This window comes from Bactrocera tryoni, chromosome 5 (assembly GCF_016617805.1).
Source record: "Bactrocera tryoni isolate S06 chromosome 5, CSIRO_BtryS06_freeze2, whole genome shotgun sequence".
NCBI classification, from domain to species: domain Eukaryota; kingdom Metazoa; phylum Arthropoda; class Insecta; order Diptera; family Tephritidae; genus Bactrocera; species Bactrocera tryoni.
The window spans coordinates 15,879,406-16,023,584 of NC_052503.1; the positions used below are offsets into that span (position 1 = coordinate 15,879,406).

Below are 144,179 nucleotides of genomic sequence, written 5' to 3' on the forward strand. Positions count from 1 at the left end.
TAATGAAACCGTTGGCGAAATTGCTTGAATTAGGTTTCAAATTATTTACATATTCACCGTGGCCTCTCAAACTGGCTTCCTGAGTACTTTTTCCTGTTCTCAGAACTCCTCTCGCTGAAAAGAAATTTAGCGATGAGGACGTAATCACCGACGCTGAGGCCAATTTAGAGGCAAAGCAGCAAATTTTACTACAAAAATCTTTTACTTGGAAACTTGGAAAATTACTATGTTCGATATATTACATCACAATCGAAGGCACGTATAAAGAAAAATAATGTCAAACTTTTCAGCCGCCAGGGTCGCAAAACTGTGCTTAGTGATCTCAAATTTTGAGATACTTCATTGTATTCGCACCTATGTAACCTCAATAAATAAAATGATTTTTTTATTATTTTTTTTTAGAATTTTTTAATTTTTAAATATATATTTTTTAAATATTGAATATATTTTTCAATTAAATTTTAAAAAATATTATATATATTTAATATTATTTATTTAATAATAGAATATTTTTTGTCATTTAAAATTCATATTTAGAATTTTACTTTCACATTCACATAATTTATTATTTATTTATAATATGTGTATTTGCCACTTGAGAAAAGTGCACACATACACTTGCATACAAACACTTAAACTTGTCCACTTATTTATAAAATAATCAGTGATTTTATCACGAGTGTAAGTGATTGCTTACGACAGCGCTTGATTGAAGATGCTAAACAAGTTTGCACAATTTTCAATTAAATTGTTTACCTAAGTCGTTTAACAGTTTTAATTCGTTTTATTATCCTCTTTGTATTAATTAAAATGATTGATGTATACACTAATAAAAATGGAAAATAGAAAGACACATCTTGCCCCGCAGACACATTTGGGTTATTCCAAATTAAAACTGCAATTATTTATTCTGTTCCAGTGCTAGAGGCGTCTGTATAGTAAAAAATACAACGTAGTTCAAAAAACAGTTTTTTTTTGTTTACTTACATGTGATCACGGTCGTATGATACGCAATTTTGAAATGTCACTTACTTTGTGAGTGATCTTAAAATATTGCTCTCTCAGCTTTTTGTATTAAATATAACATAATTTTGTTTTGAAAATCAAAGAGATGTTGGGTACTTGATGACTAACTAATCAAAGAGTTGTGGTTTGAAATTTACTGAGAGCAAAAAATAGTAAGACCTTTGAATTTAAAACCCATTGGTCGAAATATTTTTTTTCCAGGTTGCTATGACCTCTACATCTCTCATCTTTGCCAAATGTCACATCAAAATAATCATTAGTGTTTAGTATACGCTTGACTTTCTGAAGTACACAAAGTGCATTCGGCGATTTTTTCGATGAGTGAAATTATTCAACAAAGAAGTTCCATTAAATTTTGTGTCCATAATCAAATTTATAGTGCCGAAAAAGTATAAAAAACTGGAAAAGGCCTTCGGTGATAATTTTTTGTCATGAACAAGTGTTTTTGATTGGTACAAATTATTCAAAGGATGTCTAGAACGCGTTGACGACGAACCATGGCTGGGACGGCCATCAACATCAACTGATGATCAACACGTGTATAAAATAAAGGAATTGATGCTTGAGAATCGACAATTAACAGGTAGAGATTCTTACTGACATCGTTGGAGTATTGAAAGGAGCAGTGAAAACCATCTTGAAAGATCATCTGGGCCTAAAAAAGTGAAAGCACGATTAGTTCCAAAATCACTCAATTTCTATGAAAACCAGCGTCGCGTTACTGTCTGTGAAGCAATGCTTTCCGACTACCAGGAAACGTCTTACTTGTATTACTGACGGTGAGTCTTGGATCTATGCTTACGACATGGTAACAGACGACCAATCGGCCGAATATACATAGAAACTCAGGCATAAAGTTGCTACAAATGTGTCTTTAGAAACCATTAGCTTGAACCTTTTATGACTTTGATTTTAGACTTAGGCGTGGTTAACCAAAAAGTCGTTCATCATTTGTCTGCAGTGCTCACTAGTAAGGGTAATTTTGGCATCATCAACAAATTTAGAAATCTTTTGTACAATATTGAAAGCAACACACAAGTTAGGGTAAGTTGTAAAGATGGTCCTATGATCTTACTTGGAGATTGATGGTTATCTAAAAATGAATCATCAGATTCTCATAGAAATATAAACAAATTGAGGTTTGCACCGCAACTTAAAGTCAATTGCGTCCTCCCCTCTGTCACCAGGTGATATTGAGGCGATGTGAACCCTACTCGGCTATATAGATCTAAGGGTCTTGGCCCTGCGTCTACAGACTGCCGTGCGGTCTAGCGTTAAGTGCTCGGTATTTTCCGGCTCCATGTTGCAGAACCAGCTGTTTTCACAGAAGGCTTTATCACTGTTAAATAGGTGCTTCTTGAGTTTACAGTGTCCAGTGTAATATTTATGCCGCATATTAGCTACGTGCCTGTGAGTTGTTGCAAATACTTGTTCCTTCCCCCTTTTTCTTCTTGGGGAGCAGCTCCTTTAAGGTATGGTGAACAACATAACAGCAGCGCAGAGTTCCGGGCCTACCATCCTGGAAGCAGGATGTTATCCAGTTACTTAAACAAGCATAGTACGGAAGAAGCTTGACGCTATTGATAATGAGGTCATGTACTTCTTAACTAGTTTTAAGCTAATAACATCTAAAGCAGTACGTCTACTGCTCCCTTGACGACAGCCAACTCTGCTTGAGAGACGCTACTTGAGGATGGCCCGAAGCTAGATGTGATGGAGTGTTATCTACAGAAGACTTCCCCTCCTACACTTCCAACTTACTCACACCATTTTTAAGTGCTCATTTAAAATTTTCGAAATTGAAAATCTTTGGTTAGCTAACTGTAATATTATTACACACAATGCTTACATTTTACTTACCTAAGAAAGTACCCAGAAATATCTGAAAGCGATTAACAACAATGCAGTTATTTTTAGCATGTGCACAAATAACGGCAACAGGTCTCGGCTAAATTTGCCATAAAGCACTACCACGCTAATTACCTTGATAAATATATGAACAATGGCGATGATTATGCTCGTGGCTGGGCGTGCAAACCGGTGAAGAGGGGAAGTAATGTATTAATAATTATAATAGTTATGCATATTTCCGCTTCCGGATAATTGAGGCGTTGTTTGGTGAAACGCACGCTTGGTTGCAAGAGTAAATAAGCTAAAGCGTGTTGAAAGTTGGTGCATTGAATGAAAGGTGTATATAATTTCTACCATAATCTTACATGCTGAAAGTTTATTAAAAATTAATTTAAAGCCGTAAATGTCGCTTAACGTTACATTTTTAACGTGCTTATGTGCTTACATAATGATTAAAATATAAATTTCCTCTTTTGAGGCATGCCACAACTTTTTTTAACTAATTGATTTGCAAATAAATAAGAAAAAAACAGACAGACGGTCATAGCTAAATGGACTCAGCTCGTCACACTGGTTTATAGGGTCTCCAACATTTCCTTCTGAGTGTTAAAAACATATTTATTCGACTACACGCCCTGGTGCTCTGAAAATAGCTACCACGAAGAGAATACCGTTCAGTGCCTTATATTGGCCGACCACCGATTGAAGTTCCGCGAAATAGCTGAAGCGGTTTATATCTAAAAAAAAACCTATGTGATTCAAATACTGCATGAAATATTGTGCCTGAGAAACGTACCGCGCGACAGGTGCCACATTTGTTGATCGCGGACACCAATCGCAATTGAGAGCACATTTTTCTGTAGCATTTAACGCTTGCAAAACTTGTCCTCAGTGGTACACACCAGAGTCAAAAAAGAGTCTAAACTGCGGATTTCATTTTGCGACCCTGCTCCAAAGAAAGCGATGGCAGTCTTTTATATACAAGGAGTGTTCCAAAGTAAACAGGACATTTTGAATCTAGCACCCCTGGTGACGCCATCTATGGTGCGTTAAAATCCTCCATATTTATCGACTTTCCAGTGAGATTTTGATGACATTTTATTGGTTGGAAGTGAAGTTATAGCGTTTGAAGTGTCAGTATGTTTGTGTGTTCGGTGCGAAAATGAGCTTCGAACAAAGAGCCAACATTAAATTTTGTTTTAAAATTGGTAAAACTTTTACCGAAACGTTTCAATTGATGAAACAAGTTTATGGCGATGATTGCCTATCCCGTAGCAGAGTGCACGAGAAGTTTCAGCGTTTCAAAGTGGTCGTGAGGACATAAATGACGATCAACATGTGGGCCAAAAAATACCGGAAATTCCTTCGAAACTGTGCGTGAATTCATCAAAAATCAGTCGAAATCATCTTTGAAATTCATGGAAATGGAATTGAACATCTCCAAAACATCGATTTATCGCATTTTGACTGAACATTTGTGCTTACGAAAGGTGTGTGCACGGTTTGTTCCGCACAAATTGACTGACGATCAAAAATTGCTCAGAATCCAACATTCGAAGGACGATTATTTTACCAAAAATCACATTTTAACCATTAACAACTCCCCGTATTCACCAGATATGGCACCGTGCGACTTCTTCCGTTTCGGAAAAATGCATTTGCCCAAGAAAGGAAAGCTATATGCAGACGCAGAGACCATTTAAAAGGCTTGGACCAGCATACTGGCGGCCATACCGGCCAACGAGCTAAAACCCTCGTTCGACATGCTTTTGAACCGTGCAAAAAGCTGTATTGAAGCAGAAGGAGACTATTTTGAGTAAACTAAATTGATTTTGCCGAAAAACAATTTTTTTCCTGTTGACTTTGGAACGCATCTTGTACATCGAATATTTGGTGAAAGAAAAACAGTCGCTGTTCTATCTGTCGGAAAGGTGAAGAGTCACCATTTTTTTGAAAATCAAAAGTTGTGATTTCGTTTTTTTGTTTGTTATAGGTCAAGAACTTATAGCATCTTCTCTGGATCCGAACTTTCGAGAAATAATGAATGTAAATTATATTTGTACATAGACTAATCGAGGGCTGTCGAATAAAAGTGCTGACGGAAAGACAATTATGCCAATAAATCGCCAAAAAAAATTAAAAAGTAATCCAACTCTGAGTAAGAAAAAGACTCTACCATCCACAAAATGCTTGCTTCAAATGATGAAACATTCACTGTCGCATTATTTATTTCATTCGCACAGAACCATGTGTACTGTTCAGTAATGTGACAATGCACCCAGGTAACAAATTTTTAATTTTCGCAAATTTATCTCCCCAAGCCGAACCAATCATTGACAGTTTTACTCTCGCTTAACAAATCATTTGAGCGAGTTTAGTACATCCAGCCAATAAATATGCAAAATTCGTTTTTCAATTCTATTTTTTAGACTCATCCTCTTGTACCTTCAAAGTGCATTTTAAGAGTCGTCAAACGCTTGTGCTTCATCATTATTTTCTTTGCTTGTTTGTGGATCGTGCCTTGCACTGACTAACGAGTAAGCAATTCACACCGCGGCTGCGCGGTCTCCCCACTCAGCGATTTGCAGTTAGTAAGAGCGTTTTAAAAAGCGTCACGTTGCACATCACATTGTCGGGTGTCGCATAAAAACCGAGCAACTGCAATTATATTATAAAACAACAATAAATGAAAACACAACAGATTTCGATAAAAATGTTTTTACCATACCGCTTTGTGCGCTTTTTGTTTTGCTTGTATTTCTATTGCACGAAATTTCATGAAAGTTCAGAGCATCAGGTGCTGCGAGATCGTGCCATGTCATTGCATTCCGAACAGCAACTTGTAGTCTTTATAAATCACCAAACTGTGCGCGACTAAGGCAAAATGAGGAAAGATGCGCTGCTGTGCCGGCACTTGCAGGCATCTAAGTATGCAAGTGTGTGTGTGTGTTGAAAAAACATCATTCATCCGCAACGTGAAAAGCAAACTGAAGCAAGAGCAAAGCAAAGAAAAAAAATTGTGTGAAAAAATATTGCAATTTGTTTATTATTGTTGTTGTTATTGTCTTCCTTTTTGCAATTTGCATGCGAAACTTTCACCGCCACCGAGCGAAGTGGGCACTTTGAGACACTTTTGTTATGGCAGCATGTGGGCTCTTATCGCCGGCTAGATGCTATTGTTTTGCTCATAAGCTCTGCTTGTAGTTGGTGGCGTTTTTTCCTCGTGAAATGGCATTTTGCTTTTGATGCTGAGACCGAAACCGAAACCGAAAGAAACACGAGCCGCTGCCACAAATGCTGCGATTATTTCGTTAAGATGATATGGCGGTGAAGTGTGTCTATATACACATATATGTAAATGCATATTAAATGATTTTATTGTTGTGTTAAAGTTCAATGGGCTGAATTAAGCAATAATAGATTCGCATATATAAATTGAACTCTGGTAATATGAACTCGAGTGCATAGGCCGGTGATTACACAGCGATTAGACTTGCATTAACTCGCCCTATTATTTGTAACGAAATTTCGCGCAGAAGAGAATATCGGTAAAATCGTCTCTGCTTAGTCTTTTTACACTAATGAAACAGAGCTTGGCAATAAGGTCGAAAAAACCCAACCTAGATAGCGCATCGCTCCATTAGGACGCTTGGTCCCTCCAACGGAGTGGAGGTCTTCCTCTTCCTCTGCTTCCCCCGGCGGGTACTGCGTCGAATATTTTCAGAGCTGGAGTGTTTTCGTCCATCGACAACATGACCTAGCCAGCGTAGCCGCTGTCTTTTAATTCGCTGAACTATGTCAATGTCGTCGTATATCTCGTACAGCTCATCGTTCCATCGAATGCGATATTCGCCGTGGCCAACGCGCAAAGGACCATAAATCTTTCGCAGAACTTTTCTCTCGAAAACTCGCAACGTCGACTCATCGGTTGTTGTCATCGTCCAAGCCTCTGCACCATATAGCAGGACGGGAATTATGAGCGACTTATAGAGTTTGGCTTTTGTTCGTCGAGAGAGGACTTTACTTTTCAATTGCCTACTCAGTCCGAAGTAGCACCTGTTGGCAAGAGTAATCCTGCGTTGGATTTCCAGGCTGACATTGTTAAGCCACACTGATAAGGTCCAATCAGTTTGTTGACGGTGGGCTTTATATCTTTTAAATATCTACTTTATCGAAAAAGGCGGGCGACTGCTATTAGGGAGGTCATCTCTACTGGTCAGTTGGGTACAAGATTATGGAACGTCTCCTTTTTGATTGGGCAGAGCATACTTAAATTCCAATCGGGTTCGCAATCTCGTGGTCTATATATTATGACAAAAAGTACCCGGAAATTGTAAATAAAATGCAAAATGTCTATTTAAGTATCATCAATATTTATTTCGTCGCCTTCAAAGTAATCCCCACCAGATGTTCTACACTTATGCCAACAAATTTTCCAGTCCTCGAAATAGTTTTCATAATCAATTTTTGGGATGACCTTCAGCTTCTTCAGCGAATTTTGTTTTATCTCTTCGTTTGGCTGAAAATGAAGTTTTCAGTTTGGAGAACAAGAAAAAATCACACCGAGCAAAATCTGGTGAATACGGTGGTTCATCAATGGTATTCATTGCGTTTTTGGCTTTAAATGCGGTCACAGTAGTGGCTCGATGTTGTCAAGAGTTGTTCTTCCACAATTCCGTCCGATTTCGACAAATGTTCTGACACAAACGCCTCAGTAATGGAACTCCTTATTGACCGTTTGAACCTTCGGAACTAGTTCATGATGCACCAAATCACGAATATCGAAAAAAAATGAGCATCACCCGAATTTTTGAGCGGATTTGACATGGTTTTTTTGGTTTCGGCTCGTTTTTTCCCTCCATTACGATGATTGTTGACTTGTTTGCATGTCAAACTCATAAACCCATATCTCATCGGCAGTTATGATGCTCTGCAAGAATATGGGATCAGAATTCGCACGTTCTAGCATGTCCAAAGAGCTTTATTTACGGTACTCTTTTCGAAAAAAACTCATATTTAACGAAACGATTCGAGTAAAAACGCGCTTCATACCAAAAATATCCGCCAGAATCATTCGAACGGACTCGCTAGAGATGTCGAGCACTCTTGCCATCTCTCTAACACTTGCCTGACGATTTTTACGCACCATATCCTTCACCTTATAATATTTTCGTCAGTTGAAGACGTCGAGGGTCGTCCAGAACGAGGCATGTTTTCAACGGACTCTCGACCGTCTTTGAAGGCTTTGTACCACTCGTAGTATTGTGCTTTTGATAAAACTGAATCAATGTAAGCCTTTTCCAACAATCGAAACGACTCGGCACACGAAATTTGGTTAGAAATACAAAATTTGAGACAAATTCTTTGTACGATATTTTTATCCATTTTTAAAATTACAAGGCACTACTGAGGTGTACCGGCTTAAGAAGCTGCTGTAACAAACTATTTGACAATCTCGTTCATATTTGGCATACATAGTATTTAAGGACAGTCCTACCAACTCAGCGAAGTACATTTTTTTTTTTAAATATAAAGAATTTCCGTGTGCTTTTTATCTGTATGCTTAGCCACTTAAACCGCTTTGACCTGGTACAAAAACTCGTGTTATACAGACAGTGAGTTCAAGGCTAGTTCTATCGTTCTACTGTGAGTGTGAGTCACTTCCTTAAAAGAGACTGCAATCCGGAACAGTAGATCAACCAGCAATCTCAGCTTGAAAAACTCAATAAAAGTCTGGAAGCCTGTAATTGGTTTTAATGGATGGTTCTTCACAGTATACTTTCTATGTAGATGGAACTGGAGAGTAATTTTAATTAGATACATATATTCTATATCTAATATCTATTTGGGGAGCCATAAGAAGAACAACAATCCTATTTCTTATTTAATATAATTTTTGTTATTGAGAATATCTACATAAATAAGTATAAACATTTGCCTTATGTTAAGAATTTAAAAATATTTCGGGTATGTAATTTTTTGTCCTTTCCACTTCAGTTGAATAACTACAAAGCTCTTTCATTATCTTCCCCAATGTAAACATTTTTGCGATGACCGCACTTCTACCTAGAACCATAAAAACTTAAAACTGCTGCGCAAAAGTCCAGAAAGAACCGGTTCAAGTTTTTTCTAGCCTATTTTTATTATTATTTTGTTTTTGTTATTTGTTTATTTGTGTGTTTGTTTTCTGTAACATTAAGTCTCGCTGTGTAGGGAAACCCCTTTAGCAAATGAATAAAAAGAACTATTAAGACAAAACTGGATTGCTACTGTGTGCGTGGAATAATGATAGAAGAAAGATTTCACTATAAAGCAACGAAAGCGGTATACAAACGAAAGATATTTAGAGATAACACTAAATAAGAGTAGAAAAATTGTTATTGCATACAGGGGTTGTTCAATTAGTCCTTATAAATACAAGCAATGCGTTAAGTCATGATATAGCGTTGTTGGAGTAAAATTCAAGCGCCGAAGTTTCTTAGAAGAGTATAAAAATTGTTAAAGAAATACGATGTAAAGTGAACCGAAGAAACGGAAAATTTCAGTGTTGATAAGATATGGGTCAATTGCAGTATTTCAACATGTGAGGATCATTAGTTTGCCAGGTTTATTTTCATACCGTTATTAAAATTTCATTTATTCAATTAAAGTTTGGTTATTTGCGTAGAAAGAGCGCTTTAAATCCGCTTTCGATTATTTTGACTGCTCCAAGAGGTCTAATAATAATCTCCAGAGTCGAATTTTGCTCTAATCAGATATGAAATTCCTATAAAGGTAATCGCTGCCAATTTTAAAGAGTAAGAGGATTTATTCGTTTGACAGCTAGCTTTACTAGTATATCCTATAATATATCTAGTTTCAGGGTATTGCAAACAACTGTTTGGTGAGAGTTACTCTCTGCAACATGTTATCAGAATATGAAAAAAGTAGGTGCCACCGTTCCTTAAATTAACCTTAGTCTACTCCTTTTTCTAAATATCTAATTATCGGAGCAAACAATTTGTTAACCAATGAGAATCAGCTTCAAACACTCCGCATCGCAGTTAATGTCAACTAAATGCCTCTTTAGAGTATTACATCGATTATTTCTTGAATAATTTCAGCTAACACGGGCTATTTTAATTTTCATAACTTCTTTACAGTCATAGAAATTTGTTAAGTTCTTGATCTTCTAAGCTAATTTTAATTTTTCTGTAGCTCCATCTTCTGTCGTGTGCTAGCCATTAAAGTATGAGACTTAAAGGATCTCATATATCCTAATATACATATATATATTTTTTTCAGGAGTGTATATATATGAAAATAATCTCCGAAAACTTGAAGTGTATCAGGCAAATAGTCGATAAACGAAGATGTGAGCGTATTTGTGAGAATTCTGTAACTTAGTGTAATCGGCTCCTAAATCTGTAACAGATTTTTTCTCGAAACTCATTTTAGAACGTGATTGAGAAGAACTTTTTCCAAACGGTTGGACCGCTCGGCTTGAATTTTTCACCCTCTTAGATATGTTTAACATGTAAAGATAGAAGGAATAGACAATTTTTGATAATAAATTCGATTTTTATACAACTATTCAGTGTATATTTTTTCACAAAATTATTTTTGTTTTTGAAAAAACCGTCATTTTGTCAAAAATCAAAATTTTTTCTAATCCTCCGATCTTTACTTGTATTATTCTATGGGAATAATAAATATTTTTAGTTTTTGAATTTGAGATAATTTCAAGAGGAAAAATTTTCCTCGCCGCCTGTCACCTATTTTTAAAGGTCCTCCTAGCGATTGGCTACGCGATTCGGGGAATCCAAAAATTTTCCAAATGAGCATTATGAGTATTCTAAAATAGAAACACTATTAACTAATTACCAAAATTTAAGTTGCATTACCACTCTATAATTATTTACATACATACATATATACAAATATATAAATATTATATTTTACAGACTTTCACACACTCACACGAATATAAATGTGTCTGTATATTGTGCTGTCTTTTTAGCACATCACTCTAAATGAAATGCGTAAATAAGCCATGAAATTGCCAAATCATTGGGCGAAATTCAAACTCTTCACGGCAAGTTCGTTGCGTGAGTCTTTTATTCGGCGATCACCTTTCCACAAAAATCAATGAAAAATTAATTATAACTTCTTTCAATTATTTCGCAGCTTCAAATATTGCTCATGTGAGCAAATATATGAAAAAAATGAGCAGTTGTTTTTGTTTTTGTTTATTCCTGCTCATAAACCATTTGTGCACCTTTTAAAGGTTCATCAATGGAGTGCTGACGTTTGTGCACAATATCGGCCACACTAACCGTTTTGCGTCATTTGGTTGCTATTGCATTTAGCACGTCTTTATTTATTGTAAAGGCTCCAGGCAGCGCCTATTGATTTTTGTATTGTTGGACGTGTTGAAGTTTTATTGGACTCATGAATGCAGCATAAAAATAAAACTCTTTTGCGTGCCTTCATCAATTTATTATTTAAATACAAACAAACAAACATTTATCAAAGCTGTGAATGCTGGAAATATATATGTATAGATATACGTTCGATCATAGCGATTTTTCCCTTACAAGCTTTTCGCACGTCAGCAATTCTTCATATGCGAATGAAGTAATCATTATTTACTTTATTGTCCGTCGTAGCATGGATTTCGTTTTGCTGGACGAAAAGGCATTGACACAGCGGCTCTTTGGCGTTAAGTTATTGTGTGTCGATTTGTTGAACGCAAAATCTGTGCGAACACTTAACTTTTAAAAGCTAATTCTGAGATATTTTATGCAAATTATTTCAATGCCAATAATATATTGGTACCTCAAACAACTTTAAATATTGTAAATGCTGCGTAATACACAGGTACTTATACATACACATGTACTTGTATGGTAAATATGCAAGTATGCCAATATTTATTTAATTTAAGACTTTTGTTCGAGGTTATGCAGTAAAAACTTATTTATGATCTCTTATGTAAATAGATATACGTGACATAATGCTGAAATATTTGCCTGGCATCGAAAATATTTAATTTTCTTGCAACGCTAATTTTGTGTTGACAGTTATTGACAGCGTCACAAATTGCGGCATAAAGAATCGAAGTGGATGTGTCTCGCGGTGTACTAAATGGAACAAATTATCTGTTGTCATTAAATAAATAGTCGACGCTTTTGCAGTTTCACTCTCAAATGAGAGTCATAATTTCTCTGTTACATGCTCGAGGGCATTCTAGAGTAAAACGCTGTTACTTCATCGAATAATATAGCAATTACAAGAACAATGTACTTTAAAATTCACGAAATATCTGATCAGAACTACTTTGAACCACTCGAGAGATAAATTTTGAGTAATAAATGCTATTTGAGCATTATTGTTGGAAAATATTGCAAAGGACGGAAAAATTTACTCTCCTGAGGGTTAAAAATATAATATTTCATTTTTTTATAAGCATTTATAAATTTGGAAATAATTATAAAAAGCTCTAGGAATATTTCTGGCATCAAACATTTTCTTACAACCATTAGAAAACCGCTAATAGGCGGTACGATTCTCTATTTGCCTGGCGAATCTTTGGTTACTAACAAAACACAAAAAGGATAAGTCACATACATATCTATCAAAGGTTTAATATCTAATAACATGTAAACGTTTATACCAAAAAACTATTCTTTAAGCTCTTCTGACAATTTAAAACTTTAAAGTTCGCTTTAAAAAGGCGACAAGATGGAGTTAGTCTTTGACTCTATGGTTATGAGTTGCAAAAGTTGTTTTGAGAGCTTAGCTTATGACGAAGTCCTGAATTCAATAACGAAAACATCGAAAAAGGCAAAGATGCAGTGCTTGGAAAATTTCTGGTTGGCCTCGAACACATAACACAGGATCCCAACATCTCTTGCGAATCGACTTAACCAGTTTGGTTAATATTTTGAGTATGAGGCATGCCAACCGTGGACTGGTACCAAAAGTACTCAATGCGACTTCATATTCTGATCTCATTATGACTGAATTTTTCCCAAACAGGAAACATGAGTCATCACTCAGCCACCATATTAGCCAGATTTAGTCTCCTAGGACTGTTTTCTGTTTTAAGTACTGAAAAACTCACTTTGAGGAACGCGCTATGAGCTCATTGACCTAATATATAAAAATCGCCAGACAAACTTTTGGCGGAGTAAACCAAATAGAAAATTTTGGAAACCATATTTTTATCGATTCGGTTTTCGCAAGCAGTTTAAATGGACACGTCCGAATCAAATTTTATCTTGAGCATGTGGCAAAACTAATTTCAAGATGTCATATCAGACTTATTGTCGTAAAGTTTGGCAGTACTAATAATAGTAAGAGAATACTACGAATGTTTTGTGGTGAATTTCCCAAAGGTCATCAAATAATGGAAAATGTGCCTGAACTCATATGGGTACCGTGAATTTCGAGTATGCTTTGTGAGCCACATACTAACTCCTAAGTATATGCCAGAGGCATAAAGATTCACACACGAGATGGCGTGAGAGGGGTTTATGGGAGCCGATATAAAAATTCACCCACTTTTAGGTGAAATCACATATCTCAGGATCAATTTCGACTAAATTTAGTTTTTGGCATTCTTCTCATATTTCTATGTTACAGTGGGCGAAATCGGACTACAACCACGCTACTTCCCATATTGCACAATCGGGCCAATACTTCCATTAGCCCCCATATACTTAATATAAAGTTTTTCGAACTTCCGAGTGACTTTATACCGCATATATATCCGCTAATATGTGAATAATCTCAATGCAAATGAGAGAGTATGTTTTACACATAATACTGTATCTTTGTGCCTAAAATAAATTAATTTGAGCGAAAACTTGGCCTAGCCCCTATAGAACTAATATCAGGATTTCCAAACATCTGGCTGACTTTAGTCTATATGATGGTGATTTTATGTGAGGTACGTTATGAAACATAGGGAACATTTTTTTTATGTGGCGTGTTAGTATGTAGTATGTGGTATTGGCAAAAGTAGATAAAATCAGGTCGATACTAAAGTCGATACTTAATATAAAGTTTTGCCAGCACCTGAAGGAATTTCCTGGTCTTTGATCTTTACAAGTTGCAAGAGTATAAAATGTTCGGTTACACCCGAACGTAGCACTTTCTTACATTCTGTTTATTGTGACAGTAAAATTTTAATCCCAGAGCACATCATAAGTATCCATCAACTATGCCGAGGTAAAAGAAAAGAAAGCTTGAAACTCATAGAGCTACTCGCATTTATATAAGCTAATCCTATGCTTTTTAACCCATGTTGATCAGATTATGGTTTAATAAATTATGCATTTATTTTTACACAAACCTACTTCACTTTTCCTTTGTTACATACTTCAAACACCTACAATTGCTTCGGCGCAAATAAATGCACGCGACTTTCACACGCTTACACCGTTAGGCGCACTCTAAGCGGCTTTGGTAATGTAAACCAAGAGTTCCGCATTGACTTAAAATGTAAAACAACTTTTCATTGTGGTGCATAATTGTCGTTGAACACCCACATTTCGGTGTGCGAGTTCGGCTTATGATTTGGGATTATAAAAAAAAATTAAAGATAACCATGAGCGCCGGTGCATCATCATCGTTTTCGCCCAACCAGCGATTATGCAATAGAGGCGCACAGCGAATTACCGCTGGCTACTTAAATGTACATTATACGAATTTCCCGCGGCGAAGATTCATGCTGAATGTATACATACATACATACACATCTATGCGGTTTGTCCAGTTTTTCATCGGCTGTCGAACGACCTATAAAGAAAAGGCACTGTCTGCCGCACAAACCTTCCTTCTTCCGTCTTTTGTGCCTTCGCAATGCTTACCGGCTTACTGACTTCCGCTTCATCTTTAATTTTAAAAGCACAATCGTGCGAAATTATCAAGAAAAACAGAGTCCAAATTAGTTGGGTGACTATCAAATTTAATGAGTTGTCATCATGGCATCCGTCAAAGCTTATGTAATACTAATAATATTATTATTTTCATTATATTTCATGATTGTTGATGGCTTACAGTAGTGTTTTTTGGCTTTTCGTTAATATCTTGTAGGAAATTATTGCATTCTGCGTATAGGTAATATTGAAGCATGTTCAGTAATCAGTGTATATTGTCGGTTAATACTAACTAACTGTCAAATTCTTGAAGCGGGAGTATTTTGGGAAAAAATTAAGTGAAACATTTCTCCAATAATCTAATATTAACAATTTCTTCGACATTCCATAAAATAGAGCCTGCGTTTTGTTTTTTGTTATCACCGACCTCAGCCCGACATACCATACATACTCAGTACTATAATCTAGCAACAAAGATAATCTAAAGATGACAGATTAGCATCGCAGTTTTGTAGTGTGATGACATTGCGGATGAACAAGGAAAATTGGCAACATTGCTAGAAATTTCTACTATTTGTCTAGAGTTTTTTTCTGAAATGTAGTCTTCTTACACCTTCTTTATTTCTTGGATAAAAAGACTATATATTCGTTAGTGATTAACTTTTTTTTTCTGCAAAGATAGCTGTCTAAATACTTCCCAAACAGTTTTCAAGTTTGATCATATCACTGGTCGAGAAAAATTTTGGTTGGTTTACTCTTTCCTTCTGGGCACAAATGCACACTTCATTCAATCCGCAAAGCCATTGACAATGACAAATACTGTCACAAGCAAATTATTCCACTTATTTTCATTGTATACGAGTATATTGTTCATATATACCTATACAAATATGTTTATATGTACTTGTATGTAGAGCGCAATGTTTATTTTTCCTCACACCCACGATAGTCTATAAGACTGCAAAACAAATATTGACAACTTATGACAAATTTTTTACTAGGAACCTAATAGAAATGAGAATAGCAGAAATTATATAGATTTTATGAATTGTGAAAATATTGATCTTTTTGCGCACCGCCTCTGAAAATTGGAAAATTTGGAAGCGGTTTTTAAGCTGGATTCGAGAGCTCATTCTTCTTGTATTTTTCAGTCAAATTTGATTTAAGGTGCCAAATTCTGTTCACACAAATACAACATACAGTATTGACAAAGAAATTCTGAAATTTTTGAAAAAAAAAAATATTTTAAACTCAGCTGTTGTGATGCCATTTCTGGTGACCCCTCTTAAAAAACATGCCCACGCGTTGGCAGGGTAACTCCTTACAGGATCATCTTGAGTGAAAAATGCGTGTTTTAGTTAAAACCCTAAATTAGAACTTGGACGAAGGAAAAAAATCAAAATTGGATTTTTGGCAGACAGTTTTACAAAATAAATGAAAATTTCAGTGAAAGCTTCGGAACATCTTTTTTTCAAATAGTTGTAATCGAAAAAAAATCCTTCGTCCAAGTTTTTAAGAATTGCATCTCAAAGACCTGTGTAAAATTTCATGAAGATCGGAAGTAGCTCTCGAGAAATCTTGCAAACCGACTTCAAAAGCACCGTTTTGAGAAAAACGCGTTTAGAGACGCCGCACTTAGCCTCAAGGCTGTCTCTCCAAAACATTTCTCTAATCAATTTGAAAATTTAGAGCAATACTCTAGAGATGTTCTAGAATTTAATAAAACAATAAAAAAATCGATTTTTTGAAACCCGAAAGTTTGAGTTTAATTTTACTACAACTTAAAAAAAAATTATTGTAAAACCCACCACCCTGTAGTTCGTAAGTAATGAAAACCTAAGCGATTGGCATACAAACGTCTGTGCCACTAAGCATTCAGTTATGTACTAAATGCTAACTGTATTACCTACATTTGAAAATTGTGCGGAAATTTTCTGAATTCGTCACGCAATCAGTTTTTCTTGACACAAATGCACAAAAAAAGACAACAAAAATAAAAACGTAATTTCAACGCTGCAATGAGTTTACTGCGAAATTGGAAAGAAAAACACAATGCGCCTGCTAAATTAGGTGCAATACTTAAGTAAATCACCGTAACCACTTCGTTTGTGGAAAGAGCAATCAATGAAGCCATATTTTCTAAGGTTACAACTGTTACGTAACACAATATTTTATAATATTAATACCAAAAAAAGAATGGGTTGAATGTTTATTTCTCGTTCATGGCCGACGAAATGTAAATAACTTATTTTTAATTAAAAATATCATAATTAAATGTGCCCTAGATTTAATATTCAAGAATACATATATTTGTACTGATATTGCTAAGGATTAGTTAGCTCAGAAATGTTGATAAATTATTTTCCAAAGCCTGCAGTTCACTTTCATAATTTCTCTGACTTAATTTTACTCTTGACCTTATTTGTTAAATTTTATATTTTAACGCCTTAACTTGAACTTACTCTGCACTATAAAATTCAGCAATTTTAAATGAATTTATTGCCTTCTCCTAGTTTTTAATGAAGTTTCTTATTAGCATTTATTTTATTGAACTCCTCAATTAAAAAAAAACATTAGTAAAGACTAATGGTCCCTGATGTGAAGAAATGCTAAAAAATCTATGCACGTATAGCACTTTGTACGTGCATAAGATCTTCAGAGATGACATTTCGTTATGGTCGGCTAAATCTTTGATATAAGCGTTAAGTGTGGTTAAGTGACAAAATATCTTCGGTGTAAATTAAAATGGTCAACTTTTAATGGTTACAATGGAGGTTTGGTGAAGTTTAAAGTTTAGTAAAGTTAAGTAATTATCAAATATATTTGAACTACTAAGGGCAAAAAAATAGTAAGACTACTTTCTATTAAATTATTGTGCGGAATTAAATTTCTGGTGACGAAACAGACGGGCATCAACATCAACTGATGACCAACACGTCAATAAAATATGTGAATCGATGCTTGAGAAGCGACGATTAAAAGTCAGAGATCTTATTGGTATCGTTGGAAAATCGGAAGGATCAGTGAAAACCATATTGAAAGATCATTTCGACCTAAGAAAAGTGAAAGAACGATGATGTTTAAAATCACTAAATTATTTCGAAAAACAACGCCTGTGAAACAATGCTTTTCGACTACCTGGACATCATGATACGTATTAATACTGGCGATGAGTCTTGGAACTATGCTTACGATCCGGAAACAGATGATCAATCGGCCGAATATCGTGGCAAAGCTGAGCCGAAGCCGAAAAAAACGCGTAAAACAGGTCAAAAATCAAGGTTATGTTGACAGTTTTCTTCGATTATTGAGGTTTGGTCATTCCGAATTCCTTCTGACTGGCCAAACTGTCATTTGTGTGAAGCTTTTCTTAGGAAGTGACCGGAATTATCGGAGATATCGCAACGTGAAACGCTACGCGCTTTGAAGACTATTCCGGAAATTGACTTTAACAACTGTTTCGAAGATTGGAAAAAACGTTGGCACAAATGCATTGGGGTCAAGGGGCATTACTTTGAGGGCGACGACATAGATTGCGAAGAATAAGTTATAATTTTATAATTATGAACAAAGTCTTACTATTTTTTGCTCATAGTAGTATTAGTAGTATTCCGATATAGTAGAATTGAATCGATTTTATTACGATTCAACAGCGAAGTGCTGATGAAAATTCGGTCAAATGTCACCCATGCATCACGCTTATTTTTATATATAACCTTATATAAATGGTTCCAAAGAGTTTTTTTTGTCATGTTCAACTTCTGGCCAATAGACACAGACACATATATGTTTGTCGGACTCAACGATTTCTATTTACAGTTAATTTTCAGGATGTGGTGCCTCTTTGACATCAAAATTGCTGGATCGCATTCGTCGAAACTAAAATTGAATATGATTTCCGGTTTTGACTTTACCGAAGACAAACTTTAAAAATATGACTTATTTTCTCTTTCCTGGCGGCCATCTTTGACACATGCGCAAACAGTAGTGAGTAAAGCAACCACAAAACCGTCTGAAGAGCTTTCTTAGGAAATCTTAATATTTTAACGCCATATTTCGTAACCTACTCGCAGTGTCAAAACACGAGATACTACAGTTGTCTATTGGTAATTGGTATTGTAAATATTGGATTTCTATTGAATGTACTTCATATATGTATATTGTACACGAAATGCATTAATAACCAACAGCAACACCAAAAACGAAATTAGTTATTAAAATATATATACATGTGTATATATTTCTTCATATATATTTATATACTACAATTAACGTTAAAAGAGTTTAGCTGAAGTTAAATGTCATTAATGGGTATAAAATTACCTAAATAAAAAAAAGTTGATTTACAAATGACTCTTTTGCACCAATCAATTGGTTTTATATTTCATTCCAAGCTGAAGAGTCGAAATTTCGCGGAAACATGTTGGATATCGGCAAGCGATTGATCTTAGCGCTTTTTATTTTGCCACTACTGTATGAGCTCAATAACTGTGAGGTAATTGAAACAAGTTGCTTAAATTATTTTATGAAACAAAAATTCTATTTTTGATTTCAGCGCAAACTTGGCATTGGTATGTATTACATGAATTACACTGCCGGTCCAAAGTATAACTTCAGTGTATTCAATTACAAATTCTACAATGTGGACAATAAAATTGTAATTTATGTTGAATTTAAACTATATGAAGATACTCATTTCACTGCAGATATCAAACTTGATATGCTACGTGCTAATGATAAAAAAATGAATTTGCTAAATACACACCAAGATGGCTGTAATCTATTCAGCGGTGTGCATAATAGTAGATTATTAAAAATTATATCAGATCAGATTGTTCATGTTACCAACTTACCGCTAAAGTGTCCTCTTTTAGCAGTGAGTATGTTTGAAATACATTAAAAGCTTACTCTTTCTTTCATTTATTTTTTTCATTGTTCTTTTTTTTATATAGAATAAACTATATATCGTCAATAACTACACTTTGACGGCGGATCCACTTCCTTCATTCATTCAGCCACTACAGTGGGTTATACAAACAAAATTTAAGCTTAACATGAAATATGTTGGGTATATGCTTCTTCAGGGCAATATTTACAAACTTAAAGAGGTTTCGCCAAAATTAAAGTCCTGAACTTGTTAACGTGTTTGAAAGTTATCACTTTGAAAAACTGTATAATTTCTAAGAATTATCTATATTTTCATCTCTTTAACTAAATATACCAATTCCAGCAAACCTAACCGGGTATAATTAAAGTGTTGAAACGCCACGCATGCGCGAAACAGTCAAGTACAGCGGTTGAAGTAATTTTCGTATAAAAATACCGACCTCTTTTAGAAAGGTTTTGATATTTTAACCAAAATGACGCAATGATAAAAGTGTGCGCTTCTTTAGTAACCAAGCTAGATTTCTCTAAACTAGGTAAACTCAATCTAAAGTCTACCCTGGAAACATGTTTTCATTGAATTCAAAGCGTAACTCAGACAATTAATTTTCCAAAGCATGGTGCCTTTTGACATTAAAATTGCAAGATCAGATGCGACGAAACTAAATTTGAATATGATTGGCTGTTACATTGTCAGCACCATAAACGCTATTCACATTTTCCGTTACCTGGTTTCCGTTTTTGTCTTTACCGAAGTCAACTTAAAAAAAAAATACGACGTATTTTCTCTTTCCCGGTGATTATCATTGACGCGTGCTCAAACAAAGTACACAAAGCAATCGCAGTTATAAAACCCGAAATACAGATTACTAAATCGATCTTTAGGAAAAATAATAGATTTCTTTAGTAAAATATTATATACGAAATACATTTTATAACCAACAACAGCACCAAACTGAAATTAGTTATTAACATATAAGGTACATATATTAGAGTGATTCAAAAAAGAAAATTTTTTTTTTCGTTTCGTACTCGGAAAAATAGGTTCCTAGACACCTCTAAGAAAGCCTCTCCAAACATGAGTTTTTAATTGTAACGGGAAGGTCCTCCTACATACAGTTTTCTATTTTTTCTTATTATCAGATAGAAAAATTTATATCTCGCTTCCAACTACTTGAAAACATATCTTGTTTCTTAGATTTTGTGGGAAATTGAATGCTCTACAAAAAAGGTCTATTATGATTTTTTCGTAAACCCAAACGTTTAAAGGATATTAACAGTTAAAATTTGATTATTTTTATTAAAATTTTTTATTTCTTATGAATTTTATAACTCAATGAAAAAAAATTATTATGAATGCTGAAACTCATAATTTTGTAGGAAATTTACTGCTCTATAAAAATGGTCTCTTATGATTTTTCGATTAAGTTAAGCGTTTACGAGATATTCATCGTCAAACATCAATGCATATTAAGGTGGATCAAAACAAAAAAATTTTTTTTTCGTTTGATACTCTGAAAAATAGGTTCCTAGACACCTCTAAGGAAGCCTCTCCAAAAACCTTATTCATAATGATTTTTTCATTGAGTTATAAAATTCATAAGAAATAAAAAATTTTCCCAAAAATAATCAAACTTCAACCGTTAATATATTTTAAACGGTTGGGTTTATGAAAAAATCATAATGACTTTTTTTTAGAGCATTCAATTTCCTACAAAATCCAAGGAACAAGATATTTTTTTAAGTAGTTGGAAGCGAGATATAAATTTTTCAATCTGATAATAAGAAAAAATAGAAAACTGTATGTAGGTGAACCTTTCCGTTACAATTAAAAACTCATGTTTGGAGAGGCTTTCTTAGAGGTGTCTAAGAACCTATTTTTCCAAGTACGAAACGAAAAAAAAAAATTTTTTTTTGAATCACTCTAATATATATATATTTATTTATTCATATATAATTAAACATAATTAACATTAAAAGAGCTTAACTGAGATTAAATGCCACTAATGGGTATAAAATTATCCAAATTTAAAAAAAAATGGATTAAAAATGACTCTTTTGCATCAATCAATTGATTTTATATCCCATTCCAAGCTGAAAAGTCAAAACTTCGCGGAAACATGTTGGATATCGGCAAGAGATTTGTCGTAGTGCTTTTAATTCTACCACTACTGTACGAGTTCAATAACTCCGAGGTAATTGGAAAAATTTTCTTAAATTATTTTATGAAAGAAAGTTTATATTCTTGATTTAAGCGCAACCTTGGCATTGGTATGTATTATATGAACTACACTGCCGGTCAAAGGTATAATTTCAGTGTATTCAATTACAAATATTACAGTGTGGACAATAAAATTGTAGTTTATGTTGAGTTCGAACTATATGAAGGTGGTAATTTCACGGCACACGTCAAACTTGATATGCTACGTGCTAACAATAAAAAAATGAATTTGCTGAATATGGAGCAGGACGGCTGTAAGGTACTAAACGGCGTGCATAGCAGTCGTTTGTTAAAAATTATCGCGAGTGAGATTATTCGAGTTGTCAACTTGCCGGCGAAGTGTCCGCTTTTAGCAGTGAGTATGTTTGGAATACCTTTAATGTATTTGCTTTTGCTTTTATCCATTGTCCTTTTTTATCTAGAATAAATTATATATCGTCAATAACTACACTTTGGAAGGGCAATCACTTCCCTCATTTATACCGCCACTACACTGGGTTATTCAAACAAAATTTAAGGTTAACAATAAATACCTTGGTTATATGATTCTTCAGGGCAATATTTTCAAACCTAAAACGGATTCTACAAAGTTGAAGACTTGAATAAAAGCTATATATTTTTTAATATCATATCAGCGAGTTTATTTAATCCAAAATCTAGAAAAAAGATAGACGAAGTTGTGTCCCGATCAACCAATGCGATGAAGAGACAGCCCACGGAAAATAAATTTAATGAGTTTCAATATATTTTGATACACTTAATCTTATAGCGGGTGATCCAAGTAAATGTACTTTCCGCAATATCATTTTTTTGACAGATCACTCATAAGTCGTGTCAAGGTGTCATGTTATTTTTGCTCGGCATTGTTCGGAATTTCAGCATGGAAAGACTTCAGCCTGAATAAAAATAATAATTTATATAATTCACGTTCTGTAAGGAATGTGTTCATTGCGCGCTTGGCCCAACTTATGGTCAACATAATCAGCTTTTGAGCATACTATTGGCAACAGCATCAACCATTTTGAAACCCAGCACTCAATATTAGGTAATATTCGACCGAATAGAGCACGTCCAGCAAGCAGTGAAAAAAATATAGTAGCCGTAGCTGAGAGTGTATATGAAGACCATGGTCGGTTCGGCATACGAAGCAACTCGGACTGACTTATGGAATGATTTGGCGCATTTTACGCCGAAATCTTAAATTGAAAGCGAACAAAATACAACTTAGGCAAGAACTGAAGCCACTCGACCTTCCCAAGCTACATCGCTTCGCTCTATGGGCTTTTGTAAAGTTCCTAGAAGATCCGACGTTTTCAAGTCGGAAGAGATAATTTTCAAAAAATAAATACTACAGAATGTTCTTTCGAATGATAATAAACATTCCCCACTAAATTTGATGTGTCTGGGCTTTTTCTTTAAAAGAGTAGAGAACCTCGATATGGATGACCCTTTTTATAAAAATATAAATTATACTTATATGTAAGTCTGTATAAGGATATATATGGAATTTATATTGTATGGAATTTATATACACTGACTATCAATCGACCGAGTATCGTAGTAAAGCAAAAAAAACCACGTCCAAGCAGGTCAAAAATCAAGATTATGTTGACAGTTCTCTTCGATTATTGAGGTGTCTCGCATTCCGAATTACTTCCGTCAGGCCAAACTTTCAATAAGGAATACTATTTGAGTGTTTTGCGCCATTTACGCGAAACTATTCGTAAAAGGAGGCCGACAACTATTGGATTTTTACAGGGTTAAGTAACCCACAGGCATCATAGGAATCCAATACTAAAATTTTTCTTCACTCATGTTCCATTTTATTTCGTGTTTCATTCATGTCACTGTAAATTTCCGAAAATGTTGTTACGTTATTTTGCATTTCAGGTGAATATATTGCTAAAATTTTAAAACAGTTTAAAGAGTAGTGTTTGTTGATTCACAGAAATCTATTTTTTGTAGGCTGTCACACTAGGTATGCAACTTGATGTAGAATAATACTTTCTTGTTATTAAACATGATTAAGTCATTACTCTTGGCTTACTTTTCTCTAATGTTACTTTATACATTGGACTTTCTGTTTTCTATCAAATTCAATAGAAGTGAGAAAACCAGTTTCTTTCTACCCTAAAAGTTTTAAGATTGATAATTTGATACCCTGAACAGGGTATATAACAAGTAACTTTGCATTTGTCACGAAGTTTGTAACACCCAGAAGGAAGCGTCGGAGACCCTATAAAGTATATCGCACTTGTTACGTTAAAGTGTAACAACTCAAAATTTGAACATTTTCAGTAGAGACGAAAAACTGTTGAGTCGAAAGAAGTCATTCTGAAAACAAAGAGAGAGTCATAACGGTTTTTTAACCAAAGACTAGACAAATCACTGAACGATTTTTACAGTGGGTAGAGATGACCCTGCCCATTATTTTCTTGCAAAAAACTAAAATTTGGAAGTATTGAGTTGTTACACTTTAACGTAACAAGTGCGATAAATACAGTATAAATGATCAGTATGTTGAGCTGAGTCGATTTAGCCATGTCCGTCCGTCTGTCTGTCTGTATATATACGGACTAGTCCCTCAGTTTTGAAGATATCGCTTTGAAATTTTGCAAACGTCGTTTCCTCTTCAAGAAGCTGCTCATTTGTCGGAACTGCCGATATCGGAACACTATAACATATAGCTGCCATACAAACTGAACGATCGGAAATAAGTTCTTGTAAGGAAAACTTTCACATTTGACAATGTATCCTCACAAAAGTTGGCACAGGTTATTTTCTAAGATAATAATGTAATATTGGAAGAAATTGTTCAGATCGGTTAACTATAGAATATAGCTGCCATACAAACTGAATGATCGCAATCAAATGCTTGCTTGGGAAACTTCCTCATTTGACAATATATCTTCACGAAATTTTGGTATGAGTTATTGCTCATAGAAATAATGTGATCTCCGAAGTAATTGTTCAGGGTTTGTATGGAAAACTTTCGCATTTGACGTGGTATCTGCCACGAAAATTGACATGGATTACTGCTTAATGTAATAATATAATCTCCGAAAAAATTGTTCACATCGGATTACTATAGCATATAGCTTCCATAGATTTATTTAAACACATAATTACTAAAAGAAATGCACCTGTGAAGGGTTTATATAACATTTTTTCTTGTTTCAAATTTTTTTTTATCATTCTCCAATTCGTGATATGCTGCTTTAATTCTCATCCAGAAATGATAAAATCTCCGAGTCTTAAGTTGACTAAGTAGCATTGCAGATCTTAAGAAAAGCCTTTGAATGCCAGAAATCTGCTTTAATACCCGAAAACTCCTGCTGAGAGGCATTGTTAGAAAAATAATTTCACATTGTCCATAATTTTATATTTTGCCTCGATTAAATTGAAATATGATGTGTTATCTTTTAGGTATTATGTATATACTTACACTTAAAAAAGTAAGTAGAACTAAAGAAAAATGTATTTTACTCAAAACACTAGTTCTTCTGCTTAAAATATGCTTAAATACACAAGATGAATTTGTCTACAAATAAAATGAGTTTGCACAAATAATAGAAGTCTTTAAATATACTCTTGCTTACAAGTATAGTTTTTGTACATATAGTATGTAACTATAAACCGATATATAATATATGTCAATACAACTGCACGACACGACAGTATTTTATTACAATATCCATACAAATGCAATATTTATACAAATTCATAAACACGAATTTTCCAATATAAATGAGCAATAAAACGAAGATGAACACTACGGCGCTATTAAATAAATGCATTAAACACTTGGTAATAAAATGTGGACAATCAAAGCATTCAAGCAAAGCTGCAAACAAAACACTAAAAAATGGAGAAAAAACATAAAAAATAAATAACAACAAAAACACTTGTGTAACCAGATGCTATAATATATATACATTCATATATATGTATGTATATATTGAATGTATCGATATGTTTATACATATGCATACGTGTGTGTGTACACGTGAATTATTACTCGACATCGAAAACAGCGCTGGCAATTAATTTATGAAAGCAACAAACGAACGCCAGTGCAAGCGATTTGTAGGCGGTGTCGGACACCGGGGCGTATACGTATTCAAATTGCAAAGTAGCCGAAACAATGCAGTCTCTTCGATTTTGCTACAAGCGAGCAGCGTCGAGATGCTATTGTAATTTGCAAATGATAAGCAAGTTGTGCAAAATTTTGCTACTTTTGCCATTTTTGCCTGCAACTACAAAAAGCTGCAATTATAAGCTATGTGGCAGCAAATTTGCCGGTCGCTGGCAAGCAGCTGTTGCTAACCATGCGCTGGCGGAGATGTGCACGGGCTGATAGCGGCGCGCACCGTTCGTGGCCGCTGTGGAAGATGTGCCAGCAATTGGCAATTGCAAGCGGATTTTCTGCTTTTCGTGAAAATTGAAATTGCAAGCACATTGCAAAAGGCGCTTTGGCCAGACAAAAGAGCGGTTTCAAGACTATTGCGTGACGTATGGCCACATTGGCAACTTTGTTGCGACAAATTGCAAAACTTAAAAAAAAATCACAACAATGCGGCTTTTATCTGGCTGGGAACCTTTACAGGCACTATATACTTGTATGTATATACAGTATATATGAGATATAGTATATATATGTAAGTATATACTTTTTTATAGTAATTTGTGCGCCATTTGTTGCGTTCACTTAGAGTTTTAGTGTGTGGTAAATAATTATGTTGATAATTACATAATTGCCGCACGAAATGGGGGAAACAAACTACTTCAGCGGCCTTAGCCATAACAGTGGGGCGCTTCTTGACTGCACAGCTATATATCTATATACCCTTGCATATAACTACAACTGTACGCAGCGATCACCTCGGCTTACAAGTGCTTCGATCATGCCAGTTTCTATGGCATCCGTTGTTTGCGTCGCACTTACTGTGCATATGGGTGTGGGTGTATGTATGTATATGTGTGTGTTTAAGTGCGAAATATAACACAAAAGTTATTTTTGTTTACCTCTGCTCTTCTGTCGATTTTTGCATTTTTTTTTTGTGCGTGTGTATATGTGTCTAACACTGCCTTGATTTCTATTAGTTTTGCCATTTAGCTTTTATTGTTATTTCTTCTATGCATTCGTACTAGTTTAAGATCAGTATTTGCGTTAATTTTCTTTACAAGTCTGAAGTCATCGTTCGTGCTATACATGCGCTGAATACGCGACACGCTAACAAGTTTCGGAGTACAGACATATTTACAGATTTAAAAACATACTTATATACTTAAGTACATACGTACCTAATTACATGCATACTTAAATATACACATACATACTTATAAATATACACATGCATACACACATACAAATATTAATACATACTTCCTCACATGCATTTGTTTCCACAATATTTACCGCAACACTCGCGACTTCCACCCTCGGCACACATCATGTCGTTCATATCGTTAGAGTTCACATGCGATAACCATCCCGATTATCTCTCTACAATTATTTATACATACTTATGCATAGTCAACACGTAAGAGTTGTGTCTATTTTCTGAATTTGTTTTAGGCGTGTAGTTGCTTGTAGTTGTCTGCCGGTGCCACGTTTAAACAGGTACCTTATCGAAACGGTAATTGGTAGGCGCAGGCGCATCTTTCATATTAATTTTTTTGTTAAAGTGAATTTTGATAATTTTCTGGGAAATTTTTGTACCCTGAACAGGGTATATTAAGTTTGTATCGAAGTTTGTAACACCCAGAAGGAAGTGTCGGAGACCCTATAAACTATATATATATAAATGATCAGTATGTCGAGCAGAGTCGGTTTAGCCATGTCCGTCTGTCTGTATATATACGAACTATTCCCTCAGTTTTTAAGATATCGTTTTGAAACTTTGCAAACGTCATTTTCTCGTCAAGAAGCTGCTCATTTGTCGGAACTGCCGATATCGGACCACTATAACATATAGCTGCCATACAAACTGACACACATTTGACAATGTATCCTCACAAAAGTTGGCACAGGTTATTTTCTAAGATAATAATGTAATATTGGAAGAAATTGTTCAGATCGGTTAACTATAGCATATAGCTGCCATACAAACTGAACGATCGGAAAAAAGTTCTTGTATGGAAAACTTTTGCATTTGATAAGATATATTCACGAAATTTGGTATAGAATATTTTCTAAGGCAAGGATGTAATCTCCGAAAAAATTGTTCAGATCGGTTGACTATAGCATATAGCTTCCATACAAACTGAACACATAGTTACTAAAAAAAATGCACCTGTGAAGGGTATATCAGCTTCGGTGCAGCCGCAGTTAATGTTTTTTCTTGTTATTATATTTATTTAATATCTTCTCTCTTAAAAAATAAATTAGTTAAATTACTACTAACGGGTGATCCAAGTAAAGGTACTTTTTCAATGGTCTTGTTTGACAAATCGCGTGGGAGTCGTGTCAAGCTGTCAAGTTATTTTTGTTTACAACGACCGAAAAGGCCAGGACGTAGTGAAGAAAATATAGCAGCCATAGCTGAGTGTGTACACGAAGATTTTTGAAGAATTTTCTTTCGAATGATAATAAACATTTCCCATTCAAATTGAAGTTTCTATGTTTTTTCTTTAAAAAAATTGGGAACCTCGAAATGGATCACCTTTTATTTAAAAATGGAATGGTCAAATTCCGGGATTGGTATCTGAGGAGATCATAAAATTTAAAAAAAATTTTGCGGTTTTCATTAGATTGCCTTTTCCATTGTTCCAATTGCGAATATGCAATGAAAAGCTTCTTGTACGTTTTCTTCAGCATTCTCATTCATTTGAAGCGTAAACAACAACAACTTTTTTCAACTTTGTGCCGGAAAAGGTGTTTGTCGAAGAGTTCTTCATCATTATATTAATATGAAGGAAACCTCAGCCGATAGTCATCCCATTTTGGTGGAAGTTTATGGTGAACATGCTTTAGCGGAGCAAAAGTACTAAAATTGGTTTTGAAAAAAGTTTGTAGATAAGAAACTGGAAGCACAAATCGATGAAAATGTTGCCACACACAAACACACAAAAAGTGCTCGAATAATTTTTGGGAGTCATTCATATATGTAGTAATTTCAAAAGAGTATAAAAGCAACTGGATACATTCAAAAGTGATAAGAATTGAAGCCAAGAGAGGTTGAAAGTCAATTTTTACAAGGGATTGTGACTAGTGATGGAAAATGGATGTATTGTTACAACCCTAACAGCAAAAAGCTGAACGCTTTCCAACCAGTCAATTCTACGGCGAAGCTTAAATTGCTTTAATGCTTAGTATTTGCTAGGAATCCATCTTGCAACCAAACAAAGGAAGTGCGGTCGCTGCATGTTGGCAATCCTGGAAGTGAATAGCGTTTCACCCGAACATAAGCAAGCAACTACATCTTCAAATTTCTTTCCAATTTTATTACCGGCCATTGCCACTAAAAATTGATCATTAGACGTAAATACGTACAATGGTACTAATGACTACCATCAAAAAATGGGTGGCTTCTGGCGTTTACTGTTGAATGCATAATCGATTTCTGAAAGCCATTCAACTTTCATGTTTACGAGCATAACAGAGATGCAATTTTAGTTTTATTTTTTTACGTTTTCTTTTGATAAACATGCGCTTACCAAAATGCATATTTGCCTATGTATATATACATATATTGTATGTATTAAATATATTTTTTTCACACCGAATAAACGGAAAATCTCTTTAAAATGCCGAGGATATAATGAGACGCTGCAGACTATAAAGAGATACACGGAAAATCGCAATTCATCACTTGCAGCAAATTGATTATGGAAATACCAGTAAAAGCAGGCAAACATCGGATACATGTATGATATCATGATGGGTGTGCAAACGGAAAAGAAAATATTTTTCATTTCCACGGTTTGCAAAATTACATAAATATGCATGTTTAGAGGAAAAAGTAATTACAATTTTCAGCTCATAAAATATAAAAATTATTTACACTTATTTTTAAAGATATTTTGCGTTTTTGTTGTGATTGTTTAAGTACTTATACTACTAGTTTTCAGAAAAAAATACAAGCTTAAATGAAATTTCATCTGTATATGGTATTTTTTGCTAACAACTTTTTTTTCAACTCCCATTAAGTTTCAGCCTTAAATGGCTGAGTCTGTGCAGTATTGAGTAATTTGAGTGTATATTTTTTCGTTGTCGATACCATATTTTCTTGGAAAATTCACAAGTTTGTATCATTTCAAAGCTGATTGTAGCATACTAAAGCCAAAAAGATGTTCTCTGTGTTCAGAGAATTAGCTTAACAAAAGGGCTTCAAAACTGTCATGAAATTAAGAATATACTTGTACAAGTATTTATATACACTACCAAGCACGGCAGCCTTTGTGCCACGACAATTGGACTACTTATACCATGCCATGCTTCATTTTTATTCGTCAAAGGAATTTTTCATAAAAATATATACTTTTTTATTGAGAAAAACTCAAAGAATTTTCGAATTTTCTATTCTAAAATAATTTCTTAAACGTCTCGAAATGTTTAATATTTTCCTTACTTAATTTTTTAGCTCTATTCTAATATGTTTAAACAAAAGCCATCTTATTTTTTTGTTTGAAGATGTTTGTAACTTTTGCTTTTTTTTTTAAGATGTGGCAACCCTATTTCAACAAATATGTTAAAATAGTTTTTAAGTCATTTTGTATTTTTCTGCTAAGTTTTATTTTTTTTTATAGGTAACAACCTATTCCATATTAATTACTTTAAATGTATCTCAGTTTATTCGCAAGGATTTCGCAATGGGCATCGCGTGGGCTTAGCAGGTTCTGGTCGTTGGCTCGCTCCTGTGCGACTGCATGATCCTTTTGGCCTAGGGTAGTACGTTGGAGTTCTTTTGGACTATTTGCTTTAACACTAGAAAGACGGTAGCTTAGTTATACCTCCATTGCCTGAAAGCAGTCAAAATGAATATTTAAATCACTATTTTTTTAATTGAAATTCGAAAGCAGTCAAAATGACTTGCTTAGGCAATCTAGTGTTAAGCAAAGTTCATTTTGCCGCAAACGTAGGGGTTCTTACTAAAAATCTTAGTTGAACAAAATTGTCAAAGATCTGTGGAGGAGAGTAAGGTGCAAACATCCAAGTACTTTATCCTCCATTGGTTGAAAATGGTTGAAACATCTCGACAATTTTACCATCTGCGTACCAGGAGACATAACGAAAACTGATATAAGCCGTCTCAATAAATTTTTAATAGGCTCCAAGCGCTTTTTCGATTTATAAGGGTCTTATGAACCATTATAAGGGCGTTTTAGGTTACACAACGGACCGGCGCTCCGAGCTGCTCGACCTCTTAACACAACATCCTACCTTTTATGATTCCGTGAAAGGAATAGCTTCAGTGCAGCCACATTTAAAGTTTTTTATTTTTTTTGTACAAATTATTCAAAGATGGTCGATAACAGGTGGACAATGAACCTCGTCCAGGACGACCATCAACATCAACGGATGATCAACACGTCAATAAAATAAAGGAATTGGTGCTTGAGAATCGACGATTAACACTCAGATATCTTACTGGCATCGTTGGAATATCGGAATGATCAGTGAAAATCATTTTGCAAGGGCATTTGGGCCTATGAAAAGTGAAACACGATTGGTTCCAAAATCACTTAATTTTTTCGATAAACAGTGTCGTGTTAATGTCTGGCGACGAGTCTTGGATCTATGCTTACGACCCAAAATAGACGATCAATCGGCCGAATATCGTGACAAAGGTCAGCCGAAGCATAAAAAATCACGTCAAAGCAGGTCAAAAGCAAGGTTATGTTGGCTGTTTTCTTTGATTATCGAGGTGTGGTGCAAACCGAATTCCTTCCGACTAGCCAAACTGTCAACAAGCAATACTATTTGAGTGTTACGCGTCGTTTATGCGAAACTATTCGTAAAAAGAGGGCGGAATTATGGGTCGACAACCCACCACGGTATTGCACCGTCGCATACTTTCTTTGATTCTTCATGAATTTTTACCCAACATCGTGCCACAACTACAGTTTTCGAGTAATTTATCTCCGTGTAACTTTTGGTTATTCAGCAAACTCACACGAGTGTTTGAGTCAATTGAAGTCATTAAACGTGAATCGCTACGCGCATTGAAGGATATTTTGAAAATTGACTTTAACAACTGTTTTGAGGATTGAAAAAAACATTGGCACAAGCGCATTGAGGCCAAAGAAGATTACTTTGAGGGTGACGATATTGATTTTGAAGAATAAATTCAGAATTTTAAAATTAGGAACAAAGTCTTACTTTGCTTACTTAGTTTTTGCTCAAAGCACATTAAATTCCTTAATATTATTTGTTCCTTACCTTGCTCAACACTTAGTTTCTCAATGGAAGAATTAATATCTATCCATAATTAATGTGTCCAAACTTGATAACGTTGGGTTAAGTAGATTTGGAGCCCATAAGTGTCACATGCGCGCCTGACATCCCTCAATTTCCGACTCAAGCGATATGAAATTTGGATTCACTCGATAAATATAATTGCAATATGATATTAATGATTGCTTATAAAAAATTATTTTATCTGTCAAAATTATTTCCCATATTTAAAGTAAAAAGCGGAAAAAATATTTTTAAATTAATCAATTGCACTTAATGAGCGCAGCCGAAGAATATTTAACTATGCACATATAAGCTTTTTTAATAATAATAATTTTTAAATAGACTACTATAAGCTTATATAAAATTTTCTTTATTAAATAACAGTAATACAACAAAAACAATTTCACTAATAGCACTTAAATCACATATTTTTTGTTGTAAAGGAATAAATATAATTTTGGCTGATTTTATAGCCGCCTACAAACACAACGTGAGACAAAACAAAACGTAAATTCAATACAATACCTGCAAATTAGAAAAAATTCAAAAAAATATAAATGTAAGTATGTATGTATAAATAAATAAAACAAGAAAATCAAATTTAATATACTCGAACAAGTATGAGGTATTAATGGCCAAAGCGGATGAGCTGGGGGCAACAAAAATCGTCGCCACCAGTCGCCACAAATACACTTACACAATCAGCTAGCGAAGTGTGTATTACTGATATATAAATATGTATGTGTGTTTGTATGCGAAACTACTAAGCCGCCCAATCAAGCAGATATCCAAGCGAACTAACAAACCAGCCATCCAGCACAACAATAACGATAATAATAATAACAATAATGAATATACATATGTATGTGTGTGTATGTGAGTGTACAAAATCCAGCCAGCTAGCCAAGCATTGCAATATGAAAACGCAACACTGACACCGCGGCGATTCGATGAGATCGGCAAAATGCAAAAGTCGCCGCTCAAAGCGGTTCCATGCGGCTTCATGTCTAGCGGACGCTCGTACCTTAGTACAAACAAGCCGACGCACACCTATACCTTTACATTTAGTAGCTGTGGCTGTGTGCGTGTCTTGTTGCGATCGTCGATATGTTTTGTCACACACATTTGCACAGCTATACGCCGCTCATACAAACTTACATAAAGATCGGCTTACAAACAAACAATTATTACAGCTTTTTGTGCATTTTTCCCCCATTTATACGCTACGTTTTGTGCACAATTTTCGTAAAAGTGGTTTTACAACAGTGTTTGTCTTTATTTTTGTACGAATTTTTGCCTATTTCCTTTTAGTTGTTTTTGTATTATTTTTTTTTTACTTTTTTGTTTTTATTTTTGTATTTACCTTTTTATGTGTGTTTTTCACTTTTTTACTACGCTCAACTACACGCTCGCACACATGCACACACTCACGCTCGCTTAAAACGCGCTTTAAAGTGTGCTTTCGAGCTTGCGCTTGTGTTGGTGCAACTGAAAAAATTAACACACTGCGAAACCAGAAAAGAAAATAAATAGAATGGAAAAATAAAAAAGGCGAATTGGAAAAAAACTCATTTCAAATCTGGTAGAAAAATCTCAAAGCCAACGCTAACCGAACTTCAGACCTCGAGTGGCAGTCGATCTGTTAAGACGTGCTTTTGGCTCAAACCGTATAAAGCTTTACAAATTTCTGACGTTGCTTCTACAAAAACTGTTTAACAACTAGATTTTCACACTTCAACTACAAATTGTGTCTGTGTATGTGTGATTGCGTACGGATAAGTGAAAAGTGAATTAACTCCTTTTTCTCAAAAAACGGCTGCAACAGCGTTCGAGCAAGCAATTGCTGTAAGTGTGTGCTCGACAAGGCTCAAATATGTGTTCTATAAATTAAAGAAAATTAATAATTATTATTCTTTAAATAAAGAAAATTTGTTGTCGAACTTTTGGTTATCAAAGGACATTAAAAACAAGGATTTTGTATGGAAAATGCATTTATGAAAAAATCCTGCTTATAAACATTTTATTTTATTGAAATTATTTGCTTAAAAGTGTAACAAAATATATTGTTATTTTTGAAAGAAATTAAGAAAACTTAGCTGTGTGAAGGAAAAGTGCTTTTTCAGTTAAATATTCAGTAAACAATTAGGTTAATAATACCGGCAAAGGATTTTCGGGTTTAAAATATGCTTAGCTTTGCATAAACTATGATTTATGTAGATGTTATGAATAATTAATAGTAATTGAATTATAACATGAGCGCCATTATTAAGGACTTGTTGTTTAAATAGAAATATTTTGATATAATTTTTGTGTTCTAGTAAAAAAACTTTAGTAAAAAGTGTTTATAATTAATAATTTTGAAACACATAGAAAATTATTTATGTTTTGTGACCAAAAGAAGTAAATTAACTTTTTTTATTATTTTATTTTTATGAAAAATATAAACTAACTGATAAAACTTGAGCCGGACTCACAAAACATACAAAAAAAGCACTATATTTTCAAGTATTTTAATACAAACCTTTTTTATTGCCTTCAGAATATACTTTTGAGCTATTCCACATCTCCGTTTCATTAAAATTTTATATAAAACTCAAAGCCTCGCTTTTAAAAATCTAAATCACACAACAATGTTATTATAACTATTCATTAAAGGACATACTCAAACTCAATAATATTTTTTTTTAATAATATTTCGTATATTTCTTTTTCAATACAAGCTTATAAAGAATTTCGCTGAAAATTTTTACAATTTTTTCATGTTTTTTCTATTTTTATTTTAATTTTTTAATTTTTTTTAACAAGTCCCTCTAAAATATTGAATAATATGTTTCTAAAAAACTTTAGTCTTTTTTGTATCAATCTGAAGCCTCACTTTCAAGAGTCTAAGTCATTAACAAGACTACTTAATTTCCCACCTATAGACATTTCCGCGTCCAAAATGAGAATTGTTGTTCGACTTTATAGAAAATATTTCAAAATACGAGTATACATATTATAGCTTTAATATATAGTATATAGCTTTATATAGTGAACTGAAAGAACAGATCTCCAGAGATCTTTGAAATATTTTTTAAATATTGACAATTTTATTTCTGTTTTTAAGCTACAATATATAAAATTAAATATATAATATATAAATAATTAAAAAAATAAAAAATATTTAAACTTCAGTGGACAAATTCATGAATAAAAGAAGTATATATGTAAAATATATGTATAAAATAAATAGTCCATAAAAATAAAAATAATATTATTACCCAACAGAAAAGGCAAATTAAAAGAAACAAAATAATAAAAAACTCATTAAAATTAAATTATATTTTCTCAGAAAATTGTTTAAAATTATTTCATCAAAATCACAAAATATTTAAATATTAATCATTATTTTATAAAATTTTTTTAATTAAATAAATTAGTTTGACATATTAAATAAATTGATACATAATTATTAAAAAACAAAAACAAAATTCTTATTTAACTACACATTTAAAAAAAATTGATTAATTATATTCATTTAATTGAACTTTTTTTAATTTTTTCATTTTTTATTTTAAAAACAAATAAAAAAACTCATCAAAATTAAATTATATTTTGACGAAAATTTTTTAGAACTATTTCATCAAAACTTAAATATTAATAATTTATTTTATTATTTTTTTTAATTAAATAAATTAATAGCTAATTAAAAAAATTAAATTATTAATTGACTATAAATTTTACATAAATTGATTAATTAAATTCATTTAATTGAATTTTTTTTAGTTTTTTATTTATTTTAATTATTAATTTAAAAACTTCATATTTGAAAACGTTTGTTGAACCGGTTACAAGTACTTCAGCGAGTATAAAAAATATAAATTTATATCTACAAAATACTTGAAATTAGTTAATTAATTTCACATTTAAAAAATAATAATTATCACATTTACAAAGTTAATTAATTAATTTTACATTCTAAATAAAACAATTATTACATTTTTAATAAAAAAACAACAAATATAAAATCCAAATCAGTCATCATCTGCTGCTTCTCTCTTCCACAGTTAATTAGCACAATCAACTCTCTCATTTACCTTGTGGATTAATTTTTGCTTAGCGTAGATGACCGGCAAGGATACGGACTCAATGGCGACTGTGCAAATCAAGCCAGACTATGCTGCCAGCGAAGTCTACAGCACGGCTAGCGAGGCGCCACCGGTAAATATGACTTTCAATTATGACAACTCATAAATACTCGCACACACATACACACACTTACACAACTATTAAGCAAATCTTACTAACCGCTCAACAGCAAACAATTTGTATGCAGTTTTTCATATTAACACTTCTTTAGTCACACATTTTCTCTATCTAACTAGCAGACATATAGAAACGCTCACTTTTTCTGAACTCTTAACAGTAGTTGAACACTTTCTGTGCCAGACAAGCGGACAAAAACTGAAGCAATTCAGCTGCACCTGCGCGTGTTTAATGGAAACAAGTCGGTCAACTAGTTTTTCTTAATTGACGCAAAGCCTGACTTTAGCACCTTTGCCGGTGTGTGTGTGTTTATTTGTGCATTTATTTATTTATGCAGTCTTTTGCCAGTGCAGACTTCGGTCCTTAGCTTACACTTTTTATGAGTTTATATGCATTTATTTTCATATATATATGTATATATGTAGATATGCGCGTCATTAAATCGTTGCTCACTTTGATGTTGAGTTAATTGCATTTTAACTGCGCACCCCACTCACCCCTGCACTTGCCGACTGTCATAAAGTCTGTAAGATCAAGCTGCTGTCTGTTAGACGGTCAGTCATTAGTCTAGTGGCACCGATTCCAAAGCAGTCAATCATTGACAGTTGTCCAACGTGCAGCAACTGCGTTAAGAGCAAAAGTCACAGCCCCTAGGGTGGCACTATAGAAATAATGCTGTAATGTCTGTATGTGGATAAATAGTTAACTAGCACTGCAAGAAATTTAGAAACTAATTCCTCACAGCTACATAGCAAAGGGCTCGTGCTATTGTTTTTTGAGTATTTTATGTCGATTTTTATGAGAATTTTTTTTTTTATTTCGGAAAAGCCGGGAGTGTAATAGTTGCTGAAATGGATTTAGTCTGAATGGCAAGATTTCAGGGTATCTTCCCGCCATAAAGTGTTTATGCTTCCTCTTATTTTGGCACAAGTTTGAAAGTATTACGTATACCGAGTAAGCCAAGAAACGGCAACGTCAGGGAAATAATGCCTTCTCACTACTGTTACAATCCTAAAAAATGGCCACACAATCCATAAAACCTTCTATTTTATATTTCAATGTGTCCTAATGCTTAGATTGGTTCACTAAGTTCGAAGTGAAGAGCAACTCTTTATAGTTAGTTGCCAAAAAATAACTGTAAATATATTTGGTGTATCTGCAATTGAAATGACTGCATTTTTGGTCATTTATCATTGCACAGTACTCCAAATGCCCTCAGCTTTAGATAATTGAGTCCTCAAATCTTAAATATAAACAAGGCACGTTAACGTTCTGCTTCCAAACTGAATACTTTTTATACTTTTTTATAGTCTTATAATTACTATTAATAAGAGATAAAAAAATTTAAAAACTTATTAAATGATAAAATTAACCGATAAACTAACCGTTATTTTATAACCGAAAGTCGTATGCAACAAAAATTTAACCCTCAAATTTTATTTCTGAACTATTTTGACTTATTTAAGAAGTTTTTTATTAAATCTCTAAACAAAGATCACAAGCTTTTGCTGTGGGCGTCAAATATTTCCTACAGAGTGCATACATACATACATATGTAACTCCACACTATAAAACGTTCTGGTATACATAGATATTCACATTAAATTCTCTGCAGCTGCGCAATAAAGTTCAACGGCTAAGTAATCAGCTTACTAATATCGCTAAGAAACAACTCTATACAAATATATAAATATACGTAACTATATATATAAAGATATATAAAGTATATAAGTACATATGAATTTAATTTGATTTCCAACGCCGCCTGGCCTGCTGATTGCAAATGCAGCTTCATCTGTTTGTTTCTTAATACACTTACAAACACATATACGCGTACATAGTTAATACTGTATATATATATTTTTTTCCTCGCATGTATTTTTGTGCAAGCGCGCTTTGGCAATTAAATCTTGTTTCTTACTTATTGCTCATTGTTTTCGTAATTCTACCAAGCCAAGTTGGCTGGCAGCCACCGCTTCATTTTATTTCTTGGGCTGCGCCGGCGCGGCAACAACTTTAAATGGCTGCCAGCCCATAAATCTGGGTTACTGTGCTTCTTGGCGGCTTTGCGTTGCACGCCACTCACAAATACACACAAACTCGTAAACACACTAGTAGATTTATATAAGCGAATAAATATATACTCAAGGTAGTAAATGACTTGATTTAAACCGACAAACTGTTGCTTTTTGCCCAATAAAAGCCGCTGCCTTCATACAAAAAACTTATGCCTTCATACACAAACATGTCTATTATGTATATGTGTGCGTGTTTGCAGTGTCGACGGCCTTCTGCAGTCATCTTCATGCATTTGAGAATAAACTGCGCGTAAAACTTCTTGTTGGCGGCCGCACGGCACGCTCAAAGAGTTGTTAAATACATACATACAAACTAAATATCCAAAGAAGCCTGTAACAAGATTTGCATGCCATTACACAAAGCTTCTTGTACTCACTCTGAAGATACTTTTTCTTAAACAAAATAAAAAAACTTCAAAGACTATTACGAAAATGCCATGGTCATGTCATGTCTTAATTCATTTCCATATTGCAACAGCGTCGGAAATGGTGTGTGATGTGCAATCTTTTGTTATACTTTATGACCAAAGTTGTTGCGAATCGAAGACACTTCTCTTACTCACTCAAAGTGGGCTTATATGCGCTTGCATTTGCATGTGTTTGTATGTGTGGCAATTACTTATACTAGTAATCAACATTTATTAAATGATAATCGTGTGGACACTGCATTCGAATGGCATAAAGAGGTTTTTGTTTCGCTCAAATACTTGAGAGCGCATGCTCGTTTCGATTTTGTCCATATTTGAACTGATGTCATTCATTTGAAATCGAATGTTCAAGGTAACGATGGTTAGTTATGGGCTATTCAGTCAAGCAGATAGCACATCTGAATGTTGTTTGGCGGCACAAGGCTATTGCTATTGAAAAGCTTCGGTACTGAAATTTGTATTCGCAATAACACTGCAATTATGTTTTTCAAATAAAAATAGCTACCAAGTATTTGAAGGAGAGTACTAGAGTACTGAGCGCATCTTTATCTATTAGTAAATTCTATGCTATTTGCTGGTGTTTAATAAACTTGTAGTACTTAAAGTAGAATTTGAGGTTTTCATCAATTTTTATTAAAACTTCGAGATAAAGAAAATTTAGCAATAAAGCTTGATATTAATAAAGATCTTTTAACAGAAAATAAGTTAGTTGAAAACTCGTAAACGGTTGTAAAGCTCATCTCAGACACAAAACATAATTCATAGCGAATTCGCTGGAAACTGCAAAAGTGATGAGCTCGCAAAAGAAAACACCTTTGTCCCTATTTCATCAGTCTAGTGCAGAACGCAGGACATACACTGAACTACTTGTCCTCAGTAAGGTGCAACGCAGGAGTCATTGCCCAATAGGCGTGCACGCCGTAAGGCTGAAGATTTTGTCAGTTGCTAATTATAATTATCAAAGTTGCATGAAGGAAAGTGAGGTGGAGACATTCAGACACTTTCTCCCCGTTGTCCAACTTTTTGCCATCACAGTAGTCGTAACTTCGGCGAACCTGGCAAAAATAGCCGGAATTGGCATCAATTGGTGGCAAACACTTCGATTTTTGAGAGTATTTTCAATCAAAAATTGGGAATATTTAGGCAACGTAATGAATCTGCGTTCTATTCCGTCCGAATTGATGTTTTAACCTAACCTAACATAACCTGCACACAAAAGAAATATTGTAAAATGAAATTATGTTAAAGTATAATCTAAAAAACAAAGCGGCAAAAACTTCTTAGTGCTTCATATGTGATTAGAAAAGTTAGAGCTTAGGTCTTCACAGAAAATATGTGCTTCGGGTGAATTCGCGTTTACTAACGGTTAGAGCAATGATACCATTATTTGATGATATTGAATTTACCGTTAAGTGGTATAAAATCGTGAAATCCTCTACGTCAAAAAATTAACTGTTATGTAACATGTACTCGTGAAATACTGTTCATTGCATATTAGTTGTATTATTAATCGTCCTTATTTGCTGGTTTTGTTCGACTCAATATCCAATAAGTTGGCGTTTTATTATCGTTAAAGTGTTGTTATCATTTGTACTGAGGTATGTCATTTGACATCGAATTATTTTAGGAGTGATTTTAGTTTATTTTGAGACTTTTAGTGTAGAGAGTTAAAAATCCAATGGAGCCAATAAGAAATCAAACTCCAGAGTCTAATTCCTTCCATATTTATTCCCATTCGAAGCCTGGTTTTCTGAATCATACACTTATACATATATATATATATATATATGTATGTTTCTTGTTGCTTTAGGGTGGATATAGCTCCTAATAACTGAATTACATAGGATCTGATAGGTCATGCAAAGCACATAATTCTGCATTTCTACTGAAAAGCTCTTCGAGAAATATATTTAAACGGTATTTTAGTAATGGAACATTCTCATTTTGGGTATATACTTTTATATCAATACATATATACCTTCAAAAACTGCAAGCATTGCAACAGATTGTCAAACCTCAAACTTCAGAGCCGCACGTAACAGAAATCGCCATTTAGGCCAACATTTAAACATGCGCAGCGGCACTTAAGCGCGCTTTTAAGCATTTCTACCAGCAGACTAAAAATGCACTGCATGCAAATAGCAATTGTAGTAACTCTAAGCTGCATATGACTGCAGAAATTGGCAGCATTGCATACAAAGGCTAGCATTAAAATGCATAGTGTGTTGTATTAGCGATAAAAATGATATTGGCATATAGCTAAGTGAATGGTGAAGCGACTTTTAGCGAACGTGCGCTGCACTTGCAATTGCTTAGATCTTTTCGATATTGACAGTTCTACATGCCAGCATACTTGTGAATGTATTGTAAAAGGAGTGCGTCATCAGAAGCGGATGCCCGACTAGTGGCATTAATTTGCGATTCATCGAACGATCAATCAACAAGTGTACAAAAAGAAATTTAATTTATGAGCATATGTTTATAAATTTCTCGAAATTTAAATTGCAGTGATTCGCACATTTGTAAGTGTCATAAATAGAGAACAGCTGACAGATGGAATGCAGTTGGCTAGAAGTCAAGTATTTTTTATTTAACATATAATTGACTTATCTGTTTTGTTACCGCATTGTTGAGTAGTCGTCGTTTGTTTATTAAAAGAAAATTATTAATTTGGAGCAGCTTTTTTGCTTGTTGCTTGAATGTATCATATAAAATTGTTATATTTGGTTGAAATTACAAGAAATTGCTCAAAATTGTTCAAGGACTGGATCTTGATAGTTCAGTTTATATGGCAGCTATATGTTATAGTGGTCCAATCCCGACAATTTCTTATGTCTTAAACATAATTCGTACCAAATTTCGTGAATAGTAAGGTTAGATTCCACCGGTAAGCCAATAAGCCACGCATAGACCAGTTTACGGTCCTTTGCGATACCAGAGGGAGTTCAGTTCCAAGAGAAGTGGTCATCCTTTAGAATGCCTGCGCTTGACGCGAATTTTAACAGACTCTGCGTCCCCACTATCGATAACTTTTCCAGTGTATCATACCGTGGGAACCCCAGATGCTTACTGCGTAGTCTTGCCACTGTGGGACAAGTGCACAAGAAATGCTCCATTGTTTACCCGGTGCTCTGCTCTAAGTATTTCCTGCAGTCTTCTCGATCTGTCATTCATTAAGACAAGTTATGAGTCCTCTAGTTTTATTTGGACAATATTTTCTAAGGCAAATACAGTGACGCTTCAAAAATATACCGGTTATTAAAAAACAAAGGGCCAAACTTATATGTATATACATATTTTTTTTGAATTCAAATATCTTTTGCGCTTGTTTTCCACTCCAAGCCGGAACTAATGCGCATTCGCCATACAGTAGCGCAGCGAATAAGCAAATATTTTACACTGAACACAAAAAGAAATTGCAAGCAAAACAAAAGCAGAGTAAACGAATAAAAAAACCAAAAAAAGGCGTTAATGAAAAAATTGAATGCAAAAGAATAGGCGAGCTTTGGAAACGCGTGATTTGCGAATTAAAGCCTCGGCGCAACTGGCTGGCTACCGTATAGGTAGTCGGGGCAGCTGAATTTAATAGACGAGCAGGCAACCTGTCACTCAGCGCAATTTTGTTTATGACCGCTGACATGACATGCAAATTGATGTACCACTTTAAAGGCACAGAATTGCAATAACGCAAATAAAAAAAACTATATATATATGTATAACACATCAACGAAGCGCTCAACACATTTTCACACACGTACAGCCAATTTTTGCCCCTACCTTAGTACCCCAGTACATAGGTACATATGTACATATGTACGCAAATACGTAAGCTCGTAAAAATAGAATCGGCATGCATGTATGTATGCCTGGTAGTGTGTAATTTATTACTGGGAGCCACAAGTGCCGACACAAGTGCTATGCAAATCATCCGACGCCCGTATACAGAGACAGAACGGCTGTCAAATGTGCATAAATTATGCAAATTAGAATCAAACGTACTCTGCGCCTGTTATGTAGTTATATATGGCATCCATATACATACACACATATCTATGTGTGTTCATTAATTGTTTGTAAATATGCACAATCTCAATGCGTATGAGCGGAGATTGTTGGGTGAGGGCGTGCGCGCACATAAACATTGAGTAACCACGTACTCAACGCGCGTTCATTCATTTATTTGAATTTATGAAATATGTTTGTATGCACATACATATTTAATTGTGTGCGGCAAAGCGCCAAGAGTGTCAGATCGCTTAGAAAAAATAGCAAATATAAATAAATTGTTAAATGCTGAATTTGTTGTGCAATTCTTGGCATGGAGAGCCCGTGAGAATTGTACTCTATTATTTGTTGACGAAGCAATTTTTTAAACAAAAGGTTTAATAGTAATATCAAAATAACATATTAATTTGATTTTCAAGAAGCGAGTTGCAATATTTTTGTACTTAACGCAAGTAAAATTGGCTTAAACTTGACTCAACTGAAATCACTCACTTCAGTTTGTATGGCAGCTAAGTATATACTCTAGTGGTGCGATCTGTACGATTTTTTTGGTGATTGTACCGTTATCTCGGACAAAATAATCTATATAAAATTTAATGAAAAAAACTCGTCAAAAAAAAAATGTTCTATACAATAACTTGATTTTGACCGTTCAGTTTGTATGGCAACTATATGTTATAGCAAACCGATTCGAACAATATATTCGAAAATTGTAGCCTTGCCTTTGATAATAACTAGTACTGAGTCTCGTGCAGATAATTTCTAAAATAAAAAAGTTTTCCTTACAAGAACCTAATTTTGATCGTTCAGTTTGTATGGCAGCTACATGCTATAATGATCCGATCTGCGAAATTTCTTCGGAGACTATACAGTTGTCTCAGACAATAATTAATGTCATCTTTTGTAAAGATATTTTGACAAATAAAAAAATTCCGTACGAGGACTTGATTTTGATCATTTTTCTTTCTATGACAGTTATATGCTGTATTGGTGCGTTATCGGCGGCTCATAGCAATAAGCAGCTTCTCAAAGCAGCTTGACAAAGAAAAAAATTGTGCAAAATTTTAGGTCCATATTTGGGGCACTGGGGGACTTTTGAGCGTGTATACATACATAGACATGGCTAAATCCACTCAGCCTGTCATACCGATCATTTATGCTAGATAAGTATGCATACTATATATAAAAAGATCTTCGACGTTTCGTTCTGGATGTTACGAAGCCTCTTTAGGGTATAAATATCCACCAATTATAATGACGCTTTGAAAATCTATAACTCACCGGATATATGTATAATCACAGCAAGCCGCATATCATCCAGCTGCTGGGAAGTTTACTCAACGATTCGCGTGATCTACAAAACCGGAGCGGAATCGGATTTTTATTCGGCGAAGGACTGTCAACTCGGCATAATTCTTTTGCTACAACAACAACAATACACATTTCTTTTGACCCTTAACACTTCCAGCTGGCATATTACAACTAATATTAATTAAATTTAATTGCAAACAAATAACGAACTGTTAAATCTCTAGGCGGATAATTTCAAAAGCGTGTTTTTCTCTTAATTTCTCCTTCACCAATTAGAGACGTGTTAATTGGTATATGATTTCTAATCACAGACAGCAATTTTCGAGGGCGCACTTTTTATCACCCAAATACATACATACAAGCATAACTGCATTCTTGCTCGTATATGCATATAGTATGTATTTACATGTATGTATGTATGCCTGCTTTCTATGACAATATTTTATTCGACATTTCTATTTACCAAACGTGTTATTTACCGCTAACTAAATATGCATGCTAATATACTTATAAGCGTATTTATGTATGTCATGTATGTATATGTACATATGTATGTATGTACATATATGTGTATGCTTGCGTGCTAATGCCCGAGTCATGCTGTTTGCCTTAAGGCCTTATTTCATTTTCACGTTTACTCCACTTTTTCGTCATGGCTTAACATAAGTTTCTTATTTGTTGAAAAAGTTGTTACTTATTTAGTTGTTTAGCTTAAGAATTGTGGAAAAAAAGAAAATATGTAGCATTTTTTGTTTCCACTGCATAGAAATAATGTTTCAAGCATTAGTACTCGGTGGAAATGATGTAGGCAACATGCGAGCATATTTGTTTTTGTTTTTGTTTTTTTTGAAAAATTGTTACATTTTCAGTTAATTTTGTTGCTGTTTTAACCGTCAACATTACCGGCAGCTGCAATCACACAGTTTGCTGACTCCATTGTTAAGCAAAGCATAACTTTTTGCCATTGCAAAGCGGTGAATGCAACACGTTTGCTGCCGCCGCTGCTGATGTGAATGCACCAAGCAATAAATAAATATAAATAATTACAAATAGCAGAGCAAAGCGCTCGCACGACTTGCACCGTTATTTACAACACCACTACTACACTAAATTTCTGCTTGCAATTCCTTTCTTTTTTCCTCATTCATTAAACGAATGCCAATGACGAGGAAAATATAAAATAATGTAGTAAATATAGACATATGTATATATGTATGCATGTGTAGCCGCAACCCACTAGCGTGTTAAACGCTAGAAATCGCTATGCTGTAAAATTGCTTATTTCAGACGGAAGCGATAACTTTAATGTCGTTGTTAGTTGAAATGGGAAAATATAATCTTTACACAATTCAAGCTCCCACGCAAAAGGTGTGCTAAATAGCTACATATATAATTATGTGAGTATACTTGTATATAAGTATGTAGGAATGTATTTGAAGTCATATATGTGTATAAAAACTGGATTGTATGACTTTTTTAATTTGTATACCCTAAACGAGGTGTATTATGTTTGCTAGAAAGTTTTTAGCACCCAGAAGCACCCTATCCAGTATACATATTTATGTATATAAATTAATGCTACATTTTTGATATACTATATAGACGTGTACATTTTTGCAAATGTGCTTTTCTCTCTAAGAAACTGCTAATTTGTCGAAATCGCCGTTATCGGACCATTATAACACATAGCTGCCATACAAACTGGATGATCAAAATTAAGTTCTTATATGAAAAACTATTTTATTTGACAATAAATCTTCACGAAATTTGATATAGAAAAAAATCTCTGAATATATTGCTTGGATCAGACTACTATCGCATATAGCTGCCTTACTAACTGGCCGGTCAAAATCAAAATGAAGATCTTTTTATACCATTTATGAAAATTTAGGCTTTATTAAGGAGTCGGGTAACCACTTGTGAATAACAAAAATCGAATTTTTTACCTAAAATGTAAAATAACGTAACATCATAAGTTAACAGGCGAAGGAAAAACGATATAATAGAAACCACTCATATTGAAACAAAATTTGAGTTTTGGTTATAAAGCAGTTATATATTGGTTAGCACATACTCATATTGAAATAAAAAAGGGGTTATGTTTTGGTTATTATATCTAAAAGCGATTTTCGATTTGTTTTTGGTGATACGCTGTTTTGCTTTTTAGGGGATATTATATTTTAAAAATATTCTCCGAAAATTTGGAATTGATTTGGCAAAAAGTTTCAGAGATATGAGCATTTTGTTATAAACCTTTAAATGTGTGTTTCTCAAAATGCTGTTTTCAAAGTCCTTTGTCATATAACAAATAAATTTTTGATAATAATTTCGAGTTTTTAAGCCACTCTGAATTGTAAATTTTTTCAATTTTCACCAAAAACGTCTATTTCTTGGAAAGCCATTTCATCAAAAATCCAAATTTTGACTAATCTTCGCTCATTATCTCGATCATATATAATGATAATAAATTGTTTCAGTTTTTGGATTTTAGTTAATTTTAGGCAGTACGGCCATCGCCAGATACCTTTTCTGGAGGTGCTCTTGCAATCGGCTACAAGCCAAAAGAAACCATAACTTTTTAAACTGATTGAACGATCATTAAAGTATATGAAATTCCGTAAAAGTGCATTAGTTTCATTTATTCATTAAATAAAATGTCTTTTTAAATGAGTTCCCAAAATAACTAGCAAAGACTTGCAAGTGAAAATTCGTTCTATCTTTTTTCGAAGACAAAATATACATTTTTCCCCTAACTTAAAACAAGTTTTTGCTTTCCGACGGTCAAAATACGTTTTTGCATAGAAAAAATACACAATTGCTAACGGTTTAATACTCAGTTTCAACAAAACTAAGCGAAATCATCAAAAACCACTAATTAATAACCTTCAATTCAACATCTAACGTTACAAAGAATAGTTTTTTAATAAAAAAAAAATAAGTAAAAAAAATATAATAAAAAAAATTATAAAAGAAATAATTTAAAATAATTAAAAAAAAAATATAAAAGAAATAATTTAAAATAATTAAAAAAATTATAAAAGAAATAATTAAAAAATTAATAAAAGTATTAATTAAATATAAAGTATAATTAAAAATAATTATTAAAATATTATTAAAAAATTAATAAAAATTTATTTAAAAAAATATTTTTAAGAGTTTCTCTTACTAAATTTACCCACCACTCACGCGCAACCCTCAATTACAGTGACTGTTAATTATTGCGCTTGATAAACAGGCAATTAAGTCATTTTAGATTTATCATGCCACTAATTAACCATTTACTTGACCTTTGTATACACCGCAAATTAGTTGATTTCACCACGATATGCAAATTCAACATTTCGATGAACTTTTACTTTTGCCGCACACACTCTTTGCCGCACATAACTGTAACCACTACTACTTTCTTATAACTATCTTCCACACTTAAACACACACATACATACATATACATATGTATATTAACTGTGCTCAACATCTTAAACTATCCATTTATGAACCATGATTTATGAGCGAATCTCTTGCTTTTCTAATTAATTACTTTTTGTGAAAAATTTCCACTGTAAATGTCTTTTTTTAAGATTTTGTTAATTAATTTTTTGTTTTCATGTTTTTTCTCTTCCCTGTGTTTTGGTGTGTGTGCGTGTGTTTTACTACTTTATGAACAATCAAACCATAAAAAACCATGAAAACCACCAACCAATACCATTACAACCACCTCAACCACCACCACCACCACCACCACCACCGACAACACCATAATCACCAACGTCAATTGTTACAACGCCCAATTGTAATTGAAAAATCCCAATCAAAATGCATGCATACATATTACATACACATATATATGTATGTGTGTGTACTGTTTATGGCTGTTTATTACCGACACAACAACGACAACAACAACTGCCACCACTTGAAAATTAATCCCTTGATTGTGTTGTATTGAAAATTGCATTGCGGTTGCGCATTTCGATTGTATCGCGAGGCCATTCAACAGCTCGGATTGTTTAGCTTTAATCCACAGGTTTGTTGCTTAAATCTTTCGTATCATTACGTATCTTGCACCGCTACGCACCGACCGCACCCGTAAAACACTCATCGCCGTATGGTGAACAAACAAACAGACAGACGGACAAACAGCTGTTCACACTGGCACACCGCCTTTCCCATGCGCTTTCGCAATAACAACAACAACAGCAAAGCGAATTGAAAATCACAAAAGCACCACTAATTGTTTGCACTCACTCACTCACCCATATTTACTCACACTTCACTTATTTTGCTCTGCACTGTACATAGTATTTTTATCAGACCGCACTGAATATGTGCCGTTTTCTGTCTGTGATTTCTTTAATTTCTCTGTCACACATTTCGCTGCATTTTTTGCCCCAGCACTCATAACTCTCCTTTGCGTCGACGCTTTTCACCGAAATTGAGGTGCAGTTCACACACCGTTTCGCCATTGGTTTTGTTTGCCGCGTGTAGTCCAATGTTTATTTTCACACAGCCATGCCACACATTCGCATTTTTCACCGCTAAAATTTTTGCATACGTAAATACATATTTATTATTCCGACGGCACCTTTAAAGTTTGATTTGTTTTCATAAATAAGTGAAAAAAGAAATTTATATTAACACAAGGCGCAATAACTCACGCTGAGTATTAATTTAAGGCCCAGATTCGTATTTTTATATTTTTGATTGAGTATTCGTTTTTTTTTCTGGAGCTTAAAGGAACAGAGTTGCTTTTTATATAAAGTTGCAGTCAAAACTAAGTCAACATTTGTAATAGAAAGCTTTGTGGAGTTATTTTTGTTTTTACCATAGCTTTTATTAAATAAGTTTCCACTTATTTATTAAACCTATTACACATATTTTACTATATATTAGAACTTAAACCAATTATGTTAATAACAACAAATATTAATGAAGAAAAGTAGAGAATGGAAAATATAATGAACCAAAATTCAGTGAACATATAATTTAGTAACCTCAATGATCACCGTTATTTTGTAATAATTCCGCCAAGCTAGCCGCTGCAGCAACGAAAAACAATCTTTGCACACATTCCTGGTGATATTTCCATAGCTATTGGCCATATTTTCATTATTATATTCATTAATTCATATAAGCTTCGAGGCATTCTCTCGGTAACCTTAGTTTTTAATCACGCCCATACATTTTCAGTTGGGGGAGGCACTACTTTTGGGGGCCATTTCAACAACTTTACGTTGCTTTTGTAAGGTATTGATTAACAATTTTGATCTTTTTAATGGGAGCATTGTACTGTTAACGGATAAAATCCTCTCCAATTATTTGCCTGCCTTCAGGTATGATTACTTCTTTCATTAAATTAAGATACACTTGAGCTTTAACTTTGCTTCAAGTATCACTATTTTGTCTACTCTTCGGCAGAAATGCAGCCTCATACAACGAGGCTCCTATTGTCTTCTTTAAGTGTAGGCTTTACACACTTGAATGTCAATGCTTTGCCTTTTTTACGCCACACATACATTTAGCCAACACAATACTTTATCCTTATCATTAATTCGTCCGTCCAAAGAATTTTTGACCAAACGTTATTTGGTTTCAAGACATAGTCTGCATAAAGTTTCATCCGTTTTGCCAAGTTGGCCTTGTTTATATGAGATATCTTACGTAGTACCCTTCCTTACATATCCCCTTTGTGTAAGCGTCTACGAATCGTAGACAAAGGCGATGCACTTTTGACAGCAGCAGAGTCTCTTTGGTAAGGAATTCCTGGAATCAAGACATTTTCAATCCGTTTTGTCAGTGTTGCATTCTGTAGGTCTTTCCGGATCGTGTTGTCAGCGTTTCTCCTATACTAGGCCGTCAGTTTAAGCCCGGAGCCTTACTGTGTCCTCTTTATCGTCACTAAATCAAATTAACATTGTATTCTTTTTCTGGCTTTCATTTTGAATTAAAAGTTAGCCTGTTTTCTTTCTGGACCTTTCTAATACTTTTTCGTTCCTCATCTAGTTCCCTAAGTAGTGAATCTGTTAGCATATTCCGAAGTTCGTTGTTATCAGATGTACGCATATCTAATCCAGTTAGAATTCGAAAGTGGTACTTCTTGGAGGAATATTGTTCAAAAGTTGTTGTATCTTCTCAACATATCTGTACCAATTGGCTGGATTATTGTGGCATAATTGATAGCTCGACTTGCCCAATTCCACGTGGAGCGCCGGTTGCAATAAGAAGATGCTGAATGCCCTCCTTAGCGCAACATTTTTCAAAAATCGTAGCTGTTAATGTTGTTCTTCTATCGGTGATTTTGCTTCTAGGTTTGCCGAACGCAGAAGTCTGTTTTTGCAAACTGTCTATTCCTGTAGCCGAATCCGTACTACTAGTTGGATATAAGCACCGAATTTACTAAACGCATCTATCACTATAAACAAATGGTCAAACCCATATTCCCTAAGATAATCAAGTTAGTAGCTCAACAGCGGTCTGTTCTCTTTATCTATTGCGCAGAGTAATCCCCTCCTTTTTCCCTGTCTTTGCTCACCCGATAATGCAACTCTACATAATTTCTATTAACATTTGCCACCTTTGTTCCTTTTGTGAAATACTTGTATAAAATGATTTTTTCAAGTAATCTTGGTTTTTCTTTGCTGGCCGATGTCCTAAACGGTGTGCCAACCGAATTATTTCCTCATCCATTTTTTGCGGTATTGCCACCAACTATTTTACGGTATCTTTATATAGTATACCGTTTTTCAAATAAAAGTCTTCGTCAATATTTTCCTCCAAAGTTTTGCATACTGCTTTAAACCAACCATCTCCTTATAAAATTTGGGCTTCAAAAGTAATTTATACTATGAAGTTCATTATTTAAGTTTTTGAGTTTCTCAATATTAAAATATTTCTTCAATATTTCATTTTATGTAAAATTAAGATTTATATGTGGGTATTTTAAATAAATTTCTACTATTCAATTATAGGTTTCAATTAATAGCAAAATGTCGGTAAAAAATTTTCCAATCAAATTTCATTAACATTCGACTCATTACAATCAGCTTGTACTGTAATATATCCCCTCCCAGTGCATCATTTTTATTACAACTAATTCACATATTTGATGCACCAACCATTTTTATCGCTCATTATCGCAATTTTATGCAACTGCTGCATTGCAATTCATAAAAATGAAAATAAATAACTAACTACCCATATAAAGTATATGTATGGGTGTATACAGAAATAAATGTGTTGAAATATTATTGCAGTTATTTTCCGATAATTATTAGCATTCCGCACCCCATTTAAGTACACTCGTTGCAATAAGTGATTTTACGAAATGCCAATTTAATGTGCGGCATGTTAATTTATCGCTTGTTTGCCGAGTGCGCGGCACACAGAAGTGCAGTGGAGGAGTGTCTTACATGACGAAATCGCAACAACAACAATGTGAGTTGTATAATTGACTGACTTTAGCGCCTGCTGCTGTGACACGTGAGGTGTCACCAATGCGCAGTTGAGAGGATGCGCAGCCAGCACGAGCGCCAGACAGCCGACAGCCGACAGCTGCATGCCATTCACTTTATATTGGCTATAAAATTACAGACACATGTTTTTACGCGCGTCTATAGACAGCAAGCTGGCTGTTATGCGTTGCTATGACAAATGCGTTGCGTAACCACATTTTTTTAGATTTGTTTATTTGTGTGCTTGAAAGCCTAATTGATGCTTAGGCTGGTAGAGGCAATGATAGAACGCAAGCAGCATAGTTTTGGCTTTGTTATTGTGGCTGCTAAGCGGTAGGTGCGTTTCGAAAATAACTTAACGAATGCCTGTAAACATATATACACGTATATACAAACATATGTATTTCGCACAAAAATGCTTTTAGCCAAAACCAGCATACTGGCAGGCGCGCTGCCTAGAAGTTGTTATGAAATAATCATTAGTTGGCTCATCGAACGCATGGCACGGCTGTGGCGGCAGGCGCATAGGAAAAGGTGCCGCTAATGGCGAACGCAACCGCTTACCTGTGTGAATGTGAATGTGCTAAGTTGTTTACATTTTCAGTTGGGCAATTGCGCAGTGGTGCTTAAAAAGCGATTGCCAAATTCGTATTGAGGAACATGCCGAAGAGGCGATTATGGATTATGAATGCTTTCGAAATGATAGTAATAGTAATGTATTGAAGTTGTTGTTCGTAGATGTGGCAAGTAGTTAGATAATCTTCGTCTGGTGAGGTTTGCCAAAAGTAGTGTTTTGTTCAGAAAACATACACGTACTTATTTACATATGCTTTTGGCTGTGCAATCATAAAGTTTTAGTGACGCAATTTTTCTGTGTTGTCTAATGTGAAGTTTTGAGTTGGTCAACAAAACTCATCTGCAGATAAGATAAAAATATTTTCGTGTGTGAAATATAAACTTTAGGCATGCATTTGTTAGCAGCAGATTTGCATGGACATATCTCATAACTCTTTCGTTATGATATTTTGTGGTTTTGTTTTCTAAAATCTTATAATCAGGCTGTAAAAAGCAATTTGTGACGATTAAAATACTGCTGTATCAATGGTTTAAAAAAATTGAGGATATTCATACATATTTATATATTTTTTAATAAAGCACAGCAAAATTAAAAAAAAAAATAAAAATAAAAAATTTTTCAAATTACATGCTATCTCTGAAATCAATAAATGAAAAATATGTAAAATAACATCTTTTTTTGTGGATTTTTACCAAAATTTCTTCGTCTTTAGCCTGCCCGAGGTTGTGCCAGTAGTATATCATCACCAAAAATGGCAAACAACGTGCCATCTACAAAATCGAAATTGAGTTTTTTATTGGTTACGACTCACTACATAATGTTGTAAATATGTAGCATAAAATTTTCAGTTTCCGTTGTCAGATATAACCGATACATAACCAATATGTAACCATTTAATAACCAAAACTCATTTGTTTTTAATATGAGTGGTTTCTATAGTATCGTTTCTTCTCGCTTTTAAGCTTATGAAAAGTGATGTTGTGTTATTTTGCATTTTAGGTGACGATATACTATACATATTCATAATTTTTTTGGAATTTTTTCGCATTTTTTCTTGAAATTATTTAAATTTTTTAATAAAAAATAAATTATGGTTTTTGCTGATTCAAAATTGTTGGTCAATTGTTCAATTCACAACCTGTTGCAAAGAATCGAAAAATTATAAACTTTTACACTTTTTTTTTAATGGGAATGTTAGACCCCAAAGTTATGAAATTTCAAATACACTCAAAATTTTAACAAAAGATGTATTTGGAATTGTTATACTAATTATAAAAAAAATAAAAAAATATTTAAATGAATAAACATTTATTATATGACCTTTTAATAGCATATTTTTAGCAAATATTTTATTATTATTACAACTTGTATGCGAAAAACCATAACTAATTATAAACTGCCGAAATCAATGCCAAAAAACGTTAAGGCCCGTATAACATAGAAAGACACACCCAGCTTTAAAAGAAAGGCATGCTTTAGTACATAAAAAAACACTGTTTTTATAATAAATCTCTTCGCTTTAATTACAAAAAAAGTGTAAGCCAGCTATCACCTGAAAAATCTCGCTTTTCAATGGTTCGACCTAACCTCACTTCAAGCTGAATGTGCTGATTTGCGCACGAAAACAAAACAATAACGCATAGAAAAAGTATAATTATTTCTCCAAGCAATGGCAATTGCGCTACATTTATTGTCTTTATTTATTGCTCTTGCAATGAAATAACAACAACAAAGGTAAAAACAATAAAAAACATGCTGAGCTCAGTCACACCTTCAATGTCGTGAAGAAAGAAATGCGACATGAGCTTTCTAAAAATTTCACTTTTGAACTTGAAACCCTCAACATGTAGCACCTATTGGCTGCAATTGAGGCGCTTTTTGTTTATTTATATAGTTTTCATTGTTTTTATTATTATTATCATTTGTTTTTTTTGTTTGTTTTGCCTTTATAATTACACTTAATTATGTTTACTTATTTTTTGCACTTTTTTCGCGCTTGTCATCGCTTTTGTTTCACGTCTTCAGCTTTGTTTAGCTTTTGACTTGGTTTTCTCTGCTTTTGTTTTATTTTTTTTAAGCGCCGGTCGCAATGTTACGGTTTCAAGTTGCATACAGACGCCAGCGTGACGGCGTGAGTGGCAAATAAAACGAGAAAGCACTCACTTATGTATGTGTATATGTATTCAAATATAAAAAAATTGCACTTCAAAAAGTTGTGAAAAAATGCTCTTGAAATAAGTGTCAACATTGCACTACAAATATAAATCCATATGTACACTTTTAGCCCACTCGATGTGCAAAGGTGCAAGTAAATGGCACTCCAGTGAGGGTTAAATGCTTGCTGTGAATGCTTTTTTTCTATTACTATGTCTACATTAAATAAAGAAATATCTACAAAATCACTTTTTCAACTTTCTAGCTTTTTTCGCTATTTTAAGTTCTCTTCTTATATTCTTCTTAGGTTTTGTCAATGCATGCTTCCTTTTGCTTCTTCGCTTTTCGTAATCTTTTCTCCATCATCTGCTATATTTTAATTATATTTCATCTACTAAAAACTTCATTGTTCTCTATGTCACCACTGCGTTTTTTATTTTCACCTCTTATGCTTATAAGCTGCCTTACCATTCTGTTCCTCTACAGTTCTAATTTCTCTCATTTTGTATTTTTATTGCAGGCTTACAAGCGCCAATCGAATTCGGTGAAAATCGCCAAAATCACCGCTTTCACAATTATTGTATCCTCATTCATTTTGGGTACCTTCATTTTGGCCTCATCATATCTGCAAGCCAAGGCCTCGTGCGATCAAGTGCAGGCTTTGGACTCTGTGCTGGAGAAGGAATTGATGTTGGAGACGCTGCAGCAAGTGAACAAAGTGAGTAGATGTTTTATTTAAGTTAAAAATTGTTAAAATATTTAATAATCGATGGTTTTATCGATAACAAGAAAATAATTACACCGCTTTTTAAATATCGATAAATTTATTTTAGCCATATTTTCGAAATGCATTGTAAACTCGTGACGTGGATACGGGTTATCGATAATTTAGTCGATAAATACGATTACGACGTTCTTAAAGTAACAAATATTTAAAATATTTACAATTTTCAATATTAATAATAATAATATTTTCAATATTTTAATTTTTAATATTTGCTAATCGATATTTTTATCGATAAAAGAAAGTTATTTTCAAATATCAATAAATATATTTTCGAAATGCATTGTAAACTCGTGAAGTAGATATGGGTTATCGATAATTTAGTCGATAAATCGATTACGCCGCTCTTAAAATAAGAAAAATTTTAAATTTTATATATTTTAAGAATTCTAGTCTCTTGAATCATAATGTATATGAGGTAATCCGTTTACAATATTATTTTTTTTCACTATCGATTAAAAAAAAATACTAAAATCACGTATGACATCTCTGGATAATGAAACAGCTATCAATTACATCCTTTAGGCTGATTTTTCTATTAGAAAATAAAGAATTATAATAATATCATAGCAATATTTATATCATTAGCTCGTGATCCAAGCTACATTTAAGTATTAATACATAGAAAATATTATTTAAATTAAATAAATCGTTTAGTATTCTGTTCAACAGTGCAATTTCCTTCAATTATCGCTTATTATTTCTGCAAATTTAATAGTTCCACGAATTAGAAATTAACTGCTACACGTCTTTGGCTTCTCTATTAGGCTTGTAGTATATAATTTAATTTCCACAGCCATTACAATCAATCATTTGGTGCTGCTGAAATGAGAAAATTTTCTCTTATTATTCTTTTCCACCACTTAAATATTCATAAGTTGCGGTTATGAATTTAACTAAATAACTAAAACTATTTGACACGAATGAATTAACTTTGAATAATTGAAAGGAAATTTAATTTAGTACAAAAAACTTAATTAAAAGTTTATTTTCCCAAAGAAAGCTAAAAATCAACTGACTAATAAAAATTCATAGATTATTTAAATTTGTTGTGATGAAATAGCTGCTATATATAAAAATAAATTACTGACGGAATTTAAAGCTTTTGTTTTGCTTATAATTAGTAGTAAAAGAATTTAGAGTCAACAATAATAATAACTGAAAAGAGAATCGACACACACCACCTACAATATTCTAAAGGAAACAGGTCAGTGCATGCTTTAGTCATTTGAAAGTTTAATAACTTAATTTAAAGAGTAAAATAAAAAAGATTGAATTCATAGAAAATTAAAAATTTTAGTTGAATTTGTGGATAATTTAGTGCAGAATTTGTATATAGTCTACAGAAATATGCATTTACCTTGGAATTTAGTTGAACGTCGCTTAGGCTTTCTAAACAACTATAAGCAGAATTGCAGAAAATTGCTTTTTAACCAAAAAATTGGAAAGCAAAATAATATGAATCACATTGTTTGTTGAAAACAGTTCCTACAACACTTAATTTCCCTAATAATATGAGAGGACTATGCTTTAGTGTGAGATCTAGGAAACGGTGATGATCAATAATAATGTGAGATGCCTATGCTCCAGTGTGAGATCCAGGAAATCATGATGTTCAATAATATGCGGAAAAGTTTTAAATAGTTTTTAATTTTTTTTTTCACTTTTAATAACTTTTATAAAGTACGGTTTTTATAAAGACAACTCTTTATTTTGAAAACTCATACAAAGAAAACCCTCATATAGATCCGGTCACCCCACTTTGTACATACATACATGCATGTTTAGTCTGCTTTCTAAGTTTTATGCGCAATCTAAAATATCAGTAAAATGTGGCATGTTAAGTCTGGGCTTAGTTAAATCTTTCGATTGTGTTGGTATTGTCAACCAAAAACAGTAAAAAAATAATTTTGGAAGTTATATTTGACCAAAATTATTTTTCAAAGAAACGTTCATATCAATTTAGTATCTGTTTTATATCATTGCATGACCTCAATGTTCGCTAAATAGATCGTAAACCTTTTCTTCAATGCCTTAAAAAATCAGCTATTGTTTCCTTAATGCCAAGAACCCAACTTGATGGTCTATCAGAGTTGATGTTTTTCATCAGCAGTCAAAGGCATATTTTCTGAGCACTGACAACTTTGAGACCGATAAAGAGAATACGTCACATCTACTAATTCAACTAAAACATTTTATAAAAATCTGCTCTACAAGTATTATTTCAATATTTTCAACGCCTTTTTAAGGTATTCCTTCGGCAATGCATAAATTATTCAGTACAACTTCATTAGACTTTGCTCAAAGAAGAAAAAATTCCTTTTGTTTAAATACATTTCAAATGTTTCATAAGTCGCTTTAAAAGCACTCTCAGTGGTATTCCAAAACTAACAATTTCGTTTGATAATCACTAAATTTGAAATTAAAAACAGTTTATTTAATAATAATTTAATTTAATTATTACTTTATGAAATCGCTTCACCGCGCAGCTGTCAGTCGCACAGCTTTCTGAAATGTGCAAAATCAAATCTGCTGCGCAATAATAACAATAAAAAACAACAACGAAGTGAACTAAACCACAAAACTAGTAATAGCAGCTAACAGCTAGTTAAACTAGAATACGTATAAATGTGCCTGATATACATATATACATATGTATATATATAGGTGTGTATGAAAACATATATATAAGTGTATATATATTTGTATGCATTTATACTATATAGTTTGGCAACTGCCAACTTTTCAAGCTGCCTAGCTAAGTGTGTAATGCAACGCGTTTTAAGTGGAAAATGAAAAATAATGGCAAAGATGAAAACGAAAGCGAAATAAATTGCAATCAGTAGAAAAATTCCCATAATTACGTTTAAATAACAGTGCAAGCGGCACCCGGCACCAGGCACCGGGCAGCAAACCGCCGACCAGGTAAATACCCCTACACACGCAAGCTACACAATAAGTTGTTGTTGTTTTGGCTAGTCGTGGCCAGCAGATATGACAGCCTATTAAGTTGATGATGACGATAATGGCGTTCATTTATATATATGTGTGTGTATGTAAATCGCAACTAACGGCATTGATGCACCTTTGTGACAGCAATTTCCACATGTCCACATGTACATATGAACAAAGCTCGAATTGAGTAAAATTAGACAGACATGGCGAGTCTTGTACGCTTGGCTTAAAATAAACATAAACGCAATGCTGTCAGCGGCATTTGTGGCATGTTCAAGTGAAAGCAATTTAAAGTGAAATGTTGCAATAATGCAAACGCCACCAAATGTGGCAGAGCGCAAAAATAAAAGCAACTGCACAGCCAACTACGCAATTGCAATTTGCAAAAAGATATGTTAAGCGCTGCGTACATAATGCTACAACTCTGCCATGTTGTGCTGTGCTATGCTATGCTATGCTACGTTGTGCTGTATGGCATATGTGTGCTTATGATGGTAAGCAACGGCGGCACAGCTTTTGCAAATGCAGTAATGCAACTTCACTCACTCAAATATATTTTTAATGCACATAGCTTACACATATATTATATATATTGTACATTAGGGTGATCCTTATTTTAAAAGTTTATTTTTGCTTTGTAGAGGTCTTTTGAAGTTTTAGTTTTTTACTTTTTAGAATTATTCAGTGCAAAAAAGCGTTTTATTTTCAATTTAAAGCGTGCCTAAATCATATTTTTTCTCCGGCGTATATGACATGAGATATTTTTGACATTTTATATTAATCAAGTAAAGCTACAATTTTCAAAATATTATATTCTAATAAAAAACAGACTGCTCTACAAAAAAGATCTTAATATTTTTTTCCATAAAACCACTTTATTAAAAGTTATACGCAGTTAAAGCTATACATCAAGTGCACTGAGCTTTCATATAGTTGCCTTATAGACTCCTTATTGCTCATACGACATGGTGTACTATATGCATACAATACACTTGATGTATAACTTTAACTGTGTATAACTTTCTAAGCATTTTTTGTAAAAAAATTATTTGTTGTAGAACGAAACGTTTTGCTTTCGAATATGCTGCCTGCAAAGTAGTAGGTTTATTTGCTTTGGAGTGGATTGAAAAGGTCAAAAAAGTAAAATATTTCCATTATATAATTTTTTTTAGTGCAAAAACTGAATCTACAAAAAAATCAACCAGAAAAATAACACACACCCTAATGTGCATTTATGTATGCATATGGCTGCCAAACCGTGCGCAAATGCCAAAGCAACAGCCACAAATGCCAGAGATCAGCGTAATGGCGGTTTGCGCCAGTATGTCAGCTGCGCTGAACCACAAGTTGCGGCTATGTATAATAATAAACACATAAAAACAAGCATATATACATACAAACATACACAAATAAATACTATAATACATACACAAATGCATATTCATATTTTCAATACAAAATGCATTTGTGTGTGGCTACCAAACTACCTCAAGCTAATAACAACAGATGCAAGATAAAACCGCAGTTTTTTTATTATTTCATGTTTTATTGAAAAAAGTGTGTAGAAATGTGTGCCGTATAATACAGCAACAATAAAAGTATACATATGTAGCAATTTTTCATATTGAAATAGTAGTTGCTCAAACAGCTGTTTGCCTGCCAAAGCAACGCGAGTTGCTCGCTTAAGTCTTTTGATTGTGTTTGCATAGAAATATATGCAGCAACATGGGTATGTTTGTATGTTTTAACAACTGTTATGCTTGTATGCGGCAAATATCGCAACTAAGCGTAGCGCAAAATGTGGTTTGTAAACATATTTATGCATACATACAAATAAACACATATATTTGTATGTACATCTATTATATTACGTACATATAATAAGTACAATATATAATTTTTCCGCTGGTGCTCGTTTGCCGCGCTGTTGCTGTTATGCAAGTTTTTCATATGGTTGCCAACATCTGTAGAAAGGAAAATTAAGTTTCAAAATAAAGACAAAAAAAAATAAAAACAACTCGGTAGCCTCAAACACGTAATCACAGCACACACACAGATATATATAGATATAATCATTCGTATATCGTTAATGTTGATTTTTGATTATACGAATTTTCAAATTCCGCTTGCAAATTTCACGCATCACTAGAATATTTAATGATCACGTGCACACAAAATTCAAATTTGATCGTTTTTTAACTGCCTGCCACTAATGAGTACTTGTTTAAGCAGCCGTTTTTTATTAGACTACATTTGCCATAACAATTATACATTTTTGATGCACAACAATGACAAAGTAATTTTGCAAATTTCACATGTCTCTCGTGTGTCTCTTGTGTCTAGCATACAGATTTTAGCACATATGGGCCTACGTGCCATAAACAGCTGCGCAGGTACATTTGTATATTTGTTTGCACTTATATGAGCCGATGACGCAAATGCCTTTATACGAATGTATTGGATACGGGAAGCGTGCCGAATTGGTTAGTGCTGAACCTGTATAAGATACTATCATATATCGATGATAATTACGTACAATGGCATCGATAGCTCTGTACTTTTCGATAGAATACAAAGAGAAATATGTATGTGAGTATCTTGTACGTCATAGCTTCAGATTTGGACATTTTGTTATGAGAAATCGTTAAAGTATAAGAAAATATTTTCATTGTTGATTTAGGCCTATTTGCTTTCAATAAAAATATCATGTGACTTGGGCGCTTAACTTGCAAGCAACAAGCTCTCTATATGACGCTTAGGAGTAGGAGTATAAAATAATTGCCAATTTTCTTTATAAAAATTTGTAGAGCATATATGTATTGGAAACCCAAAATAATAAATTCACTGTTATTTTAAGTGTAGTATATCACAATACTGATTAGATTACATAAAATTACTTAAAAATTACTTCTTTTTTGGAAAAAAAAAATTAAAAACAAGAAACAACGTTAACTTCGCTGCACAGAAGCTATAATAACCTTCATAGGTGCATTTCTTATAGCAAAAAAGGGTACAGAAATATCTTTAACTTGATTTTGTAGGGTCAGTTTGTATGGCAGCCATATGTTATAGTAGTCCGATCTGTACGATATGTTGGGAGATTGTAGCGTTGCCTCGAAAAATAATCTATGAGAGATTTCGTGAAGATATTTCGTCAAATAAAAAGGTTTTTCTTACAACAACTTGAATTTGAACGATCAGTTTGTATGGCAGCTATATGCTATAGTGGTTCGATATCGATGGTTCCAACATATGAGCAACTTCTGGAAAAGAAAAAAACGCGTAGCAAATTTCAGATTGATATCTCAAAATTTAGGGACTAAAACGACTCAGCTTGTCACGCGGTTCATTTAGATGTGCATACTATACGTTGTATATAAAATTAAAAATTAGCAAAAATTTAGAACAAAAATATTCCCAAAAATGTATTTTGCTTTTCAAACAAACTCACACAATTTCCTGATTCTACCTTCAAACAATAATTATAATCATCACATACATATATGATTAGCCAACAATACTTTGTCCTTGAAACAAAAATATTCAAGGTTGAATGCTTCACTGAATACCACTTTATTAGCTCTCTATTCAAGCTAGCTACATATGTACATATGTTCTCATACCAATATACATATGTATATATAGATAAATATTTGTGTATCTTTGAGCATTGTGAACCAACAGTAATCAGTGTTTGCAAACAAATAAGAAAAAAACATTATTTATTATTTCGAGTAAAAAAAATATTTTCGTATTTACTTGACGTAATTCTCGCTAAAATCACGTATAGTACTTGTATGAATACAGATTTCTTAGTTAAATAAGATTTTTTAACGTTTTATTTATCTTAAGCGGGTAAAGAGAATGTTTGAAAATTATTTTCTGTTAAATTCGTGCATTTTTTGTGCTAAAAGCCATAAAAATCATTTTTTTTTAAATATAAATTTAACTAAAAAGTAACGAAACTTAGTAAATTAAAAATATAATATAAATAATAAATGTATATATCGTCACTTAATATGCCAAATAAAGTAACATCGCTTTTAATAAGCTTACAGGCGAAGGAAAAATGATTAAATAGAAAACTCATATTAAAAAAAAATTATATTTTGGTTATAAAATGGTTATATCCGTATATTGCTTGAAATTGATGTAGTGAATCGTAAACAATAAAGAACTCAATTCCGATTTTTTCGATGACATGTTGTTTCGCATTTCAGATGACGATTTAATTACTAACCAAAAAGGAAATAATGTTATAAAAGTATGCAATGTTTTGATTCAGACCTTCTTTAAGCCATAATTACAATATTATTTGTAGGCGAGGTTTGAAGTTATCCATATTAGAGGTCATATAAGTTATAAGACACTTTCAAAAAATCTTAAAAATGTATGAAGAGCTTTTTCTTATCAGAAATATCTCTGAAGCCTTAACTAAAGCGACTTATAACCAAAAAATATTTTTGCAAATTCTGATTTAGGCTGCTCAGAGATTTTTTTCTTCACAGTAATTGATGAAAAATTCGAAATTCCCTACCGTTAAGAAAAAACTATATCCCAAACAGTTTGTTCTAATTCACCCACATGACCTTAGCATTACTTAGAGCATTACCCTTGTATTTTGTTTATTTCAAATATGAGAAATAAATAATAATTTTAGTTAAAATATTTGCACTTTCAATCATAAAGCTTAAACAACACAAACAAAATGTTTCACTTCGAATACATTAACAGTCAAACACTAATTTAACAGGGAGGTGAAAAAATTGCTCTCGACTGAAAGCGCCAATATGTAGAAATGTGTGTGGCTCTCAAGTATAATGTATGCGACCAAATGAACTCGGAAGATGCTGGCATTTTATAGTCGAAAGAGCGAAAATGTCTGGTGCTTTGTGACTTTGACTTATTTACATACTTGTTTAACTCTTATTTTTTATATTTCACCTCATTTTTTTTGCTTGTCAGTTGCTTTAACATTTTTGCCTTCTCGGAATTGCGAAATGAATCATATGGTGCATAACAAAATTTATATTTGCATATTCCGTGTGCGAAAAAAATCATATTTTCAATAAAAGCTGCTTTTGAGGAAGAGAAAATGTCGCAAAGAAATCAGTACAAAAGTTGGTGAATAAGGTGACATAATATTATTATTATTTTTTATTTGAGGTGTGCATTATGCATAAGCGACTGTAGTTTAATGACTAAGTCTGGAAAAAATGTGAAGATATTACGTAAATGTAAAAAGGCCAAGTCAAGCTTTCTGACATTTTTCATGTTATGGTTAATGTAAAAAAATAATATATATCTTTTTAGATACCTAATATGTACAACAACCCATCATCAATTAAGCTTTCGCGGCTTTGTGGAGTTTTCATTTGAAAGGATTTTAAGCTCAAAAAGCTTTTTTATTCAATTAAGCTTTCGCGGCTTTATAGAGCTTTCATTCCGAAAAGCTTTTTAATAAAGTTAGAAAATGCGGCTTTATAGAGCCTACACTCTGAAAAGCTTTTTAAGCACAGAAAGCTTTTTTAATCAATTCAGCTTTTGTGGCTTTATAGAGCTTTCACTATGAAAAGCTTTTTAAGCACAGAAAGCTAAACCGTCTGTAAACCTTTGAAACTTGGTATGAATGCAAAGTCGTTTTTAATATCCAGATAAACTTATAAAGAACAAAAAATAGTACTGAATCCAAAAGCACAAAGTGAACATTTTTTTCTATAGAGTATGTATTTAATAAGGTACGGAGTATTTCATTCTGAATAGCTTTCTAAGCACAGAAAGCTAAAGCGTCTGTAAACCTTTCTAATTTTCAAGGCATAATAAACTGCAGCCTAAGCTTATTGTGGTTTAAACTTTAAAGCGCGAAGTTCAGTCGAACAGTCAACCGCCTAACTATCTCTCTATATGCCTCGCATTACTGTTTTAATTACTACTATTATTTTTTTCCCTCCTTACTGCTCAGTTTTAATCACTACATATCAATTTGTAGTGATCTTGAACTCTCTAGTAAGAAGCAGGTCAGCGCTTAACTTTATTTCAGCAAGCTCAATTGAGCGCGCTTACAACATATATAAGCTAAGGCCATACAACAAACAAACCTATGTGTAAACAACTTGCAAAACACGCATTACTAAACTGTAAATCTGTGAGCTAATCGCCTAGAAGAAACAACAACGATTAGCTGCAACACGATCTTTGAGCTGATATCATTACCGCATCGGCTTGGACAATGCTCGCCATAATGCGTACGTGTACTGACTTTGTTGTTGCGGGTAATGAACCAAATACATGATTAACGAAAAATAAATGTAAACAAAATGTGTGTAGAATTTTTTTTTGCGAAAACTTCATTGATTTTAATTTTTGTGCATAAGTTCGTTAATTTTGCAAAGAAAAAATTTTCTGACAAAAAAAATTTTTTTGTTTTGTTGTTTCTAAGAAAAAAAAATATTTTGTTGTTTCTAAAAAAAACATTTTTTTCTAACAATAATAAGAGCAATACAATTTTCTAACAAAAAATAAATTATTTTCTTGACAAAAATGCAAGATTAACCAAAAAAAATTAAACAAAAATATTTAAAAATTTGTATTTATTGAATTTCGTTTCAAAAATATTTTTTTAAAATACAAGTAATCCAAAAAAAAAATTATTAAAAACTTTATAAGAAACTATTATTTAACTAAAATATTTACAAAAAAAGTGAAAAAAACTCTAAACGTATTTATCAAATTCGCTTCTAATGGTCTGCGTGTCATTGCCGCCATAATTACCGACAACTTTTAATGGCCGTCAGTAATTTTGTAATTAAGAATAATTGTGCTTTTAGAAAACTCGCGTTTTCGGAAATACTTATATACGTTTTGTGTGTGTGTGTTTGTTTAAATTTACATGTTCAATCAGCGAAGAGCGCACGTCTACAAAACGATTCTAAATAAACGTTGTCGTTGTTTTTATGCACAAATCGATTTCGATTTTTTTCTCGCTAGTAAAGTGACTCGAAAGCAGCAAAAAATGCTTGCTTCATTCTAAATAAATTGTAAGTGGTCTTGTGCGTACTTATCTATATCTAGTATCTTATTTCAGCTGACAGTTGCTTGTTCTTGTTTCTTTTAAATTTACTTTCTTGCCTCATTTTTATTGCTTTTATTTTTGTTTTGGTCATTTTTATAATTGTCTCGCACATTAACCTGCTCATTGCTTACTTTTTTAATCATTAATTACAATCACGTTTATTTCGTTTGCTTGTTGTTGCGCTTTTTTAATTGCAATGAGTAGCTAAGTGGGTTAGGGTTAATCTACCATCGAGTTCACTCGTTTTTCCTATGTGCGAGTGTATTTAATGTTTTTATATTTTTTCTCTCATTTATTTATTTTTTGTTTTTGTTTACTTTTTTATTAATTTATTTATTTTTTGTTTACTTTTTTCTGCTGTAATTTGTGTCTGAAGGCAAAATGTCGCTCTTCAGTTTAGTTTTAATGGCTTCGATTGTCTTCATACTCACCGTTTTTGTTGTTCGTGCAAGGGTTAAATATTTATTTAAACTAGTTTTGTGGGTTGTTTACTTGTTCTTGTTTTGACTCACAGCTGATTAACTGGTTTCGTTGCCATTAGTGGTTCTGTTTTGATGAAGTTCTTTGCTTAAGTCTTTTGTTTCTTTAGAGTGGACAGTCACGCTCAGTTTTTGTCTTGTTGATTTTCTACCATTTTCAAGTGAAATAAGTAGAGCTTACTCTGTATACTTATGCATACTTGCTTTGTATGAGCGATAAGTGTGATCACATGAGTGATTATGATATTTTATTGTATTTATATAAAAGATCTTCAGAAGATAAATACATACATATAGTATGGCTAGAAATGTGCTGTACATAAATTATAAATTTTTTTAAATTAAATTTTAAATAAGTTTGCTGGAAATAATTAAAATACATATAAATAAGAGATTTTTGCAGTGACAGTTTTTGTCCTTGCAACAGAAATTTTAAATTTTTTTTTTTTTCGGAGCTGGAAATAATTTTTTTGTTTGTTACTCCAATTTTAAAATTAAATCGTACTTTTTAAAATTTTTAGTCCGATTTTGTGATAAAAAATTAAATTTTCAGTTTTTCTTTCTGATTTTTCTGTTTTACCAAAATTGGACAGAAAAATTGAAAATTTTATTTTTGCTCCAAAATTTTGACATAAAAATCGCAAATCCTGTTTAGGTTAGTTTAATCTGTCAATAAGTCATGCATAGACCAGTTTTGGTCTTTTCCGATACAAAATGTTGTTCATTTTCTAGGTCCAAGAGAAGTAGTCATGGTTAAGACTGACTGCGCTTGACGCGAACAGACTCTGCGGCCTCACTATCGATACCTTCTCCAGTGTATCCTGCCGTGGGGACCCCAGATGCTTACAGCGTAATCTTGCCAATGCGGGACAAGTGCACAAGAGATGCTCCATTGTTTCTCTGGTGTCCTTCTCAAGACATTCCCTGCAGTTGTTGTTGTTGTAGCGGCAGAATTCTGCCGAGTTGACAGTCCTTGGCCGGATAAAAATCCGGGTCCGTTCCGGTTACGTAGACCCGACTGTCGTGGGAACGGTCTGCAGGCTTTTGGATCTGTTAGCCTCGTCCTGTGGGATTCGATTCAGCATATTATTAATTGATCGCTTTTCCCCTTCTTCTCAGTACTTTTTGTTTCCTGACCTTGCTTTAGTGAGTCATTCAAAGTCATTAAAGTTCAAATATTTTGTAATAAAATGCGTAGCGATTATGCAACATGACTTTCTCTTTTCATGAATATAAAATAACACAAATATTTATACGAATATAGGTATGTCTGTTGTTGCACATTATTATGACATTTCCTGATTGTTTTGTTTTGTTTTTTTTTTATACGCGCAATGAATTACATAAATTCCATCTTCTGTTTTATTGCTTCACTCCATAAACAACTTTATGTTTATAGCTTTCTTATTGCCTCTTAATTTTGTCTTACTAAAATCATTTTTGTTGCTGTTTATAAAAAATATTTTGTGTTTTGTTTGTTGTAGCAAAATACATGTATATAAACACAGTGCTATTCATTTGTATGCATTGATTTAATTAACTCCTTAATTTGCGGGCACAATGAATAAATTAAATACTTCCTCCATACACATTTATAGTTTATAAATAAAGGTTCGCATTTTGCACTTTGTCAATGACAGAAGACAATTTTCTCTGTATTAATCTCTGTATTTATCTTGTTTTTGTTTTTGTTTTTCATGTGTTTGTGCTGCTATAAATCTTGAATTGCGCAGCAGCTCTCATTTGGATCACTAGAATATTCCATTCGCTTGCTAATGCTAGACAATTAGGTGCTTTCGATTCGTCACGACTTCGACAGTTATGAATCGAACAATCAGTCTTTGTAAAGTGAATTCAAATAGTTGAATTCATTGTTGCTTTCGCATGTAAATTTTTCGATAAGTGAGCAGAGCTCAAACAATTGATTATCTCTTCAGCAAAAAATAGCACCAATTTTTGAATGGCGATATTCAACTAGCTGGCAGTTAGCAATTTCATGTTTGACTTTTTTATTTCAACAAATTGTTTAGTTGCAAATTCTTCTTCATTAGCGTAGACACCGCTTACACGGATATTCATGCGAGGCTTTTGTTTCCTTTTCATTGGGGGCATTTTATACGTGGCGGATCCCAAACCCAGCGCACAACGCTGTTGAGGGATGGTTCGCCGTCTCACTTTAGCTCGCCTTCTAACGGATGTTTTTTGACTACCTGGGGAATACCTGGTCTAAGACCGAAAGTCGTATTTTGCTTGAGCCATATGTAAAAGAATCGTTTCTGCCCACTCCCAAGTGAATGACAATCAGAGAGATTTCTCACTAGCGTGATCTTCTACACATGACTGCATCCTATAAATTAGTCTTTCTTAAATAGTACGATTTTGTTCTGAAATTTGTAGTTATAAACTAACATTTTTACATTTTTTTTTAATATTTCTCGGCAGTGTATATATCAATCGGTGCATGTACTCACGCTTTGTAATTCTCATTGCAAGTTTTATGCTTGAGGAAACAATTTTTTTCCAACACTTAATTAGGTCAACGATTTTGTTGTCCACATGTCCATGACACAAAGAAAATTTAGCCACACGTAACAGTCAGCGAAGCGTAATTTTAACTTTTTAGCAATGATTATAAGTTTGTGTATATGCATATTAGTAGAAGTATACGTATAAGTAATTAGAAATAATTAGAAAAAAAATATTATTCTAATTATTGTAAAAATCTTTGAAAATAGTTGGAGTGTATAATTATGGTACTTCTATGGAATTGGAACCTAAAACTGCTTAGCTATAAAAAAATCAAAGGTTTAAACTCATTATTATTTTTAAAGGGCACGAGGTTTTAAATGCCTTGATAAACGAACGAGAATAATAAAATTTAGCTCAGTCATACAGTATCTGCGTGTTAAAGCCACTTCCTCACTTGTATTGCCTGTTCAAAATTTGAATCACCTACTTACATATTTTCGTCTCATCCGCGGCTGTTGTGTACTTTGATTACTCGGCTAAAAACAAAAAGAAGACGTTTTACTTCCAACTTTCTTTGTTGACACTTATTCTATGTAATCAATGTAATATTTTAATTAATTATTTTTCACGCAGCATTTAAATAATTTTTTTTTTTTGAATATAACATAAATGACTACCGCATTGCGCACATTCAAAAAAAAAGCTTTTAACGCAATTACATAACAGCAAGTACCAAAAATGAATGAAGAAAGCACAAATATTAGCCGCCAACTCAATATTTGGGCACGCAACACAAGGAAGGGAATTGCATTGGGAATTTATTTACAGTAGAAATGCAAATAAAAGTAACATTGTGTTTGTTGCTATGTTTGCGAAAGCCTTTTACAGCGCTGTTATGACTCGACGAGTACACGTAATGAGCAAACACGACTACGAACGCCAATGGCCGGGCCAAAAATGGAGGTATGCTTAGGTGAACGGTTCACGACAGAAGTCAATAAACTCGCCGCTTATCACATGAGCAATGCATAGCGGAAAAATGCACGGAGAAAAGCAAGCAAGAAAATAATGATGAAAATCATTGAAGCCCGAATGAAGAAAAAGAAATGCTGTTAAATAACAGCGCCAAAGCTGATTTGTGCAAGCACACGTGCAAGACAAACGTATGAACATACCTGTAGATACTCTTACATATGTATGTATGTAAGTATGTATGATTATGCTCTGGCAACATGTTTATACATGTTTATGCAATGCTTCAGATGTTTGTGGGTGGATCTCCAAAGAAATTTCGTTACGTAAAGGCAACGTTGTTGTGGCGTAATATCTCTACCAAAAGGGTGGCTGGTTGAAGATGTTGCTTTTGTAGCTGTTGTTGTAAACTAGTATGTTATGATTTTGGAGAAATGAGTATATTGAAGAAAAGTAAATTCGTGAAACAAATTAAAATGAAACGTAAAACTAGGAAATAGAAAATAATATTTTTAATATACATATGTATGTATGTATGTAATTAGGGCTTTTTCCTTAAGCTGGACATTTGGTTGAGCTTCTAACCCTTTTTGTGTTTTGCTTCTTGAATTTGTTTTTTTAACTAAAGCAGTAATTTTTTTAAACCACTTTGGGAGAATCAAATATATTTTTTTTATTAGGAAATGCGTATTGAGATATTAGCGCCGTTAGGAAAACTTCATCTACCATCTGATCAAATTTGACCCGGACTGAAAAAAAAAACAAAATTTGGACTATTTTAATTCAAAACGTTATTATCGCCTTCAAAATAAGCTGCTGAGCCAATACAAGTATGCCAACAATTTATACTTTTCCCCACACCTGCAATAAGCTTCGGCTGGAATGACCATTAGTGCCTATAGAAAATATTGGTTTCTTCGGTTTCGATACATTTCCGTTCAGGATCAAATTTAATCAGATTATATTATTTGTATGTATAATCACCCGAATGAAATCGGGTTACAATGCTTTTCTCTTCCATAAAAAAATGGTCTAAAATGCATTTATATAGAAATGTTTCCTACATTTCAAAATTTATATTTAAATTAATACCGTTATATTAAAATTAACACAGTTACTTTGAGCATTTCTAACGAAATATATTTCTTCAATATTTTCAGGAACTTCCACGCGCCGAAGCACTTTTGGGCAGGGAGAACAACGAGGAAGCTGATCTGCAAAATCTGGACAAGGATGTCACCGTGAAGAAGGTGGAAATTAAGAAGCAACATGCCACGCCCAACCAAGTCGCCGCCACTGCCTCAGATGACGGTGACTCTAGCGATAGTGACAACTCCTACTCGGATGTTGATGATGCCGAGGAAATCAAATATCCCGGCAAAGTACCACTCGAATTGGATCTGAGCGATTTGGCTGCTGCTTTGTTGCAAAACAACAAAAAGTAAGTTCAAACATATCATTAAAGCAAATATATTATTACCTTCCATATTGTAACTCACATCCGAACAGATCGCGCATGAACTGTGTCGTTGAACGTAAGCACGCCGAAGAGATTGTGGACTCACCCTCCAAGACTGTTGCTCTACCTTTCGGCGTCAATCTTACCACCGATCCCAAGAAGGCGCGCATCACCGGCGAACGCATCTCAATCTACTGCGAGGGTGGCAATGAGAATAAGGAACACGAAAACGCCGAATCGTCGCGCAACAACAATCGCGAAGAGGATGATGATAACGATGATGAGATCGAATCGAATCGCCCTATGTTCATTCCATACCAACGCATACCCATACCATTCGGTCAGATCCCACAACGTTTCCCCCTCACACACATGCCACAACGCATGATGCCACCCATGCCACCAATGTCCTCCATGTCCGCCATGTCGCAGGAATCTCAAGCGCCACCACAACAATCGTACATCCGTCAAATGCCACCACCATTCCAGCACTTGCCCATGCGTCCACCAATGCCACCACAAGTGATGCAAGCACCACATCCCGACTCACAGCAATCGCAACAGAATATGTATGTGCCACAAACTGTACGCATTCATGTGCAACAAATACCGATTCGTGAAATCCATATGGCCGATGATATGCCAGTGCAGATCCCATCACAACAACAGGAATTGCCACATTTGCAAATCCAACGTTTGCCACTTGGTGTTGCTCTGCAACGTGCCGGCATAACCGCTGAAGATTTGCGCAACATTCAACGCATGGCTGAAGATCGCATTACCGACGAGTTGCGTCGTCTTGCTGCCGAAGAAGCCGCTGAGTCAGCGGAAAACAACAACAGCAGCAACAATAGGGATAGTGAGGAGGCTGATGACTCATCGTCTGACGCGCAAATGTCCAGCGAGCAGGAGCACATCATTCGCCAGCAACAACAACAACAGCAACAGCAGCGACAACAACAACAACAACAACTTCCACAATTGGCGCATCCCCAACAGCCCGCCATTGCGCCGGAGGAAGCGATGCGCATGCAACAAGCGCCACCACAGCGTCTGATCTTGCAGCCATTGCCTGAGCAGCCACGCGACACCATGACCCCACCCATGCCCGATCAGCCACAAATGATGCAATACGGACGCGCCAACTTCGGCCGCAGCCTGGCACAGCCCGTGCGCATCCCGGTTCCCATTCTACAGCCACATAATGAGGGCGAGATCGCCTCCTCCGTCGAGTCGGAGAGGCCGCATTGTAAGTTTTTTTCTTCTACAGCTAAATTCTATAGATAAAAATGTATATGTATGTGTATTAATTTATATTTTTTCTTTACTTCGCACGTTGCAGTTGTTCAGCCGCGTTCCGTTTAAACATTCAGCCTGTGATTGCTGCTGCTTTCGGTCGTTGCTAAAGAAAGAAGTTTAGAAGTGCCAATCCCACACTCACTTTGAAGTCTCTATATGTATGTGCATATGTATGCCCGTCACTCCGTCTGTGCAACCGGAAGCAGCTAAACGCCAAAAAATGTTAATTACATTCTCGTTTCTTTTCTGCACAACAACAACAACAACAACAAAACAGCAAATATTACAGCTGATCCATCTAATATGAGGAAAAAATTCATGGTTAACGGTTCTATTGGGATAAACACGCAGACTAATTACAGAAAGTGCGAAAATTTTGACATCTTTGGTTCTATATATTTTATATTTTCCGATTCTATTTTATCTATACTGATCTGATCTTGTATTTGTATAATTGTGTGCGTGCGAGAAATGTACGCACACCATCAGCTGCATGTACTTTATACATATATATATATATTAATAAATGTACATATGTATTGTATTGTATTGTTTAAATATAAAAGAAGCCGCATTTGTGTTACTTCCGATCTGTAATATGTAATATGTCAGCAGCCTTTTATTATTTTATTGTTTTAATTATTTTAAAATTAGACATTTGATAAACATTTTAAGAAATGAAATCGAAAAATTTGTAAATAAATTATAACTATTTTTAAAAGAAGCTCTTTTATTTGTACTCTGATCAGAAAACGAACAAAAAACGTTGACTTTGGTGGCAACGAAGCTAAATACGAATACCCTTCACAATTACAAAGGGCTCCTGACATGAACTTGATTCCGATCGTTCAGTTTATGTGATAGCTATAAGATATGATTATCCGGTCTGACTAATTTCTTCGAAGATTGCATTACTGCCTTAAACAATAACCTGCGCCAAATTTGGTGAAAACATCTCTAGTCAAATGAAAACGTTTTCCATACGAGCGCTTGATTCCGATCGTTAGTTTGTATGGCATAGGTGTCTGATATCGGCCGTTCCGACATCTGAGCAGCTTCTTCTGCTGAAAAGGACGGGTACAAACTTCCATGTCTATATCTCAAAAACTGAGGCACGAATTTCGTCTAAATAGACTCAGGTTGTCACACTGTCCATTAATATATCCTGTTCAGGGTATAACTAAACACGAAAACGAAGCTTAAAACAGGACGAGCTCTAATTTTTATTCGACCGTGAACTGGCCACTGGAAAGCTTACCCCTTTTAATCTTTTTTTTGAGTGAGTTAGGGGAAGTAGTTGTTGTTGTTTTAGCGGCTTAGTTAACATCGAGGTCATCTAAAGGTATTGTTCAGAGTACTAGCTCTTAGTGACCATATGTGATAGTCATATGTCACTGTGCAAAGCCTCAATTTTCTATCTATCTAAAGGTAGGCGCTGTTTCGGTTTCGACGAATCATAGTTAAAGCGGTGTTCCATAAGTAGGTATTTTGTATGCAGGACATATGTACATATGTTGAGTGTGTCAGGGTCTAAACTGGATAAGTAGAAATTTAGTCCGCTACAATACCCAGAACAATATTTGGCAAGGATCACTTTAGTTTCGCGACGCAACTTGAGCTCTTGTTCTGCAATTGGAGACGGTTTGACTCCGAGGGCGATATTCACCACGGTAATGGCTCCATTGTGAATGTCTTTCGGGACCGAAAGGGTTTCAAAGTCGCGTCCGAAGTCTGATCGGTCAAATGTGTGGACAAATAAATAGGCCTTAACTGAAAGTATTCAGACCTCTATTTTCGTATGAAGACATCTAGAGGCAACCGGATCGGACCTGGATTTTTATCGAGCCAAGGACTGTCAACTCGGCACCAAATTTATTTCAACAATGTTTTCTGCCGCTACAACAACAACAACAACAATAGTGCAGGCTTGCAGGCCCAGTGTGTGGGTGGTCAAAAGACTCAAAGCGTTTTCATTATCAAGAGCAAAAGCCGTCCTAAGGTCCCGAGGAACAAGTCCAAACGGTAGAGTTTCATATTATTATTATGTCCACATGTCAGACATTTACGACCACTGGCGAATGAAACAACACCACTAGCTTTGGGAATACTTTGTTATTCAATTATTATTATAGAATATCAGATAGATCGCGCTTGTTCAGCTATTTATGCATCCATAATATCGTAGGTGCCAGATCTTGTTGCAATCATTTCTTACAAGAAGAGAAACCATTACGTCTCTTGTTGAGACACGAGTTGGTGGGGAATATGCAATGCGGGTGTTATTTTGCGATAAATACCCAGAACATACAAAGTATATTCTTATTCCATTTCTTTATGAATATTACTTATTTATTATTGTATAAAAGCAAAACTTTAACATTACTTTATTGTCTCCGACTCTTTTTAAGGCTATCTTCACCAATGATTAAAAATATTTACAAACCTTTGTAAATCACATACAAAGAGCACCATATAACCAACCATTTATAAAAAATAGAATTTTAAAATTGAAATTAGAAACATTATTGAGCTAAGTTATGTACATATGTTCTTATAAATAATTATTTGTCTTTATTTCCGCCAGCCTGCTTATCCTGAAGACGACGTCGCCGACGTGCAATGTAGACCACCCAAAGGAATGACACAATACTCATTGCAATTGTGCGCAACTACGTATATTAAAATATTAAATTATTATTTTTCTTAACTGCAAAATTTTTATTAAAACATACCATTGGTGGCACGAATGCCATATTAAGGAACACGGGTATCGATAGGTACTGCCAATTGGCTCGGAGTAGAGGCCAATATAGTTTCTTTAGATTAGCTACAGCTACTTCATGGGTATTCATCTATGAAATATGGAATGATAGTGCAAACATTAACATGCAATTTTGGATAAAATTAGCTGCAAACACTTTAATTACCTCAAATATGGAGAGAAAATAGAGGGAGACTAGTTGATAAAATGGTGCAAATATTAGACGTTCCGAAAGAAACTGGAAAAAACGACGGAATTTCATATCATGTTTGAAAAGCCGCTCAACCGTTTGATAGAAATAATGTGGCACAGTACCACCAAATATTAAGCTATAAACAACAAATAAAAGTAATAAATAATAAATGTAAAAACAAATAATGTTTACTAAAATTAGTTAAATTTATAATATACTTTTTTGTGGGTAAACAAAAAACGCTATAAAGTAAAGTGTTCATAATAACACAATCTAAGTATGTATTATCAGGATTACTCTAAACAATGACATTAAGCGATAAGATTTGAACGATAAGAAAAACAATTGACTTTTGTTTTCTTTTATTTGCTATAAAGGCGACTTACCCAAAGAGGCCGTATGCTATGACACTTTCCTGGTTGACTTTCTTTTGGCCAGCTATACGTTGGGATGTATAATTTGCTGATGCCGCTAGTATAGAGCTAAAAATGATCACCATTATATAAATTATTTATAGAAAATTACAGTTTAGGTACGTACCATGTACGTATATTTACCTGGTTATGGATTTAGTGCGCACTGGATGATTGAATAGTTGCTCCAAATAGACTCCGAGCAACGAATAAATAGGCTTGGAGAGCGACATGATGTTTGCAAAATATTTTTTCAATTACATATATTGAAATATTTTTTTGAATTATGTCCCTATAAAACACAAAAATAATTCCATTAGTTGCAAACTTTTAAGAAAATAACCGATTAAGATGCAAAGCCTTTAAAAGATTTCAACAAACGTCCAAAGAGCAAAGGCCGGTTTATATGGAATTGCTAAAAAAATAAGGCATTTTACTTTTTCTCTTAACTTACCAATTTTATTCTTGTTTCTATATATAAAACCGCACTTATTTGCATATAGAATTGAAATGAAAAAACCGAACTACGATTTGACGGCAATTAACTGGTTTGTGTAGTTGTTGCCCATTCAGTCTTATCGGAATTTAAGTATAAAGTCAAGCTAACTTGTATTGAGTCCAATAAGAAGTCTGCAGAGTTGCATTTTGGAACAACGTATTATAAAAATACATTTTTGAAATACTATTTAAGGGAATATATTTCTTTTTCCAAAAAGCAACCCTGGGTATAGAAAAAATAGGTGTAGAAATAGACAAATTGACACTGACATATTGGCTTGTAGTTATTTATATGGCTATTGTTTTTTATTAACAAATTCCACTGACAGAATTAAGTGTTCCTGGCATAATTTGTACAACATACAGTCAAATAATAAAAATAAAATCTAATAAAATACGAAAACTTTATGTGAAAAGTTTTTTAACTGCAAAACTATGCAGAGTTTAAGCAGCGAGTTGTAGGATAATCAAGTCATCAACGCCTTTGGGGTTTATAGGCAGATTTCGTGAACTTGGCTGAGAAGGCCAAGAAAATTTTCAGGTGTTCGCTATTAGTACTTTCCCTGGTGGTGGTGATTAACGCAAGTTTAATCTAAAACTATTGGTAAGTAAATGACGCATGTGTGTATGTATAATAATAATATTTTTTGCGTATCACCATTTGCTTTCAGATCTAGTACACTCCGACACTTTTCAATTTCAAAATGTATTGCCTGCAATGTTTGCTGCCAGTGCTACTTATACCGAAGCCAACAAACCCTGCGCTCATGGAAACGCATGTCATGTTCATCGTACTCTACCTAATTGGCTTTTTTCTAGAACGTAAACCGTGCACCATCTGTAGTTTAATATTTCTGACAGCCGTATTCTTAATTTGCTATAGCGGTGTGGGAAATTGTATATTCTGGGGCAACTGCGAGGGACATCAATGTGAAAATGGATAGAAAAATCCGAAGTTGCCATTCTAAGCTAAATGGATACTCAATGCATAATAAACTTAGCATTATTAAATGCTATCGTGCTATAAACAACTTTGGGTGTCCCCTTAGTTAAGAAATATACATAAATATATTTCTTTTCATTAGATAACTTGTTTTGTTGTTTTAAATGTTGCTGTGTTATAGCGCTCTTAAAATACTTTCAATAATAATATCATAATTTTTAACGAAAAATTCTATAAGCTACATCAGTTGTAATAAACGGGATTATGTGGAGATAAAGCTTTATATAAATTAATTTCCAAATTGTTTCTAATAAAAAACTATCGCATTCGTGGAAACACGTATGTTTACGCATTAATATTTACGAAACAACTTCTAATAGATTTTCTTTAAATTCTAATTGTATGTGTATTTTTTACAAGTAAACATACGTTTAACTGATAAGACGTTAGCTTATCTCAATTGTTTGGCTATGGGGGTGTATGAAAGACAATGGAGAAGCATTAAATTTGGCATACTCGAGCAACAGTTAAAATCAACGAATCACATTTGTAGTTATTATAAAAACAAAGCAAAATCTTAAAGTAAATTATACTATTTTTGGTAAAAATAGGTAGCTAGATTTGCAAATTTGTAAACTTCTTTATATATTTGCTTGTGTTTTACAAAATGAATAGTAAAAAGTTATTAGTTAATACAAAAAGGCTAAATTTTTAATATTTTAAGTCAAAGCTGTATGTTCAGGGCACCTATATATAGCTATAAATTTAATTTAATATACATAAGTGACAATGTAAGTTATTTCTGCAACTCGCTTTATTTATAAAACATGCAAAAATACTCAATATTTAACCATTTATGAGCAAAAACAAAGTCTTTTAGAAGGATAAATATTTTCCTTTTTATTATCTAATGTTCTGATCTTTATTTATCGTAATGCTAATTATGAGTATTATGTATTTTGCAACAGAAAGATTAATTCGTGGCACCCTTATCATGATCGAAATTATAAAATATAATAACGCACATTTTCTATATTGATATTTATTTATTTACGTAACTAGAAATAATTAAATTAACAACTATTTTACATGAATACATATAACGATAAAATACATTTAAAATATATTCTGAATTTATGATTTGACTGCTACAAATTACTATAAAATTAGCATTTCAAAAGTAAGTCATTGCCAAAATCAAATTTTGGAAGTTCGATGGAGCACGAAGTGAAATCGTCTTTGCTGTAATCCTCTAAATACAAATAGGGTTTCTCGTATTTCGCAAGCGAATCTACATCCTCTTCAGGCTCACAAAAATCTTCAATATCGCTATTCGACTCTTCATCGAAATCTCTGATGGGTCCACCGTTTCTGATTTTCTCCATTGCCTTCAACAAGGCAACTTCATCAATACTATTATATTCTGACCATATTTCGGCATTACTTTTGTGGCAACTTTTAGTACAACATGCTTTTGGGAAATCAAAAAAGTCGAATAGTTCAATAGGATCCGCAGACAATTTCTTTACGTCATTCTGTATACACAATCGAGTTTTTGCTATACTGCTTTTAAATGTATCCAATTGACTTTCTTTTAAGCCACCTTTTAGCGGAGTTATACCCAACTGATTATGAATTACATTTTTCAGCTCGCCAAAAACTTGCTTCTTTTTTACGGAATGTACTCTTGGATGTGTTTGCTGTAGTTTTGCTGAGGAAAATTTGTTCTCGTCCACAAAGGTGCGCTTATCATGCCAAATATTTGCCATTTTTGTGATCGAATTATGATTTGTTTTCTTCAATATATAAATTTACTTTCACAAAAAGAATTATCGAAACAGGCGCCAATTCAATCAATTTGCTTTTGAATGCAGTTATATCGATGAAATTGTTTTTGGTTTGCTTATGTCAAAAGCAGAGACGCTTTTGAGCGCCACCAGATAGTTCGATAGTTGCCATTTGTTTATACTTATTAATATTGAGGAAATTTTATTTTTGTCTGGACTTTAAAATATATGCAGAGAACGTATAGATATACGAAACACGTTCTCTGTAAATAGTAACATTAATTATAACATAAGTGTTATGTATACAGCGGTTATTTTAAATTCATGATAAATGAATTAATTTATCAGTTATTACAACGCAATGTATTTATTTCTATAATTTTACTATTTCCAGTATTCGCAATAACTTAAATTCAGCTGTACCACCTTTTTATCCCGATTTTATAAATTTATATATCTTAAAAATTTTTTGGAAAAATTAATATCTCCTATTTTCAATGACGGCTGGTATCGATTTTTAAACCGATAGAAAAATTATTATGTAATCGATACTTCTCCATTGAGCTTGCCGTTAAATGCAAAGAATTTAAAAAATTTTTACGATAATTTTTTAATACTTTTAAAATACAAATACATATGTACATACAATACAATACAATAAACTTGTATGAAATTTGACTTCCATTGGCAATTCAAGAGTTTGAGTTATGGAGAACTTCGAGTTATAGTGGCACGAATTATGGAAGTTCAACTGTATTAGCATTGATTTAATAAAAAGTTTAATCCTGTATCAAAAATATAATGAAAATGTGTAATTAAATTCGAAAAAAATTGCATACATACAAGTATATCTAGCATACACAACGAACCATTAAAATCAAGTGCTTGTATTGTGGTCAATCCTACTGCCACAAATGAACTGTTACCGCATAGTTTCTTTTTCAGGGTAACTATAAACAGATGTATGTATGTAAGTAGTACTAAAATATTATGGTCAATTCACATACAACTTTTCTAGCTTTGCTTTAACAATAAAGGGAAGTGAGCCAAGCGTATGCCAGAATGAACGCTTTGCTTTAATTGTTTCTCTCAATTAAAAATGCCGACTGTTGCTTAGCAAAGCGTAAAAAGATGAGAGTGGCCCAACATTTTGCTTGGCTTCGGGCCGAAACTTTTTATGTGAATGTACGAACTTTTCTGTCAAAGGTGATGTCTGACGTTAGGCGGAGCAAAAGTTCTCTGTGTATCAGCCATTAGTTTCAGAGGCCTTCGGAAAATTTCAACCTTCTTTGTACTCGTTTTGATAGTGGTGTATACCTAGCCAGTTGGAGGCTTCCCATATTTTAGAGAACTTCAGAAATACTTGCAGTACAAAAATAACGACAAAAAGCATTTCGCAACAAATATTTATATATCTTTCAATATTATATTTTTTCTTACATCATATACATTAGATGGACTTATTGCTAAATTATAATTAGTTTACATTTTTTAAAACTTAATTTTGTATACATATTTATTTAAGTTATTGCAATTATAATAAAGAGTTGTATAAGCGCTTGAAATATCAATGGAACAAACGAAATTTCTTTCTTAAAATAACAAAGCGTTTTATTTTTAAAATATGTATGTACTTGACTAGTAGCGTTTTCATTTCTATTAACGTATGTATGTATAGGCGCTAAATCTTAAAAATAGCAGGACTAGAATGATTGCATAGGACTAGAAATAATACTCGTGCTTAGAGCCTTGCACTTTTTCACTTTTTCAACTTTAAAACACACCATAGTGTTTGCAGTTATGCGCGCCGGGAGAATCGCGCTCTTATGTAATGTTTTGCAAAACTTTGAAAAGTTTCTTCTTTAAACCTCAAAATGCCGCCGACGGACTACGGCTGTGCGGCGTTGGTGAACGCGATGGCGAATGTGGCGAACTGTCACGACTGTAGCAGCTCGAACAGTAGCTGGAGGCATCCGATGGTGTTTTCCGATGATACGGGATCGGACGCTTGCGGGCGCTAAATGGATTGAGAGAAATACATGGCGTTAATATAACAATAACAATGTTGTACTGTTGTTGGAATGAAATAAAAATCAATCAACGAATGAAATTAAACTTACCAAAATCAAATGTTATAATTTAGGGACTTAAAGTTCAATTATCTAAAGAAAATAAATATTGATTAAATTAAAATGAACAATATTAAACGAATTAAATCACAAGCGCAATAGAAAAAACTTACCAAAAAATGCTATAAATTATAAAAAAAACGAACTTACATTTTCTTGATGAAAAATTTCTGTATACCAAATGAAAAAGTTTCACTTTAATGAACACATTGCATTTACAAAATAAAATTTAAAATTAAATATCTTTATTTATGAATAGCATAGGTGAAAGCATAGTGAGAGGAAGAAAACTACATGATTTTAAAAATTCCATTAAGTAATATTGCGTGAAAGTACAAAACATTTTAATGACGTGTACAAGATCAAATAAAAGTCCAAAACTACTATATACTATATTTAGATGGAGGTGAGTAAACAGTTAACACATTGATGGAATAGCTTAAATGTTCATAGGATATAGGACATAACTTCGGAATTTGCTAGGATGGACATTAATTTTGGAAAATGCACTGTACTCTTGCTTCCATTATTCAAATCAACAGCAAACTCAGGCAATCAATATCTAAATAGAAATTGAAACCAAATTAACTGAACTAATTAAAATAATGAATGAACAAGTGAAATAATAATGCAGTGGTTTAAATATATATGTTTATTTATATATATGTATATGCAGCCAAGCCTAACGCCTGCGGCGCTCGCGAGTTGGTTCGCGTCCTCTGCTACAAATGAAAATAAAGAAATTAAATACAAAATATGTAATAATAATAATTAAAAATAATATATATAATATAATAATAATATGAGTTAATAAATAAATATGCAAGGCAAAAGGAAGAGCTATGATTAAAGTAAAATTATAAGCGAGTTTTTGAGGTTATGCACCTTGTTATGCGGCGACGATCGAGAAAACTGGGAGATCCACGCCTTCGAGGAATTGATGGTGAACGTGAACCCGTACGGGAGGAACCGGAACTGCCAGAGCTAGATAAAAATATTTTTTTAGCATCATATTAGTATAAACCCGATACAATTTTTTTCTTTAACAGATATAATTTAAAACTATCTGATCATATTTGACCAGGACTGGGGCCTGTTTAAAGCGATCACAAATCGAATCAATAAAAGTTTGCTTTTAATTTCGTGATTTCGTTTGATCCCCACAAGTCAGTGTGTGTTTGACAGCTGTTTGTTTACTACGAAAAAGTTCATATGGTGATTTTTATTATAAAAAATTAACAATGAGTTTGAAATTTTGTGCTTCCAGTGGAATACGGCTACGGAATCGGTTAAAATGTTGCAGAAGAAATACTTGACAACTTAGTCATCAAACGAACATTAGAGGAAACGGAGAAGTAGGTTTATGAATATAACGTCAAAACTATGCAACAAACTAACGAATGGTGCTTCAAAGATGAGCTGAAACAAAAAGCCACTGAAGGCCATCCCAACCGTGGTTTATAATAAGTGTATGAAGAATTGGAATAAGCAACAGCAAGCTTGTATTGGCTCAACAGTCTATTTGGATGGTGTTGAAGGTTTGTATTAAGGTACGTGTATATTTAGCTTCTTTTACCAGTCCGGATCATATTTGATCAGATGATATGCACATAAGGGTTTCTTTCAATGTTTCGCCTACCTTGATGAGCTTCGTGAACTACTACGCGTCGAACAGCTCGAATGCGAAGAGTGTGAATGTGAGCGAGAACGTGAACTGCGATGGCTACGACTACGTGTACGGCTATGGCTGCGACTGCTCGACGACGAATAATGCCTATAAAACACAAATACAATTGCCATTAATATTCGCATATGTAAATAGACATAAGTACGTATAGTTCGAATTGTGTACTTACGATGAACGTGATCGGCTATTGGAATGCCGACGGCTGGTTCCTCCGCCGCTCCGTTCGCCACCGCCACCTCCTTCACGTCGTGGTCGGCTACGGCTACGGCTGCGACTGCGTCTTGAACGACTGCGACTGCGGCGTGCGGCACTCTCAGCTGCGGCCACTGTGGCTGTGGACACTTTCGAGACAATTGTATCGACGAGCGTACTGTCGGCTAGAGCCGCTACCAGAGGCTGTGGATCGTTAATTTTAAAAGGCTTTATTATAATTTTCGGTTTATTCGAATGTTGGTGGTGATGATGGTGGTGATGATAACTTAAACTAGAAGCAGCAGCAGCGGCTACTGCCGCCGTATTATAGCCGTGATGATGGTTCGCACCACCGCCCATATCATGATGGTGACCACGCGCGTGATGACCACTGCCGCCGCCAACACCGCTGCCACCACCACCGCCACCACTGCCCGTCACGGCGGCCAACGAGGCGGCGATCAACAATTGATCGCTTAGTACCGTTGTGGCATTGGCGCTGTGCGGATGTTGGTGCGAGTGATGGTGGTGTGCGTGATGATGACTGTTATTTGGTGTTAGTAGTAAGCTGTTATTAGTATAATTAATTGAAGTGAGTTGAGCATTAACGTTAGCATTTAAACCCATCGCACAGCGATGATGATGCTCACGCCGACTAATTAGCATTGTGTTATTGTTTAAGCTGTTGAGACCGCTGTTATAATGTTTACTTAGCAACGGATTGAAGGTATGCGGCGCATGCGCGATTAATGGCGGATTGTTGTGGTGGTGATGATGATTAACACGGCCAGACATTTGACGCGCATAAACACCACCGCCAGCACCGGCGGCATTGGCTGGTGTGTTGGGCCCGCCGCCGCCGCCGCCGTAATGCGTGTAATTAGTGGGAGGACCGCCAGTGATGGGAGGCGCATTAATGAGTGCGACACCACCGCTGGGTGTATTGATTTTTACCCTGTGATGCGATTTCCGCGGATGTAAGATCAATGGTGGCGGCGTTGTACGGCGTGCTCCACGACGTAACGGTATTTGCTGACGACCCATAGTTGTCGGTATACTTCGCACATTTACTATATGCGTGGTGGTTTCATTTCGATTTGCTAATATTGGACTCTTTGCCGCCTGACCATTTGCTGCAGTGACGGCCTTGCAATCAGTCTGCGGCGTATTGTCCTTTTGTTGTTCTTGTGTTTGCACTTTTACCGTATCCTTTTCCTTATCACTTTCTAATATTGCATTATTTGGTATTTCGGTTTTAGCTTGATTATCATTTGCCATTTGCACCTCCAATGGTTGGGGATAAATCGCAGCCAATGGCGGCGTCTTATTGCCACTACCCTCGGTCTCCTTGGTTGCTTGTGCTACGGTATGGCTACTGTTAGTACTAATATTGCTACTGTTATTATTGTTGCTATTATTTGTATGATTACTATTACTGTTGTTTATTCTATTGGAGTTCGTAGTTACAGCAACAACGGCGGCCGCTACATTGTTGGCCGCTAGAAATTCGTTCAACGAATTTCGCATACCACCGCGCTTGTAGCGTTGTTGTTCATTGTTATTGTTTTCACTTACTTCATTACTCATGTTTCCTCCGCCAATGGCCAATTTCTCAATTGTCTTCAACTTCTCTTTTGCTTTGGCGGCTATGTCCGTTTTAAGTTGTTCCAGCATTTCCAAGTCTTTCAGTTCACGTCCACGTTTGGTTTCTTGGAATTCATCGAGCGCAGCGGCTACCTTTTCCGGGCGCTCATCTGTTTCGTTTTCATCTTCACTCTGACCTTGTAAGCGCACTACGGGCCCTGATATGGGTTTGCCACGCTTAGTGCTTGAAGAATCGCGAGTTTCACGTTCACGTTTGCGCTCTCTGCTGCGCTTTTCTTTGCTGTGGGGGCGGTCATTTCGATCGGCGTTACGTTGAGCATCACGTTCGCGTTCGCGTTCCAGATCTCGATCAAGTGCGCGACCGCTGTCACTGTTAGCATGTTCTCTGATGCGCCCACCACGCTCGCGTTCATCCCGCTCGTTGCTTGCCGTCTCTTCAGGCATTTTGCGCATTTTACGCGTGTCATGTGACGCTGTTTCAGTGTCGGTACTGCGTTTCTTTATTTCACGTTCTGCTGATACCGCTTTTTCTTTCACTTTTTGCTTATCGGCTGCTTCAAGTATATCGCGATAACGCTCCGGATTACGACGTGCCGGTGAGTAGCTGAGTTCTGACGAGTTGCGCGATTGCGAGCGTCGTGCACTTGACTTTTCAGCTTTGACGCGCCTTCTGGACGACGTACTCTGCTCACGTGATGAACGTGATTTTGTGATTGTGGGGGACGCAGCATCTTGATTTCTTGACACTGCTACAGGGGAACGTGATCTTGTACGACGACGTTGTCGGGGTGGTGTTGTTTTCTTAGATGAACGCGCACCTCGATCTTCAGATCTTCGTTGTTCAGCTCGTTTTTCACGTGATACACGACGTTCCCGTGATCTTTCTCTTTCTTTTAATTCACGACGGGAACGTTGTTCCCCCGATCGCGAATCGGGTGTTCTACGCCGTTCTCGAGAGGTTCTTCTACGTCTGTCGACCTCGTGGTCAGCACGCGATGCAGATCGATCGCGACTATGCGATCGTTCGCGTCGTTTAGTTAGCTGAATATTGTGTGACCGCGAGCGCCGATTTCGTGACGAAGACTTTCTACGCTCACGTGAGTGTACTTTTTCCCTTTTGAACTCACGCTCACGTCGTGCCGGCGACAGTCGTAGCTCAGGTGTTTTTTTGCGTTCGCGAGAGTGTTCTCTGTCAAATGGTTTTTCATTTTTTGCTACACGAGCTTCCCGACTTGAATGTGTTGAACGCACCGAAGATGCTCGTTCTTCCTTAACGGGCGAACGACCACGACTGGCACGACTTATATCTTTATTCGAACGCGAACGTCCCTCACCGGTACGGTTGGGACCGTTGCTTGCCGCAGATGGGGAACGAGTGCGACTCGGCATCTTCGTTAATTTTACGGCCTCAGTGACATTTTTAAATGGATTCGCCACTGGTTTCGCCTCACTCGCAGACGCAGGCCCGGCTAAGGACGACACATCTACTTTGAATGGATTGAAGCGATTTTTACGGGTGACGGAATCGGAACGTGTAGGTGAAACAGAGGCAGCGGCAGCACTCTTTGGTGGCGGCACCGTTGGTGTTATAGTACGCTTGCGCAATTTATCAGCCGCGGGGGAGGAAGTTGAGCGCCTACGATTATTGCGATGCGATGATTTGGAACGTGAACGAGTGCGTGTCCGTAGACGTTTTGGTCGTGAGGTATTCTGCCTACGCCTATCACGTGATACTGAACGTGACACATCACGTTTACTATCACGCGCATTGCGTTCCACAGACACTTCCTTACGACGCTCACGCGAATGATCATTGCGTTCACGTCGACTACGACGCTCATTATCGCGTACTCGTTCTCTGGAATGATCTCTGCTGCGACTTTCAGCTGACGAATTGCGTCGCTGTGTTTTTTGTGGCGTACGATGTGCTGCTGTTGCTGCTGCTGCACGTTCACGTGAACGACTACGGAAAGGATTTTTCGTCGACGATTTAGATGCATCACGCGGAGATTTCCGTTCGCTTCGCTTCCTAGAACGTTCTTCGGAACGTTTTCGCTCGTTTCTTACATTTCTATCGACTGAATGGCGTTCGCGTGCATAATTTGTGACCGATTTTGATCTATGCCGTATTGTACTGCGATCGCCGCCTCTCTTCGATGATCTCTCTTCTGAACGCCTACGTTCACTCCGGCCGTTACGTTCAGGAGATCTGTAAGTGCAGAAATCAAATATTATTTATGAATTGTTGCTATAAGTGTAGAGGTGCTTACCTTGAGCGCGATTTCTCCACTGAACTGTTGCGTTCCTTTTTCTTCTTCTTATCGCGTTTTTTCTGCATAAATGAGAATACGGAATAGCCATTAGGCGGGATATTTCTTGCAGTAGTTTCAAAAGATTTGCGCTAGTGTTACGCAGCTTATATTTAAGCTCTGTTATGTTTCTAGATATTTATCTGAATGCAACTATTGAGCTTAAAACTAAGTTATTCAAAATTCTGTCTTAAATATACATATATTTTTTTTTTGCTTTGAAAAGGTCGCACGCAGAACAAATGTATTGTATGTTTTTTGGATGATGTGCTTTGGTAGTTCAGTAAGAATCTAAGAGAATATTTGTAGAAATTGTGTTTTTGAGTTTTTTCATTAAAGTGCAGTAAAGCAATGTCTTGCCTGCTTGCTGCCTGAGTTCACTATTTAAGTAATATTTAGTCTTATTAGCGTATAGCTAATAATTTTTTTCATATTATATTAATATTTAGTTTTCTATGCTAGTTTTTATTAGGACAACAAAACGTTCTAAATAAAAGTACTTACAAAACTACAAGAGAGCCTTGTGAAAGCTATCCTATTCAATGAAGCGCCAAGGGTTTTTAATAAATAAAAATTTTAAATTTCTTTTTTTTTTTTTTGTTTTTCTTAATAATAAGTTCGTTATGTTCAAGTGTGTGTGTACAAAACTAGAAAGGAGGAAATGCAAATTCTTTATTTATTGTATTTACATGGTTTACAATTTTTAGTAGTCAACTAAAGGGCATAACATAAAAGTGTGTTAATGATGAGCAAGTATAGATACATATAGATGAGTAAAATAGAAATATTTCATGAATAATTTACTACTAATAAACGAAAAATAAATTTTTTTTTCAGAAATTAAAACACATGACCCCAAAACAAGTTCAGTGTGAATTAAGACCTTCCAATGTTTTCTTTACACAATTGATCTACAACATGTTAGCAACAGGAGTAGAAGTTACAATTCCAAAAGCATAAATCCCACATATAGCCTCTGATCAAATTTGACCCGGACTGATAAAAAATAATTCACATACATATGTACGCCTTCAAAATAGGCTCCTGAGTCAAAAATAAAGGTCAGTTTCTTTCAAGATAAGCTTCCTATGCAAGCATGCCAACACATAATCCCGTTTGACCTGAGAAAAGACTCGGTTCAGTGCCTTTAGCGACTATTCGTTTTTCCGGTTTCGGTTCGTTATTGGAAAATATATATTTTCCGTTTTGATGCAATACTATTTGCCATCCTTCGGGCAAGAGATTGATACCACGCTCATAAAATTTTTGATTTCAAGCTCTTAAAATTTTTGATCCTCGCAGGCAAAACACTGGTCCAAATGGTTTTTGACAGATTGATTTGCAGTGAAGTGAAGGTTTTCTCATCCAAAAAATTTGCAGAAACCGAAACAAGTAATAATATGAAGGTGTAAATCCTGCATCCGTTCGCTTTAGACAAATTTAATCTTTCAAGAATTTCTCGAGTTGTTATTCGACGTTTTGCAGCGAGCAACGACTTTATTTTATGGGCATTGGTGTTCGGTCAACCCTTCTTTTCGGAACACGGCACATAATTTTTGCTTTGCTTGAACTGCATTTTTATATAGTAATTTTTGATAGTAATAATTTAAGAACATGTTTTACAAACAAGCCTTAGTATATCAGCTGTTCAAATATATGACGGTAAAGCACTTAAGTGTGAAGTTGGCTGCGAAAAAATTCAATAATATCAGCTGTTGTCATTAAACGAAATTACTTAGTTAACAACCCAATACAGCAAAACAAAAACTCAAAACTTTAATGAAGCTGAACAATGACGGTTTTTATATTTAAAAAAAAAAATGAATCAATTCATCATCCCACAAATCTGTGTAAATATTGCCTGAGGTCTCTCCAAATTTGTGTCAAAAATTTCGCTACAAACCAACTATTCATTACTAAGTCTACTAATAGATTTGAGGTGTGCAAGTACTAATGTATGTAGTATGTGCAATTTAAATAATATAGATGCCATTTATTTTAAAAATACAACAACAAAAATATGTATATAACAAATAAAAAATTAAAGTTACTGATGAAAAAAAGCAAACGGATATGAAGCAATGACAAACGTTTACCTTTTTAATGCGCAAGATTTTTTTTTTTAGATTTTGTTTCTTGTTTCTTTGCTATTATCTAGATTATAGGTTATAATAATAGTGACTTTTTTGATTATAGCTTCTCAATCTTTTATAACGTAAGTATGTATTATTGTTGTTATTTCAGATATCATAGGAAAAAATAAGCAAGAGAAAAATTGCGTTCGTTTAATTGTTTGTTTGTAGTTTGGAAGAATGGAAATTTTAAAAATTCAAATGAATTAGAATCATAGAATTTTAGAGAGCATGCGATTTACAATAAATACATATGTATATATACCATTTATATATAAAATAAATGTTTGAATATTATTATATTGTTTAGGAAAGAAACTTTATATACGTTTAGTAATAATTATTTTCCACTTTTGGCTTCGCAAACTGCGCAAAAACTATACAAAGTGTCGTAGGTGGTTAAATATGGTTATAATATGGACAAATTGCTATTTAATCTCGCATTTGTTTGCATTTTTGCGCGCTTACCTTGTCCTTCTTGGCGCGCTTGCGTTGCTTCTTCTGCTCGTACTCCGAATCGCTGCTGGGTTTCTCGTTGTCAGAGCCATGATCGGAATCGCCGCTGTCGGACTCGCTGGCTTTACGTTTTCTCGACTTCTTCTTCTTCGACTTACTGCAATGGAGAAGTGCGGGGTACACGTTAGTTCAAGCATATATTAGGAAATGAATTTAAATATTTAATTAAATTTGAGTTTGAAGTACCAATATATACATATGTATGTATATACATTTTCAGAGGGACCGAAAATGTTTGTATTTTTCATAGAAAATTGCTGAAAACAGATTTATTTCAGCATTAATTTGTTGGTTAGGATTTTTCTTTTTCGTGGATATTTCAGTTTTGAGTATAACTTTTGGTAAAAAAAAAGATGATACTGTATGTAGTAGTGAAGAAATCGTCCTTGATGAGAAGTTGGTATGTAGTGATTTAGTTAATGTTTAGCTGATTTCTGCGGATATCACAACATCAAATGTACAGTGAGGCAAAATAGTTGTGCAACAAACACAGGTTTGTCGTCGTGACATAATGGAAGTACATAGATCTACAGTGTTGAATTTGTAGGAACATTCTCAAATATGCTTAATTTCTTGTGAAATTGCCATTTGAATATTCTTTCTGAATTTTCGCTAATATAAAAGGAATTTACGACGTTTCATGGTGTTTAAATCCATTTCAGCGTATCAAATTGGTGCTGTTGCTGTAAGAACTATAGTAATGAGTGTCAAAACTACCCGATTAGAAAGAATTAGAGTTATAGAATGTAAGAAATTGTTACAGTATATCTTTGCGGCAATTTGTTTTTGGTTTTACAACAACAACAATAAAATAACGTGTTAAATTCGACTACATTATGCTATTCACGCATTTTAGTTTTCAGCGTTTTATTCAGCTATCAGTTTCATAAGTTGAATAAGTGCTGAATTGCAAATGTTGAATATATTTGTAATATCCTAGTCAAGTAGATTTGCAAACACGATTTTAACGCATTTTAGTTGTCAGCGCTTTATTTAGCTATTATTTTGATAAGCTGAATAAGTTCTAAATTGCAAATGTTGAATATATTTGTAATAACATAGTCAAACAGATTTGCTAACATGCTTTTAACGCATTTCAGTTTTCAGCGTTTTATTCAGCTATCAATTTCATAAGCTGAATAGTGCTGAATTGCAAATGTTGAATATATTTGTAATATCATAGTCAAGTAGATTTGCAAACACGATTTTAACGCATTTTAGTTGTCAGCGCTTTATTTAGCTATTATTTTGATAAGCTGAATAAGTGCTAAATTGCAAATGTTGAATATATTTGTAATATCATAGTCAAACAGATTTGCAAACATGCTTTTAACGCATTTTAGTTTTCAGCGCTTTATTCATCAGATCATTTTTATAAGCTGAATAAGTGCTGAATTGCAAAATGTTGAAAGCCTGATATGTATTTGTAATAGTAGCTTTGAGAACGTTGTATTTTGACGTATTTAGAACATAAAGGAGATTAAGAATCTGCCTTTATTGAATCGTTTATGTTTTGAGTTCAGAATTTAATTAAATTATGTTTTAAATTTTATAATTAACAGACATATTTTTATAATACCAAAAAAATTAAAACAAAAACAAAAATATATTATTTAAATATTTCTGTTTTATAATTTATATAACTGTTTCTTTTTTTTGTTTTTCTTCCACGCAAATTTTGCTTAATTACAACTTGTATGGCTAATAAATTAATTTTTACGCTTGAGTGATGATCTCGATAATGGTTTACCTTATTATAAAATCTTCATAATTGGTTTGTCTTAAGGAAAAGAAAAAATGAGAAAATAATTTCGTTTAATTCTTGCACTCTTGTCTTTACACAAACAAATTAAAAATATTGAGCTTAGCGCTTGCAGCATTCGCATTATTATTTGAGGTTAATAATTAATTGAAACTCAGTAGACTAGATTATTCAGTATTGTTTTGTGTTAGTAAACTTGCGTGTGTCAGCTTGAGCTACAAAGTTTTATTTCCTTGTATGCATGTATATGTGTATGATGTTAATGAAATAATTACATATATTTAAGATGATAGACTAAATAGTAAAGAAAATATGATGTGCTTAAGATTTTAGTTTATTTCTTTAATTAAAAATATATTTCGATGTGTGTATGTATGTTTAAGTAGTAGTAGTGGTTATAAGCCAACTTTGAAACCTGACTTCGGCAAACGACCTTTGTATAAATACCATTAGTAAAAACTTAAAATGAGCAGTTAACAAATTCGTACTGTTATTAAAAAAATAAATAAATTTTAGGTTATGTTTTTTTTTTAACAATTATCTCTCTTTTTTTGCAATGGCTAACTAGTTAGGTACTAAAGACAAAATGAAAAAATAATCAACATCTTATTTTTACTTACCCACGTTTACATTTTGCCGTTGTGATTGAAAATTAAATTTATATTAATTGAGAACAAAATATTTCGTTTTGCCCAAAAAAGCAGAATTATTAGAAATATTTGTAAACGAACTTAATTGTTTACCATATACTTGTATATTTCATTATTTCATTTAATTTTTGGTTTTTGTTAAATGTGAATCGGCAAAACACGTACGTTTGTATGCGTGAATATGTAGTGAATTCAGTTCATTATTCACTAATCCATTTCGATTTGAGACACTTTAAGTTTTTTAATTAAAGTTCTGTATGGTTAGCGGTGCTGCTGATGATTTTGTGTTCAAATGATAAATGATGATGCACGATGCTAGTATATATTCTGGTATTGTCAGTGTTTGACGGTAATATTTAAGTTTTCAAAATTAAACAAAAAAAAACCAAAAAATTATTGTACACTGTAAAAAATTGTTGCATTTTGTGCACTGGAGAAAACAAAAGCAATAAATTTGCGCGTACTTTTTCAAGTTTTTTTAAAGAAGTGTTTCGCTTTGTCTTCTCTTTTTGCTTGTACATAATAGTATATACATGTATATAAAAAAGTTTATGTGGCTATTTAAATCTTGCCGTATTTTTGTTTTGTCTACACTTTTAAATGGTTTATGTTACGTTAAGTTCATTCATACATTAGGTGTAAATCATTAATTATTTATTGTGTTATTATATTATTTATTTGTGTTGTCTTTGATTTTCTTTTTTCTTTCTTTTTTATTATAATTCCTTTAGTATATGATATTTGTTTACCATTGAAAATTGATATTATATATTTCAAAAATGCATAAAGAAAGGAGAGATAAAAAATGTTGAGCAATTGAGAGGAAGAAGAAGATTTTGTTTAACATTTTGTTTATCAAAGAAAATTAGGTTACTTATAAGAAAAATTATGCTTAATTAATCTAAATAATTTTTGTGAAAACTGAAGATTTTCTATGCATCACAAAATGGAAATAACTACTTGTAACGAAAAAGAAAAACAAAAGCAAAAGCAAAAATAATAAAAAATTAAAATATTAAATTCGTGGAACTTAAAAGTACTGAGTGCAATCGAATGTGTTGGTGACATTCAGATTCACGAAAATAAATATAGTCGACAATACACAATGTTGTTGGGGGGCACAAGCAAGCTCACCTTTCTTTTTTATGTTTTTTAGACTTTTTCTTCTTATCCTTTTTACGTTCGGGGCTGGCAGAACTGCAAGTAAAATATAGTTTAATTTAGAAAGTTGTAACGAAAACCTGCATTCAGGAGGCTAGTGCGCTAAATTAAGTCAGTGATTTTCAAAACAGTGAACATATTATTTAAAAAAGCTTTGGAGCTATTTTTATAGGTTATGTAAATTATTAAACTCAAGTTTTGAAAAAAAATCAAGAAAAAACGTTAACTTCGGATGCAATGTAGCTAAAATACCATTCACAGGTGCATTCCTTCTGGCAAAAAAGGGTATAAAAAGAGTGTTATCTTGATTTTAATCAATCAGTTTGTATGGCCGCTATATGTTATAGTGGTTCGATCTGAACACTTTGTTCGGAGATTGTAGCACTGTTTTGAAGGATAATCTATGCCAAATTTCATGCAGATATGGTGTCAAATAAAAAAGTTTTTCTTACAGAAAATTAGTTTAGATCGTTCAGTTTGTATGACAGCTATGTATTATAGTTGTTCGATCTGTACAATTTTTTCAGAGATTGTTGTCTTGTCTCGAATAATAATTCGAGCCAAATTTCGTGAAGATATTTTGTCAAATAAGAAAGTCTTCCTTCAAAGAACTTGGTTTTGATCGTTCAGTGTGTATGACAGCTATAAGCTATATTGGTCTTATCTGGACAGTACTTTCGCAGATTGTAGAGTTGCCTTGAGTAATAGTGTGCGGCGAATTTTGTGACGATATCTCGTCAATTGTGAAAGTTTTCCTTACAAGAAATTGGTTTTGATCATTCAGTTTGCTACATCCTATTGTTGACCAATATCGATGGTTCCAACAAATGAGCAGCTTTGTGGAGAGAAAAAGGCGTGTGCACAATTTTAGTTCGATAATCCAAAAACTGAGGGACTAGTTCGCGTAAATCGAGTAATCGACTCACGCTGATCATGATATATTTATTTTATAGGGTCTCTGAGGTTTTCTACTGGGTATAACAAACTTCGGCATACAAACTGTTCAAGGTATAGGAATTTACTTATAGAACTCTAGAACAGTTTATTATTATTTTATTTCTGTCTATAAAACCGTGAAAAAACGAGAAATTTCAATACTGTGAAATGAAGCGATCAATATTACAACCATTGAGTTCGCATAGGGAATTGTCAGCCTAAAACTTACCTCTCGCGCGTGCGCTTCTTCTTTTTCTTCTTCTCCGATTTGGAAGCATGCTCATGTGCTTCATTATCAGTATCACCTTTGCTGCCGCCACTACCGGCAATGTCTTTTTCACGCGATGGTGTACGCACTAACGCATAACGACGCTTATCTTCGCGTTCCTTTTCCTTTTCGCGGCTTGCTGCAGCGCTTTCGCGTTGCGCATCCAGTTCCTTTTGTAGCGCCAGACTTTTAGCCAAATCTTCCTTAGATTTGCGATCCGAATCAAAACTAGAGCCTTCCACAAAATACTCGGAAATGTTAAAGGCTTCACGTAGTTTGGCGTTTTTCTCCTGTTGCGCTTCAGCAATTTGATGCGTCTCACGGACACTGCAAAAGAATGGAGCAACAATTAATTAAACGTGTCATTAATACTTTTTGAAATATTATTTTAAATTATTAATACTATATGTATGGGTATGGGCATATGTAACTATATACCTAACGACATGCCTAAGTTGCTGCTGGCACAGACTTGTCGTTTGCTGAAATTGCTCGCCAATAAGCGTATCTAGGAGTGACATGCGTGGCGCAGTGGCGGAAGTTATGCCAGTGTTTTGTAATAAATTCAACATTGGTGACTGCGAGGTGACCGCGTTCGCATTATTTTGCTGTGCATTGAGTAATTTTCGCAATAACTCTTCGACAATCATTGCTGATTCAACTACCGCAGCTTGTTGTTGTTCCATTACATTGGTTTTCTTATCAAATGTCATGTTGTCACAATTGTTGCTTTTTTGTTGTTTACATTTTGCATGAGCAGTGGCGGCGGCGGTGGCAAAAGCACATGCGCATTTGCAGTACGAGTGCGTTGATTTAGCTGCTGTTGTTGTTGTTGCTGTACAAAAGTGTGGAGAGGATTTTCCCATAAATTTTGAGAGCATTTTCGGCTTTTGCTCTTGACGTTTCGTTGTTTTCAGCTGTTGTTTATGCCACGATTGTTTTGTGGCAATTCGCTTTTGTTTTTGTGCTTGATTTATATTATTCGTTGCAATTGTAAGTGGTTTAAATTTTTTCGCTACGGCGGCATAGTTGAGTTCACTCTCTGTTATCGTTTTGACAATTTCACGTGTGTCATGTTGGAAGTACCGTCGCACTTTGGTGGTAGCACGGCGACGCGTTGCTATGCTCTTGCAGGGGCTGGTGCTGCTGGAAACTGTGGCTACGGAGAGTGTATTATCGGTTTCTCTTGTTATGGCAGACGTGGACGTTGTGGAGGAAATAGTTGGTGCTGTGGTGGCGCAACGCTTTCGACGCTTTCGCCTCTTTTTCGATGGCTTCGGCATTATGAATGTCACATCTGCAGTTAGCTCTTCGGAAGCTGGAGCCACATATATGGTTGACGATAGCATAATGCGTATTTATGTGTATTTTAGAAATAATATAAATATTGTAATAATATTTGGGTATATTTTTTAAATTTTTGCAATATTTCCTTTTTTTGGTTTTAAAATTGGTTTATTATATTATTATTATAATAACTATATCAAAATATATATTTTTTATTTTGGAATATTAATGGAGGACATTGGATTATTATTTTATTTTATTCTTCAATATTTTTCTTTTTACTTTCATAATTTTGTAACTTTTTTCGATATACACACCGTTGGAAGACATAATTTTATATATTATATATCAATGTATATGTATATAAATTCAATATGTTCAAATGTAAATACCTATATATCTACTTTATGCTCAAATGTAAATACTAGATATATCTACTTTTATTCTCAATATGCATAGAAAGGTGCACGAAGACCAAGTATTTTTATTATATTTAAAAATATGTTTATAATTTTATAATGTTCCATAAATGTATATAAACTATTTTTATTATTACATACTAGTTAATTATTGTCAAGGAAGACGTTGGATTTTTTCTGTCTGTAAATTTGCCTTAAGTAACACTCTTATATACATATATTTTATAAAAGTTATTAATTATTGGGAAGACAATCGATTATGCATTTACTTCTGAATTTATTTTAAGAGTTATGTTACGATTTTTTATAAATATTTAAAATATAGTTATTAAATCGCAAAACACTTTTTACATTATTTATTTATATTTGATTAAATATTGCACATATTGCCATTAGATTCACATTTCAATATTCCTTTAATATTATAAAATTTACTTCTTATACTTTCAACATTCCAACTCCGTTGACACTCGTTTTATAACTAATTAACTTAAATACTAAATGGAAGACTCTAGTTGAGTGATTTGTTGCTTTGCTACGGAGTTTAACGCATTTTGAAATTGTTTCTTTCGATTTCAATGCATTTTCCACTTTCAAACCACATTTCACTTCATACTAACTCATGTTAATCCGCTAATCCACTTAGCCGAAGAAGAACCACTTTTATTTCCTACAACGCAGCACCAGCACATACTCCCAAAAACATACTTTGCTGTGAGTTTTTCGTAGTTCTTGGTCTGCTTGAGCAAGCACACCTCCTTAAGTTGAGTTGGGGGTTGCCGACAGATTTTTGTATAAGTAGCGAATAAAGTTTTTTAAGAAAATTTTGAATACAATTTTTTTCGAAGTTTCGCCACCGCCGCCGCCAGTACAATTACTTTTTTATGTTATGTTATTTATGTTAAAGTAACATTTTTATGCGTGATGTGCACATTCTATTGCGTTGATTATTGATTTTTCACAAAATTCGAAAACTGTACGCCGATTGTTTTTGATTTGCGTATTTTGTACGTTAACCGGAATTATTAATATTTTTATATTAAAACCCATTCGGTTAGTATTTGTTTAATTATATTAATTTTATTTTATTTTAACTTTTGGTTTTTTAATACTGTATTTAAAAAGGCTTAATAGTATTTGCCTGACGTTTGAGTTGTATCGCATTTGGAAGACTTGATTTAACTAAACTTTCACGCAATCTGTATAGATGACTTGTCTTGAAAAATTGCATCCCCATTTAGTGTGGTGATTGTGGGTGGTGGGTAAATACACGAATGAAATGGAATTGAGAGCAAATCTCTCTATAAATTTGCTCCATCTTTAAATTTCTAAGGCAGAAGCTGTAGGGGTAGTAATTTATGTGTGAAACAAATGCTATGAATAACACATTTCAGAATTATGTAATACACGGAGTAAAACTGTTATCTTCTTTGCTAAACTATAGCTAACATTGGCAATTTTTTTACTAACGTAATATTTGAGACTGGCTTTGCTTCACTTATATTTGCTCAGCATATTATACGTACATATGTATACATTGCACTCATAATTGATTTACAGGTTGCACCATATTATGAAAATTCTAAATATTTATTAAAGATAATTTACTTACGCTATTCTTCCGAATTCATCCTTTGGTAAATCACTTTTACCTAGTCCCATTAATTTTTGGCGATAAGAATCAACTTTTGTTTTTATTTCCTCCGGTGTGCGCCTATAAAAAATATTTTTTGTAGAGAAATAAAAAAAAAATTATTAATAGTTTTATTAACTATATTATATGTTATCTTTAACTAAAATTAAATAATAGCTAAAAGCTACAAATAGATATTTGTGAAAGATCGATAAATTTCACGAGTGTCCTACTTGCTCAATTTTGTCAGCTATTGAAAACGTTTCCAATTTGTAAATTATTTTTTGTGTATTTAGAAATACTAACTTTTCACATACACTTGAGTTTTTATTTTCTATTTAATAAATTTTTATTTCAACTCAATTTCAATTACTTGATTTGTATGGGTTTAATACTTCTAAGCGGATTGAGTGCACAAACTAGCGGTTTTCACCTTGTTCGCTCAGCAAGCGTGACAATTATGTATGAAACAGGCGAAAAACATCATTATTGTTCACTTGCCACCCCCATTTGACTAAAAATAATAAATGTAGTCGGAACAGTAACGAAACATGTCAGTGATATTGCATATAGCTCTTGGCCGAGAGCGGGTAAAGTAAACCATACAATAACAACTCAATGGACTAGTCTGGGTGGAGAGCATGAAGTAATATTTAATATATGTAAAGTGCTCCTGTTGCCATGATTTTGTATTTAAAAGCCACGTCTTATTGGGTGTAACTTATTGAGGTACAAAAACAAAACGTGTTACTGTTTTAGATTTATAAATATCGGCTGGGATTATATATGCACTTTTATTTATAACTCACCCTTGCTTTTCTAATATTTCCTCAAATTCTATGCATTTTACTTCAATTTTACGTTTACGATCATGGTCCAAAATGTCCTTGTTTGGCGGACGATTTAAAGTGGCATCTAGCTTTTTAATATCTTCTTCAGAACGATAGTTCGAATTGTCTTTTTTGCCGGGCCTCACAAATGCCCAATTCCGTTGTACATGTCCATTTGTGCCGGAGCCGCGTGGCGTTGTTAAACCAATTCCGTTGTACATTTTTGTTTTTTCGTAAACAGTGGATCCAAATTCAATGAAGTATATTTATTTATTTCAAAGTCGTTACAGCAAAATACTTTGATTTGCTTGTTCTGAAATAACACCACCCTACCCTACCCTATATAAGTTACACGGTCGGGAGGTGTGGTTGGCTGAAACAATCGATTGAACTGGTAAATCACTGCATAGTCAAATTTTTCTTCTATATAACCCTTTGGATGCAAATAGTCGAAGTTATAGCTCTTTAATATTAGCAGAACCACAAAGGTTGTATTTAAATTTTTAGTTGCAAAAATTCAGATAAGTTTTGCAAATTTGGCGATAATCGCGTTTAATAAGTTTTTCTGTTTGACAGCCAGGTATATAGCCGCCATGACATTAATTGAACAGTGCGGCCAAGCATGGAAAAAGCGTTAGGAAAATTGTGTAATTGAAATGAAACTCATTGATTAGTAAATTAAATTTTCTTTAAATAAGTTTTAATTCTCCTAATATTTTTTTAACACATATTTTCATTTAAATTGTGTGCGATTTTACATTTTTCCAATAAACACATCGAGCTCTGTTCGATGTTTTCCTTTTTTATACTTCAGATTTTTCCATGTGTTGTAATTGCAGAGAACATATAATATATTATTTAAATATTATAAACGTTCTCTGTTGTATCTAATATATATTTCATTTCAATATTTTCAAAATATGAATATTTTTAACATACAGCTAAATATAAATTTGGTTGTTTCCACAATAGTATGATCTTCGAAAAAGAAGGGGATCCAGATTTGCATCTGGTCCAAAACCGTCAACTTAGCAACATTTCTTAAATTTGATAAATGTCCTTGTCAGTTTCCATTCCTTCTGTACAATTTCTTTATTTCCTTCCCAATCAACCAATGTAAAAATATTAAAGCAACACTAACGGTTTTATGAAATTTCATTCTTTATTTAAAATTTGTTTTTATAAATATATGCTTTACAGTAAAAAACAATAATGGGTAGTCTTCTCGCGATGTGCATAATTCCTTTGGATACACCTGAAAGATAGAAAAGGTTTCGTTAGCGTGTGTTATGAGCAATAGAATATTAATTAATCAAGTTATCTCAGTTATTTAATTTAATTTCATTATAACGTTACACGGAATTCAATGAGATTCCTTCTATATATGTCATCACAATTTACATATATCAACATATTATTTTTTTAATAACTTACCTCTCATTATCTGAGACTTTCCTCAACATTTTATTGCAATCTGTAATGACAAAATTACGATCATTAATTTTAATGTGGCTAAATTAGGATTGTTTTAATTATTGAAATATAATCAGTTAATTAAAATTGTTTTCATAATAAAGCATGACGAAATTCAAAGAGATTCCTTCTATATATATCATCACTAAGGAAATATTAACAGCCATATGTATTTTTATTACCTTTAATTAAATCATCCTGCTTCCAATTTCTAGTACAGCAACTTCGAATTTGAAATAATCTGTAAGGAATAAGGATTAGCATGGTTTAATATAAAATTTGTTTAAGAAAATTAATCACTGATGTAAAAAGTAATCAGTTAAAATATATTAATTTCATAATAACGAAGTTATTCAAAGAGATTCCTCAAAGAAATCATCACAAATAAAAGAACATTAATATAATTCAGTTGTAATTTTCACTTACCTTTTTATAAATAGTCAATCCAACACGAAAGCCATTAACTTGAAGGTTGTATCTGAAAAGAAAGAAAGAAAAAAGACCTTCCCTCCTTCCAAGAAGCTAAGCTAGCCAGTCATTATAAAGAACTGTCTTTTAATTTGTGTCCGTCGTGATTCAAAAGTGGAAGTTAATAGAAGGAAATGTATTTTTTTTGTTTTTTATTTTAGATAAAAATAGGTTTTATCCGTTTTTTTAATGTCTGTTTTCTCTGAAAATTTCTATATATAAAAGAAACGAATAACGCAACGTTTATATGATGCCGATCTTGTTGGCAATATCTAGCGCATCATAATCGCGGGCCAATCGCACGTAAGCCTTCTTCTGACCATCTGGTCTCACCAAGATATTGACCTTAGCTACCTTAATGTCATATAATTTACGTACAGCGGCACGTACGTGATTCTTATTCGCACGCAAGTGAGTCAAGAACACCAATGTGTTGTTGTCTTCAATCTTCTTCATGGCGGCTTCAGTGGTCAATGGGTATTTGATGATATTGTAAGCATCCATGCTGTACAAATAATAACATTTCAAATTAGAAATTCGTGGTGAATTTGTATTGATATTTTACATACCGATTTCTGGTTGGCACCGACTTCCTTGGGTATTTAGGACGGCGGGGCAACACCAAAGTCTTTGGACGACGGAAGTGTACGCTGGTGCGTACCTTGCGCGTGCGTGTACCAAAAGCACCCTTGACAATCTGTAATTTTTTATATATTTATATTAGTTGCTAATCACTCGAATACTTTTCAAAAATTGTTTACCTTAGTTTGCACTTTCTTTGCCTTCAATAAAGCAACAGCCTTAGCCTTAGCGGTACCCTTTTGCAATTTTGCGCCTGGTTTAAGAGCGACTTTCTTGCCTTTAGCGGCGGCACGGGCCTTTGCGGACAATTTAGCCAACAAAGATTGTGGCTTTTTGCCAGCGGCAGCCTTCTTGGCATCCTTAGCCTTTGGCTTAGTCTTGGTGGCAACCTTTTTGGCAGCGGCAGGCTTCTTAGCGACTGGCTTCTTAACACCACCAGCTGCGGTAGCGGGTTTCTTGGCGGGGGCGGCCTTCTTAGCTGCAGCAGGTTTAGCGCTGGTACCAGAGGCGGCTGAAGTGGCCGAAGCCTTCTTCTCAGGCTTCTTATCGCCTGGTTTAGCTGTAAAACCATTAATATACAATTAAGCAACATGGTAAATACAACACTGTCAATGCATATCCGAAAATGAGGTTATGTCTTAAACAACTCATTGATAAACAAAAAAATTAATTTCTAATTGGCAAGCAATTGTTTAAAAATTACACACACAAAATTCAATTGTAGCACATGATATTACTTCTGTTTCAATACACTTAATGCAGTAAAACTGTTGTTAAAGTTTTTGATTAAACACATTTAGCCGATACAGCAGCTTGGACCGCGTGGCCAAACACATTCAACATTTTTTAGCAAATTTCTACACATTTTTGTAGAAAATCTGCTTAAATTCATTTTTAATCAATACGTCGTTGTTTAAGACACATTTTGAAACACATTTTGTGCATAAATTGCATTAAAATGTTAAAAAATTCCTTACCGGATTTCTCGGCAGGCTTTTTGGGTGCCATTACTACGAAAAAAAGGAATGGAAAGGAAAATCTTCTGTCTTTGTCAAAACGGCGGAAGTTCCCATTTTCGAATTTCGATCTCGAATGTCACTGGATGTCAAATTTTGGGACATGTTCCGAAAGTTCGAAGTGCTTTCGTTGTATACAACACTGTGGTCGAATGAGTTGTTTGCTGGAAGTAAGCAGCAAGTTTAATAATATTTTTTTTATTATTGTTACTTGTATACAAGCACTTTGAGATTAAACAATTTAAGGAACATTATAATATTGAGAACATACTGTATATTTTCAACATTATTATTGTTTATTGATTTCTTAGATGATTCAGATTAATTAGAAAAATCTGTTTTATTTTTTATTATGGATAATGAATTACTTATCAACAAATTCATCACATACTTTATTGAATATCAAAAATTAATTCGTCGTGAGTGCAACCCGTTTCGACAAAGCTGGCAGCTGTCTTCGAAGTTCGGAAATGCAACGTTGCGTTAGTTGTAATATCTAAAAACAGGAAATAGCCCGTCGAAGTTACACTTTGTGCACTATTTTTTGAAAATCAGTGAATTTAAAAATATTATAATGTTTAAAAATTATTTTTTAGGGATTTGTGATAATGAGTGTATCGGTATCTAGTGAATGCGTGGATGTATAAATTGGAAATGTATAATTAGCTTCATCACTACAAGTGAAGCTTTTAGCAGTTTGGTTTTTTTGCCGCATCCTATCTTTTTTCTAATTAAAAGTGGTTTTGCATTTGCTTAATATTGTTTGGAGCTAAAATTGGTACAAGTTAGATTTTCTCTGTTCCACATAAATACATATATAGTATATAGTAGTATATGTATGTATATATAAGTTGTGAAGCGATTTAATATTTGGCAGTCAGTTCTTCGATGATGAGTTTGCAAAAATTTGTATTTACCAAATTTAAATGGCCGCTTCTGATTTGTGTGTGTAGTTGTGTTGTGATTTTTAGTCCATGAATTGTCGCCTAGCGAATACCATATGATTCCAGATGCCGTTTAAAGCAGTAAGTAAGTATAAGTTATTTACATCGTTTAATATAATATTTTCAGTTTTTATCATATTTTTTTTATCTATAAATACTTAGAAATTATGAACAAAAACATAAACGTCTTTCCTTGGCGTTCGCTGCTCTGCTGACTGCTTGGTTGCTACGAAAATCTGCAAAGAAGTTTATATACCTAAATGCATTGAGTTATTCAAACTATTAGTATTAGTTCGGAAAATCTAACACTTAAGATTTGTTTTAGAGATTTGTATAATCTTGCCATTTCTGTGACTAATCGCATTGTTTGACTTCCGCTGTAAACGCACAGCAACGGATTTTTCCATAAAATGATGCTCAATTATCGCCTCTTTGCAGGCGGTCTCATAGGATAGCGCTGCTACAAGTGGAAAGAAGTCAACTACTTTATAACCAGTTCGCGTCGAAACTGACCAATACTCGGCTTTTATGCCGCCCGCGATTTCTGCGCCAAACCCTCCACGTACCCAATGCTTAGCTTTCGCAAAGTGGAATCGAGAACAAAGGTCTTTATTATGAACTAAGTTGGCTATGATTTCTATATTAATTTCCAAAGCAGAATGATAAGACTCCTCTGGCAGAATTAAAGATCACATCGGACAACAGAGAATATTGAAGCGTTATCAACGTAAACCAGATCTAAGAACTTACCAAACTTGTTTGAGATTAAATTAATTTGGGTACTCCGGCATTTCATCTAAAAACTCGTTAAAACATAAGAGGTTTTGGATTCTCTTCTTATCATTTGGGCATTTAAATGATTGAAACAACTTTTTATAATGCCTACATTTTTTCGGTAAGGGTTTCCTTGCGCCTGTCTAGAGACTCCAAAAAATTCAATTTCTGTCGGTCTGCATTTTATGCAAGACCAGCGCAAGCCCTTACTATCAAGAATAGAATCCAAGCCCATTTAAGATGGGCAAGCCCGTCAGATAGCCAGCAAGAAACAAAGCGTTCCGACTCGCTTTTTACAGACAATTCGGGAAAATGTAAATAATAAAAGTAAAAAGCGCAGTGACAAAAATATTTATAACAAATAAATGCAACAAAAATAATTAGTTATCAAGGTAACAACCACTGTAGCGAGCAGTTTGAGATGCACTGTGACACACGAAAAGTAAGAAACTCGCAAACAGCTGTGAAAAAGCTGGAAAACGAATAAAAATAAGACAGAAATTTAAGTTAGCAATAGAAATTAACACTACCAATTGCACTATTTAAAAATGTGGCAACAAAAACAAATTGAAAATGACTCATCGAAATAAATTAAAATTAGCCAACACACAATTAAAGTAAATTTCAATTGCTTTAATAGCACAATATAGATTCAGATCACTTAATCCAGAGATTTTCACAATAAAATTTTAAATATAAATTTAACAAATTTGCAAGAGCACGAAATCTCACAGCTGAGCACGAGAAGGGTTGCCAGATTGATATTTGCTTAGCAGCTTATAAAAACAAATAACTTCATATAAAAAATCAGGAATGTTGAGAATTAAGATTTTTGGAAAATAATTATTGTAAATTGGTTTACTAGTTTTTTTTAATCTTTCATTTTTGTAAGTGTGTTTACCAGTTTATGCGACTTGGTGCCAAACAAAAATGAGCTATTTAGTTGCTGAATTCAGCGTTTCCGGTTTGGACATGTCAAAAACGACTATAATAACTGCCCACCTGCGAATATTGAATAAATCTTAAAAAAAAACTATACATGGTCATAAGGGACAAAACTGTAGGCAAGTATAATAATAATAATTAGATAATGGAGTAATAATCGTATTGTACTTACAACAATTACAAGTAACGTTGTGTTTCGATGGCGTTTCGGAGAGACTAAAGCTATGCGTTAAGCGCGTCCCAGCGATCTTTAAGAAATCGCAAATGAGGTAATTACTTGAACTTGAGCGATGTGGAATGCCAAAACGCAGCATCATTTGTGCTAGACATAAACAAACCGAACTGAGTTAGACACAGTTGAGTATCGCTTATTGACTATTTTCGAAAATTCATGTAATTCCTGTAGTGCTGCTGATTTCTTTTACAATAAAGTAGCTGCCGTTGTGCGCGCAGTTCTCATGTTCAGTTCTAAATCCAAGAAATTGTGTTCTATAAGTTGGATAAAATTGTATGCCTTCGCGTCGTCGCAGTATGATAAGCTCTATGAAACTCTATGAAATATGACAAGAGGCTTGGGAGGTAACGAGTGCCCTAAAAGCCTTAATTAAGCCAACGAAATGGCTGTGTCAAAATTTTGTGCAAAAAAATTACTTAAAAATTGTAGTTATCGCAGAATAAATTGCTACACAAGTGCCGTTAAACTTATCTTTTTGTTGTATTCTTCAATGAAAGCTTATTATGTTTACATAAAATCATGGCTTTAAAAGACGTTGAGCTAAACGTGGCACTGTTTTTGGCGGAAGCCGCAGCCCTCTTGGCAACCTGAGCCTTTGGCTTAGCTTTGGTAGACACCGTAGCCTTTGGCTTAGTCTTGGTGGCAACCTTAGCCTTTGGCTTAGCCTTGGTGGCAACCTTTTTGGCAGCGGCAGGCTTCTTTGCGACTCGCTTCTTCACACGCCCAGCTGCGGTAGCGCGTTTCTTGGCTGTGGCGGCCCTCCAAGCTGCAGCAGGTTTAGCTGTAAAACCATTAATATATAATTAAGCAACATTGTAAATAGAACACTGTCAATAAATATCCAAAACTGAGGTTATGTCTTAAACAACTCATTGATAAACTAATAAAAATTAATTTCTAATTGGTGAGCACTCTGCTTAAATTCATTTTTAATCAATACATCGTTGTTTAAGACACATTTTGAAACGCATTTGGTGCATAAATTGCATTAAAATGTTTAAAAATTCCTTACCGGATTTCCTGGCAGGTTTATTGGGTGCCAATTGCAGGGATATCTTTATATTTGCCATTACTACGAAAATAAGGAATGGAAAGGAAAATTTTTTGTCTTTGTCAAAGCGCGGGGAAAGTCCCATTTTCGAATTTCGATGTCGAATGTCACTGCATATCAAATTTTCGGACATGTTCCGAAAGTTCGAAGTGCTTTCATTGAATACAACACTGCGGTAGAATGTGTTGTTTGCCGGATGTAAGCAGCAAGTTTAATAATATTTTTTGTTTATTATTATTACTTGTATGCAAGCACTTTGAGATTAAAAAAATGTAAGGAACATTATTAACTTTCAGCATTATTATTTTTTATTAATTACTTATATGAACTGGTTTTTGTAACAAAATTAGTTAAAAAATTTTAGTAAATTAGAAAAATTTTAAAAATCTGCTTTATTTCTTATTACGGAAGTTATTTCTTAACTAATTCATCACATACTTTATTGAATATCAAAAATTAATTCGTCGTGAGTGCAACCCGTTTCGACAAAGCTGGCAGCTGTCTTCGAAGTTCGGAAATGCAACGTTGCGTTAGTTGTAATATCTAAAAACAGGAAATTACGTCGAAATTACACTTTGTGCACTATTTTTAAAAAATCAGTGAATTTAAAAATATTATAATGTTTAAAAATTATTTTTTAGGGATTTGTGATAATGAGTGTATCGGTATCTAGTGAATGCGTGGATGTATAAATTGGAAATGTATATTTAGCTGCATCACTACAAGTGAAGCTTTTAGCAGTAGCATTTTTGCCGCATCCTATCTTTTTTCTAATTAAAAGTGGTTTTGCATTTGCTTAATATTGTTTGGAGCTAAAATTAGTACAAGTTAGATTTTCTCTGTTCCACATAAATATATAGTATATAGTAGTATATGTATGTACATATATATAAGTTGTGAAGCGATTTAATATTTGGCAGTCAGTTCTTCGATGATGAGTTCGCAAAAATTTGTATTTACCAAATTTAAATGGCCGCTTCTGATTTGTGTGTGTAGTTGTGTTGTGATTTTTAGTCCATGAATTGTCGCCTAGCGAATACCATATGATTCCAGATGCCGTTTAAAGCAGTAAGTAAGTATAAGTTATTTACATCGTTTAATATAATATTTTCAGTTTTTATCATATTTTTTTTATCTACAAATACTTAGAAATTATGAACAAAAACATAAACTCCTTTCCTTGGCCTTCGCTGCTCTGCTATCTGCTTGGTTGCTACGAAAATCTGCAAAGAAGTTTTCATACATAAATGCATTGAGTTATTAATTTATATGAGTATTAGTTCTGAAAATCTAACGCTATAGATTTGTATAATCTTGTCATTTCTGTGACTAACCGCACTGTTTTGACTTCCGCTGTAAACGCACCGCAACGGATTTTTCCATAAAATGACGCTCAATTATCGCCTCTTTGCAGGCGGTCTCATAGGATAGCGCTGCTACACGTTGAAAGAAGTCGACTACTTTATAACCGGTTCGCGCGGAAACTGACCAATACTCGGCTTTAATGCCGTCGGCGATTTCTGCTGCCAAACGCTCCACGCGCACGAATTCTGCTCTGTTCTGCAGAGTTGAAGTGAAAAAAAAATAAAATTTTAACTAAATAGAAGCTTATAAAAACAAATAATTTCATTTAAAAAAATCGGGAATGTTGAGAATTAAGATTTTTTGGCAAATAGTTATTTTAAATTATTATTTTTTAGTGTTTTTTTTTAAATTGATATATTTTCCTTTGTATTAGTGCGCTTACCAATTTATCCGACTTGGTGCCAACCAAAAATGTCAGCGGCATTTGTATTGTATTAACAGCCAGTGCGCTTTTGAGCCATTTGGTTGCTGAATTCAGCGTTTCCGGTTTGGACATATCAAAAACGACTATAATAACTGCAATGAAAGTGTGTTAATTTAATTGTTTGTCCTTTAATTAATCTATTGTAAGCTAATTATTTACCATTAGCATTTCGATAATAGGCTTGTGCTATGCATTTGAAGCGCTCTTGGCCGGCAGTGTCCCACCTGAGCATGTTGAAAAAATTATACAATAAATTTATAAGCAAGATACAAAACTGTAGGTAAGTATAACAATAATAATAACATATTGAAAAAATAATCGTAATGTACTTACATTTCCAGCGTAAGACCCTGTCCCAAAATATTGAAATTCTCAATTTCGAAATCCACGCCAATAGTCGCCTTGTATTTCTCCGCAAACTTATCGAAGCAAAATCTAGGAGCGCAAATTTAATTAGTCAACAAAAATTCCAACAGCAAAATGCCAGATCACCTACCTGTTCACCAATGTCGTCTTGCCCACTGCCACATCGCCGATGAGTATGACTTTGCGTGGTCGCAACTTCAGTTTTGGCTGCCATTGCGACTCGAAGCGCACGGCTTTGGAAAAATCTTTCACCTCGGCAAAGGGTGAAACGGCCTCGTTGTAGGGCGCTGGAAAGGTGCGCACCAACTGCCTTTCGGGCATCAAAAGCGGCAATACGAAATGCGTTTGTGTCATTTTAATGAATTTAATGCACAATTGCAACTGCCAGCGTCAAGAATTTATGAATTCTAAGTAACGTTATGTTTAGCGTGTCTCAGCGATCGTTAGAAAACCACAAATAAGGTAATTGTTTGAACTTGAGCGAAGTGGAATGCCAAACCGCAGCATCAGCTGTGCTAAACATAAACAAATCGAGATGAATTAGACACGGTTGAGTATCGCTTATTGTCTATTTTCGAAAATTGAAGTAATTCCTGTAGTGCTGCTGATTTCTTTTACAGTAAAGTTGCTGCCGTTGTGCGCGCAGTTCTCTGGTTGACGTGTTTGTGGGTGTCGAAGCAGTGGAAATTAAAAAATGTACTTAAATCCAAGAAATTGTGTTCTAAAAGTTGGTTAATATATATATGTACTTGTACTTAAAATGTATACCTTCGCGTCGTCGCAGTGTGATAAGGCTTAGTGAAAACTCTATGAAATATAACAACAGGCTTGCGAGGTAACGATTGCCCTAAAAGCCTTAATCAAGTCAACGAAGTGGTTGTGTCGAAATTTTGTGCATAAAAAATTACTTTAAAATCGTAGTTATCGCTGAATAAATTGCTACGCAAGTGCCGTTAAACTTAACTTTTTTGTATTTGTCAATGAAAGTGTTTGTGTTTACATAAAATCAAGGCTTTGAAAGCCTTTGAGCTAAAAGCGGCGATGTTTTTGAAATCACAAATAAGAAAGAGTAAAGAGTGCGACAATTATACAATAAAGAGTATATTTTAGAGGTTAGAGTTTTGGAATGACACAAAAATATTTAAAAATGAAAGGTCATAATACTGATTAACTTAAAGGTCAAAACTTTGAAGTGTTTAAAAAAAATAAAATTATTTAAAAACAAAATAAATAAGTAATACTCAAAATAGTGTCTTAAGAAAAAATAAAAAATTAAATATAGTATGTACTATATATATTTTTACTATCCTTATAACAATTTGTATTAGTTTGACACTAATAACTTTTTTCTTTTACAAAAATAGTTTAAAATAAAATATTATAATACTACAAACAGTGAATTTTGTCAAATTAATTAAATAATTGTTTTCGTTAAAATATATTTTTTCATTGCTATTGTTAGTTACATTTTATTTCTATTGTGTATATACTTACGGACGGACGGACAGTTGTTTGGTCATGGCTAAATCGACTCAGCTGGTAACTATGATAATTTTTATATGTATTTATAGGGTATCCGATATATTCTTCTGGCTCTTATAAATTTCGTGGCAAACTTAATACTATATATTGGGTAGTCGAAAAAGTCTTTTCGTATTTTGTCAATAGATGTCGTTGCAGTCGTATATATCTCCAGTGCTACCTACCATATTGTGTCATACCATACAGTGTTGGAAAGGTGAGATTTTAAGCTTCATTTAACAAAAAAAAAAATTTTGGGGAAGTTGAAAAAAAGTTAAAGCTGTTCAAAAATTAGTGAAAATAATGAAGAAATTCGCTATGTTTTGAATTTTTTTAATAAAAAAGCGAAGAATGCCACTCACGCCACCAAGGAAATTTGTGAAGTTTACGGAGACGATGCTGTATCCAGAGAACGTATATTATAGAGAAGGTTCACGACGCCGAGAATTTAGGGATATTTCAATTTTGGGATATTACCTGTTTTGGATGGGTGCATTTCACCACAGAAAATTACTAGCGCATTTCACCATTTAACATCAGGGGCACGACAATATTTCTCCTTCTTAGCTAGCTGTGGTGAAATGCACCCATCGCATTTTGTTAGCTTTTGCCAGTTCACACGCTTGTCCGCTGTTGGACCTTCTCTATAATATACTTACGTTCTCTGCTGTATCAATTCGTCTAGCACAACAATGGTTCGCTCGCTTCCGTTTTGGAAATTTTGATGTGAAGGATGCATCTCGCTCTGGCCGACCTATCTTTGTAAAAGTCGATGAAATTATGGAAAAGATTGAGCAGGACCGTGACATAAGCAGCTATGACGTCGCTAAAGAACTTAACATTCATCTTCAAATGGTTCTGAATCATTTAAAAGAGGCTGCATACAAAAAGAAGCTCGATGTTTGGGTATCACATGAATTGTCTGTGCAAAACTAAATAGACCGAATTAACATCTGCGATTCTTTGCTGAAAGGAAATGAAATCGAACCATTTCTGAAGCGATTGGTAACGATTGGAGATGAAAAGTGGATGATATACGACAATAATGTGTGAAAAATGTTATGGTCCAAGCGCGGTCAAGCTCAATCAAAATAGTCGCAAAGCCAGGATTGACGCGTCGAAAGGTTATGTTGAGTGTTTGGTGGGATTGGAAAGGAACCGTCCACTATGAGTTGCTTCAGCCTGTTCAAACGATTGATTATACATTTTACTGTCAACAACTGAAAAGATTGAAGCAAGCAATCTTAAAAAATCTCACTGATCAACAAAAAAGGTTTCGTCTTTCATCAGGACAACGCTAGACCACACACACATCTTTGATGACTCGGCATAGACTGAGAGAGCTTGGCTGGGAAGTTTTGAAGCATCTACCATGTAGCATGACCTTGCACCATCGCACTACCACTAGTTTCGGTCAATGCAGAACTCCCTAAGTGGAGTAAAGTTGGCATCAAAAGAAGCCTGTGAAAATTACTTGTCCCAGTTTTTCGCCAAGAAACCAGAAAAGTTTTACACTAATGGAATAGCGGAAAAATGGCAAAAAGTGATCGACCAAAATGGTACATATTTAGTTCATTAAAGTTTATTATAAAAAAAAAAATAATTTGAAGTTTCATTAGAAATACGAAAAGACTTTTTCGACTTTAGTTTCAGTTATAAAAAAGTAGCTCCTCAAAATAGTACTAAACTTTATTATTTTATATTACATTTTTATAAATCCAACTCAATGCCTAAGTATCTCATATGTCATGTGTTAAAATTTAATTTTCATCACTTAAATTTGTATCCTTTTGTATTTTCTTCCGCATTCTACGACGTTTCTTCGGCTGATATCTAACATGCTCGGCATAACCAAAGAAACCGAGGCTTTTCACCTTATGCGTCATCTCCTTATCATTGGATATGAGATTGTAGATTGCTTTCACCAATTGATCATATTGATAGTAGGCGGGAAAGGGCATGTCTTCGAAGGCGAGCATAAGAACATTACCAGCTTCATTGCCAACTGCTAACGAGCGACCGCAAAGTGATAATCTGTAGAAAATTATAGTTAAAAATTTTAAAGTTCATGCAAGCAACGTGAATACACTTTTTGCCAGTAGTCATTTACCTGCAGCTCGTATAATGCGCGCCATTTATGCTAGTCGATGACATCGGCTTCAGCACGCTTTGTTTAATATCCCAAATATCCACGGAGTTGCGACACAATGAAATAATTATTGTGGAATGCGTGCGACTCCAGTAGGCGCAGTGTATGGGACCCTCATGATGTTTTAGTGTGATTATTGGCTCGAAAATGCCATCTAACCAAATATTTATGGACCTGGAAATGTGTTTATAACAGTTTTTCTGGGATCTACATGAAATATATTAAACACAAATTTAATTTTGAAAACTAAATTGAAGCAATTTAATAGCCAAAATACCGTCGAGCATTTGATATAAACTGGGGAATGCCGTTCGTTACTAGGAAACCCATGGAACCCATAGTCAACAACTCTATCATCCATAATATTCGCTTTGTAGTAGGTTTTTGCTTTCAAAACTAATTTTCTTTAAAATAATCACTCACCAATCATTGCCGCAGGTCAAAGAGAGCTTCGGCGACCATGGTGAGAAATCCATTGCGTTCGCACCTGCCTCCTGCACTTGCAGTACCGTTAAATACTGTTGCGGATAATGAGTTGAGCACTTGTATAGGCAACCCTCCTCTGTGAGCACATAATACAAATCATCCTGTGTGGGACTCAAGCAGAGATTTAAACCCTGCGGATGACGATTGGCCTGCAGCAGCTCATAGCTACGCTCCACTCGTATACCTTCCGGCTGCGCTTCAATGCGATTCAACAAAAGCAGCTTATTCGCCAGCAATTGTGGACTATTAATAATGCTGTACTTGGTTACAGACCCGTCACGTGACAGCGCTAAAAACGGTTCAATGGTGTACCGGGCGCCTACCAATTCGCTACGTGAGATCCATTTTATGGCGACAATCGGTTCACAGTTGTGCAAGGTGCGACGATCGGTCACTGCAATGGCGGCGGATTCAAGTTTCGTTATATCCAGCACCTCGATGGTGCCATCCGATAAGCCGATAGCCAATAATTGTGGACTGTGCAGCGAGAACTCGACCGTCATAACGGGTAATTGATATTTGTAGTATCTCTCCGGATTGACGGGATTTTTAATGGACCAAATACAAACACAGCCATCTGAATTTGCATTGTCATCCCGAAAGTTGTAGACACCGTAAGCCACAGCAAGTATATCGCCGTTGCGTGGACACCAGCTGAGATCAGCGACCGCTTTCTTCATGTTGCCGGCCAGTGCCTGTGGCAATTCAAAACGCCAAAGCAATTCAGCACGATAACGGTAGCGCACCTCCGCTGCCAGCGGATCTGGCAGACGCATATTACGAAAGCGTCGTTGTTGTTGCTCGAAAACATTGCCAGCTAAGACGCGCATGGTCAACATGAGCGCCAAACGGAAACTCGCCTGTCGATTAATATCGATAAATGTATCTTTGCCCTCCACTTTGTAAGTGGTGATCTCCATTTTCTTGTGCTCATCAATGGCAACACTTTTCGTTGTTGTCTGCAGGTCCTTGTACGTGTCGAACATCTCAAAGTTCGACACATAAGAGGCGATATTATCCGTGCGTATGTGTTCGGTATTCACATCGCGACTTTTATAGAGCACGCCGGCAGTTTGCGCCTCTGCGCTGATGGTACGACGTCGTCTGCCCTGCGCGGAGGTTAAATACTCGTAGCGCTCATTGTCCGCTGCGACTGCCTTGCCTTCGTCTGTGTCGGCCAAGACGGTCAGGCTGCGCTGTTCGTAGAGCAGTATTTCATTGGTCTTCCGAAGTGTTACTTTAATGTGTTGCGGCTGTTGTTTGGGCGAGCCCACCAAGGAGCGACCGCAGTGTAGTGTTGTCGGAAAGGCTTTGAAGTTATCCAGCTGCTTACTTACTGTAATCTAAGTAGGAAAATTTTGCTTCTACAAATAAAACTGGAAATTAATAAATTTTTATTATTTATCAAACCTACACCTCTTTGAATATCCGCCAGCGTCACACGCATTGGGTCCATTTTTATTGCGGCGCTCGTAGTTGTGGCCATTGCAATATGGGATTAAAACTATAACCTCACTTTTTTATTATTTACAATTTATTTTTATACTTTCAGCTTATGAAAAACCACGAAAATGGCTGAGTAAACGCAATAACATATTATCGCAACAATTCTTGGTTGCTGGGCGATGGAATAACAGCGCTAAGGTGATTTCTGGCAGCGGCTTGGGGTAAGTGCCTACCATTATTACTACTTCAGCATGAAAGTTACTAGATACATGTGCCAGCTTTAGGATATTTGAAAATTTGAGTGGTTCGACATATATGTAAGCTTTGTCTCCTTTGGGGAATAAATTCTTAAAGGTCCAGTCTTTAAGAATGTGCAAAAAAAAAAAGATTTTTCCAAAATTCTAGACTAGAATACCCTCTTAAGAGTACAAGAAAAGTATGCTCAAAAATATTGGAAAACTTTAGTACACCTGATCAAATATGACCCGGACTGACAAAAAGAAAACATTTTAACGTATTTCATTTTGAGGTTATACTAACTTAGCTCCAGAAGATGATACACATTCATTTAATTTTCATTATTATAACAACCGAACCTCACCAATATTTTCCTTCAAAAGAACTAAGTATAAGACATAAGTGGTTACATGGGTCTCCTCGGGTAAAAAACAGACTTTTCTCAACAATTTTTTACCAAATATTTTGATACAATTTTTTATTGTTACAAACATACACTATTAACAAAGAAATTCTGAAATTTTTGAAAAAAAGGAAATACTTTAAACTCGGCCATTGTGACGCCATTTCCGGTGACCCCTCGGAAAGAAGATGGGCCCGCGTTGGCAGGATAACTTCTTATAGGATCATCTAAAGTGAAAAATACGTGTTTTAGTCAAAACCTTAACTTAGAACTTCGACGAAGGAAAAAAAAACTGAACTTTTTTTACAAAAAAATTAAAACTTCAGTGAAAATTTCGTAAATTAATAATTGCATCTCAAGGATCTGTGTAAAATTCCATGAAAATCGGTTGAGTAGTTTTCAAGAAATCTTTCTAACCGACTTCAAAAACACAGTTTCGAGAAAAACGAGTTTAAAGACGGCGCACTTAGCCTAGCTAGCTTTCAATGCACAAGTTCTCAAGGGACAATATACTACAGGTGTTGTAGAATTTAAGAAGACAAAAAAATTAGACTTTTTAAAACCCGTAAGCCCATGTAGTGGGCTTAACATACTTAACATTTACAGACTTGTTTTTGTAGATTGTTTATTAGCCATGGAGCAGAGTGACCTATAGAGCATTCTACTTTAACAATGAACATTTGGGTATATCTAATCATAATCTTAGCTTTCTAGTAGTTCGGAAATTTTGTAGCTAAGTTTTACTCTAAAAGAACTTTTAGTTTTAGAACTACCAGTCAATTTCACGAAACAGTTTTCAATCTTTCTTAATTTGAATATTATTCAAACTAAGCCTAAAAAGGGCGATTTTGGAAAATAAAAAAAACTACTGTTTCTCTATTGATGAAACTTACCAGTGTACCGGTGTCAATTGTGTTGGTTGGTAACTTGTGTCATTTATTTCTTTCCGAAATTTAAAAAAAGTTGAGTGTCACCTCAAATTTTGCTCGTTCTTTGGCCCGTCAAAATTGGATTTCTTTCAGAAACTCCTAACTGTGACTCATCAAATGTTGTCATCGTTCATGCCTCTGCACCATATAGCAGGACGGGGATGATGAGTCAATTCCCTACTTAGTCCGAAGTAGTATCTGTTAGCAAGAGTTATTCTGCGTTGGATTTCGAGGCTTACGTTATTGTGTTAATGATGTTGCAAAGATAGACGCAATTATCTACCACTTCGAAGTTATGACTGTCAACAGTGACGTCGGGGCCAAGTCGCGACTGCGACGACGGTTTGTTTCATGACAGGAGATATTTCGTCTTACCCTCGTTCACTACCAGACCCATTTGCTTCGCTTCTTTGCCCAACCTGAAGAAATCAGAATTAACGGCGCTGTGGTTATGACCAATGATACCACGCTAGCAGTGGTACACTCATGTAGAAGATTGTACCTTCTCTATTCAGATATGCAGCTCGAATTATTTTCTCCCGGAATAGATTGAAGAAGTCGCAAGATAGAGAGTCGCCTTGTTCAAAACCTAGTTTGGTATCGAACGACTTGGATAGGTTCTTCCCGATTCTGACGAAGCTTTCGATATTGCCCAACGTCAGTTTACACAGCCGTATTAGTTTTTTGGGGATACAAAATTCAGACATAGCAGCATAATGGCAGCTCTTTCTTATTCTTTCATAAGAAGCTTTAAAATCGAAGAAGAGGTGTCGTGTGTTGATCCTCTCTCTCCTTAATATGTTCGCAGTGGTCGTCATCAAAAGGGAGTCCCAAACCCACATCACAATAATGATTTGCTTTCTACTAGGTTTAAGACCGGAAGTCGTGAGCACTCCCAAGTGTCGTGGGCACTCCCAAGTGAATGGCGCTCAGAGAACTTTCCTCACTTGCGTGATCGTCTACACATGGCTCCATCCTCCTAAAGCACTTAAGCAAATTCGAACGCTTTAAAAGATGAACTGATGGATCTTTAAAGGTATAACCTGTCGAAAGTTTTTACTGACCGGAACTCATGTTAAGTTAGTAGAAAGTCTGTTTATGAAAAATTTTTGAAACTAAGACCCTAAAATGAAGTTTTGTAAAGTAAAAAATATTTTCAAATGTGATTTCGAAATATTTCGCCTTAATTTTAGATAAAATATTTGCCGAACTTTCCTAATATTTTGCTCTTTAATTAAAGAAAATATAGTTAGCCATAGCCATTGTTTATACTTCCATAATTAATGCCTTACCACGACTACGTATTTCATTACATTAAGGTATCCGTACACTATGTAAAGTATATATGCATTAATTAAAAATTATAATCTGCACAACCTAGACGAATTCATTTCCAAGCAGCACGCGAGCAAAATCAACATTCATAACAATTTTTTTTCTTTAATTTATGCAACTTATGCAAGCATAGCTCACCTATGATTTTATGATTGTATTAATGCATATGGCATATATGTAAATACAAGGGTGGTTTGACAAATCAGTTTATTTTTTATCGAATTTCTTAAAGATTCTTTCACAACAAGACATTGAAGTCATTCATTGTAGTGCAATTTGACCAAAGTTTGCAGCCATTTGCTGATATATGTTATTATTTTCCTAGTCCGTAACTAGTTATTTCCAGCCCAGTTACCATTTGTTATAAAATAACGAATAGGTTTCGGCTATATTATATTAAATTGTAAATATTTCCTTTCTTAATATACATAGCATTATTAAATTACTACTCCGTAACTAGTTATTTTTGGACCAATTGTTAGAAACGCCAAATGGTTTCAGCTATGCGTATATTGATTATTTAAAAAGTGGAGGAGCCTCATGTTTCAAATCTTCCTCAGGCAATCCTATAATTTTTTATGAGACAGTCATGAATTCGGAAGTCTGAGTGTTTTTCCTCCAAATCTCTGTTATTCCGTATGTCGCAATATTATATTAAATTTAAAATATCTTCGCTAAAAGTGGTTTTTTTATTACTACACCTTACCTAATTATTTTCGGTCCAGTACTCAACTATTTAAGAAATAACAAATAACGGTTTCTGATTTAAGACTTGAAGCTTCTATATTTTCTTATACCTCGCATAGTCTGCATATATTGATTATATGAGATATAGAAAAATGAGGAAGCTTCAAGTTCTAAATCCTCTCAGAAAATCGGATAGTTGTTTATGAGTCATTCGGAAAAGGGTAAGCCCGGAAGTCTAAGTAGTCAAGGTCTATAGTTTTTTGGAATAATAAATACTTAAGTATATAACTATACATACATTAAATATATAAAAGTATAACAAATATTTTCTTTCAAAGTCGTTATCTTCATTTATACACCGCAACTAGTTATTTTCGGCCCAGTTGTCAATTACTTAAAAAATAACACAAAAGTGTTAGGTTGAGTGCAGTTAGTGCTCTTATTATACGTTACACCGCAACTAGTTATTTTCGGACCAGTTGACAACTGGTTAAGAAACAACACACACGTGTTAGGTTGTGTACAGTTAGAGCTTTTATTACACGTTACAATGCAACTAGTTATTTTTTGGGACCAGTTGGACCAATTCTTAATTTGGTTAAAAAATAACACACACGTGTTAGGTTGAGTGCAGTTATTGCTTTTATTACATGTTTCATGTTCAAATTTCGATTCATCATTATTAAAGCTAAAGTCGGCTGTTGGTGTTGGTGTTAGGAAGCTTTGCGCTTCGATAATTCGCGAGTTTTGTTTATGCAACTCATTACATTGCAGGTATTGCATTCGACACGCTTGCTTAGCTGCGGCCGGAGCAGTAAACGGCGAGAATGTTTGAAGCATATAGAAAATGCTGTACACATACGCGACCAACACACGTGCATACATACATATGTATGAGTGTAGATAAAAGTATGTATATCTCTGATATTTATTAGGCTAAAAATTAAAATTTGCTCTTTGCTGGCTAAAAGCGTGAGCTATGGACACTTTTTTATTTTAACGCTAATGTCTTCTTTGTTCTCATGCACGCTGGTCTGCGCGTTCCCCTCCTCGTGCGCTTTACTTTCTTCGTTGTCAGTGAAGCGTGTTGCACATTAAGTGCCATATCAGCGGCGAGCGTTGATGAATGCCAGCAGGAAACGAGTTGAAGAAGAATTGCGTTCGGGTTCAGATAGCACCGCGCCACACACACACACACGCACACACATTCATAGAGCGATTACAGCCGTGCAATATAGATCATGCTGGCGGTTGTTGGCTGGTGGCGGCGGCGTGCATTGACAGCGTTGGTGCCATATCCGCGCCACCAGCACTAGGTTGGTGTAGGAAATAGTCACATAGTCACAGCGGTAGAATTTGATAGTCTTTCCCAACAACGCTTAACTAAGAAATACAACCGAATAGTGACTTAACTGTGCAAATGTTCATTTGTCTGCTGCTCAACTTAGCATGTCCGCTTTGTATACGCTGTTATTATTCATTTTGTTGTTGTTGTGCGCTATAAAGCACTTGCAACAGGTAAATTTGTTTATCGTAATGGCTTCTTGCGCGACTTAATGAGTACATAGCATTACAAAGAATATTTACTCGAATGTGAAATTACTTAGATATCTATTTATTGAAGAAGAAGATTACTTACGCACACACACACTCATACACACAACGCTCATATGACTTGCATTGGTAATTTGTAGTTGTGAGTTGGTTAAATTTTGCAGAAAATGACTTTTATGTGTGTTTAGAGCTATAATCGAGCCTCGGCTATGACCGCGTAAGCGGTGTCTACGCCCGTAAAGAAGAAGAAACGCTATAATAGCTATATACATATAGCACACATAAATTTGCAGCTTCTTAGTTGTAGTTTACAATCTGAACTCACAATTTAATAAAAGTTATATTATTATTATAATTTTTTGTTGTTAATAAAGCGTAGAACCCAAATGGAAATTAATTTCAATATGCTTCTGATTTAATATGCCGTCGGAGGCGGCTAAAGGTATATTATGTTATAAGTATGACTAAGCATCTAGCAGAGGTTGAACTGCCTATTGTACCAGCTGATCAAATATGATCCGGACAGATCCAATTCAAGCATGCCAACGGTGAATTAAATTTTCGATTCATTTGTAATAAGCCTTGGCTGGGAGATTCGCTTTTATTCGGCCTTCTAGCTGTATATAAGCGTTTAATTGCTTCAAGGGACTTACGGCGTATTTCCCGAAGCGGATTTTGAAAACAGAAAAAAAATCACAGGGAGCTAAAATCGTCGAATACGGTGATTGAGCGATGATTTCGCTTCGTATTTTGCCAAGAAGACTACGATAATGCGTAAAATGTGAAAAAAATGCTGAAAAATCCCTGAACTTTCTGTCTACAAATGCCGTCGCTTACAACGAACAGCTTCTCGTAGACGCCTCAAAACGGTCAAATAGCATTCCTATCGACCATTAGTTCCTGTGAAACAAATTCATGATGAACCACACCACGGTAATCACACATAATGATGAGGATCGCCTTGTTCGGTTCAATTTGCAGCGCAATTCGCTAGATTGTTGGACAGCTTTGACTACATACCCACGTTTTGTCACCAGTAATGATGCGTTTGATGAATGTAGAATTCTCAGTGACGTTGATTGCTCAATCTTTTAAGTCTTTTAGTAGGAATCTAACATTAAGACAAGTTTTCGTTGACTTCACGCTTTCCATTAACCAAAATACTTGTGCAACATTTTAAACGATCTTACAGTTCTGATAGGTCTTCGCTCTCGCTTAGCACCTTCTTGGTCCAATCGAGTGCATTAACATTTTGCTCAGATATTTGACCTAACTGGGGTTGATTTGATCTTGTCTTCTGTAGAGCTTTTCAAGAGTCTAGCAGAGCTTCCTTCGCTAGTGTTGGCGATTCCGCCGCGTATGAAGGTTCTACCCACGTCACTTACCGGCGGGTTTCCACCGTAGAAGGGCCTGATGTTACTGCATTTCAATGACAAGGGTTTCATCGCCCCAAGAGCTGCACTCCCGCCTGAGACAGATCGGTTTCGACCTCCCATCACTTCCCTTGGTCACCTTCTCGTCAATATTTGTGTTTTTCTTTTTGTCCATGCAAATAGGGTCTCCAATCAAAGCCGCTATCCGTCTCCTGAAGAGGTAGTCACCTTGAGTAGTTCCAAGCTTGTCTCAGTAACGAGGTGAGGGTTGACGCACGCCCCTATGATGCTCTTATACCTTCAGAACTGACCAGAGCAAAGAAGGAAACGAACACGCCAACTGAACGACGTAAGGGAGGGGGAACATACTCTGATGCCTGCCAGGGTTTTAACGGGACGGGGGCGATTGTAACATTAACCAGTCAGATGAGTGTCATTCTATCATACTTAGGTGTCAGATAGCCGCAACCACCAGCTCAAGGTTCTACTAAAGTCCTATGCAGCTAATCCTAATCATAATCCAGTTCCAAAGCCAGAGTCGTTCAGGAGTTGAAAAGCCGTGCATGCCGCAGGTCATTTAGCGTTACAAAGGATGCACTAACTGGGTATGTACCCCCGATAACCATAAAATTGTATTTTCATATAGAGTGTATTTAGTGAATTTTGTAACTCTATTACCGTATAGTTTCGGAAGTACTTTTCTGGAAAAAATCAAGACATTTCAATATCTGCTGGAGAAAACATTGCTATAAAGAAGATTTTTGAGATAAATTCTCTGTAACTCCGTGGTAAATGGAATTGAATACACCCCGTATGGGTTTTTATTCTATACAAATTAATACTTTAATATTAGATCTAGAGTCTAGTCACTTCAGTATATACATATGTATATACAAAGTCATTTGTATCTAACAGTTATGCGGCACTGGGCGCTTTCTATTTGAAAACAGAGCTATAACATATGTATATATGTATGTGTGTTTAGATGATAATACGAATTTGAAAACATTAGATTCAACAAAGCGTAAAGTTGCGATGTCGAAACATAATGAGTGCTTAGATCTGAACCTTATGTGGGGTTGATAGGCATAGTATCCGTACATAAGTAAGTATGTATTATATATGTATGTGCATATTACATTGTATTAAGTGCAATGGTTGCTATGTACGTATATACTATATATGGTAGGTATAGGTATATATGGTAAATATTAATAAAATTGTTCATTAATGTGAATACTATATATGTATGTATGTATATATCATTAAGTGCCTTATGTATTCCTTTGTATTAATACTTTGTATATAAATGATCGTTAGAAATATAGATTGCAATTTTGCAACAAGAAAAAACGTTAGCTTCGGCTGCAAGCATTAATACCCTACACAGGTACATTTCTTATGGCACAAAAGGGTATAAATCGAGCGTTATCTGTATTTAGGTCGGTCAGTGTAAAGCAGTTATATATTATAGTCCTCCGATCTGAATAATTTTTTCGGACATTGTAGTCTTCTTTCGAAAAATAATTCGTGCCAAATTTCATGAAGATATCTTGTCAAATAGAAAAGTGTTTCATACTACATTTTTGTTGGTCAGTTTATACGGCAACTTTATGATATAGTGGTTCGATCGGAACAATATTTCGGAAATCATACTGTTGTTTTGAATAATAATCTATGTCAAATGTCGTAGATATATTTTGTCACATAAAAAATTTTTCCTTAGAAGTACACGATTTTGATCGCTCAGTTTATATGGCAGCTATATGCTACAGTGGTCCGATCAGAGTGATATAATCGAAGATTGTAGGATTGCTTTGGGGGTTTCAGTAAAGATATTTCGTCAAATAAAAAAGTTTTTATTACAAGTACATTGATATAGACATCATCGGAAGGTGTATGGCTGCGAAAGTTGCCATCAGACACAGAGAGTATGGGTCTGGGTTCCTAAAAGAACACGTGTCTGAACGCTCGGAAATCCGCACTCATTTCGACTTCATACCGGATTACTTGGATCATGGAGTCGTCAAACCAAACTATGGAGACTCCTCTCTACCAGCGAGGGAGTTTTGGGAAGGATGGGTCAAAGCTGGGTGGAGGTGCTTACTGTCAAGAGCTCTCTATCAACTCCAGCTTCAGACTTCCTGACTATTGCTATGTCTTCCAGGCTGAGGTTGCAGTCATTAAGGTAGCAGTAGATTTACTGCTCCGGTGCGCAACTTCCCTCAGTGAAGTAAACATCAAACTTAGATAGCAGAGCGGCGATACCAGCCTTGAACTTATTAACAGTGCGTTCGGTGCTGGTCAAAGTGTGCCTAACTTCGCTGTTAATAGCATCAAGTGTCTTTGTGATAAGACTGGTATGGGTGCAAGGCTACAGCGGAATCGCAGGAAACTGTAAAGCTGATGAGCTAGCAAGTGAAGGACCCTGGAATTGTTATCGGTAGAATCCCGTAACCTCTTGTGTTCCACTCCTGGATAACTGGGATTCGCGGAAGCCTGGAGCTGGGGCCATCATCGGTACATGCGTTGTTCGAAACTGCCATTCGATCGCAACAGATCTAGTGATCTCTATGCACTCAGTAAGGCTAGCCTCTCCCTAGATTAGGGGCTTTTAATGGTCCATTGTCCTAATAGCGTCCACGCAGTGAGGCTGGGATTCCTACCAGGCGCTATCTGCAAAAGCTGCATGGAAGAAGATGAGGTGGAAACAACTCAACACTTCTTTCTTGACTGTCCCCCTAATTTATAAGTTCTAATACAGTAGTTCTTCTTTCCTAAGGCCTCACAAAGGACTACAATAATAGTAGTTCGCGTATATACAGACAGTCAAATCGATAGACAGAAGGATAAAATCGACTCAGCTTGTCACGCTGATCATTTATGCAATATATCTATGTATATACTTCAACATTTATTTTGGGTGTTGAAAACTTACTTTATACTCTGTTCAGGGTATAATAACTTATTAATAAAATAATATCAGCTTTTTAGACACTTCCGAGTGCATATTCCATTTGTTGTCGTTGCTATTCGCACTCACGCAAGTCCAGTTGTGTTACGCACTCAGATCGTCACACTTCTTACAATGAGGGAACCCACTACCGCTGTATTGCCACCAAGTGGAAGAGTAGCTAAACAGCGTAAATATATATGTATGTATGTATAAAATGTATTAAAAATGAAGCTTCAAAAATCACTGAAGCGCCAACGGAGCGTTTTCTCTGAGCATTAACCATATGTCTAAATACATACATATGTGCATACATGTATTTACGCTTTCCTTCATACAACTTCATATTGGTATGTTACCTATGCACGTATGTACATGTATGTATGTATATATGATTATGGCTTTTTATGTACATTTTAGCCCAGTTACTTGCACAGTACTCACTCGCAACGCATTCTGTTCCATTGTTTGGCTTACATACATATGTACATACATACGTACAATTCGATAACGTTGGGGCATTTTTGCTGAAATTTACCTTTTATTCGTTAATTAGTCGTGGTATGGCTCAGAAGTCAGCTCCAACGGTTGTTTGCTGACGATTTTACCGCCGTTGCGGCAAGAACTTATGAAAAATGTCGAAATCAAAGAAAATTAAATGTACTTAACGGAAGTATGACAGAGGCAAGATAAAGTGTAATAATAACAAAAAAATATATAAATGAAAAAAATAAAAGAAAAAATAATAAAAAAATATATTAAAAAAATAAAGAAAAATAAAAATATATAAAATAAAAATATAGAAAAAAATTAAAATTATAAAAAAAAAAAATTAAAAATATATGTTAATAAAAGAAAATAAAAAATATATTAAAAATCTCAAAAATAACAAAATACAAAAATGTTTAATTGGGCACAGAAGCTTACCGAGCCACAGCACTGATTGAAGACATAACACGCCACAAACAGTTAAAACCACAAAAACACAAACAACAACCGAAAACGAAGCGCTAAAGCTAAAGGTAAAAACGACAGCGTGTAAAAAGTGTCATTTTCATAGTTTCGGTTTAGTCATAGCGTTTGTCTCGGCTTTCGTAAAAAAAAAACCATAACAACAAAAATAATAACAATAACAAATGAAAAGAGAACGCGCGCTGTTGGTTCGATTTCTTTTCACAACGTCCGTAAAGTTCTCAGCTGGCAGCAGCAGTTGACCAACCAAAAGCTGCTTGCACCAGCTGTGTTGTCATTGCGCCACCAGCGGCCACTACCATCAGTGCCACAGTTGTTGCCATTCAATCGTACGTGTGGCACGTGCCGGCCATTGCAACGTCGTCAACGCTTATCACATACGATATCGCGACATATCGTCCGAGCAGCGTGTGAAAGCATAACTTGCAGCGTATAGCGTATGCGCATGCGCTTTTGTGCTGCCAGCGTCAGTGACTTACCAAGCCGAGTGTTTAACCGATTGAGTGATTGTCCACGCGTTTTGACCAACTAACTAAGTGTCTGTCGTCTGCCTTACTTATTGCCGATCGCCTATCTGCTTGAGTTGACAAGTTCGTTTGTGCCGTTGCGCGCGCTCAGCTGGCGGAAGCGCATGCAACGCTGCGCTGTTAAAATTATTAAATCCCAAAGTGTATATGTCGCCGCCACCGCTGCCTGTAATTATAAATTGTAAATCAAGTTATGTTGTTTTATCCACTTGTGGGTAGGAAGTGAATTTTTAACAATATATTGTCTTCGGTGCTCATGTGAAAATTCACCGTTATGCATAATGGTGGTTGAATTTGGTTGAATTGTGCTGTGCAAAATTTTAATTTGAAAAGAGACAGTGCAAAACAGAAAAAAAAGTGTTGTGAGAGTGTCTAAATATAAAACTATGAAATAAAGTAATAATGCTAAATAAACTTAATTAATTAAAATAAGTGCAAGAATTAATTATGAAAAATATTTGAATATCACAAAAACGTCAAGATATGACAATATTATTAGAACGAATAACATTTGAAGAAATTATAAAAAAAATCGAAAAATATATGGATCAAGTTTTGAAAATATGTATTGAATTTTTTTCTAAAACAATAAATATTTTTAAAATTTTATTTGCAAAAAAAAAATTGAATTAATTAAATTCAACTTTGTATCAATGCCAAAACATTTAATTTTTTTTGAATAATAGTTTATTTTTTCGGAAAAAAATTAATAAAGAAATAACATATTAGATCTTTCGAAAAGAAAACCACAATAATTTAGAAATAAATCTACATTAAAATGTTTAAAAAATAAGAATAAATTTTAAAATATTTAAACATACTTAAAAAATGTATAAAAAATAAGAAATAAATATAACAACATAATAATGGGTTGTCAAAAAAGTCTTGCGGTATTTTCGCTAGTTAGCGCTGAAAGCGCGTAGTTCTAGTTTTATTCGTCGCATTGGGTCATGCTATATCTTTTTGGAAAGCTCATTTCACGCGCTAATACGTGTTTGATTGATTGTCGTTTCTTTTAAGTCGTTCGTGAGTTATAGCGTCGCAAACATGGAGCAAAATAAAGAGAAATACGGCATATTTTACAGTACTACTACGATAAAGGCAAAAATGCATCACAAGTCGCCAATAAAATTTGTGCAGTTTATGGACCCGATACAGTTTCCATTTCCACCGCACAACGATGGTTTCAACGTTTTCGTTCCGGTGTAGAGGTGGTCGAAGATGCGCCACGCTCCGGAAGGCCTGTCGTCGAAAATTGCGATAAAATCGCTGAATTGGTCGAAAGAGACCGGCATAGTAGCAGCCGTAGCATCGGTCAAGAGCTGGACATGAGTCATCAAACCGTTATAAACCATTTGAAGAAGCTTGGAGTCACTAAGAAGCTCAATGTATGGGTGCCACACGAATTGACGCAAAAAAACATCTTTGACCGTATCGACGCATGTGAATCGCTTCTGAATCGCAACGAAATCGACCCGTTTTTGAAGCGTATGGTGACTGGCGATGAAAAGTGGGTCACTTACGATAACGTAAGGCGCAAACGGTCGTGGTCGAAAAGCGGTGAAGTGGCCCAGACGGTGGCCAAGCCTGGATTGACGGTCAGGAAGATTCTTCTGTGTGTTTGGTGGGATTGGCAGGGAATAATCCACTATGAGCTGCTCCCCTATGGCCAAACGCTCAATTCGGACCTGTACTGTCAACAACTGGACCGCTTGAAGGCAGCACTCATGCAGAAGAGGCCATCTTTGATCAACAGAGGCCGAATTGTCTTCCATCAGGACAACGCTAGGCCACACACATCTTTAGTGACGCGCCAGAAGCTCCGGGAGCTCGGATGGGAGGTTCTTTTGCATCCACCGTATAGTTCGGATCTCGCCTGTTTCTGTCCATGGCGTACGCGCTTGGTAGTCTGAAGTTGGCCACAAGAGAGTCCTGTGAAAATTGGGTCTCCGAGTTTTTTGCCAATAGGGAAGCGAGCTTCTATGAGAGGTGCATTATGAAGTTGGCATCTCGTTGGGAATGCGTCATCGAACAAAACGGCGCATATTTGACTTGAATCGCATTATTATAACCAATTTTATGAACAATTGAAAATTCAATAAAAATACCGCAAGACTTTTTTGACAACCATATAAAGAAGAAAATTATGGAAAAGATAAGCAAAATAAAAAAAATTATATAAAAAAAAATAAAAACAAAATCATTTTAAAAAATTTTACTTATACTTAAATAAATTTTATACACTTTCAAGTTTACAAAATATTTAAAATCTTTCTGATATACTAAACAAATTACATATACCACGAAAACTTCAAAACGAGCCGCATAAATAAATGTATATTAAAGTATAAATTAAAAAATACAAATAAATTAAAGTTATTTAAAGAAATGCATGCCTGAGGTCAACAAAATATATATAAAATAAAATTAGGTACTATGGGCAAAAAATAGTAAGACCTTTTCATAATATTCAAATTCCTTATTTAATCTTCAAAATCTATGTCGTCTTCCTAAAAGTAATCTCCCTTGGCGCCAATACAACGCTTGTGTCAACGCTTTCTCCAATCCTCGAAACAGTCGTTAAAGTCAATTTCCGGAATAGCCTTCAATGTTTCGTAGTGATTCATGTTTAATGTCATCAATTGACTCAAAACGTTTCCCCGGAGCGGACAGTTCGGAGTGCACCACACCTCGATAATCGAAGAAAACTGTCAACATACCAATGATTTTTGACGGGCTTTTTCCGATTGATCGTCTGTTTCCGGGTCGTAAGCATAGATCCAAGACTTATCGCCAGCAATACTACATTTCATGACAACCTGGTAGTCGGAAAGCATTGCTTTACAGATGTTAACGTGACGCAGTTTTTTCCATAAAATTGAGTGGTTTCGAAACCAATCGTGTTTTCACTTTTCTTACAGCAATGCTCTTTCCAATTGGTTTTCACTGGTCCTTTCGATATTTCAACGATGCTAGTGAGGTCTCTGACTGTAAATCGCAGATTCTCAAGCTCAGATGTCTTTTTATTTTTGACCTGTTATTAATTTGATGTGGCCATTTGGTACTGATGTCACTGACAGTCATACCAACCTAATAAAAGAAAATATTTCGAAGAATGGGTTTTAACGAGAAATTTAAATTATGAAGTCTTACTATGTATTGTCCACAATAGTATATATTTGAATTATATAAAGTAGGTATTAACAGAACATTTAAGCAAAATAAAAAATATAAAAAGAGAAAAAATATTTTTCAAATAATAAATTATATAAATTATAATTGTAATTAAACTAGTTTTATTCACATTACAGTTTGCAATTTTTACGTGTTGCAAAATATACTCTATACAAATTTTAAAAATTATAAAAAGTTAACCTACAAAAATTTTTACCAGTGACTGCATAATATTTCCTATGAGAAGAGCTCCAGAAATAATTTAGTGCAAATATAAAAAATGCGCTAGTTTTTTAAATAAACTTATTCCACTTGATTGGTGCTAGTTTTGAACAAAGATTTTACTTTGTAACTTAAAAAATGTTGCTCTTCAAGAAATTATGCCGTAAAACTGCTGCTAACGGTAATGGTAAGTCTTTACTTTTATGATATGTACCATGGATTAACGAATTATTTTTAATTTAGTAAGAGTATTTCTAATGTGTTAAGAAAAGCTCAAATTCTTATCAGAGCAAGTGCTCTGTGAGCATTGAATCTCTTGCAAAAACAACGTCGAGTGTCATAGACATCGCATAAGAGTTGCTTGACAACTCAGCCGAGAATCCCGCAATCATCAAACGACGAACTTAGGTGACCCTAGGTGGCTTTATGTATATTTGTCGTCGAGCTGTTCATCAACCTAGCGAATCACGCTTCAAAAACAAGCCGAAACCGAAAAAACCGTGTCAAAGACGCTCAAAAATTGAGGTGATGCTAATCATTTTCTTTGATTACCGTGGTGTGGTTCACCATAAATTGATACCACAAGGTCGATTGTTCCATAAGGAATACCCTTTGGACATTTTGAATCGTCTATATAAAGCAATTCGTCGTAATCTACCGAATTTGTCTGCAAAAAAAAATGATGGATTTTACTTTACGATGATCTCGTCACATGCAACATAGCATGATTGTGACTGGCTTTTTGGTCGGACACGAAGCGAGATTCATGTGGCCGAGCTACCTTATTCACAGGATTTGACTCATTAAGTTTTTTTTTTTTGCTTTCGAAACTGAAGAGTCTTCATCGGGGAATGCATCATGAGTCCATTGAACTCGTTGAAAACTGAAGAATCCCAATCGAGGAATGCATCATGAGTCAATTGAACTCATTGAAAGTGATGCGCTAAAGGCACTGAAGACCATTCCAGCCGGGGCTTATATATAAGGGTTGCCATGCTTGTGTGCCTCGAAAAGGGCTTATTTTGAAATTTTAGTCCGGGTAAAATTTGATCAGCTGGGCAACTTTTCGCCTTTGGTAATATCGACACATATATACGCACACCACATATATATTTGAGTATTTGTGTGTGGCAAAACAATGTTCTTATAGAGTATTTACCAAAATCCATTAAAGTTTTGAACTTTTTTCTTCTAATGAACCTGTCACAATTTCGCTTTCGTGTTTAAAAAGCACTGCATCGCCAATTCACATAATTTAATTTTAAATAAGCGAATATACATATTTTCTGTAAAATATTTGTGCTCGGATTCGTATGAAAGAAACCTTATCAATATTTACGTTTTAATTTGTAACCCTCTCGAAATCGATAAAAGCAAGGAACGCGTCAAATACTTGTTTATATGACATATGAGTAAGTTATGCTTCATTTCCATGCTCAGTGTGGATATTTTAGTAAACAAACGCATCGGCCAACGATATTTCTTAACACCCTGTAGGAAATTATTTAATTTCAAGTGAAAATTGATTTTTATTGAGAGACGCCGTATAAAGGGACTACGTTGAGTTCATTTCGACTGTAACTGGCGAATGATACGTGTGATGTCCAAGACCTGAATCGGAGCGGGATTGTCTACATAGGCTTTAGACTTTACATACATATCCTCACAGGAAAAATTCTAAGGGTGTGATATCACATGATTGGTGGTCAATCGATCGGCCCAAAACGTGAAAATATTCTGCTCGCCGAAGTGTTTTCTCAATAAATCTTTCGATTGTTGAGATGTGTGCGAAGTGGGCGCCGTCTTGTTGAAACAAAATTTCGCCGAGATCACGAGATTCAATTTCCGTCAAAAAATAGTCGGTTATTGTGGCACGAAATGGTCGCCATTGACGGTTGCGTTCTCACCGGCATCATTTTCGAAAAAATATAGACCGATGATTCCAACGACCCACACATCACACCAAACCTTGTATTTTCCGGATGAAAAGGCAGGCCCTGACTCTTTTCAGGTTGCTCTTCGCCCCATTGAGTCAGAAATGGGTCTCATAGTTGGACAAAATTTGCCTTGAAAACGTCGGATCCCCTTTGAACTTTTCAAGAACCCATAGAGCGAAGCGATGTCGCTTGGGAAGGTCGAGCGGCTTCAGTTCTTTCATAAGCTGTATTTTTCAATTTAAGATCTCGACGTAAAATGTGTTTAGTTATTCCATGCGTCAGTCCGAGTTGCTGCGAGCGGCGCCGAATCGACTCTCAACGGTCTTCGCGTACGCTCTCAGCTACGGCTGCTATATTTTCTTCGCAGCGTGGACGTGGCCTATTCGATCAAGTATTATCCAATAATGAATGCTGGATCTCAAAATGGGTGATGGTGTTGTTAATAGTAGCCTCAGGATGCCGATTATGTTGGCCATAAGTTGAGCGAAGCGCGCGATATATTCGATCTGTAAAAAGAGGCTACTGAAAATAGTTATAACATTTGTTCAAAGGTATTAAATATCCAAGCGAAATAAAAAAAATATTCCTGTTCATTATATGGGAAATAATATTAATATTTCCTACAGGGCACTCACACACCTTCTCTGGTATGCAAGCATGCGCATATCAACATTCAAACCGCAGATGACATTTATAAACTAAGGCGATGCATTGCCTGTTATGCTGTTTGTTGCATGGCTGCTGCGGCTTAAAGGCATTTGTGCTGATTGTAGCCACAATATGGTGCTGCATTTGCCTGCCTAATTTATTGTGAGTGTTTGCTTTGGTCAGGTGGCCGGCCGGTTGAAGCTGTTGAAGCCGCAGACCAACAAACCGGCGATAATACAAATTACACTCACTAAATGATTTTCACAGTGGCTTTGCAGCGCATATTGTTGTTGTTGTTGCTGTTGTTGGCGTTTTCATTATCATGTCGTTCATTATTTTGGGCTCTTCGCTTGTTTTTGTCACCCTCTTTCGATATTTTATTGCCGATAATCGGCTTAAATTGTACGAGCGTGCATTGTTGTGTTTTTCGGGTTTTGTTTTGCTTTGCGTTTGGTTGAGGTTTTTGTTTTGTTTCACCACGCTTATTTGCATATTTGTTGTTTTGTTTGCTTCACTTTGTTATAGTGAAAAATGTGTCGTATAATTAGGAAGTATATTTATGCTTAATATTTAAATTAGAATAGCAACATTTTTCGTTAAATTAATTTGTTTTTGACTTTTTTGTACATTAATTTTAATAAAATTATTTGCTGTTAATTTTTGGGCAATATAACACTAACATATAAAGAGAGATCTTAGATATTCCCAAAACTTAAGAGAGTGGTTAATCGAATGGATACTAGTTATAAACCTATTGAGTTGCCATAATGATTATAAAACACTACTTAAATGAGGAATCCATGCATTCTGTTGCATTGCATTATTAGCCGATGCTTTGTAACCAGAAATAATTTCGGAAGAAGTGCGAACAGAATACCTCAATTTAGTCTCAATTTAGCGATAAACCTTTGTGAATGAAGCTGTTAAGAAGCAGGTTATGATTTATGAGGTTCTACGTTAATGTTTAAAATATTATATTTAGGTACAAAAGAAAATAAACAAATAAATGTTTTGTAAGAAATTGTCGATAAAATTTTATTGAACTACCTAACGGCTTTCCACCTGGCAACGCTAAGGACCAAAACTAGTCTGATGTGTGACTCTTTACCCCACCTGGCTAACCTAACCTAAAATTTATTTCAAAGTAAGGGAGTGTGTCAAAGAGTGTAAGGATCCTGTGCTATACGTGAAAAAGTTGATGATAAAAGTGCAGGAAGGCTTTGACCTCAATGGCAGATCAACGACCGGCCACAGGAACATTTTCGGGAACGAAAAATGAGACCAGTTAACCAAGATTGGAACCTCTTTACACGAATCGGAGACGGAGTTAATACCATGCCTATCGGGAGTGATAAAAATAAGGTTTTTTGAATAAATACCTCAGAGCAGTTAGAAATTAATATCCAACAGCAAGATAACAAAGAAGAAATGACACAAGGATGAATAGATTAGCATTAAGGATATATTAAATAAGTCCAGGAAAAGTATATACAGATTACATTACATTACAGCTACTATAAAGGGATACTGGCCTTTTGGTAAACATGCTCTAAAAATGGATCTGGCCTATGACAATATTTATCGCAGCTGCAAGCCAAGAGGCAATGAGTTTGCTGAAAAGCCAGAAGTAAAACGGAGCTAAATCGTGGTGGAAAATCCAAGAATTGTCGGCTCTCAAATAATATTCCTTGTTAACAGTTTGGCAGGTGGGAAGGAATTCGGACCTACAAATTTGAAGAAAACTATCAAATTAACATTGATTTTGACCTGCTTTGAAGTGGTTTTTTCTCTTCGGCTTACCTTTGCCACAATATTCGGCCGATTGATCGTATGTTTCCTGGTCGTAAGCATAGATCTATGATCAGTAATACTACGTTTCATGACATTCTGGTAGTCGGAGAGCATTGTTTAGCAGACGTTAACGCGACGCTGTTCTTCAACAAAATTGAGTGGTTTTGAAACCAATCGTGCTTTCACTTTTCTTAGGCCCAAATGATCTTTTAAAATGGTGTTCACTGATCCTCCCGATATTCCAACGAAGCCAGTAAGATCTTTGACTGTTAATCGTCGATTCTCAAGCAGTAATTTCTTTATTTTATTGACATGTTGATTAGTTGATGTTGATGGCTGTCCTGGATGCGGTACGTCAAACAATTATCACCGAAGGCATTTTCCAACATTCTGAGTGTTTCTGCACACAAAATTTAATGCAGCTTCTTTGTTGAGAAATTTCACTCATTGTAAAAATCTCCGAATGCACTTTATGTACTTCAGAAAGACAAGCGCATACTAAACACTAATGATAATATATTTGGCACTGATGTCACTGTCAGTCATACCAACCTAGGAAAAGAATATTTCGCCAAATGGGTTTTTGCACGAAATTTAAATTGAAAGGTCTTACTATTTTCTTCTCACAGTGTATAATAAACCCATACATATGTATACGATGTATGTAATGAATTTTACACTATTTCTCAAAACAATTATTATCGACCACAAAAACTTATTTTACTATATATATTTCTTATGCTTCATTAATTTTATTGCTTCTAAAAGTAGCAAATAGACACTTACTTGTCATTCTCTTTGTAAAAAAAAAAATAATAATCTTCCATAATTCATTAATTGTGAAATTAGTTTTATTCGCCGTAAGTCGCCCACTGTGCACCACGCTTTCGACCGATTTAATCGCTTGTCCGCTTGCCACTTTGCATAAACATAAAAGTATGCTCAAATACACACACGAGTAGCATTATTTTCATTCTTCTTCATGCTGTTGTTGTTGGCGCTGTTGTAGCATCTTCTTCATCGGCTTATTATTGCTGGCGCATATTAATCGTAAAACACGGAACATAGGTTCTGTCACATTTTTACGACATATTTATGAGCTTTTAAAAATTGATTTTGATTTTTGTTGAACATTATGACCAAAGCATAAGTGTTGGCTGTTGTTACAGAAAACAGGTAGGTCTGACCATCATTCGACGACAATATGCTGTACCATAAGAATGTAGCCGAGTGTTTGTATGTATGACACGATGTACGCTTGTACGCACTCTTGTAATATAGTTGGTGACATTTATAGCTTGCTGGCCACAATGAACTTGTATTTATGCATATTAGAGATGGCAATATTGTTAATTGAAGAGCTATATATGTATGTAGATTTGTTAGTATCGATTTTTTGTAAATTTCGGGATTTTGTAATTTCTTTATTTGAATCTTGCTTTCGTATAAAACGATATTGATTGCTATCTCTATCTCTATCTCTATCTCTATCTCTATCTCTATCTCTATCTCTATCTCTATCTCTATCTCTATCTCTATCTTTATCTTTATCTTTATCTTTATCTTTATCTTTATCTTTATCTTTATCTTTATCTTTATCTTTATCTTTATCTTTATCTTTATCTTTATCTTTATCTTTATCTTTATCTTTATCTTTATCTTTATCTTTATCTTTATCTTTATCTTTATCTTTATCTTTATATTTATATTTATCTTTATCTTTATCTTTATCTTTATCTTTCCCTTTTTCTTTATCTTTATCTTTCCCGTTTTCATTATCTTTATCTTTATCTTTATCTTTATCTTTATCTTTATCTTTATCTTTATCTTTATCTTTATCTTTATCTTTATCTTTATCGTAGTCTTCTGAACATTCTGTTTTTCCTTCAACTATTTTCGACAACTTCATATGCGTAATTTTGTGTTCTAATAAAATCATATTTTAATCCCGAAATTTCGTGCTGCTCGAGACACTCTTCACCAGCAAGCCTTTGCCGATCCATTGGTGTGCATTTTAGTGCATGCGAGGTGTCACATTAAATTATCACTTTAGTAGACATTCAGATATTAATGTGTTGAATTTATATGCTCATACAAACATAAATATATGCCACAACATACCATTTTGAAGATTATTCTCTTCAGCATAAGGGCTTTGCCGTTGTCAATTTCAAAGTGGAATGCCACTATTTAGGCTCATATGACTATAATATATGATATGTATTTGTATGACAACCTATTTATGTTTATAATATTTTCTATTTATTGGCGATGCAACCGTTTAAGCCAAATTTCGTTTAACTGGCATTAACATTTATTATATATCAACCGAGTGTACTTCTTGTTAGTTGGCGCTTGAAAAAATTTTAATCCGAGCGGGTCGATTTGAAGTACTCGCGAGAAGCGATTCGTTACATATTTTTTTGCTATACTTGGATAACCCCTTCTTTTTTTCGTGTTTGTTCGATCACCAAACGACACGAAAAGTTTGTCTGGTGATTTTTACCATTGAAAAATAAAATTAAACTATTTTTTGTATCTCATGGAATTATGGCTATGGTATCGTTGAAAGTGTGGCAGAAGTCTCTTGGGGAATCCGCCTTATCAAGCACACAAGCGTTTGACAGGCACAAAGTATTCGCAGAAGGTCATGAAGTCATCCAAAACTTGTCTCATGCGAGTCTTCCATCCACCTCTGTTAATGACTATACTGGCAACCTTGAAAATGTTAAAAAACAGTGCTTAGAAATCGTTGTGTTGCCATCAGAGAGATAGCACAGAATCTAATGATCACTTATGGATCGCCTCATCATATTTTGGTTAGTGTTTCGGTTATGAAAGATGTCAATGCTAGATTCATACCAAAAAAACTGAATTTTTTGTTAAAACGATGTGGAGTAGAGGTCGTAAAAGAGATGCTTGACAACATTGCTGGGGACTCTGCATTCATCAAACGCATCACTACCAGTGACTAGACATTAGTTTATAAACATGACGTCTAAACAGTCAAACAATCCAGCAAGTGGCGCTCCAAAAATGAGCTGAAACCAAGAAACTAAAATTCGCTGAAAGTATCCAAAGTCATCCAAGCCGAGGTTTAGAACAAAGGTAAGGAGCATTATAATGGGGGGTAGCCTATTTGTGTCGGCTCAGGAGCCTGTTTTGAAGCCGATAGTAAAGATTTCTATTTTTATTAGTCCGGTTTACATTTTATCTGTGCTATGGTCCAGCAATTTTACAAAGTCGTGAGACCCAGTTTGGTTTACAGACTGATTTCCTGTCTGTTTTCCAAGATAATATGCTTTCGTAGGTATGGCGGAAAACTAGATTAACCTAGGTTCAATTCCAGTTTAAAAAAAAAAAAAGTTTTGTTCCTAATAAAATTTGCTCGTTAACAGGCAAAATCTCACTGGGACGAGTTCTCATAAAGTCTCTTGTTACGTTTTAAAAGAGTAGAACCCTGTGTTTGTCGGATAATACCCAAAATAGGACGAGACAGTTATATATTGGTTGCGAGGATTTTATAATATTTTGCCGATGTTAGATTCACTAGCTTGAAAATTATAATATAGGAAAAAATCAGTTCCTTGAAGGTGATTTTACATTTTACACATCAAAGCTGACAAAGAACCCGTAATACTTTAAAAAATTGGGAAGGACCTATCCGAGCCGTTCGATACCAAACGAGGTTTCAGACAAGGCGACTCCCTATCATTCAACTTTTTCAGACTATTCCTGGAGAAAATAATTCGAGTTTCTGAGCCGAATACAGAAGGTGTTCTATAAGAGGGTCTGGTAATGAATGAGGGCAAAACAAAATACCTTCTGTCATCAAACAAACAGTCGTCGCACTCGCAAATTGGCTACCACGTCACTATTGACAGGCATAACTTCGAAGTCGTCGATAATTTCGTCTCTCTTGGAAGCAGTATTAACACCAACAACAACGTCAGCCTCGAAATCCAACACAGAATAACTCTTTCCAACAGGTGCTGCTTCGAACTGAGTAGAGTTTCTCTCGACGAGCAAAGACCAAACTCTACAAATCACTCATCATCTCCGTCCTGCAATATGGTGCAGAGGCATGGAAGATAATCGAGAGAAAGGTTCTGCGAAAGATTTATGTTCCTTTGCGCATTGGCAACGGCGAATACCACAGTCGATGGAACGATGAGCTCTATGAGATATACGATGACATCGATATAGTTCAGCAAATTCAGAGACAGCGGCTATGCTGGCTAGGTCATGTCGTCCGAATGGATGAAAACACTCCAACTCTGAGAGTATTCGAGGCAATACCTCCCTTGGAAAACAGAGGAAGAGGAAGGCCTCCACTGCGGAAAGACAAGGTTGTAAACTCCGCTATAACCGCGTAAGCGTTGTCTACGCCAATAAAGAAGAAAAGAGTATAACATTTAGATAGCTTATTAAATAATATTTGTTATAGGTCTTCCAAATCTATGAAAACAAATGTAAAAGTTCTAGGTGCCAGAGTCTGCCTTGCTTTACACAATTCGTTTACCTTTTCCTTTGAGTGCTATAATCTCACCTAATAACAGAAAAACGCTGATATGAGCGACAACAACAATAATAGTCATTTCGCTTATTTATGAGTCTACAGCTCGACAAATTGTTCATAAAATTCGACTAACTATGCACATCACCTACTATCTTATATACTCCCATATACCTATAGTATATGAATAAATAAATCCAACGTATGCAGAAAAGTCCGCCCGAGTGCAGTCAATAAAGCTCAACGGACCAACAAGAATGGCAACAATCACACCAGCCATTCCCGGTAGGTGCTTATTTACATTCGAACATAAAAATTAACATTCGACTTGGCAACAACACTGTACGATGTGCGATGAGCACCAGCCAACTTACAGCCAACAAAGTTATTTACTCCTCCACCGGACGCTGCATTCGCGAAATAGGCGGGAGGCACTCGAACTCGTTCGACCCGTCAATCGATGATAAAAATTGGTTTATTATATAAATGCGGCGAGTTAAAAATTGTTGTCGGCCAATTGTTATGCTGAGAAAATACGAGTATGTTGATGTGTTTGTTGCTGCTGCAACGGCTGCTGTCGCTGTCGCACTGATGATGATGGCGATGTTGATGTTGATGGTCAAGGATGGTTTATTTAACATGCCGATAAACGTGACCCACACGGCAGTTATCCAGATAATAATTCAACTTTGCGATGCTAAAGACAACAGGCAAGGCAACCGCATGAGTGAGAGGGGGTGGGACAAAGAGTGCTTGGCAATTGTGCGTAAATCGCATTTTGCTTCGCAGCCTCGAACTACAAATGTCCAGGTGCAAAGCACGGCAGAGTAAAGCAGAGAGTTGACTAGTGGAGGAGTTGAAGAGGTGGAGGGATGAAGAAATATTTCACATTCCTTAGCAATTGCAAGTGGCATAAACAATCTTATTACGGGTAAATAACTGTGAAGACTGGAAGAATCATTACTTAATAAAAAATAAATAAAAAAACAAGAAAAACGTTGGCTTCGGTTGCGCCGAAACTGTAATACCCTTCTCATGTGTATTTCTTATTGTATAAAAGGGTATAAAAGAGTTTCATCATGATTGTGATTGGTCAGTTTGCCAGGCAGGTATGTGATATATTGGTCCGAAATCGTGGATTGAGTAGGCAATTGAGAAGAAAAGTCCTCTCTCGACGAACAAAGAGCAAACTCTTTAAGTCTCTCATCATCCCCGTCCTGCTATATGGTCAAAGAATCATGGACGATGATGAGTCGACTATACTAGTTTTCGAGAGAAAGGTTCGGCGGAAGATTTATGGTCCTTTGCGCATTGGAAACGACGAATATCGCATTCGATGGAACGATGAGCTGTACGAGATATACGGCAACATTGACATACATATTTCAGCGAAGTAAAAGAGACCTGCTCCGCTGGCTAAGTCATGTTGTCCGAATAGATGAAAACACTCCAGCTCTGAGAGTATTCGACGCAATACCCGCCTAGGGGAAGCAGAGGAAAGGAAGACCTCCACTCCGTTGGAAATACCAAGTGGAGAAGGACCTGGTTACACTTGGAATCTCGAATTGCCGCCGAATAGCGAAGAGTAAGAACGACTGGTGCGCTTTTGTAAATTCGGTTATAACCGCCTATGCGGTGTCTATGCCAATAAAGAAGAAATGATTTAGTAGTCCGATCTGAACAATATGTTCGGAGGATATAGCGCAGTCTTAGAAAATAATCTGTGTCAAATATCGTGAAGAGATGTTATGAAATAAAATGAAATGATTTTGATGGGCCAGTCTGTGTGAGCAGCCTGTTGGAGAGAATTATTAAATATTTTAGATCACTATTTCATAAACTGAGCGACTAGGTTAGATCGTTACGGAATTATTAATATATATTCTTTATAGAATATTGTGGTGAGAGTAATATACCCTATTCAGCTGCAAAAATATATGAAATCAACTTACGAACTTTCAGCCGAAATTTAAATGCGGTTAATTTCATAAATTATAGTAAAACTTTCACTAGAGCTTTCGGACATGTGGTTAATCACATAAATTATAGTAAAGCTTTCACTAGAGCTTTGGGACATGTGGTTAATCCTATAAATTATACTAAAGCTTTCACAAGAGCTTTGGGACAAGTGGTTAATCCTATAAATTATACTAAAGCTTTCACTAGAGCTTTGGGACATGTGGTTAATCCCATTAATTAAAGTAAAGCTTTTACAAGAACTTTCAGACATGTGGTAAATCACATAAATTATAGTAAAGCTTTCACTAGAGCTTACGGACATGTGGTTAATCACATAAATTATAGCAAAGCTTTCACTAGAGCTTTCGGCCATAGATAGGAAAAGTTCTCTTCTATTTAAAAAAAATTGTTTAAAACTAAAAAATCTCATTTTTCGCATGTGCGATGGTGTTTCCAATAAAATCAACCCTGTGCGACATAACCTCTCAAATTTTATTGGTTTTTTTGACACAAAACATGCAACTTTAACAAAAATTCAACGAAATTTTAATTGACGTAAATCTTGGAAAAACACTTCATACCTCAAGTTATTGCACTTTCAAAAATTCATTTTCAAACCGCCAATCATGCGAATTGAATCGAATTTGAACGTCAACATTCCGCGGCGGCGTCCGACCAATAAACGCAGTCAAAATAAACGTCACAAATGATGATTGTTGGGTGATTGCGCCATCGAGAGCCGGACAGACAGACAGACAGACAGACAACAACTGTGGCGCTTAGCTCAAGCTGATCAAAAGGATAGGCAAGCGACTAAGATGATCGTCAGCTGCAGGGGAGAGCGGCAAGCGAAAAGTGAGAGAATGAATGCGAGCGTGAAGCATTGCAAAATCAAACCGCCAATAAACGTCAAAGTCCCAAATGATTTTCGGCCACATAAATTACTTTTGGAAAACGGCAAATTGCACGGAAATTTATGACCAATTTGTAATAAACCTTTGTTTTTGTTATATTTCGTTTTTTTTTTTGGTTTTGTGGCCAATTTTTGTGCAGATTGTTTGTATCGCGTCGCTGGAAATGTGCCAAACGCTTTATTTATGTGCGTTATGGGTGAAATTTGCGCGTTCGCAATTGACTCAATCGAGTGCATTTCGGTTGGCGTGAACTGATGTTTGCATAGCTGGCTATTTGTGCGTTTTTTTGGGCTTACAACCAAAGCCAAATAGTATGAAAGAAAATAAATGGGTTGCCTTTAGTTGAATTGTGCAGCGGTTGCTTTTTGGAGAGCACACAAAATCGCTGGTTGGGCTGTGTGCCAATTCGCCGTCGATTTGGGTTCTTCAATGTATGTATGTACGTGTATATACCAGCAACATTTAGTATGGTCCTTGATTTGATTGGTCTCGTACATCGATAGCATTACTCTGTTCGACACCAGTCAGTCTCCATCCATCGATCATCGCGCTTGATCCATTTGTATGACCTGTCATAACAACATAATCTCACCGCTCCACAATTGGCCCCGCACGACGCGGCCCGTCATGCACGTCGATATACGCTCAATGATAATATTAAAAGTCAATTACTGTAATTGCTGGTAAAGCAGATAATTTCAGGTCTTCTACACTGTAATTATTCTCTACTTAATCTCCATCAAAGGCGAGCATGTCGAAATGTTAAGCGGGCGATTGAAATGCGGCATGCGAACCGATGATGCAACTTCCATAAAAACATAAAAAAATGTAAAAAATATCAATGTAATTTCTTTGTTCCTGCGGTGCTTGTGTTTGACCCACACCGAGTTGTAAGCGTCTGTGGGTGTAAGCAGAGCCAATGTGACATGCTTGACCGGGCCGTTTGGTCGGTGTGGCTGTTCGCATATTTTTTATTATCTCTACTCTTTTAAGCTTGGAATGCGATATCAAATCGCTGACGGTTGGGTTGTTTTAAGAATATTCAATTCGTTCATATGACAGATAGTTTGAAAAGTTCGTTTGGTTTTGAAGATAAACACTTCTTTTTGCAAATTTCCGTTATCAATATGCCGATTATAGCGATCTGATAACGTCTCGACATCATTTTTATGGCATTTTTAGTTTCTTGCTACAAAAAAGGCATCAGTCTTCGCGTTTACTTCTACATAGTCGTTACATTATTTTCACACAGGCTGCTTTTAAGTACCAAGAACCGAAAAATGCCGATGGAAAATAGCCACATCTGTAGAAAATAGTGGATGCGAACGAATTTGATTTCTTCTTAGTTCATCTAGCCCTTAGTCCTAGCCAGTTCTTCGGTAGGAGCATAACAATTTTCGATTTCCTCTATAGCATGGAAGCATTCCTGGTCACGGATATTTGTTTTCCAAAAATGGTAATAATGGTCAGGTGCTTGATTTTGGTTTATGGATGAAAATGAGTTTCGGTCTTCAATGGAAACCGTCATTTATTAGCGAAATCAAATGTGGTACAATTATGGTGCTTAATGAGTCAAGCCCACTGCCCTAAAAACGGCTACCTCGAAGGAAACCACGACTTACGGTCTACGACCTCGGTTTGGCAGACTATCATTTGATATTCCATATACCATATTCACGGCAAATATATACCTTTTTGGAGCTCATTTGCTAATACTTTTTGTATGAAATTGTCATCAAAGTGTTCGTATCCTAAAGTGTCGGTTTCGTTAGGTGCCCGTCGCATATTAAGGGATCCATTGGTATTCCTGAGGACAAAGAACAGTCGAAACTATGGACGTAAACCGCAACGAATAGAATAAAAATTCAGCGCGCCAGTCGTTTATCTTTCTCGCTGTTTGACGACAATAGGATATTCTGGCCAGCCTCTTCTTCACCTGCTCTTTCCGGCGGAGTGGAGGCCTTCCCCTTTATCTGTTTCCCCTGGCGGGTACTGCGTCGAATACTTTCAGAGCTGGATTGTTTTCATACATTCGGGCGACATGACCGCTGTCTCTTAATTCACTTAACTACGTCAATGTCGTCGTATATCTCGTACAGCTCATCGTTCCATCGACTGCGGTATTCGCCGGACCATAAATCTTCCGCGAAACCTTTCTCTCGTAACGCCAGCTCATCAGATGATAACGTCGCCCATGCCTCTTCATCTCGTAGCAGGACGGGGATGATGAGTCACTTGTAGAGATTGGTCTTTGTTCGTCGCGAAAGAATTTCACTTTTCAATTGCCTACTCAGTCCGAAGCAGCCCCTGTTGACAATAGTTATTCTGCGTTGGATTTCGCGTCGTTGTTGTTGTTGTTAATGCTGGTGCCAAAATTGACGAAGTTATCTGAGGCTTCGAAGTTGTGACTGCCAACAGTGACTTGGAAACCAAGTCCCGAGTGCGACTGGTGGGTGCTATTGAGGCGTTATGGTTTCCATTCGGATATATAGATCCAAGAGCCATGATCCTCTGTCTGCGGACTGCTGTGTAGCCTAGCATCAGATACTTTGGAGTGTCCGGCTCCAGATCGCAGAACCAGCAGTTTGCCCAAGAGGCTATAACTATGTTTAAAAGGTATTTCTTGAGCCCACAGTGAGACCTAAACACTTTAGCACTTTAGAAAATCATCATGCATATACAGGAGAAGCTCCAAAACCACAAACTGGAACCTAACAAACTTCTTTACAACTTGCTATAGACAACAAATGTACCATCAATGGGATTTATTTCTGAAAATTATTTTATTGAAATAAAATGTTTTACTTGAAGAGAAAAAACCTTGTTGTTCAATCACAAACTCAATCGCACACACTTCTGCCAACTGCATTCCTGTGAGCATGCTGAGCGCATGCGCGTGTGCAATACCGAAAAGTCCACCTGCTCACTATCAGGTGTTTCATTTATGTGGCCGTACTGCCCGCCGGCAGCGCCTGGAAACGCTTCCTTTCGCAACATATCAGTTTCAGATGCGCAAGCCGACACTAAAACAAAAGCGCAACACAAATGAAATGAACAAGGAGAAACTACAAGCAACAACATAAAAGAAAGAAATTAAATAAAAAGTAGGCATATGCTCATATATGAGTTCTTATTGTGCATACGACTGTTCCAACATGCATATAGCTGTGTGTTGGCGGTAAGAATTTGTACTTCTGGTGCAAAAATAAGGTGGTTACGCCAAATTAACTGCAGAGATCCCAACAACTCGCTGCCAAAAGAGACCTACTACAAAACTTAACTCCACGAAAAATCAAAGGAATAACTTCAGCCAACAAACGCTGCGCGGAATGCGTAAACAAAACAACAACAAAATCAAAAGCAAAAGCAAAGCTTTAAAGAGTATCTTTTTGTTTTTGTATTTATTTAGTTACCGCAGTGTGTTGGCTGGGCTAAGTTTGCGCGCAACCTCTGACCGCATTTACGACGCGAGCGATAATTATCGGTTGGCGTGCAAATATGCGGGCATGTCAAATTCAACCAAGCGCAGCAGAATGGCTAAGTTACGAAAAGTTGTTACTACTCTATAAAGTAGATATATACACTGATACCAACGCAGGCATGTTGGATTTCAAGGGAACAAAGGTAAAGGAAGGGCGGTCCGAAAGCTGCATTTTAACCGCGGCGTAGAGTAAGTCGTGACTTATCCGCTGCGGCTTTGTTTTATACATATGTATGTAAACGTCTATACATATGTATATACATAAATATTGCACATTATTATTTCTGTTTTGTTAAATTGAAAGTATTAATTAGACTTTGGGACCACCAAAAACCAAAATTTTGTATATCTCGCCGTTTTATTTTAATAAGCTTTTCAATTTGTATTAATTATAACCTTTTAAAATATTTGGCTTCAAATATATGTATGATCAAAATTGACCCGGATCTAGAAAAAAAATATTTCAATACAAATCTTTATTATCGACATAAAATACCTTTCTGAGTTAACGTTTAATACAAGCTTTTAATCATTTGTTTTAAGCTTCGACTGGAATGAGGCATCAGTCTGAAGAGACTGAATTATAAGTTTTCCGATTTTGGCTCATTTTTGTAGCGACATTCGCTAGATTTTCGGAGAATTTCGACGTCGTATACCTAAACTTATTACTCGTCACCAATGATGATGCGTTTGATCAATGAAGCGTCTTCTGCTATGTTATCAAGAATCTTGTTTTCGACCTCAACTCGATGTCGTTTTTGTAAAAGATGCAGGTCTTTTGGTACGAGTCTATCATTGACATGATTCTAACTCAAAACAATTACCAAAATGTTTTGAGTCGATCCACAAGTGATGTTGAGATCTGTTCCTATCTTTCTGATGACAACAAGTTTCCACCAACAAGGTCGTTCGCCATGGACAGGAACAGGTGGTAATCACTTGGCGCTATGTCCGGGCTATATGGTGGATGCGATAAAACCTCCCAACCGAGCTCTCGTAGCTTCTGACGAGTCATCAATGAAGTTTGTGGTCTGGCGTTGTCCTCGTGGAACACTACACCCTTCGTGTTGGCCAATTCGGGATGCTTCTGGTCGATCGCTTGCTTCAAGGGGTACAGTTGATCGCAGTAAATGATGGTAGAATTAAGCGTCTGGCCATATGGGAGCCGCTCATAGTGGATGAATCTCCTCCAATCCCACCAAACACACAGCAAAACCTTCCAATC

At 34.9% G+C, this 144,179-nt stretch overlaps 11 protein-coding genes across 23 annotated transcripts; 3 read left to right on the top strand and 8 right to left on the bottom strand.

The window, feature by feature from the left end:
• Positions 1 to 19,148: 19,148 nt before the first annotated feature.
• On the top strand, positions 19,149 to 22,448 carry LOC120777022. The gene is made up of 5 exons (XM_040108134.1): positions 19,149 to 19,236; positions 19,297 to 19,531; positions 21,720 to 21,820; positions 21,881 to 22,201; positions 22,269 to 22,448. Exons 1-5 carry the CDS (start codon positions 19,162 to 19,164, stop codon positions 22,446 to 22,448), a joined length of 912 nt encoding a protein of 303 aa, XP_039964068.1. The 5' UTR covers positions 19,149 to 19,161.
• Positions 22,449 to 33,856: 11,408 nt separating this feature from the next.
• LOC120779190 (myb-like protein Q) lies at positions 33,857 to 72,590 on the top strand. Of its 2 annotated transcripts, XM_040111452.1 has the most exons (7): positions 33,857 to 34,093; positions 36,295 to 36,448; positions 48,316 to 48,342; positions 55,018 to 55,215; positions 70,389 to 70,669; positions 70,738 to 71,936; positions 72,030 to 72,590. In XM_040111452.1, exons 2-7 carry the CDS (start codon positions 36,353 to 36,355, stop codon positions 72,050 to 72,052), a joined length of 1,824 nt encoding a protein of 607 aa, XP_039967386.1. In that variant the 5' UTR covers positions 33,857 to 34,093; positions 36,295 to 36,352; the 3' UTR covers positions 72,053 to 72,590. The 2 variants fall into 2 exon arrangements, with proteins under 2 accessions (XP_039967386.1, XP_039967388.1); XM_040111454.1 differs by lacking the exon at positions 48,316 to 48,342.
• A 1,744-nt stretch (positions 72,591 to 74,334) lies between these two features.
• On the bottom strand, positions 74,335 to 75,937 carry LOC120778893 (peroxisomal membrane protein 2). Its single transcript, XM_040110941.1, has 6 exons — positions 75,808 to 75,937; positions 75,498 to 75,645; positions 75,327 to 75,422; positions 74,914 to 75,076; positions 74,719 to 74,838; positions 74,335 to 74,655 (listed from the first exon to the last, which is right to left on the bottom strand). Exons 2-6 carry the CDS (start codon positions 75,584 to 75,586, stop codon positions 74,548 to 74,550), a joined length of 576 nt encoding a protein of 191 aa, XP_039966875.1. The 5' UTR covers positions 75,587 to 75,645; positions 75,808 to 75,937; the 3' UTR covers positions 74,335 to 74,547.
• Positions 75,938 to 76,124: 187 nt separating this feature from the next.
• LOC120778075 (bladder cancer-associated protein) lies at positions 76,125 to 77,164 on the top strand. Its single transcript, XM_040109767.1, has 2 exons — positions 76,125 to 76,455; positions 76,523 to 77,164. The coding sequence occupies exon 2, from the start codon at positions 76,556 to 76,558 to the stop codon at positions 76,793 to 76,795; it is 240 nt and encodes a 79-aa protein (XP_039965701.1). The 5' UTR covers positions 76,125 to 76,455; positions 76,523 to 76,555; the 3' UTR covers positions 76,796 to 77,164.
• A 426-nt stretch (positions 77,165 to 77,590) lies between these two features.
• LOC120778074 lies at positions 77,591 to 78,649 on the bottom strand. Its single transcript, XM_040109765.1, has one exon. It carries the CDS (start codon positions 78,561 to 78,563, stop codon positions 77,961 to 77,963), a length of 603 nt encoding a protein of 200 aa, XP_039965699.1. The 5' UTR covers positions 78,564 to 78,649; the 3' UTR covers positions 77,591 to 77,960.
• A 1,338-nt stretch (positions 78,650 to 79,987) lies between these two features.
• On the bottom strand, positions 79,988 to 98,668 carry LOC120778203 (serine/arginine repetitive matrix protein 2). 12 transcript variants are annotated; one of them, XM_040109950.1, is made up of 11 exons: positions 98,077 to 98,668; positions 97,247 to 97,348; positions 93,890 to 94,255; positions 92,698 to 92,760; positions 90,902 to 90,931; positions 89,104 to 89,248; positions 86,465 to 86,526; positions 82,567 to 86,403; positions 82,350 to 82,484; positions 81,596 to 81,694; positions 79,988 to 80,598 (listed from the first exon to the last, which is right to left on the bottom strand). In XM_040109950.1, the coding sequence occupies exons 1-11, from the start codon at positions 98,316 to 98,318 to the stop codon at positions 80,451 to 80,453; spliced, it is 5,229 nt and encodes a 1,742-aa protein (XP_039965884.1). In that variant the 5' UTR covers positions 98,319 to 98,668; the 3' UTR covers positions 79,988 to 80,450. The 12 variants fall into 12 exon arrangements, with proteins under 12 accessions (XP_039965884.1, XP_039965892.1, XP_039965887.1 ...); XM_040109958.1 differs by lacking the exon at positions 90,902 to 90,931 and having other exon boundaries at positions 82,567 to 82,793; positions 84,165 to 86,403; positions 98,077 to 98,667; XM_040109953.1 differs by lacking the exon at positions 98,077 to 98,668 and adding an exon at positions 97,641 to 97,695.
• Positions 98,669 to 100,243: 1,575 nt separating this feature from the next.
• On the bottom strand, positions 100,244 to 101,678 carry LOC120778226 (60S ribosomal protein L23a-like). The gene is made up of 4 exons (XM_040109983.1): positions 101,598 to 101,678; positions 100,800 to 101,179; positions 100,608 to 100,735; positions 100,244 to 100,543 (listed from the first exon to the last, which is right to left on the bottom strand). Exons 1-4 carry the CDS (start codon positions 101,626 to 101,628, stop codon positions 100,282 to 100,284), a joined length of 801 nt encoding a protein of 266 aa, XP_039965917.1. The 5' UTR covers positions 101,629 to 101,678; the 3' UTR covers positions 100,244 to 100,281.
• A 3,312-nt stretch (positions 101,679 to 104,990) lies between these two features.
• Positions 104,991 to 105,668, bottom strand: LOC120777791 (histone H1-like). Its single transcript, XM_040109321.1, has 2 exons — positions 105,547 to 105,668; positions 104,991 to 105,315 (listed from the first exon to the last, which is right to left on the bottom strand). The coding sequence occupies exons 1-2, from the start codon at positions 105,602 to 105,604 to the stop codon at positions 105,002 to 105,004; spliced, it is 372 nt and encodes a 123-aa protein (XP_039965255.1). The 5' UTR covers positions 105,605 to 105,668; the 3' UTR covers positions 104,991 to 105,001.
• Positions 105,669 to 106,737: 1,069 nt separating this feature from the next.
• LOC120778572 (ras-related protein Rab-34) lies at positions 106,738 to 108,123 on the bottom strand. The gene is made up of 6 exons (XM_040110436.1): positions 107,871 to 108,123; positions 107,708 to 107,809; positions 107,534 to 107,598; positions 107,333 to 107,466; positions 106,920 to 107,145; positions 106,738 to 106,808 (listed from the first exon to the last, which is right to left on the bottom strand). The coding sequence occupies exons 1-6, from the start codon at positions 108,092 to 108,094 to the stop codon at positions 106,738 to 106,740; spliced, it is 822 nt and encodes a 273-aa protein (XP_039966370.1). The 5' UTR covers positions 108,095 to 108,123.
• Positions 108,124 to 111,007: 2,884 nt separating this feature from the next.
• Positions 111,008 to 111,446, bottom strand: LOC120778573. Its single transcript, XM_040110437.1, has 2 exons — positions 111,372 to 111,446; positions 111,008 to 111,295 (listed from the first exon to the last, which is right to left on the bottom strand). Exons 1-2 carry the CDS (start codon positions 111,413 to 111,415, stop codon positions 111,022 to 111,024), a joined length of 318 nt encoding a protein of 105 aa, XP_039966371.1. The 5' UTR covers positions 111,416 to 111,446; the 3' UTR covers positions 111,008 to 111,021.
• A 383-nt stretch (positions 111,447 to 111,829) lies between these two features.
• On the bottom strand, positions 111,830 to 113,382 carry LOC120777023 (dynein intermediate chain 4, axonemal-like). Its single transcript, XM_040108135.1, has 2 exons — positions 113,311 to 113,382; positions 111,830 to 113,239 (listed from the first exon to the last, which is right to left on the bottom strand). Exons 1-2 carry the CDS (start codon positions 113,380 to 113,382, stop codon positions 111,830 to 111,832), a joined length of 1,482 nt encoding a protein of 493 aa, XP_039964069.1.
• Between the last annotated feature and the right edge of the window lie 30,797 nt (positions 113,383 to 144,179).

Coding starts and splice junctions, on each gene's coding strand:
- LOC120778226 (XM_040109983.1), bottom strand. CDS start 101,628: ATGGCACCCAAAAAGCCTGCCGAGAAATCCG. Junction 101,180..101,597: donor AAAGCCTGCCGAGAAATCCG/GTAAGGAATTTT, acceptor ATGGTTTTACAG/CTAAACCAGGCGATAAGAAG. Junction 100,736..100,799: donor CAAAGAAAGTGCAAACTAAG/GTAAACAATTTT, acceptor AAAAAATTACAG/ATTGTCAAGGGTGCTTTTGG.
- LOC120777791 (XM_040109321.1), bottom strand. CDS start 105,604: ATGGCAAATATAAAGATATCCCTGCAATTGGCACCCAATAAACCTGCC. Junction 105,316..105,546: donor TAAACCTGCCAGGAAATCCG/GTAAGGAATTTT, acceptor ATGGTTTTACAG/CTAAACCTGCTGCAGCTTGG.
- LOC120778203 (XM_040109947.1), bottom strand. CDS start 95,277: ATGCTATCGTCAACCATATATGTGGCTCCAGCTTCCGAAGAGCTAACT. Junction 86,404..86,464: donor GTGGAGAAATCGCGCTCAAG/GTAAGCACCTCT, acceptor CTGCACTTACAG/ATCTCCTGAACGTAACGGCC. Junction 80,599..81,595: donor GATCGTCGCCGCATAACAAG/GTGCATAACCTC, acceptor CAATCCATTTAG/CGCCCGCAAGCGTCCGATCC.
- LOC120778572 (XM_040110436.1), bottom strand. CDS start 108,094: ATGACACAAACGCATTTCGTATTGCCGCTTTTGATGCCCGAAAGGCAG. Junction 107,810..107,870: donor AAGACGACATTGGTGAACAG/GTAGGTGATCTG, acceptor TTGCGCTCCTAG/ATTTTGCTTCGATAAGTTTG. Junction 106,809..106,919: donor GCGGAAGTCAAAACAGTGCG/GTTAGTCACAGA, acceptor ACTTCTTTGCAG/ATTTTCGTAGCAACCAAGCA.
- LOC120777022 (XM_040108134.1), top strand. CDS start 19,162: ATGTTGGATATCGGCAAGCGATTGATCTTAGCGCTTTTTATTTTGCCA. Junction 21,821..21,880: donor ACGAGTTCAATAACTCCGAG/GTAATTGGAAAA, acceptor TCTTGATTTAAG/CGCAACCTTGGCATTGGTAT. Junction 22,202..22,268: donor CGAAGTGTCCGCTTTTAGCA/GTGAGTATGTTT, acceptor TTTTTTATCTAG/AATAAATTATATATCGTCAA.
- LOC120778075 (XM_040109767.1), top strand. CDS start 76,556: ATGTATTGCCTGCAATGTTTGCTGCCAGTGCTACTTATACCGAAGCCA.
- LOC120778074 (XM_040109765.1), bottom strand. CDS start 78,563: ATGGCAAATATTTGGCATGATAAGCGCACCTTTGTGGACGAGAACAAA.
- LOC120778573 (XM_040110437.1), bottom strand. CDS start 111,415: ATGTCATCGACTAGCATAAATGGCGCGCATTATACGAGCTGCAG. Junction 111,296..111,371: donor GCGCATTATACGAGCTGCAG/GTAAATGACTAC, acceptor AATTTTCTACAG/ATTATCACTTTGCGGTCGCT.
- LOC120778893 (XM_040110941.1), bottom strand. CDS start 75,586: ATGTCGCTCTCCAAGCCTATTTATTCGTTGCTCGGAGTCTATTTGGAG. Junction 75,423..75,497: donor CGCACTAAATCCATAACCAG/GTAAATATACGT, acceptor GATCATTTTTAG/CTCTATACTAGCGGCATCAG. Junction 74,839..74,913: donor ATTTTCTCTCCATATTTGAG/GTAATTAAAGTG, acceptor CATATTTCATAG/ATGAATACCCATGAAGTAGC.
- LOC120777023 (XM_040108135.1), bottom strand. CDS start 113,382: ATGGCCACAACTACGAGCGCCGCAATAAAAATGGACCCAATGCGTGTG. Junction 113,240..113,310: donor TGGCGGATATTCAAAGAGGT/GTAGGTTTGATA, acceptor TTTCCTACTTAG/ATTACAGTAAGTAAGCAGCT.
- LOC120779190 (XM_040111452.1), top strand. CDS start 36,353: ATGACCGGCAAGGATACGGACTCAATGGCGACTGTGCAAATCAAGCCA. Junction 55,216..70,388: donor CGCTGCAGCAAGTGAACAAA/GTGAGTAGATGT, acceptor CAATATTTTCAG/GAACTTCCACGCGCCGAAGC. Junction 70,670..70,737: donor TTGTTGCAAAACAACAAAAA/GTAAGTTCAAAC, acceptor ACATCCGAACAG/ATCGCGCATGAACTGTGTCG.